The sequence below is a fragment of the Mobula hypostoma genome, chromosome 26 (genome assembly GCF_963921235.1).
Source record: "Mobula hypostoma chromosome 26, sMobHyp1.1, whole genome shotgun sequence".
NCBI lineage: Eukaryota > Metazoa > Chordata > Chondrichthyes > Myliobatiformes > Myliobatidae > Mobula > Mobula hypostoma.
Genome location: NC_086122.1, coordinates 37,821,876 through 37,966,054, shown reverse-complemented (window position 1 = coordinate 37,966,054; position 144,179 = coordinate 37,821,876). Strand labels below are relative to the sequence as shown.

At 44.3% G+C, this 144,179-nt stretch overlaps 2 protein-coding genes and 1 non-coding gene across 5 annotated transcripts in view; 1 reads left to right on the top strand and 2 right to left on the bottom strand.

Moving 5' to 3' along the window:
* Positions 1 to 3,413, bottom strand: part of LOC134338162 (arf-GAP with SH3 domain, ANK repeat and PH domain-containing protein 2-like) — a 119,858-nt gene extending 116,445 nt beyond the window's left edge. The window contains exon 1 of the mRNA XM_063033763.1: positions 3,191 to 3,413. Coding sequence (XP_062889833.1) covers positions 3,191 to 3,316 — 126 coding nt within the window. The 5' untranslated portion in view covers positions 3,317 to 3,413. The remainder of the gene's footprint in view (positions 1 to 3,190) is intronic.
* Positions 3,414 to 42,851: 39,438 nt separating this feature from the next.
* On the bottom strand, positions 42,852 to 128,572 carry e2f2 (E2F transcription factor 2). 3 transcript variants are annotated; one of them, XM_063033917.1, is made up of 7 exons: positions 128,009 to 128,572; positions 66,201 to 66,306; positions 63,755 to 63,974; positions 61,079 to 61,237; positions 60,029 to 60,143; positions 55,436 to 55,661; positions 42,852 to 53,412 (listed from the first exon to the last, which is right to left on the bottom strand). In XM_063033917.1, exons 1-7 carry the CDS (start codon positions 128,399 to 128,401, stop codon positions 53,165 to 53,167), a joined length of 1,467 nt encoding a protein of 488 aa, XP_062889987.1. In that variant the 5' UTR covers positions 128,402 to 128,572; the 3' UTR covers positions 42,852 to 53,164. The 3 variants fall into 3 exon arrangements, with proteins under 3 accessions (XP_062889987.1, XP_062889990.1, XP_062889988.1); XM_063033920.1 differs by lacking the exon at positions 128,009 to 128,572 and adding an exon at positions 101,844 to 102,075; XM_063033918.1 differs by lacking the exons at positions 42,852 to 53,412; positions 55,436 to 55,661 and having other exon boundaries at positions 57,736 to 60,143.
* Positions 97,429 to 97,533, top strand: LOC134338309 (U6 spliceosomal RNA). The gene has a single exon (XR_010016205.1). It is a non-coding gene; the product is annotated as a U6 spliceosomal RNA (small nuclear RNA).
* Positions 128,573 to 144,179: the final 15,607 nt, after the last annotated feature.

The window sequence follows — 144,179 nt, the reverse complement described above, 5'->3', positions numbered from 1 at the left end:
AGTACCTTGCAGGAGTAGACACTAGTTGAACAACCAGGAGCATTGACTGCCACTAATCTAGTGAGGTTAAGGGTCAATGTGCAAATCATAAATGTGAAGGATGTGAGCACGTGGTTTACCAAAAACAAACAAAAAAGAGTCTTGCATGCTGTTGGATGCGGGGGAAGGGTAGAATGATTAATTTATTTGTAGTTTAACTTTACTATTCTTGCTTGTAATTTTATATATACATGTGTAATTGTTCAGCAAATTTTCCAGTAATTATAGGGCAGCTGCTTTCTGTATTTTTCTAGAAACTTCTTAGTTTTCAGTAGCAAATGTCACTTTCTCTCTGTAATCATGTGGGTTTCCTCCCACATTCGAAAAAGGTATGGGTTAGTAGGTCACACTAGTGTAACTGTCGTTGTGCTGTGACTCCAGATTAAAACTAACCTCATGGATAACTTGCAGTTCCTCCGCTAACGAAGCAGTTCATGCCCTTGTACAGAACCAATCATTCAGATTCAGGCTAGTAACTAGGAAAGCAAGTTCAAAGTAAGCATACAGAATACATCTCTGGGATCGTCCTCCCACTGACAGCCACAAAACAAGGAAACGCCATGGAACCCGTTCAAGAAAACATCAAATGCCCAACGTGCGAAAAAAGATCAAATTCCGTAAACGGCAAAAGGTGAAAGAACCACGCATAGAATATCAAACATCAAACCAGAAGTCCAGGAGTATCAGGTTCAGTTCGGTTTGGTACTTCTAGACTACTGCAGACCGTAGAGCCAGTCTTTGCCAAAGCACCCCTGATCAAACCGCTCATAAGCAACAAAAAAAAGAGGAGCCAGAATTCAGAAACACATGTGACATAAACCTCAGTGTCCCCCAAAACAAGCCCAGAGGCACACAGATCAATCCTTGCAGTTTGGAACACGAGATTCCCGCACTTTCCTCTGACAGCAGCCAGCGAGAGAGAGAGGAAGACCGGCCAAATGCAGGCAGGCAGCACCAATCACCCATCCCATCTTCTGCTCTCACTCTCGCCAGCTTCAACCTTGCTCGACACCTCAATCGGAGAGAAGCAATGCAGTCTATCATGGGCTCATACCCCGTCTCCAGGCTGCTCCAAACCATACGAAACTCCCTCGCAGACAGCAAAGCACCAGATCGCTCATCTGGCCCCAAAATGTAAATCACAGTTTCCAATCACGTGCAGCTTTGTAGTAGAATCATCTTTGAAAGGAGAAGTAAAAGAAATAGTTTCATGAACCGTCAGCAGGACATCAACATTGGTCACTGGTGCCATCACGTGTAATGTATCTGTTGCTTTCTGAGAACAAGTCTGGACAATGACTATTTCTAATAAAATCCTCTAATCACCTGTCATGAAACATACAACTGTACAGCAATAGAAATGGAGAGGCCATTCAGCCCAGGGTGTTGTACCGATCGTTTTATCCTAAATGTCTGTGTCCTGTGTATCATCTACATCCCGCTAGGCTCTTCATATTCATGTGACGATCTAAAGCAGATTCCCAACCTGGGATCCATGGACCTCTTGCTTAATGGTATTGGTCCATGGCACAAAAATGGATGAGACTCCCGATCTAAAGCCTCTTAGATTCCACCAGACTGTCTGCTTCAGCCACTACTCCTGCTAACCCATTCCACAGCTACCACTCACCACTCTCTGCAAAAAGCTTGCCCCCTCATGTTGCCCTTACACTTACCCCTTCTAACCTTAAAAACTCCTCTAGAGTTTGATATTTGTAACCATACACCACCAAAATGGGCCATTCAGACCATAAAGTCCATGCTATGCATCGGAATCAGATTTACCATCACAGGCATATGTTGGGAAGTTTGTTGTTTTGCAGCAGCAGTACTCCACAATACATAATAACAGCGGGTGGTGGGGTGGAGATACGTCTCTACCAAAGGAGCTGTAAGGCGCCCCTTCCCTCTGCTGGCCTGCGGGTCACCCTTGGGCAACGTACAGCATCTGTTTACCCCCACCATCATGCCCATGTGGAGTCATGGGAGCAGATGGTGGATGGCCATATGAGCAGCTGGTGCACTACACAAGTCAGACTGTTTATTCCTCTCCATAGATGCTGCCTGACCCGCTGAGTTCCTCCAGCATTTTTTGCGAGTTATTCAAATAGACACAGCTCCCTCCCTCAAAAAAAGAATCTGCCTCCTCCAAGATTCAACTTGAAATATGTCTCTAGGAGCAAACTCCCGGCCATCAATCTTCACACCTTTCACATCTTGCCCTCTTTTTTAAAAAAAATTCTGTGTTGTTTTTGACATGTAGCCGATTGCCTCGCAAGGGGCCCCGGGCACTTCATGGTGCGAGGAGCTCGATCTCCGCACAATCGGCACTAAATGCAATACGTATTTCACAACTCGGAATGGTGGGACCTGACCTCAGTTTCTGGGTCTTTGGCCCAGAACCAGAACCATTTAGCAATCACGCCCCTTGGGGTTTATTCCCGAAATGAATGAATGCAAAAGAAAACACCGCTGATTTGGGTACAGTACTAGTTATCGAATGCTATATATTAACGGCAGTGCCTGGTGATGTATGGGGAGAGGCAGAGAGAACTGACAGGAGGGAACAATTACAATCAGGCCGTTCCAGGAGAACTTCACACAAAGGGTGACGGTGGAAATGTGGGTCTCCTTCCCCTCACGGCGCACCAAACTGTACAAGCTGGACGCTGGGGGCGGGGAAATCAGTCGAACCCTTCAAGACTGAAACTGCAATACCTCTTGGAGAGAAAACAAAAGATATCAATCGGGCTGACTTCAGCTCTGCCACTTCTTTATCAACAAGGTGAGGTCACCGTGGCAGCCAAGGCGCGTTCGATTCCCGCTCCGCCTCTCTTTCTGTCATTACAGTATTCCCGACTGCAGCACAACAAAGTTTCCCCAGCGGGCACCTGCTCAAGAAAAATGCTTCTACTTTTTAACAGCAGCCCATAATAGGCAACTTTGTTCCTCATTCGCGTGGTATGAAGCGTACCGAGGGGGAAAGGGGGTGGGGGGGATATTCCAGAACAATTTATCTAAAACACAATCCCAACCACAACAAAGATTCGCCAGTGCGAGTAGGATTTGGAATACATTGAAACGTAATAACCTCCTGCTTTACAAAAGACCCGCTTTCCTCCTTTCTCTTCTCGCACGAAGCAGCGCTCACCTCCTCCAGAGCAATCACCGTGTTCCTGCAGTTTGTCATCTTCGAGGTGAAGTTAGAGGTGATCGGCGAGTTGATGTCTTCTAACGTCTCGCTTACAAACTCCGAGATGCTGATCTGTTCCGGCATCCTAACTTTTTTTTAGATATATATATGCTGCTGCCTGTACAAGTGAAAACAAACGACAGCGAGACAAGCCGCGAACTCAGTCCGGGGTTACTTCGTATCAAACGACTCACCAGAGTCACGTGGAATCACGTCGGCTACAATTTAAAGTAACACCGTGCTGTTCAGGAAGACGTCGGAGAGAGAGGGGGTGGGATTGGAACTTATTTGTGCATTACGCGTTTTCCCTTTGTGTAGCTGTGTTGTGTGCGTTTGCTTCTCTCTCTACCTCTCTCTCACTCGCTCCGTCTCATTCTCTCTGTCTCACTCTTTGTCGCTCCCTCCCTCCCTCTCTCTCTTTCTCTCTGTCTTTCCCTCTTTCCCACTTTCTGTCTTTTTCTCTTTATCCCTCTCCCTCCTTCCTTCCGCTGTAACTTATATAAAACGTGTAACACACAAAATGCTGGGTCTCCGCCCAAAACGTCGGGACAATGTATTCACTTCCATAGATGCTGCCTGACCTGCTGAGTTCCTCCAGCATTTTGTGTGTACTGTGTTACTCTGGATTTCCTGCATATTCACTCTTGTGTTTACGATGTGTAAAATGACCGTCTTATGACTGGAAAATGCAGAACAGACAACAAGCCACGCAGCATCTGTGGAAAGAGAAACAATTTAACATTTATGGGACTACATCTGAGTATCCCCAGTATCTCCATTTTTTTCAGATCTCCAGCATTATTTATCTCTATTTTATTAATATTCGCTTTCCGATGTTTTCTTTGTTCTGTCTTCATTTCCTGAAGACATTCCGTTTGGGATGCGGTTCTTTTCAAGCGGGTTGCAAAGTACTCGGGCCGGCTCTTTGTTACCGAGTTTGGCGCTGGTTCATCACAACGAGGCCGAAATTTGCACTTTTGACTGGGCGAGAAGACGAGTCAGCAGCGGCAGAAAGCTCTGGCTGTCTGCCCCGGTGGATGACCCCCTGTCCTTCGGCAGGGCTTTAACATTACAGCTATAATTCATTAAACGCTAACAAACTCAGCTGAGGTCTGCTAACTCAGCACAATAGAACTGCAAAGTGAAGAACGACAGATTTTTACAACTTTGCACCACACAAGACGGTGTCATTACACAACCGCCCACCAGGAGAACTAAATGGGTATTTAACGCAGGGAGGCAGCGCGTCTGACCGGCTGAGTTTGTTGACAATCGCGCCCCCAGGATAATCTCTCGGGATCTTGTAGGAAAGTGTGCGAGCTCTGTCCGAATCTGTTGCTTTAACATACTGCTTCGTTAGCTAATCGTTATATCTTTATAACAAGGTTTCTTTTTGTTGTTTGATCTCTTCTGTTCAGTATGAGAAAACAAATAAAAATGTGGGTGCTGGACACTGATAGGAAACCCGAAAGATCTCAGCCAGTCAAACAGCATCTGTGGAAAGAGAAACCAGCCAATGTTTCCAGTCAGGGGCCCTACCTCGGGACTTGGGAGGGGGGCAGGGTTGGGACAGATTGGAAAGGTGTCAGTAGTCAAAGAAAAACTGGGGTTAGTGAAAAGAATACTTGGAATTTGGTAACGAAGGTATTTGAAAGAAATGTTAAAGAAAATTGTCGAGAAGTATGAAAATAGAAGCTTCAGCCATCAGACTCCTGAACCAGGGTGGATACGAAACTTCTCCCACTTCAACTATGAACTGATTCCAAAACCTATGAACTCACGACTCATGTTCTCAGTTAGTTAGTTATGTACATATGCATAAAAGATTCTGCAGACGCTAGGTATCCAGCGGAACATTCGCAAAGTGCTGGAGGAACTCGGCAGGTCAGTCAGGACAGTCACGGCCCGAAACATCGGCTCTATATTAATTTCCCTGGATGCTGTTAGGAACGTATGGAGTTCCTCCAGTGTTTATGTGTGTTACCTATGTAGAGTATGTATTTATCTAGTTATTTATTTCATTTGCTCAGTTTGTCTCCTTTTGCACATTTTGTCGGTGTTTGTGTAGTTTATCATTGATTTTAAAGTATTTTTTGTTCTGCTGTGAATGCCCGCGAGAAATGAATCTCAGGGTGATGTATGGCAATATATATGCACATTGATAATGCATTCAGTTTGAACGTTGAACCATTGATGAGAGAGCCGTTTGTTCAGTGAAGGTGGACAATTCATTGTTCCTTCCTTGCCCAGAGTTAAGATAAGATTTTGCTCTTCTCGTTTACGTTGGATCTCTTGGTGGCCGTGGAGGAGGACGCACTCAGATAGATTGGAGTGGGAAAAGGATTGATGATTAAAGCGGCACGCCGGTTGCCAGGGCTGCCGGTTTCTCCGGTAGAGAGGAGGCCACACTCTGAACCGTAAGCTCGGTTGGAAGAACTACGAGGGAATCACTGCTTCATAGTTTGGGTGCCTGGACGGAGGGGAAAGAACGAGGTGAATGGACAAGATTTGCATCTCTTTCATTTGCATGGGAAATGTTAAACTGATGTTTGTTTGTTTTCTATAATGTTCCCTTCGCTGTTAATAATTGAAGTTATGGATCAATGAAAATACTACCTCATATCACAGTTCCAGGAAATATCTCAGTAAATTATCTTTTAAAAAATCCGAACGTATGTAACTCGTGCCACACTCTAGTGCACTACAGGCATCTAGATGTGTAATCACGGTCATAAAAAAGACGAATTTATCAGGAATTCTCCGCATCAATTGATAAGATGCTCGACACGATAAATTTCCCTCGTCTTCCCCCACAAATCTATGGGATCCTTTATGTCCAGAGGAGGAGGTAGAGGAACTCAGTTCAACATTCCGTCTACAAGACTGCAGCTCCACAAATAAATGCTCACTCAGAGATTCACGGAAATTATCATCCTAGATTAGTGGGTTTAAATCCGAGGAAGGGGCCTTGAATTTACAGCGTTCTGACCCAGGAACTGTGCTGTGTAGATAAACGAAATTTAACTGTGCAAGCATGTTCCCATAGGAAGCAATCCACTTTGAAAGATAACTGGTAATGAAGGACCAAGAATGAGGCAGTCTCCTTGCTGTTTTTCAATAGTGCCACGGATTCCATTCGAACCTGAACGAGTGATCCCATTGGCTGGAGCAACTGCTCGTGTTACGGTGGTGTCAGCCTTGGTCACGTGCTCATGGCGCAAACCAATGAGAGCTCAATCAGCTCTCTCCTGCTTATAGAAAAATAAACTCGGCATAGCGTAAAATGTACTCGATTTCTGCAATCAGCTCACTGTGCAGTGCGGTATTTAAAAAAGAATATTGCAGGACAGTCTTAACCCATTTAACCCCTTGGATCTGTTTTACCGGTCAACAAAATGATAGCCAATCTTCTATCTCAAACATCATTCCCTTCCCTATCCCCATATCCTTGAATTCCTTTAAGTTGCAGAAATCTATAAATGTATCTTTTGATTGTAATTTATGACTGAAGCTGCAGGAAGTGTGTCCTGGCCCGCTGTATCACCATCTATGGGAATTTCAAGGCATCTGACCACAGGTCCCTACAAAGGATTGTGAGGACGGCTGAGAGGATCATCGGGGTCTCTCTTCCCCCATTAGAGAGGTTAATCAGGAGCGCCGTATATGCAGGGCCCTTAGCATTGTCAATGATCCCTCCCATCAGCCCTACAATCTCTTTGGCCCTCTTTCATCAGGGAGGAGGTACCATAGCATTAGGGCAAGGGCTGTTAGGACAGGAAACAGCTTCTTCCCCCTGGCCATGTGACTACTGAACTCCCTGCCACCTCCCAGGTCTCATCACGTATGGCATTGCCAGTAGTGTAATACTGTTTACTTTTAAACTTGTTTCGTAAATGCACCTTATTATTTGTTAATTTACCACTGATAATATTACTTTATGTGTATCTGTGTGAGTTATATGTACTGTGTTGTGCATGTTGAACCACAGGAACATTGTTTTGTTTGCTGGTATACATGTGTACAGTTTAATGACAATAAACTGAACTTCAACTTGATTTCCAAGTTAAAGTATTCAAAGGGTCCTGAGTAAAGAAAAAATCCCCTTATTTCAGCCCTATCCTTTACTTTGATGGAGTTACCCCTAGTTCTAGCCAAAAGAGACATCCTCTCTGCATCCACCTATCAAGTTGGCTAAGAATTGTATTTGTGTCAATTTGAATGCTTCATTGTTCTAACCAGCATGGAAGCCCGGCTTACTTTATTTTACTATCTACTATCAGGTTTACTATCCCAACACATAGTCTGGTGAAATTTTGTTGTGTTCTCTGTGCCAAGTATATTCCTTATTGGGCAAGATTATCAAAACTGTGCACAAGACTCCCTATGTGGTCTCCACAGAGCCTTATACAGTTGTAATAAGATAGCTTAATCAGTCCTTTTGCAATGAAGGCCAACATACCAGTCATGTTCCCAACCGCCAACACATTCATATGTATGGCTGCAGAGACCTGTTCCCTTTGAAGATCAACACACTGGGTTTACTGTAGGTCTCTGAGTAGATACCTCTGGAATTAGTTGTTTTGTACTTGCCACAAAGATATACAGGCTTACTGCAAACATGGTCATAAACAAAAGGATTAAGTCAGGCAATTCAGGGTTCTGCAACCTGTTTCCACTAGAACCCTAGCCTCAGTCTGTTACGTATTGTCCCTTTGTCCTGTACCCCACACCCTCTGCTTCTTCAAACTAACTTGTCCTCTCTCTTTTTCAGTTCTGACAAAGAGCCAATAACCATAATTATTAACTCAGTTTCTGCCGGATATGACCACCTGGATGACACAAACACCTATGTCAGGATGCCATTCATCAATTATAGCTCAGCATTTAATACCATCATTCCCACAATCCTGATTGAGAAGTTGCAGAACCTGGGCCTCTGTACCTCCCTCTGCAATTGGATCCTTGACTTCCTAACCGGAAGACCAACAATCTGAGAGGATTGATGATAACATCTCCACCTCGCTGACGATCAACACTGGAGCACCTCAGGGGTCTGTGCTTATCCCACTGCTCTACTCTCTGTATATACATGACTGTGTGGCTAGGCATAGCTCAAATGCCACCTACAAATTTGCTGACGATAAAACCATTGTTGGTCGAATCTCAGGTGGTGACAAGAGGGCGTACAGGAGTGTGATATGCCAACTAGTGGAGTGGTGCCACAGCAACAACCTGGCACTCAACATCAGTAAGACGAAACAGCTGATTGTGGACTTCAGGAAGGGTAAGACGAAGGAACACATACCAATCCTCATAGGGGGATCAGAAGTGGAGAGAGTGAACAGTTTCAGGTTCCTGGGTGTAAAGATCTCTGAAGATCTAACCTGGTCCCAACATATTGACATTGTCATAAAGAAGGCAAGACAGTGGCTATGCTTCATTAGGAGTTTGAAGAGATTTGGCATGTCAACAAATACACTCAAAAACTTCTATAGATGAACCATGGAGAGCCTTCTGACAGGCTGCGTCACTGTCTGGTATGGAGGGGCTACTGCACAGGACCAAAAGAAGCTGCAGAAGGTTGTGAGTCTAGTCAGCTTCATCTTGGGTACTAGTCTACAAAGTACCCAGGACGTCTTTAGGGAGCAGTGTCTCAGAAAGGCAGTGTCCATTATTAAGGACGTCCAGCACCAAAGGCATGCCCTTTTCTCACTCTTACCATCAGGTAGGAGATACAGAAGCCTGAAGGCACACAATCAGTGATTCAGAAACAGCTTCTTCCCCTCTGCCATCCAATTCCTAAATGGACATTGAAGACTCGGACACTACTTTTTTTAATATACAGTATTTCTGTTTTTTGCACATTTTTAAATCTATTCAATATATGTAAACTGTAATTGATGTACTTATTTATTATTATAGATAGATAGATATACTTTATTAATCCCGAGGGAAATTTGATTTCGTTACAGCTGCACCAACCAAGAATAGAGCGTAAATATAGCAATACAAAAAACCCCAACAATCAAACAACAAAATGCAAACTATGCCAGATGGAAAATAAGACCAGGACCAGTCTATTGGCTCAGGGTGTCTCACCCTCCACGGGAGGAGCTGCACGTTCGATGGCCACAGGCAGGAATGACCTCCCATGCCGCCAAGTGTTGTATCACAGTGGAATGTGGCCGAAGTCCAACAGTAAAAAGTTCAATATCCAGTCTGCAAACACGTTCCTCGATCGTAATATGCCCCGGATTGCACCATCCGTTGTTAACCAGATCAGTAAGCACCCAACCCCTTTACGCTTACCGCTCTCAGTGCACTTCCGGTCAGCTGGAATGGTGTTATTATTTCATTATTTTTTTTCTCTTCTATATTATGTATCACATTGAACTGCTGCTGCTAAGTTAACAAATTTCACGTCACATGCCAGTGATAATAAACCTGGTTCTCATTCTGAAGGCATAGGTGCTAAGGCAGGGTAGCTGCTACCTCAGTGCGATTACAGCTTGGGGCCTTCCAGAATTTAGAGTTCAATTCTGGCTCCATCTGTAGGGAGTTTGTATGCTCACCCCATGAACTATGTGAGTTTCCTCCCACAGTCTAAAGATGTACTGGTTAGTAGGTTAATTAGTTATTATAAATTGTCCTGTGATTAGGCTGGGGTTAAAGAGGTGGGTTACTGGGCAGTGCGGCATATTGGGCATCATTGCTTTCTGATGGGATCAGCACAAAGAGAGCATGCTCTGGATGGTAGAGACCCTTGACAATGGATACTGGTTTCCTGTGACAGCGCTCCGTGCAGATGTGCTCAATGGAGATGAGGATTTTACCCGTGAAGGACTGCGCTACATCCCCTACGTCTTGACCTGACAAGGTGTTTCATTAAACATGTGACACCACATAGAGGCCCACAACATGTTAGAAAATGGTAATTATTTATTAATAATATGGAAGATAATTGGCGAAGGTATACATAATCTTTTTAAATTAGCATGCACTCTCTGTAATTATGCAGATTTACAATTAAAGACCAGTTGGTACAATACAACTACATATATGAAACACAAATTAAATATCAATAAACTAATGAGATAAGAAAATAATGGCAGACTTGAGGAAACAACTTATTATAGGAAAGCGATACATTGTTCAGGTGTGATAAATAAGCTCCAGCTACTGACTGTAAGGAGAATTACGTTCTCCCAGTGAGCCCGTGGGTTTTGTCTGGGTGCTCCAGTTTCCTCCCACAGTCTAAAGACATAACAGTTAGGAAGTTAGTTAGTCACTGTAAGTAGTCCTGTGGTTAGGCTAGGGTTAAATTGGGGTTGCTGGGCAGCGCGGCTCAGAAGGAGATATTCCACGCTGTGTCTCAATCAATCCATAGATAAATAAACAGATAGAAAGGTAGATAAACAAACAAACAGATCAATAGATAGATAGAAGATTGGTATGATGCTGTTTTTACACTGATATAATAAAGCAGAAAGAAGTGAATTGCCATGCAGTAGATTGAAAGAAAAGTAGAACACCGACAAATGATAACAAGCCTTTGACCATGGAGGCTTGGGACACCAAGCTCCAAAGTGTAATCTCCAATCAATTATTATCATTGTGGTGGTAAAAATTCAGTCAGATCAAAACAGCTGATGGAGCCTTGGTTTAATCACCTAATTAAAGATTTGATACCCAACAGAGCAACATGTGGCACCACACTGGAATATTGGACTAGATAACGTACCAGCATCAGACCTTCAAAGCCAAGTCAACCTACTGAGGTTGAACTCACTTGATAGTCTATTTGAAATCCAATGATCTCATACAAGGAAGAAATTTGTTACTGCTTCACATTGTTACAGATTCAAGACTGTTTCTTGTCGTTCTTCAGTACGCAAGTAAAAAGCAGGAGAAAATGATTGTTACTCTGAATCCAGTGCAGTATAAAAAACACAATAAGCATAAAGAATGCAATAAAAACAAAGAAGCACAATAAATATAAATATAAAAGCAAACCTATGAAACACAATGTAAAGTAATTGTTACCTACAGCACATAGACATTGTATGTACATAGAGTGCTACTAGGTGATGTCAATGTAGTGGTTGTTGGGGTGGCTGGAGGTGTTGATCAGCCTGACTGCTCGGGGGAAGTAACTCTTTTTGAGTCTGATGGTCCTGGTGTGGATGCTACATAGCCTCTTCCCTGCTAGGAGTGGGACGAACAGTCCATAAGCTGGGTCATAGAGTCACAGAAAACTACAGCATAGAAACAGGCCTTTCAGTTCATATGGAACCATTAATCTGCCTAGTCTGTCAATCTACACCTGGACCGTAGCCCCCTCTATACCCCTCCCATCCATGTACCTATCCAAATTTCTCTTAAACCTTGCAATCAAACCTGCATCTACCACTTTCGTTGGCTGCTCGTTCCACACTTTCACCACTCTCTGAGTGAAGAAGTTTCCCCTCATATTCCCCTGAAACATTTCACCTTTCACCCTTAACCTATGATCTGCAGTTCTAGTCTCACCCAACTTCAGTGGAAAAAGCTGCTTGCACTTACCTCTTATATACGCCTTATAATTTTGTATGCCTCTATCAAATATCCTCTCAGTCTTCTACATTCTCAGGAATAAAGCCCTTACCTATTCAATCTTCCCTACAACTCAGGTCCTCGAGTCCCAGCAACATCCTCGTTATTTTTTTCTGTGCTCTTACAATCTTATTTACGTTTTTCCTGCAGGTAGATGACCAAAACTGCACACAATACTCCAATTTAGGCCTCACCTAACACAGGGTGTCAGAGCCCGAGGTGAGGTGGGGGCTGACTCGGATCGACGTTTCATGACATTTACTCGGCTCTGCACTGAACTATGGGACTCTGTTCGCGGACTTCTGTCCAGAAACGCTATTTACTTACGGTTACTGTTTGCATAATTTTTTTCCATTATATATTGTGGGTCCATCGGTCTTTTTTGTGGATTATTTTATTCTTTTTTAATGCATTTTTTGGATATATATATATACACACACATAGGGATTGTTTTTGTGTTTCTTTGTTTTGTGGCTGCCCGTAAGGAGACGAATTATCAAGTTTGTATAATATGTACATACTTTGATAATAAATGTACTTTCAACAATGAACCAATGTCTTATACAATTTCAACATAACATCCCAACTCCTGTACTCAATACTTTGCATAATGAAGGTCAATGTGCCAAAAGCTTTCTTTACGACACTATCTGCCTGTGATGCAACTTTCAAGGACTTTCATGGATTATTTCCACATCTCTCTGTTCTACCACACTCCTCAGTGGCCTACCTTTCACTGTGTAAGACCTACACTGCTTGGTCCTACTGAAGTGCAAAACCTCGCACTTGTCCACATTAAGTTAAATAAGGATCCACGGTTGATGGGATCCTTTATGATTTTGCTGGCCTTTTCCCAGCACCTTTCTGTATATGTGTCCTTGATGGCAACCCTAATTCAGAAAATGGAATAGCTTTAACAAGTAGTTTGTATTTATGACCTATGAAGGCATAAGTTTCAGGTGAGGGAAAAGAGGTTTAAAGACCATAAGGCCATAAGATATAGGAGCAGAATTAGGCCATTTGGCCCATCAAGCCTGCTCTGCCATTTCATCATGGCTGATCCATTTTCCCCCTCAGCCCCAATCTCCTGCCTTCTCCACAAATCCCTTCATGCCCTGACTAATCTATCACCTCTGCCTTAAGTATACCCAATGACTTGGTCTCCACAGTTGCCTGTGGCAATGAATTCCACAGATTCCTGTGGAATCAGATTCCATAGATTTGCCACTATCTAGCTAGGAAATTCATCCCCATCTCCATTCTAAATAGATGTCCCTCTATTCTGAGGCCATGTCCTCTGGTCATAGACTCCCTTACCATAGGAAACATCCTTTCCACATCCACTCTGTCAAGGATATTCAACATTCGATAGGTTTCAATGAGATCCCCCCTCATTATTCCGAATTCCAGCGAGTACAGGCCCAGAACCATATGATAAGCCTTTCATTCCAGGAATCATTTTCATAAACCATTTTTGTACCCCTCCCAATGTCAAAACATCCTTTCTAAGATAAGAGGCCCAAACCTACTCACAATACTCTAAGTGAGGTCTCACCAGTGCTTTATAAAGCCTCAACATTGCATCCTTATATTCTACTCCTTGTGAAATGAATGCTAATATTGCATTTGGCTTCTTCAATATCAACTCAACATGCAAATTAACTCCCAAGTCCCTTTGCACATCAGATGTTTGAATTTTCTCTCCATTTAGAAAATAGTCTACTCTTTTATTTCTTCTACCAAAGCACATGACCATACACTTCCTTCTGTCACCTCTCTGCTTCTTCAAAACTACGTGCCCCTCCACCTATCTTTGTATCATCTGCAAACTTGGCCACAAAGCCATCAATTCCATCATCAAAATCATTGATATACCACATAAGAAGAAGCGGTTCCAACATAGAGCACTGTGGAACACCACTAGTCACTGCAGCCAGCCAGAAAAGGCTCCCTTTATTCCCACTCTTTGCCTCCTGCCAATCAGCCACTGCTCTATCCATGCTAATATCTTTCCTGTGATAAAATGGGCTCTTAACTTGTTAAAAAGCCTCATGTGTGCACGTTGTCAAAGGCCTTCTGAAAATCCAAGTACACAACATCCACCAATTTTCCTTTGTCTATACTGCTTATTATTTCTTCATAGAATTCCAACAGATTTGTCAGGCAAGTTTTCTCTTAAGGAAACCATCATGTGCCTCCAAGTACCCTAAGACCACACCCTTAACAATCAACTCCAACATTTTCCCAAACACTGAGGTCAGACTAACTGGGGTTTCTCTTAGTGCTCCAATTTCCTTCCACAGACCAAAGACATACTGGGTAGGTTAACTGGATATTGTAAATTGTACCATGATTAGGTTAGGGTTAAAATCAGGGTTTGACAGGGCTTGAAGGGCCTATTCCTCGCAGTATCTCTAATGAGAAAGAAGGAAAAAAGGAAGGAAGGAAGTAACAAAGAAAGCAAGCAGGAAGGAAGGAAGGTCAGCCTGGCCAGCAGTGGGCCAAAGGGCCTGTTTCTGTGCTCTGCATCTCCATAACACTCATAATTCTTTCACATGATGTAATAAGGCCATGCCAACATTCACTAACCATTCTGTTTTGACCTTCAGTCGAAAAGGGTCAACAGAAAAGCCAAACTCGGTAACTACAAGTTAGCTGGTCATTGTAAATTGCCTTGTGATTAGGCTAGTGCTAAATCGGTGGGTTGCTGGGACGTGCGGCTCATTGATCCAGAAGGGCCTGTTCCACACTGTATCTCTAACATTTACAAAAGCAGACCATTTAGCCTGTCACACCTTTGTGACCAAGCTGGTAATGTGCTAACTGAGCTCAGCCAGGCACTGCAAACACACCTGGGAAGGGGATGCGTACGGCAAAGCCCCTGCTAATATCTAAAAGTAAGATTTTATGTGTCTGGAGATACCATGCTAGGGAGCGTTCAGGGCTAGGCAGTGACGCAGACAGTATTGGAATAGTCTACCAAATGCTGCTATCATTTCATTAAACTCGGAATACTTTAATCAAAAAATCAAACTGTTCACGCACCCAGCTAAGACGTGCAATGTTAATATATCACATCAAATCTTTCTTCACCTCATTCTATCAGTAGAACCTTTTATACCATTCTGCTCATATATTGTACCTCTGCAAGTATACTTGTGCAAGCTTATTGTATTCAAGTTGGTTGCTCTGTTTCCTAAATTACTATATAAATATAGTTTAAAAAGTAAGTAGTGATTGAAATGCTCTTTCTGATGTCCTGGGTTTGTATAACATACTATATCATAAAAGTCTTTTCCCACTTTAATCTAGATTCAGCTCCAGAGGAGATCGGTCATGAAAGAGTTAAATCCCAGTGTAATGTAACTTCCCTCTTGTCTTTCCAACTCAGTATGTGTGGTCTGGAACTCAGGAGATGCTCCTCATGTTTCCACAATTATTATATTTCGGAGGTGTAGGAGCAACTATTAATATCAGAATTACCCAACAGTAGATGGAAAGTTTCCCTCGGACTTCCCCAGCCCTCACTACTATCTTACCACTCCTGGGTCTCCTCCCTTCTATTCCTGGCAACTTAACTAGGTCACGGCAATTGAAATAAAATATTTCAGCAGTCAACAGCACAAGTGGTGCATTGTCAAAAAATAAATAAATTGCAAATTAATAAAAATAGCTCAGTTGACTTCTTTGAACATCCTTGTGTTTTTTTTACTTTCCTTCTGCACGCTATGAGAATTGTAACGATGTTAGAAAATTTACAGTTTGAGTCACTTTTGGCCACTGGTTTGGTTCCAGCAGCCAGTTAGGTTCCTTTCACAATGGGTAGCGGGCAGACAGCAGAACACACAACGTATGCTTCAGGTACACATGTACACGTGCTCGTTAATGCAAACATCTGATCAGCCAATCATGTGGCAACAACTCAATGCATAAGAGCATGCAGACATGGTCAAGGGCTTCAGATGCTGTACAGACCAAACGTTACAATGGGAAAAAAATGTGAACTAAGTGCCCTTGAACGTGGGAAGATTGTTGGTGCCAGATGGGGTGGTTTGAGTATCTCAGAAACTGCCGATCTCCTGGGATTTTCACACACAACAGTCTCTAGAGAGAACGGTGGGAAAATCAAAAAAAAAAATCCAGTGAGTAGCAGTTCTATGGGCAAAGAGCCTTGTTAATGAGAGAGGACAGAGGAGAATGGTCAGACTGGTTCAAGCTGACAGGAAGGTGACAGTAACTCAAGTAACCACGCGTTACAACAGTGGTGTGCAGAAAGGCATCTCTGAACACACAACACGTCGAACCTTCAAGTGGATGGGCCGCAGCAGCAGAAGACCACAAGTATGCACTCAGTGGCCACTTATCAGCTACAGGAGATACTTCATAAAGAGGCACTGGATGTAGAATGTTACAGCACAGCACAGGCCTTTCAGCCCACAATGTTCTGCCGTACCTTTAATCCACTACAAGATCAAGCCAACCCTTCCCTCTTTCTCGGTATTTTTCCTTTTAGTGGATAACCACTTTAATAAGAAATACAATTCAATTTACACATGTTCCTACAGACTGAAAGAAGTGACTGTAGGATCAGATTTGCTAATGTCTGCTGAGCTCCACGGTCCAGGAAGCAAGCACAATGACCACATCCTTCTTCAAATGGGCACGTCTCGGTTTAATGCCCACCTGCAAGATAATGTATCTGAACTGCAACACTCCTTCAGTACCACACAGGAGAGACAGCTTAGGTGGTCTGCTCTCCTCATGAGCGAACTGCATCCTAATAACACACTCAAAATGCTGGAGGAACTCAGCAGGTAAGGCAGCATCTGTGGAAATGAATAAACACTCAAAGTTTTGGGCAGAGACCCTTCATCAGGACTGGGAAGGAAGGGGGAAGATGAGAGAATATAAAGATGGGGAGAAGGGGAAAGAGGACTAAGAAAGGAAAGATGAATCTCCCTCTCACATCTTTTTATTCTGATGTTTCCTCCAGCATTTTGAATGTGCTGCTCTAGATCTCCAGCATCTGCAGAGTCCCTTGTGTTTATGGTTTGCTGCTTAATAAGGCGCAATGGGTAGTCTGTGCTGACGCAGCTGATCCTGCCTCTGGGAACAATTAAACATCCTAAAACAGATGACAGAACAAACTCAGCAAGGACTGTCTGAGAACTATGATCACTTTATAATGCCACAGTGCAAGGTGGAGCTTTGGCTCAGTGGATAGTTCCCTTGTTAGCTGAGTCAGTGAGTTGTAAATTGCCCTCTACTACTTTGATGTGGCAGCTGGCACTCCCAGTTCAGTACTGAACTAACCTTGGAATGCATCAGTTTGTAAGTCCTCATCTGCCTTCTCAGCAGGATGCAAAATATCCAAAAACACTGCACTAAAGAGACGTACAAAGAAGAGAAGCGGTCCTTCCAAAATTAGAGGGTGCCGATATAAGAAAAGTGGGGAGAGATTTAAAAAGGACTTGAGAGACACAGAGGATAGTCAGCATCTGGAATGAGCTGCCAGAGGAAGTGTGTGAAGTGGGTACAAAGAGGAAGTTAGATAGGCAAGTGAAGGGTGCTTGGGGGGTTATGGGCTAAACACAGACAACCGGGATGAGCAGGGCGGATGCTGTGTTTGGCACGGATCAGATGGGCCGAACCGTCTGTTTCTGTGCTGTATTGCTCAATGGCTCTCTGTACCTGATCATTACCTTATTTGTGGTAGCTGGCCATACACAGATTGTGCTTATGTTTGTTGTAGTAGAGCCACTCGTGGTTACAGAATCCAGACCACATCCTAGACAATCAAGAAAGCTCACCAGCACCTCCACTTTCTGAGGAGGCTGGACGATGCACATCAATATTTAGAGCCTTCTACAGGTATGCAATACAGAGCATCCTAACACGCTGATCACTGGTTGCTACATAAACTGCTCTGCGGCAGACAGGAAAGCTCTACAACGGGTCGTCAAAACAGCCCGACACATCACCCGCACCAGCGTACCCGCCATCAAGGACATATGGTGTGTTGTTCAAAGTCTCAGGCACATATATATGGAGTGCTTAATACTTTTGCACAGTGCTGTATTTGTCAATGAGGAGTGGAGAGTGAGTTTGTACATCTGGCGGGAGAAATGGATGTTGGGAATGGTGAGGGTAGAGTGCCGTGGGAGGGGCATGGGACAGGTGGCAGTGAGGGAATGCCAGGGGTAGGGGGTGGTGTTGGTGCAGACACACTCAGCCCTGACACACCTGACAAGGTAACTTGATTCCAAACAATCGGTTTATTGATCATTACTGTATGTCTAATATCGCTGTGAAGATTGTACGTTCTAGTACCAATTGTTTGGCGACAATAAAGTATAAAGTATAAAGTACGTCTCACTGGTGCTTCTCCCTCCCTTTCCCTTTTCCCAATCATAATTCCCCTCTGCCTGCCCCCTTCCCACAACAGAGACCCATATCGGAATCAGGTTTATCATCACTCACATATGACATAAAAGCAGTAAAGTTGATCAACACCTACACCACCAACCCAAACCTCACACACCCCAACACCACTACTTTATCATTTCCTCTCTGTCACCTTATGTACAGGCACCCCTGTGCCTAGCATCACTTTATGGACATACAATCAATCTATGTATATAAGGTATCTTATGCATTTATATTTATTGTGTTTTTAATTACTGTGTTCTTTATCTTACTGTGCTTTTATATCCTACATCAGATACAGAGGAACAATTATTTTGTCCTCTGTTACACATGTGTATTGGAAATGACATTAAACAATCTTGAATCTTGAACGTTAACATGTGTCTAATGGTGCTTTGGCATCTTTCAGCTATGAAAGACGAAACTTAGATCACCCTTTCTTTTCCATTTGTGTGTGGGGAATCTTGTGAGGACAAAATCTGACTTGTCTCTGAAGCTCCTGACAGGACGCCTCTCTCCTTTGTGTAATAACATAATGGCACATATTGAGGAGGCTTACAGATGAGAAGGGGCCTCCCCATTTGGGGAGCGTAACTGTATGATCATCAGGGGCCACCCAGTGGAATGGGTTACATGAAAACAGCTGCATAGTGGGACGGCACACAACAGATTCTGGCATTTCAGCAAACCAGCTGCAGTTATGCCGATTACAAAAGGGTGGGGACATTCCCGGTGTCCAAAATTACCCACAGGGGAACTTCCTTTCTGGGAAGAAATTGGTGGAGGTGATTCACGGCTGTCAGCCCTGAACTGCAACGAGTTAACAAATACACTCAAGTTCACTCGATGGATTGAAATAAGCATCCAGCCTGCAGCACTTTCAAATAAACAGGGGAAGATGAGCAAACACACAAAATCTTGTGCCTGCTTACCAGAAAGAGAAAAATAAGCAGAGGACTATGATTAGTTGTCATGGGCCGATTAATCTAGAAAAAAAAACAATTAGTCTTTGGGTAGAGATGTTTAAATTAGCAATGTCTGAGGGTGCCAGGAGAGATCAGCAGAATCGTGGTGGATCATGGGTAAAAGGCTTTAAGTGGCAATAAGCATTAGCAGATTACATTTATATAGCACCAGTTTTGCTCAGCATCTCAACAGGAACATTATAAAACAAAATTTGTTACCACATAAGCAAATATCCAGACGGTTGGTTGAAGATTTCAGGAATATTTTAGGGAAGGTGAGAGGGAGAGACAGAGAGAGGAAGCTCCAGAGCTTAGGAAGCTAAAGGCATGGATGCAGTTGACGAGGTTATGGAAATCAGGACACCCAGAAGACCCAAAATGATCGAGTGCAGATATCTTGTGGGGTTAGAGGAGATTCTAAAAATACGAAGAGTGCTACCATCAACAGATGTGAGAAACATGGTTAAATTGAGCTTTACCAGATCTGGACCCAGTCATCACCAAGTGTAGTGGTGGGTCAAAGTATATGGTGGGATCAGGGAGCAGTTTGGATGAAGGTGGGAAGGTGGCTGGCAACATTGCATTGAAACAGCCAAGATAGGCAGTACGTTCCCACCACTAGTCAAATCTGACCTTTTCCCCCTCATCTGCTTTCTTCTCAAACTGCTCCCTTTGGGACTTCCTTGTCTGATCATCTTTCCCCACCATTGATTCCTACGCCTGGCACATTCCCCTGTAAGTGAAGGATTAATAAAATGGGATTAATATACTAGTGCAGACGGGTGGTTAATGGACAGTGTGGATGGAGAATGTTGAACACCACAGCACAAGAACAGGCCTTTTACAGAATGGTTCTGGGATATATCATCCAATACGACAGCACCAGGAAGCTAAAGCTACTGACTATCCCCACCTTCAATCTTCAAAGGAGGTCTGGCTCATGCACCCTCAGCTTCTTCTTCCTGTAGATGACTACTGGCATTTTATACCATCATCCCCCTCTAAACTAAGTAACCTCCAAAACTGCAACTGGATCCTGGATTTCCTCACTTGTGGGTCCCAGTGAGTTTGGTTCAGCAAGAACATCTGCTCCACAATCTCCATCAGCACAGGAGCACCACAGGGCTGTGTGCTCAGCCCTCTGCTCTGCTTGCTTTGCACCTACGACTGTGTGGCTGAGTACGGCTCCAACACCATATACAAGTTTGCCGATGACACCACTGTGGTGGGCCGTATCAAAGGTGGCGGTGAATCAGCATACAGGAGGGAGATTGAAAATTTGGCTGAGTGGTGTAATAACAACAACCTCTCACTCAATGTCAATGCAGCCCTCGGTTCAGCTAGTGGCTTAATCTGTGGGATGATAGCCCCCGGCCCGGCCAAACGTAAGAAATCTCGTCTGGGTGGATGCTGCATGATGTGTCCCCTGTTACAAATCAGTACCACGAAATCACAAACAGTACACAATATGTGATTAAATGATTGAGCTTTATAATTTTTAATTTGACTGTATGGTTAGTAAAGATACAAAAAAAGGGCCCGTTCTCATGAAACAGTCTAACACGCAAACGTTGGAGCTCACAGTGTCGTCCATTTACTCCCGTCGACCTCCTCTGAGCATAGCCGACCCTCGGACCGTCGGACCCTCGGACCCGCGCTCCTCAGTCCACTCCATCTGGCTGTCTACCAGCTCTCTCCATTCCCGTCTTCTCTCTTCATCACTCCTCGACAAAAGACCACGAAATCCCTGCTCCAAAACACACAAGAAAGAACAACATCCCACTCATTGGCTAACATGCCCCGTTACCTCTACACATAACCCAAACATTGCTGCTACATAGTAACCATTACATTAGCAGTGGAACATTACAGAGAGGCCATTACATTAGCAGTGAAACCTTACAGCGTGATACATCATTAAGACCAAAGAACTGATAGTAGGCTTCAGGAGATGGAAACCAGAGGCCCACGTACCAGTAATCGTCAGAGGATCAGAGGTAGAGAGGGTCAGTAAATTTAAATTCCTGGGTGTCACTATCTCAGAGAACCTGTACTGGACCCATCAGATAAATATAATTGCTAATAAAGCACAACAGTGCCTCTACTTCCTCAGGAGTCTGCGGAGATTCAGCATGTCATCAAAAACCTTGGCAAACTTCTACAGATGTGTGGTGGAAAGTATGTTGACTGAGTGCATTACAGCCTGGCATGGGAACACCAATGCCTCTGAGTGGAAACTCCTACAAAAGATAGTGGATGCAGCCCAGTACATTATGGATGAACCCCACTCCCCCCCCCAACCACTGAGCACATCTACATGAAACGTTGCCATCATCAAAGACCCTCACCACCCAGGCCATGCTCTTTTCTCACTGCTGCCATCAGGTAGGAGGTATAGGAGCCTCAGTACTCGCACCACCAGGGTAGTTCAGGAACAGTTACTACCCTTCAACCATCAGGCTCTTGAACAAAGGGATAACTACACTCATTCAAGGGCTCTTTTATCTTGTTATTTTATGCTCGTTATTTATTGCTATTTATTTATTGTCTGTATTTGTACAGTTTGTTTACAGTTCCTGATGTTTACAGTTTACAGATCCTGTTCTATAGATTTGCTAAGTACGCCTGCAGAAAAAAAGCTTCTCAGGGTTGTATGTGGTGACATGTGTTACTCTGATAATAAATTTTACTTTGAACTTTGAACTTTGACGATCAATTCTTTGGTTTTACTGACATTGAGTGAGAGGTTGTTGTGGCACCACTGGACCAGATTTTCAATCCCCCTCCTGTATGCTCACTTGTCACCAGCTCTGATACAGCCCACAACAGCGGTGTCATCAGCAAAGTGAAATACAGCATTGGCACTGGAGTCTTATGTCCCACACCACCAGGTTCAGGAACAGTTATTACCCTACAACCAACAGGCTCCTAATTCTGCGGTGGATAACTTCACTCACCATAACCCTGAACTGATTCTACAACCTACTGACTCACTTTCGAGGGCTCTTTACAACTCATGTTTTTATTTGCAGAATTTGTCTTCTTTTGCACATCAGTTGTTTGTCGGTCTTTGGTTATGTACAGTTTTTCACAGGTGTTATTATATTTATTTTCCTGCAAGAAAACAAATCTCTAAGTAATATATGGTAACATATACATACTTTGATAATAAGTTTTACATAGAATTTTGAAATTCCCAATTAAAATAGCCCATCTCTCGGATCAGGATCCAAACCCCTCCATGCCCTATGATTTCACATGCCTTCTCTAAATGTGACTGAAGTATCAGATGGTCGGCCAGATGGCCTGATTTCATGTTGAATCCTCCATAACTCTACGTTGACAAGACTGTCCTCAAGATGGCAAGTGGGATGGTCAAGCTTTAATGAAGATGTTAGAATGAGCAAACATGTTATTGATTGCTTTAAGGTAGCAGGCCAAATATACTTTTTGAGAAGAATGATGAAAATATTGCAGAGAGACAGAGTAACAAATGAGGAAGTGCTAGGAAAAGAAGAGAGCTGATATCATCAATTAGGAAGTGATAGTTGGAATTTCTGGGACACGTACTAGGGAAAGAGAAGCTCAAACATCTTGCAGGGACGGGAAAAATTTATGGAAAAATAAGTTGTGGTCGACAGCACATGACATTCATGAGTTACATCGAGGGATGGACAGGCAAAAGTTTGGAAGCGCTTATTAGAACTCAGATTAAAGACAGATTGAAGGCCTTGATCGTCTACATCATACAACACAGCACCTAAGGATGATGGTGACACTCTGAGTCCAGTAAGCATGAAACATGAGATGTTTTGTAGTTTAATGTCAACAAACTGATCATGATTCTCATTTTTATTTTTGGCCCTTTATCTCCAGCTCTGTACCCAGTGGCCACTTCATTAGTTACTTCCTGTACCTAATAAACTGCCCACTGAGTGTATGTTCATGGCCTTCTGCTGCTAAAGTCCATCCACTTCAAGGTTCGATGTGTTGTGTGTTCAGGGATGCTCTTCTGCACACCACTGTTGTAGCTCATAGTTATTTGAGTTGGTCAGCTTGAACCAGTCTGGCCGTTCTCCTCTGATCGCTCTCAATAACACGAAATTTTCGCCCACAGAACTGCTGCTCACTGGATGCATATTTTTGTTTATCCCGCACACCATTGGTGAGCGTGAAAATCCCGGGGAACCAGCAGGTTCTGATACACTTAAACAATCATTCCACAATCAAAGTCACTTAGATCACATTTCTTCACCATCCTGGTGTCTGGTCTGAACAACAATAGGACCTCTTGACCATGTCTGCATGCTTTTATGCATTGAGTGGCTGCCACATTAGATTAGATTATGAGGACACACATTCCCCGTTTATTGTCATTTAGAAATGCATGCATGCATGCATTAAGAATTGATACAATGTTCCTCCAGAGTGACTGATTAGATATTTGCATTAATGAGCAGGTGTACAGGCATACCTAATAAAGTGGCCATTCAGTATATATTGCCTGAAATTCAGACACCCTTCCAACTCTGTAGTCTGGTACTGTATATCACAGCTTTCATTGATCCATCATTAGTAATCATTCCCTCAGCTACCTAAGTTCCAAGCTCCAGAATTCTTATCCTAAATCTTGCTGTCTCGGTACCTCCTTTTCCTTTAAAACCAACTGCTTTAGCTTAGACTCTGGTCCGCCTGCCTCCTCAGTTGCTGTCACACTACAATCAGGATCAGAACCAGGTTTATGATCACTGACGTATCTCGTGAAGTGCGTTGTTTTGTGTCAGCCAAACAGTACAATACATCACATATACTGTGATTATAATAATAAGGATATATAAAAATTGAAACAAGCAATTAAAAAAGAGCTAAAGTAGTGAGGTCACGCTCGTGGTTCAATGTCCATTCAGAAATCTGATGGCGGAGGGGAAGAAGCTGTTCCTACAATGCTGAGTGTGTGTCTTCAGGTTCCTGTACCTCCTCTCAGATGGTAGTAATGAGAAGAGGGCATGTCCTGGGTGGTGGGGTTCCTTAATGACAGATGCCGCCTTTCTGGGGCAACGCCTTTTGAAGCTGTCCTGGATGCTGGGAAGGCCAGTGCCCATGGTGGGGCTGGCAGAGTTTACAGCCCTTGCCAGATGTTTTGCAATCCTGTGGCCCCTCCATAATACTTCTCATATGTCCTGAGGCAGATTGTGATGTTAAAAACCAATGCACAAATGCAAGCTTTTGTTTCACACGCACTGTTCCCTCCTTTAGTAAACTGGGTATTATAGCTGGAAAGTTTGTATTGAGAATGGGTAAACTTTTCTCCCTCAAGGAGCAGCTTTATTTTCTCAAATATCAGTACCAGCTGCCCAGATTTTAGTCAATTTGCTTTGGTGGTGAACTCATTTATCAGCTGTTCTCTAACAGAGTCAATTCAACAGCTACACCCTTCCCTTCACTTTAAGCACTGTGCTAGATAAGAGACCATGCTTTGAGGTTCAGACAACTGGTGTCAAGGAGTTGATGTTCTGATTGCTCAAATGGACCAAATCATGTCCGTTTTTGTTTTTATTCAACTTTTTCCCCAATCTTCTAAAGGGTTAGGCTAGGATCCAGATACCAGATAGAGCTGCCAACTCTGGTTGGACAACTTCCTGGAGATTTCATCTCAAGACCTCCGCCAACTATGCCTGCATCCACACCAATGTCAGAATAGTCAACCAACACATTCATTCCTGGACTACCTTTCAGATAAATGTTAAACAAATAGATCCTTTGTAGAACATAGAACAGTACATTACAGTCCAGGCTGTTCAGCCCATGATGTGTCAACCTTCTCCAATATCTGAAACCCTTCCTTCCCACATAGCACTCTGTTGTTCTTTCATCTATGTACCCATCTAGGAGTCTCTTAAATGTCCCGAGAGTATCTGTTTCTATCACCACCCTTGACAGTTCAATGCACATGCCACTTTCTGTGTAAAAAACATATCTCTGACACCCCCCTATACTTTCCTTTAACTACCATAAAATTGTGCCCTCTTGCGTTAGCTATTGCTGCCCTGGGAGAAAGGTTCTTGCTGTCCACTTTATCTATGTCTCTTATCATCATATACAACTCTGTCAAGTCACCTCTCGTCGTCCTTTGCTCCCAAGGGAAAAGCCCTAGCTCCTTCACCCTTTCCACATAAGGCATGCTCTCTGATCCAGGCAGCACCCTGCCAAGTTGCTGGGCACCCTCTCTAAAGCTTTCACATCCTTCCTATAATGAGGTGGCCAAAACTGAAAAAAATACTCCTAGCGTGGTCAAAGCAGAGTTTTACCAGATGTGAACTGAACTGAGGCGGAGGCTGTGGCCTGCTCCCTCTCCACTGGGCTTCGTGTCTGAGGACTCACTTTTGCTCTGAATGCTATTTGCTTACGTTTATCCTTTGCACGATTTGTTTTTTTTACTCTCTGAACATTGGGCGTTTGATGGTCATCTCTGAAATGGGTTCTTTTGGGTTGCTTTGTTTTGTGGCTGCCTGTCAGGAGATGAATCTCAAGGGTGTATAATGTATACATACTTTTATAGTAAATTTACTTTGAACTTTGAATCTCCCGGCTCTGCCTAAGGTGAATCTCAAACAAAACCAAGGTATTCAAGTTCATGTGAAAGATTTCATGGCATTTTTCTGAAGAAAATTAGGATACTTATCCCCAATTATCTGGCCAGCACTCAAGCAACATAACTCAGAGATGATCTGACCGTCAACCTCACACATTTTTCATATAAGCTGCTTGGTCTCCTTTATTATAACCACTTATAACCACATCAACATTTGACAAGTAATTTATTGGAAAGCATTTTTGAGATTGTAAAAGGCATAATATAAAAGATGCTTTCTGGATGAACACAAGGATAGGAACTTAAAATCAGAAGTTTTGCCATTGTAGGTCAGTGAACTCTGTGGAGATTGTTATACACCAGAGTCAGAGTTAAAGCTGTGAGTCACGTTATTGAGACATCAGCCGAGTTGAATTCATTAAACATGACACTGCACTAAAACTCCCAAACTGCCTGGATCGCCACCTGGTCACATCCAGCTTGAAATGAATCAATGAACTTATTTGCCCCTTGCAACTATTTTGGAGGTTGCAAAATATTTGGAGTTTGGGGAGGCACGGCTGGCATAGTGTGACACTATTACAGTGCCAGTGATCCACGTTCAATTCCATCACTACTTGTAAGGTGGCGTGTATGTTCCCTAGGTGACCGTGGCGTGTACCTTCCCTACGTGACCGTGGCGTGTACGTTCTCTACGTGACTGTGGCGTGTACCTTCCCTACGTGACCGTGGCGTGTATATTCTCTACGTGACCGTGGCGGGTACATTCTCTGCGTGACCGTGGCGTGTTTCCTCCCACTTTCCAAGATATATGGGTTAGTTGATTAATTGGTCACATTCAGTTGCAAGAAAAAGTTTGTAAACTCTTTGCAATTACCTGATTTTCTGCATTAATTACTCATAAAATGTGGTCTGATCTTCATCTAAGTCAATAACAGACAAACACAATCTGCCTAAACTAATCGCACATAAACAACCGTACTTTTCATGTCTTTGTTGAACACATTGCTTAATCATTCACAGTCTAGGTTCAAAAGAGTGTGTGAACCCCTGGGATAATGCATTCTTCAAAAGCTATTTGGAGTCAGGTGTTCAAATCAATGAATGCTGAAGGAGGTGAAAAAGAACCCAAGGGTAACAGCAAAAGATCTGCAGAAATCCTAGAACTTTTAAAGTCTCTGTTCATGTGTCCACTATAAGAAAAACACTGAACAAGAAGGACACCATGGAGGAAACCACTGCTCTTCAAAACAAAACACTGCTGCACATCTTAACTTGCAAAGGACCACCTGGATGTTCCACAACCCTCTGGGATAATGATGAGATAAGAGATGAAGTTTTGACATATGTGCAGGCTGCTATGATTGGAGGGAAAAGGGCACTGCACATCAACACCAAAACTTAATCCCAACTGTGAAGCGTGGTGGAAGGAGCACCATGGGTTGGGGCTGCCTTACTGCTTCAGGCCCTGGACAGCTTGCAGTCACTGAGGGAACAATGAAATCAAAATTGCATCAAGACATTTTACAGGAGAATTTCAGGGTAGTGGTCTGTCGCCTAAAGCTTAATAGAAGTTGGATGATGCAACAAGACAATGATCCAAAACACAACAGAATTGTTTAAAAAGAAGACAATTTGTGTTTTGGAATGGCCAAGTCAGAAACCAAACCTTAACCCGATTGAAGTGCTGTGGCATGACCTGAAGAGGGTTGTTCATGCACGGTTTCCCAGAAATATTGATGAACTGAAACAGTTCTGTATGGAGGAATGGTCTAAAATTCCTCCTCATCATTGTGCAAGTCTGATCAGCAGCTACAGGAAACATTTGATGGAGGTTATTGCTGCAAAGGGAGGTTCTACCATTTATTAAATACAAGGGTTCACATACTTTTTCCAGTCTGGACTGTGAATGATTAAATAATGTATTCAGTAAAGACATGAAAAGTACAATTGTTTGTGTGTTGTTAGTTTAGGCAAATTGTGTTTGTCTATTATTGTGACTTAGATGAAGATTCAGACCACATTTTATGAGTAATTAATGCAGAAAATCAGGTAATTGCAAAGAGTTCACAAACTTTCTTACAACTTTAGGTGTAATTGGGCTTATTGGAATGGAAAGGGCTTTCATCACACTGTATCTCTAAATTTTAAAAAAGCAGCTTTCCTAAATTTTTATGTTATATTTATTAGTTTTGAAGTGTAGCTATTACTGCAATACAAAAAGCACAATAGCCAATTTGTTTAGCCATTTCTCACATACAGCAATGTTTGTTCTGACCTCACACTTCCCCACATGGAATCCTACTTAACACACACACAAAATGCTGGAGGAACTCAGCAGGTCAGGCAGCATCCATGGAAATGAATAAACAGTCGATGTTTCAGGCCCAGACCCTTCATCAGGAACTCCACTTGTTAGCTTTTCCAGATCAGTCCATTAAAAGTCAAAGGTGTAAAGTGACTTTAAAAGTAACTTTGCACCTGGTGCTGGGAATGCTTGTAATGGAACCCTGCCTCAGGCAGAACCTTAATGAAACAAGGGGTTGTCTGGGAGTTTTGCAGTTTTAAACAAGATTCGATTCAGATAAATGCAAGATGGTGCTTTTTAGCAGATTTAATTAGGAGGTCATGTGGGCACTGGAAAATCTCCAAATGCAATAGAGAAGGAAAGTTCCTAATGTAGAGATATTTGAGATTTTTTTTTCACTGTGTAGGGCTCTTTTTATAGCATGCACTTTCTGTTGAGTTGTATCCTTGGTGGTTGTTCAATGCGTCCGACGATGACAGGAAATTTGTAGAAAGGCCATCGCTCTGGGGCAGTTGCACTCCCTCAACCTCAGAAGTCCGGATCCAGCGGTACGAACAGTTGTCACAAACTGGGGTCTTCCTTGGTCGCAGTGGGTGACCATGATGTCTCCTGTGCTTTGTCAGGCTCTTCACCCTCCATGGAGTGTTGCAGTACCACCATCCTGGCTATTGCAACTCCCTGTTGATCTCCTACCTGTATGTACGACCAAGTAGCTCTTCTGTGCCAACTCTCACCTGTATGTATGACCAAGCAGCTCTCCAATGCCAACTGAGAGCACCAGACACAGTACATGACCCCAACAGACTCACAGGTGAAGTGTCGTCTCACCTGGAAGGACTGCTTGGGGCCCTGAATGGTAGCGAGGGAGGAAGTGTAGGGACAGGTGTAGCACTTGTTCTGCTTACAAGGATAAGTGTCAGGAGGGAGGTCAGTGGGGAGGGACGAATGGACAAGGGAATCATGTAGGGAGCGATCCCTGTGGAAAGCAGAAAGTTGGGGGGGAGGGAAAGTTGTGCTTAGTGGTGGGATCATGTTGGAGATGGCGGAAGTTGTGGAGAATTATGTGCTGAATGCGGAGGCTTGTGGGATGGTAGGTGAGGACAAGAGGAACCCTATCCCTGGTAGGATGGCAGGATCATGGGGTAAGAGCGGATGTGCACGAAGTGGAAGAGATGCTGTTGAGACCATCGTTGATGGGGGAGGAAGGGAAGCCCCTTTCTTTCAAAAAGGAGGACATCTTCTTCATTCTAGAATGAAAAGCCTCATCCTAAGAGCAGATGCAGTGGAGATGGAGGAGTTGAGAGAACGGGGTGGTGATTTTACAAGTAACAGAGTGGGAAGAGGTATAGTTCAGGTGGCTGTGAGAGAATGAACTTCAGTTATTATTTGTGAAACAATAGAGAACCGAGCATGGCAATGCAGTGAGTTGTGTGAATCTCCTAGTATACTTCTGTGTTTATTATATTCTGGCATCTATTTCCAGTCAGCCCGACTGGTTTTTCAAGTACCTTGCCTGGGCCGGTGCTGTGTGCAGTGTAAATATGACACAACATGTGTCAACATCTGTTGAACTGTAAAAGAAAACATGCTTGCTGTTTCTCCCTTCCCCCACCTGATCTATCAAGCCTTTTAAACTAATGTTTATCCCAAAACCAACATGTTGAGAAACTGTAATACTATTGCTGCTGATGAGCCCCTGCTGCATGATTCACTAACAATAATGAGGGGTACAAAGCATGTGGGCCATGAGATCGAGGTACATAAAGAGCATGAGGACAGAGTTAGAGCTACATTATAGTGACGTCTCTACGCTGGCAAAGAATGTTCGCCTGTTTCAGGCGTTTATTAAGTAACAAAGCTGGTAGAATTCAAAACAACGATGAGGTGGTGCCACAGTGCTTAATTGGACCAGCAGTTAATTGGGGCACCCACTTACATGGGATAGAATAAAAGAATAAAAACTAATAGGATAAAAACTCTGAAAGAATAAGAACTATTCGACAAAATAGCCAGGATTCCCTTCGTTTATTTGGGATACTATACTGCTTACTTTGGTTGGGAGGCTGTCGCCAAACAGCTTCTAACTAGCGTCAGTCACATTCACTTCGTGCTCAGAGCGATCAGTTTTTAAATAGCTTTAAATAGCATTAGCCGTGTGAGCTTGTGTTCAAAAGGCAGTGATGTTTGTATCAGGTAGTTGGCCAGAAATAAGCAGTAAGACAGTTCAGAACTGCTTTGCTCACTGTGGTTTCAAGCATTCAGGCTTTGGAGATGCCTGAAATGGTCTGAACGAAAAAGGAAAGATTTCACTACTTTAGCAAGTTAGGAGCTGCGAAAGTATCAACAATCATCTTAAATGTTACAATGAAAGTGAAGATTTGAAGGATGCAATTGCCTGAATGAAGGCAGTCCATTATCTGCACTAGGTGTCAATCAAAAGGACACAGCAGATGAATTCATTTATTTATAACTATTAGGAACTAATACACAGTTTTATAGAACTGTGGTAGTATTGTTAGTGTTCTAATTTATTCTGTGTTTCATTTAAATACATAAATTGTTACTCACTTAAACAGAAGTTTGTCTTTTTTATACTTTTTAACCATTTCCCTGAAACTTCAGCTAATTGGGGCAGCCACTTAATTGGGTTAAAATGCACTGGGCTGATGTGTCCCAATTAACTGGAATCCAATGTTTGATATACTACGTTTTAGTTCCTGCTAACCTTAAACACTTTCAGGAGTAGGACATGGTAACAGCAATGGCCGTTACTACTAGCATGAAAAAAGACACATTAACCTCAAGAGGTCACCATTGCAAATACGTGGGTCAGTTGACAAAAAGACAGCTGAGCTTGTGTACCAGGGCAGATGTCGGTCACGTATGCAGAAGTTCTCCTTCAGAAGTGGAGAGAGTGAGCAATTTCATGCTCCTGGGTATCAACATCTCTGAGGATCTATCCGGGCCCAACATAGCGTTACAGTTACAAAGAAGGCAAGACAGCAGCTATCTTTCATTAGGAGTTTCAGGAGATTTGGTGTGTCACCTGAAACATTTGCAAATTTCTACAGATGTAGCATGGAGAGCATTCTAACTGGCTGCGTCACTGTCTGGAATGGTGGGGGGGGGCAGAGTTACTGCTCAGGATTGAAATAAGCTGCTGTCTTGTAAACTTATTCAGCTCCATCATGGGCGCAAGCCTCCAAAGTATCCAGGACGTCCTCAAGGAGCCATGCCTCAAGAAGGTAGCACTCATCATTAAGAACCCTCAACATCCAAGACCTGCCCTCTTCTCATTGCTACCATCAGGGAGGTGGTACAGGAGCCTGAAAGCGCACAGTCAATGATTCAGGAACAGCTTCTTCCCCTCTGCCATCCGATTTCTGAACGGACAATGAACCTACCTCACTACCCCAGTATTTTTCTCTCTTCTTGCACTACTTACTTAAATTAACTTTTAAAACATTTAACATTTTTTGAAATATATATATATATATGTTTATTATAATTTATAGCTTTTATTATGATGTATTGCTATGTACTGCTGCTGTGTTAACACGAATTTCGTAACATCTGCCGGCAATATTAAACCTGATTCTGATTCAGCGGACGCTCTCAGCTTTCTGACTCAATGTGATTGATGGGTTAATTCATCGCATGGGTGGCCGGGGGCATGAGGCAATCCAGCATCTTGTGTTAGGGAGAGTCAATGCAAACAGTGGAAATGCAGGAAGCTGAGCTGAACTGAGGAGTTTACTACAGTAAAGAGTTGCAAAGTCAGTAACCAAAGGAAGAAATACAAAGCATTCAGCAAAGGAAGAAGGTGAGGAAATGAGAAAATTAGTTTAGCGCAGCAGATTGCTGAAACATATAACTCCTGCCTGAAACAGCAGCAGAATCTTTTCAGGTGTTTAAAAGCTTTTCCTGTGCTGATTTTAAGAGCATGGAGATGTCAGTCTGATGGTTCTTTCAGAAAGATTTTAAGTATAAAAGGCTTGTAAACTCTGCTATTTATTTCTACGTGGAAAAAATCAGGGATGACCGAAGCCGTGAGCTTTCCATTTCCCTGGGATCCTCAATCACAGTTTTAGAGTATTTATAGTGAAGAAACAGACCAAGGTTCATTGGGTCCAGATTAATTGTTTATACTCCACGCAATCCCCTTCCCACATCCATCCAATATCACTTCACCAACACATCATTCTGTTCCTTTCTTCACAGTTACCCAGCTTTCCCTTCAATCCACTCTGCCCTCCACCTCAGCAGCTGTGCACATCAGTAACTGGATGCATTAATGGTTATAATTATGCACTTGAGTTTTGAATTCCCCTGAGAGTGCCAACATTTTTTAAAATATTTTTTAAAATTTTATTTATTGAGATACTAGCCTAATCATGGGACAATTAACCTACTGACTTTGGGAGGAAACTGGAGCACCCGGAGGAAACCCATGCAGTCACAGAGACAATGACAGGCAGTGGCAGGAATTGAACCCAGGTTGCTGGTACTGTAAAGCATTGTGCGAACCATTACACTACCGTGCTGCACTTACACTTAGCTCTAGTCCTTCGATTCCATGGTTTAAAAATTCTCCATTGTGCCTTTTCTAGAGAACAGAGCTCCAGTTTTGTCTTTCAATCTCATGATGGGTTATTGACACAAAGAACAGTACAAGACAGGTGAAGGCCCTTCTGCCCACTCTGTTTGTGCTACCACATTACCCATCTTTTTTTCATATAGTCCATATTCCTCTGTTCCCTGCTTGTTCATCTGTCTGTCTAAAAAATCTCTTTAGTGTTATTATCGTACCTGCTTCTACCACCTCCCCTGGTTGCATATTCCAGGCATCTGCCATTTTGTGTACAGAAACGTATCCGTCACTTTAAATATACTTTATCTGGTATTTGACCTTTCCAATCTGGGGAGAGGGGGTTCACTGGCCTATCATATCCATGGCTCTTCTAATTTTATATATTTCTATCAAATTGTCCCTCAGCCATGAAAGAAAACGATCCAAGATCCTTTCCTTACAGCTAATCCACTCTTAATCCGGGTGGCATTCTAGTTAACCTTCCCTGCACCTTGCTCCAAGCCTCTACATTCTTCCTGTAGAGCAGCGACCAGGAGTTTACGGATTAAGTACACGGATAGATTATCCGCTGCTTGTTGGGCAACAGACACAGCATGCACCAAATGGGCCAAAGGGCCTGTTTCTATGCTTTAAAACTGTTTCTGTAGTCTAGCTGCAACGTGGTTTCTCTGCATTTGTACCTCAGGCACTGAGAATCCATGTTTGATGTCCTATTATGTAAATTTAACAACTTACTACTTTAATGATCTGCCAATCAGTATTTCCTGCACTCTCAGATACTCATTTTCCAGTGCCACATAACTTCCTACTTGGAGGCCCATGGGGAGATGCTGTCGATGTCCAGTCAATCCGAGTTTAATATAATGAGTACAGGCATGGTAAAGGACTCCTGTGCTCAGGGTCGACCATGGATGTTACATCCCAGCTGTCCACGTCATACACAACACCAGGGCAGCACGATATGGAGAGCAAGCTGTTGCCTATGTAGCAGGCTCCCCCTCTTCATGCAACTGATGAATCCAAAGGAACGACAGAGACTGATACAGTTTGGCACCAGTGGTGTCACAGGAGATGTCAGTCAGTGTTGAATTCAATGTAGGACTGCCTTAGGGACCCCAGCTCTGGATTTTTCCTCATGGTTTGCACCCAAGCCTCTTCCCCATTAGCGGGTAGAGTCACAAGGCAGCGGACATTTGAGATCAGAGTTGTCCTTCTCCTAGATGAGCTGCTGGCCACGGCTGATGAGCCACATCTGCCTAAAGCAACTGGTTTTAGGGTACCAGTAACCCACCTTTGTCCCTTCTCCTTTCAGTTCTGCCAGGCTTAGTAGCTAAGCCACATCTGAGGGCCAGGAGCTGGACTTGGTTGTCAGAGGCTATCTGAGATGCCATTGGGAGCTTATCCCCAATACCACACTGGCTGTAACAGCCTTAAGAAACCTCCTAATTACTTCTGTAAAATGCACCATTTCACATATATCTGAATGATGAGATAATTGTATCAATTGTCTGAAATCTGAAATAGAATTTTAATAGTCTGATCTGGAAGAAGTAGCAACAGAAATCCATGCAGCTAAGTGCAAGGTCGAAACTGTCTTGTGACTTTTGTTTGATGGTTGTGAAGCTCAGAACAATGGGGGGGGGGAGGACGACAGATTTAGGGGTCAGGGGATTAAATATACGAATCAACAAAATCTGGTGGATGGGAACAAAAATGATTTAAAAAGGTCAATGTTGTGCTAACTTTCATCTAGAGTATTGCAAATGGTTGGAATTTATATAGTTATTGTAGGAAACTCATTCAGATCATTCACTTTTTACCTCTTGCCTCAGGGTACGTTGGCATTGTTGGAACAACAGAGATTGAGCAGAAGGGCTAAACTATGATGACAATTTGCAGGGAGTAAAATCTGAATGCAGTTAGCAAATGCAGAGTTAATATTTCAGGTGTGATGACAATGGAACTTCAACCTAAAACATTAACACTGTTTCTCTTTCCACAGATACTGTCCAAACCATCATTCGTTTCTAGAACGTTTCTTTTCCAGTCCTGGTGAAAGTTCTCAGCCCAAAATGTCAGCTCTCTATTCCTTTCCATAGATGGTTTCAGACTTGCTGAGTTCCTCAATGTTTCTCATTAGATTTCTGAATGGACAATGAACCCATGAACACTACCTCAATATTTTTCCAGTCACAAACAAGAGAAAATCTGCAGGTGCTGGAAGTTACAATGGGAGATAGAAAAAGGCATGTAAAAAGGGCAATGTCTTGGAAACTTCAATATGCAGGTAGATTGGGAAAATCATGCTGGTGTTGGACCCCAAGAGGATTTTAGAATGCCTACAAGATGGCTTTCCAGAGCAATTTGTGATTGAACCCATAGGAGAAAAGGCAGTTCTGAATTGGATGTTCTGTAATAAACCAGGTTTGATGAGGGAACTTAAGGTAAAGGAACTCTTAGGAGGTAGTGATCATACGAATGGGATACGAATTGACAATAAACTGGACTGGTCTAAGAACACTGAGGCTGTCTGCAAGAAGGGTCAGAGCCATCTCTATTTCCTGAGGAGACTGAGGTCCTTTAACATCTGCCGGACAATGCTGAGGATGTTCTACGAGTCTGTGGTGGCCAGTGCGATCATGTTTGCTGCTGTGTGCTGGGGCAGCAGGCCGAGGGTAGCAGACACCAACAGAATCAACAAACTCATTCGTAAGGCCAGTGATGTTGTACAGATGGAACTGGACTCTCTGACGGTGGTGTCTGAAAAGAGGATGCTGTCCAAGTTGCATGCCATCTTGGTCAATGTCTCCCATCCACTGCATAACGTACTGGGTGGGCACAGGAGTACATTCAGCCAGAGACTCATTCCACCGAGATGCAGCACAGAGCGTCATAGGAAGTCATTCCTGCCTGTGGCCATCAAACTTTACAACTCCTCCCTTGGAGGGTCAGACACCCTGAGCCGATAGGCTGGTCCTGGATTTATTTCATAATTTATTGGCATAATTTACATATTACTATTTAACTATTTATGGTTCTATTACTATTTATTATTTATGGTGCAACTGTAACAAAAACCAATTTCCCCCGGGATCAATAAAGTATGACTATGACTATATGATAAAATTAACCTTGCAGTTTGAGGGAGAAGCTAAAATCAGATGTATCAGTATTACAGTGGAGTAAAGGGAATTGCAGAGGCGTGAGAGAGGAACTAGCCAATGTTCATTGGAAAGGGCCACTGTTAGGGATGACAGCAGTACTGCAGTGGCTGGAGTCCTGGCAGCAAGGGTCAGTCTTGGGCCTGCTTCTTCTCACATCAGTCATTTGGATGACGGAATTGATGTCTTCGTGGCCAGGTTTGTAGATGGTATGAAGAGAGGTGGAGGGGCAGGTAGTGTTGAAGAAACAGGTTGTCTGCAGAAGGACTTAGAAACATTGGGAGAGTAGGAAAAGAAGTGGCAGATGGAATACAGTGTAGGAAAGTGTATGGTCACACACTTTGGTAAAAGGAATAAAGGCATAGATTGTTTTCTAAATGGGGAGAAAATTCGGAAATCAACGGTGCAAAGGGATTTGGGAGTCCTCCTGCAGGATTCCCTAAAGTTTAACTTGCGGGTTGAGTTGGTGGTAAGGAAGGCAAATGCAATGTTAGCATTCATTTTAAGAGGACAAGAATGTAGGATGTAACGCTGAGGCTTGAAAAGGCATTGGTCACTGCACTTGGAGTATTGTGAGCAGTTATGGGCCCCTTATCTAAAAGGTGAGCTGTGATTGGAGAGGGTTCTGAGGTAGTTCACAAGAATTATTCTGGGAATGAAAGGGTTAACATATGAGGAGTGTTTGATGGCACTATGCCTGTACATGCCAGAGTTTTGAAGAATGGGGGGGGGGGGCGGAGGGAGATCACATTGAAACCTATTGAATATTGAAAGACATGGACAGAGTGAATGTGGAGAGGATGTTTCCTTTAGTGGTTAGAATCCAGGATCAGAAGGCACAGCCTCAGAATAGACTGGTGTCCTTTTAGAACTGAGACAAGAAGGAGTTTCTTTAGCCAGAGGGAGGAAAATATGTGGGATTGATTGCGACTGTCAACTGTGAAGGCCAAGTCATCAGGTATATTTGAAGCAGAGGTTGATGGGCTCTTGATTATTAAGGGCGTCAAAAGTTACATTGAGTAAACAGGAGAATGGGGCTGAGAGGGACAATAAATCAGCCATGATAGAATGGTGGAGCAGACTTGATGGGCTGAATAGCCTAATTCTACTCATTCGTGTAACACATACACTGGAGGAACTCAGCAGGTCAGGCAGCATCTATCGACAGAAATATAGAGTCAATATTTCAGGTTGAGACCCTTCATCAGGACCTGCTGAGTTCCTCCAGCATGTTAGAAACATAAGAAAACCTACAGCACAATACAGCCCATGATGCTGTGCCGAACATGTACTTACTTTAGAAATTACCTAGGGTTACTCATAGCCCACTATTTTTCTAAGCTCCAGGTACCCATCCAGGAGTCTCTTAAAAGACCCTAATGTATCCACTTCCACCATAGTTGCTGGCAGCCCATACCAGGCACTCACAACCTTCTGCGTAAAAAACTTGCCCCTGACATTTCCTCTGTACCTAATTCCAAGCAGCTTAAAACTGTGCTCTCCGTGTTAGCCATTTCAGCCCTGGGAAAAAGCCTCAGACTATCCACACAATCAATGCCTCTCATCATCTTATGCACCTCTAATCCTCCATCACTCCAAGGAGAAAAGGCCAAGTTCTCTCAACCTACTCTCATAGGGCATGCTTCCCAATCCAGGCAACATCCTTGTAAATCTCCTCTGCACCATTTCTATAGTTTCCACATCCTTCCTGAAGTGAGGTAACCAGAACTGAGCACAATACACCAAGTGGGGTCTGACCAAGGTCCTATAAAGCTGTAACATTACCTCCCAGCTCTTAAACTCAATCCCATGGTTGATGAAGGCCAATGCACCGTATGCCTTCTTAACCACAGAGTCAACCTGCGCAACAGCTTTGAGTGTCCTGTGGACTCAGACCCCAAGAGCCCTCTGATCCTCCACACTGCCAAGAGTCTTACCATTAATACTATATTCTGCCATCATATTTGACCTACCAAAATGAACACACTTATCTGGGTTGAACTCCATCTGCCACTTCTCAGCCCAGTTTTGCATCCTATCAATATCCTGCTTTAACTTCAGACAGCCCTCCACACTATCCACAACACCCTAACCTTTGTGTCATCAGCAGATTTACTAACCCATCCCTCCATTTCCTCATCCAGGTCATTTATAAAAATCACGAAGAGAAGGGGTCCCAGAACAGATCCTTGAGGCACACCACTGGTCACTGACGTCCATGTGGAATATAACCCACCTACAACCACTCTTTGCCTTCTGTGGGCAAACCAATTCTGGATCTACAAAGCAAGGTCCCCTTGGATCCCATGCCTCCTTACTTTCTCAATAAGCCTTGCATTGGTACCTTATTAAATGCCTTGCTGAAATCCATATAGACTACATCTACTGCTCTACCTTCATCAACTTGTTTAGTCACATCCTCAAAAAATTCAGTCAGGCTCGTAAGGCAAGATCTGCCCTTGACAAAGTTATGCTGACTATTCCTAATCATATTATGCCTCAGGATCTTCTCCACCAACTTACCAATCACTGAAGTAAGACTCACTGGTCTATAGTTTCTCTACTCCCTTCTGCAACCCTCCAATCCTCCGGAACCTCTCCCGTCCCAATTGATGATGCAAAGATCATCGCCAGAGGCTCAGCAATCTCCACCCTCGCCTCCCACAGTAGACTGGGGTACATCTCATCCGGTCCCAGTGACTTATCCAATTTGATGCTTTCCAAAAGCTCCAGCACATCCTCTTGCTTAATATTTATATGCTCAACCTTTTCAGTCCACTGCAAGTCATCCCTACAATCTCCAAGGTCCTTTTCCGTAGTGAGTACTGATGCAAAGTGTTCTATACACACTTTCCCACTGTCACACTTTTGGTCTTATTCTCTCACATCTTATCCTCTTGCTCCTCACATACTCATAGAAAACCTTGGGGTTTTCCTTAATGATGTTCGCCAAGGCCTTCTCATGGCCCCTTCTGGCTCTCCTAATTTCATTCTTCCTGCTCCTTCCTACAAGCCTTATAATCTTCTAGGTTCTTGAACCTTTCGTAAGCTTTTCTTTTCTCTTGACTAGATTTTCACCAGCCTTTGTACACCACGGTTCCTGTACACTACCATCCTTTCCATGCTTCAGTGGAACATACCTATGTAGAACATCATGCAAATATCTCCTGAACATTTGCAACATTTCTGCCATGCATTTCCCTGAGAACTTCTGTTTATACTTCCAAGTTCCTGCCTGATAGCTTCATATTTCCCCTTACTCCAATTAAACACTTTCCTAACTTGACTGTTGCTATCCCTCTCCAATGCTATGGTAAAGCAGATAGAATTGTGATTACCATCTCCAAAATGCTCTCCCACTGAGAGACCTGACACCTGACCAGGTTCATTTCCCAATACCAGATCAAGTAAAGCCTCTCCTCTTGTAGGCTTATTTGCATATTGTGTCAAGAAACCTTCCTGAACACACCTAACAAACTCCACACCATCTAAACCCCTCGCTCTAGGAAGATGCCAATCAATATTTGGGAAATTAAAATCTCCCACCACGACAACCCTGTTATTATTACACCTTTTCAGAATGTTGGGTGAGCATTCCTTAAAATTAATTCTAGATGCTTCAAGAGTGGTGTCAACGTGTAGCAGATGTCTGGAATGCAGATCCTTGGGTTCAGCAGATAGCTTGTGATCAGATCATCTCAACCTGATTACAGAAAGTATGAGAAATATAGAAGGGATAGATCTGCTATATTCAACAAGATGCTGGTGGGACATGTTTGACCCTGTCCTGATCAAGGATCTCGGCGTTTATTCCTTTCCTCGCAGCTGCCTTACCTGCTGAATTCCTCCAGCATTTTGTGTGCATTATTGGGGACCAGGCTTGATGAGCTGATTGATCCGATCTTATTTCCTCCAACATTTCAAGCACAAAAATTCTATCAGTTGGACAACATGGTCTTGCCCAAGGGCAAGTGAGTCAACACAGCAGTGTCAGAGATCAAGCAACAGTGACATTCTTCATCATTAAGTGCTTAAATGCTGAGATATGAATGCAGACATATATCTCTATACTTGTGTATTTCATTTCCAGTTCTTACTGAGTTGTACCTTACCTCAATTTCAAAGTAAATTTATCATTGAAGTACATATATGTCACTATGTACAAACCTGAGATTCATTTTCTTGTGGGCATACCCAGAAAACTATTGAATAATAAAGACTGCCCAACTTGGGCATTCAACTAGAGTACAGAAAAGAACAAGTTGTGCAAATACAAAGTGAAAGAAATAATAAATACGTAAGCAATTAAATATTGAGAACACGAGATGAAGTCCTTGAGAGTGAGTCCACAGCTCGGTGTTGGGGTATGAAGTTATCCCCTCTAGTTGAAGAGCCTGATGGTTGAGGAGTAATAACTGTTCCTGAACCTGGTGGTGTGAGTCCTGAGGCTCCTGTACCACCTTCCTGATGGCAGCAGCGAGAAGAGAGCATGGCCCGGATGGTGGGAGTCCCTGAGGATGCATGTGACAGCATTTCATGTAGTTGTGCTCGGTAGTGGGGAGGGCCACAGAGGCGTTTGAGAAAATGACGAAAGGTGTTACTAATTATCAAATGAAAAACAGAATTTATCGAGATAGTTCAGCAGGCAAGGCTGCATCTGTAGAGAGAAACAAGAGTTAACTGCTTAGACTGAAGACACGTCATCATAACTGGGAAAGGGAATAAGGAAATTTAGAAATCTTCAGGGAGGGGAGATCAATAACTGTTGGTAATTTTGCTGGTTGAATCCCATCTAACTTTAGAACCAAAACCAAACTTGTTTCCGTACCATGAGTCAATCCCACTGTTCATGTCTGACTTAGTCACTTTGGACGACTGTGATTTGTTTCATGCGTTTCTGCTTAGTCTTGTTACTATTTTGCACAATTTGATCAGGGCACCTTGGCATGGACTGGTTCCATGGCCTGCAGTCAACGAACGACACAGTGCTAAACTGAATACTCCTCTATCATTTGATACGAATATGTTTAATATTGTGTTACTCGCTCGTTTTTTGCTATTCGTGCGATCTGTTCTTCGCATGTTGGGTTATTTTCCCCAATGGGTTCCACAGTGTTTCTTTGCTGCCGATGGGAGGACAGATCTTAGGGTTGGATACCGTATACTTACTTTGACAATGAATGCACCTTGAACTTTCTCACGGTCTGTGTGCTGGAATGAGTCATCCTCACCCAGTGATGGTACAAGTCACAGACAAGGGTGACACAAAGTGTGGCAGCAGGTTGAATATTGCACAACCGTTGAGGTACGATGGAAGGACTGTCTGTGCAAGTCAGTGCAACTCAGGTCGTCAGAGTTCAATCCCGACATTCTCCGTAAGGAGTTAGTACGTCCTCCCCATGGAATGTGTGTTTTCTCCAGGTGCTCTGGTTTCCTCCCACAGTCCAAAGATGCACCGGGTCCATTAATTGGTCCTTGTAAATCATCCCGTGATTACGTTAGGGTTAAATCGGGGTTGCTGGGTGGTGCAGCTCGAAGAGCTGGGAGGGCCTACTCTCTGATGTATCTCTAAATAAATAAATCACTCACTCAGTGTTGTCCTTGCAGCTCAGATTAAAGAGGGAACCTCCCAGTTTGTAATTGTTTCAACAGGTCCAACTGAATATCAAGGAAATGTTGGCGGCTTGCCTGTGACTGGGGCTCTAAGTCAGAAAGGCTAATGACCAGATCTTTTTTTTAAAATGGAGGGAGGGGACAGCTTGAGCTTGAGAGAAAACCATTTCAGTTCGTGCTCTGAGGGAATTCACCACCACCTGGAAGTGTAGGCCATTGACAACATTAGAGAGCAGAAGGTAGTGGAAGCGGCCAGTTCCATCACAGGTAAAGTCCTCCCCGCCATCGAGCGCATCTACAAGGTGCGCAGAAAAGCACCATCCATTATCAGGGACCTCCTGCACCCAAACCATGCTCTCTTCTCACTGCTGCCATCAGGACGGAGGTACAGGAACTCAAGACTCACACCACCAAGTTCAGGTAGTTATTACCCCTCAACCACCAGGCTCTTGAACCACAACACTGAACTGTTCCCACAACCGATGAACTCACTTTCAAGGGCTCTTCATCTCCTGTTCTCAATATTTATTGATTATTTATTTATTTTTTAAAATCTTTGTGTTTGCAGTTTGTTGTTTCTTGCACACTGGCTGTTTGTCCGTCCTGTTGGGTGTGGTCGGTCTATCATTGATTCTGTTAGGTTTCTCGTATTTACCGCTAATGCCCGCAAGATATAGAATCTCAGGGTGGCATATGTGCACTTCAATAATAAACTTACTTTGAAATTAAAGTTAAACTTAAAAAACAGACTAAAGCAGAATTAGATAGAATTTCAAAACAAATTAAAGATTTAGATAATATCTGTGCAATTTCCCCCAATATTGATTTATTTAAACAAAGGGTGGAACTTCAATCACAATATAACCTGTTATTAACTCATCCCATTGAAGGATATTTGCTTGTTTGGAGATAAAAATAATAAACTGCTCGCATCTCAACTAAAAATGGCTGCAGCCAAAAGGTAAATTTACTTTGAAGGTTGAATTAAAAAATGTCACTCTGCAAGATGCAGGATAAAATACAGAGATGGTATTGAGCACAAATCTGTGCAGTCTGATCCCCTTCAATCAGAGGTTTCCAACCGCGGACCCCTACCACTAACTGAGGGTCCATGGACCCCGGCTGGGAACTGCTGTCCAACCGCAGACTCCTACCACTCACTGAGGGTCCACGGACCCCGGCTGGGAACTGCTGTCCAACCGCAGACTCCTACCACTCACTGAGGGTCCACGGACCCCGGCTGGGAACTGCTGTCCAACCGCAGACTCCTACCACTCACTGAGGGTCCACGGACCCCGGCTGGGAACTGCTGTCCAACCGCAGACTCCTACCACTCACTGAGGGTCCACGGACCCCGGCTGGGAACTGCTGTCCAACCGCAGACTCCTACCACTCACTGAGGGTCCACGGACCCCGGCTGGGAACTGCTGTCCAACCGCAGACTCCTACCACTCACTGAGGGTCCACGGACCCCGGCTGGGAACTGCTGTCTTAAATAAAAGCTCAAAGACTCAAGAGAATGAAGTCATTTATTTTCTTTTTTTTGTACCAATGCAAGTGCCACACTTGTTTTATTCTGCATTTAAAAACACACACACACTCACACAACTTTTGCACATTCAATATCCTAGCAAACCCCTTTCAGCTAAAAAAAACTAACATTTAAATACAATAGTGGGAACTACAGCAACAGCTCACACTTAAGTAAATATACAGATTTCCCTATATACAATTTTACACTTACAGGCACCTCCTGAGACAGGGAGAGGATCTTTTCTCATTTACAGAAAGTAAGTCAAAACACTTAACGCTTGCTCAAACCTGTTCCTTGTTTCCCCAGTGTTTTTATTGTGTGGGTTCGATGTGTTCAGAAGAAGACTACAGGAGTTAACGTGTTCAGAACAATATCCGGCTCTTCTCGTTGAACAGGGCATTTATACTAAGGTGCGAAAAGCTTAAGTTTCCAGTCCGTTCCAGTACTTTTAAAACCGGCACAGCAAAGTCCTGAGCTGGATACCTGAGTTGCTCCTTGCGCATCAGCCCAATCCTCGAACTTCGCCAAGTTATTTGACCTCAGTGAGTATGTTCACGTGTGTATGGAGGGGTTAGTAGGGAGGCGGCGTGGAGGTTGCAACAAGGCAAGGGGTTAAGATGATGAGCTGACAGAGACAACGTGCAAACATTGTACAGTCACCCAAGCAGAACCGGGCCTGGAGAACCTATCTCCTATTTACACAGCTTCTCCGTTCAAGCACGAGAGTCAGGGTCACCAGGAATAGCAAGACCAGATAGTGATGCAAATACAGGATTGTAGGGCACACGCTGGCTGGTGGACAGTTAATTTACTAAATTTAAGTTATTACTGTATATTACACATTTCATTGGTTATAACACCCGAAAATGTACTGTATATATGCACCAATGGAATGCACACGATTTCGACTGGATGAATATTTGTATAAAAACTGTCAATTCTGAGCTAACATTTCAGGACAATGTGGTGAGGGGGACTGAATTGTTCTCCCTGTGCACATAAATAACTAAAGTGTGATTGGGAATTAAGTGCGAACATTCAAAGTCCAGTGAGACCAGCAGGAGGTTAGAGGCCAGATTCTACCCTGTCTGATAGATGAAGGTTCTGTAAAAGGTGAAAGGTCCTTAATTTGATAGAGAGATAGTAAGTATTGGGCAGGTCTTGTACAGGTCAGATCACCAAAAGTCATTCTGCAGGTCCAGTACAGAAGAACACAAATACAGAGATGATAAATGCTAGAAATTACAGAAAATCATCCCCAGAATCACAAAATAAAGAACCCTAGATCAGTCATTTCCCATAACTTATAGTGTATTTTATGTATCGTACTGTACTACTGCTGCAAAAGAACAAAATTCACAAGTATCATACATAGTGGCCACTTTATTGGGTACACCTATCATTAATGCAAATAGCCAATCAGCCAATCATGTGGCAGTAACTCAAAGCATGCAGACATGGTCAAGAGGTTCAGTTGCTGTTCAGACCAAACATCAGAATGGGGAAGAAATGTGATCTAAGTGACGTTGACCGGGAAATGATTGTTGATGCCAGAGAGGGTGGTTTGAGTACCTCAGAAACTGCTGATCTCCTGGGATTTTCACACACAACCATCTCTAGAATTTACAGAGAATGGTGTGAAAAACAAAAACAAAATCCAGTGAGCAGATCTGTGGGCAAAAGTGCCTTGTTAAAGAAAGAGGTCAGAAGAGAATGGTCAGACTGGGTCAAACTGACAGAAGGCTACAGCAACTCAGATAAACATGCATTTTAACAGAGATGTGCAGAAGAGTATCTCTGAACGCATAACACATCAAACCCTGAAACGGATGGGCTACAACAGCAGAAAACCTCATCGCGTTCCTCCTCTGTACCATAATAGAGTGGCCACGGATTGTATGCCAGTGATAATAGACCTGATTCTGAGAGAGGACAATTTCATATTGTGCAATATTTGTTAAGCTTCTGGACAGTTCCCAATCCTTGGCCAAATCTTTACGCTGAATAGAGAAGCAGTTTCAAGCTTTCTAACCGAACACTGCTTCCTGTACACGTTCTTACAAACAAAAGACAATACATCACTACATCTTTTTAGATAGGCCTTCAGAGACAGCTTAAAAAATTACATTTCAATTGAGCTCAAAGTACTCTGACTTTGAAAACAGCTTTGTTAAATCTCTCCTTTCCAGGACTTAAGATCAGAACATAAGAAAACGGTAAACAAAAGTTTTGAATGTTCAGAAAGGGGAAGATGAAAGAGAAACGGGCAGAGTAGAAGGTGAGGGAAACTGGCAAAACAGGACAAAAAGAAAATTGGCCACTCAAACTGAAGCGTGCAAGCAAACTGATTTACGATGTAAACACAAGAAATTCCACAGATGCTGGAAAACCAAAGCAACACACACACAAAATGTTGGAGGAACTCAGCAGCTCAGGCAGCATCTACGGAAATGAATAAACAGTCGTCGTTTTGGGCAGAGACCCTTCTTCAGGGCTGAGAAGGAAGGGGGAAGATGCCAGAATAAAAAGTGGGTAGAGGGGAAAGCAGATAGCTGGAAGGTGATAGGTGATAGGTGAAGCCAGGTGGGTGGGAAAAGTCAAGGGCTGGAGAAGAAAGAATCTGATGGGAGAGGAGAGTGGACCATGGGAGAAAGGGAAGGAGGAGACCCGGGGGGGAGTAATGGGCAGGTGAGAAGATGTAAAGGGTCAGAGTAGGGAATAGAGGAAGGAGGAGGGGTTAATTTGTTTACCAGAAGGAGAAATCAATATTCATGCCAACATTTTGGAGGCTACCCAATTTATGATGTAGAATTGCCTAGAAATTTTCAATTATCATTGGGCATTCCGCAAAACAATTAAATAATGTTTCAATCATCAGCTGTTTGGGTGCCACTATGCAGGTCTGATAAGAGCCTAGAAACTCTGAGGCTTCCTGACTGGACGAGGCAAAGTGAGCCCGATTATGATTCCATTCTGCCATTCACTCAGAATGCCGGGATTTTCCCCACGCTGTCTTGCAATGTCCTTTTATCTATTATTTGTCGGGTTCTTTATTTTTTTTTGAGATACTACGCGGAAAAGGCTCTTCTGGCCCTTTGAGCCATGGTGTCCTGCAACCCCAGATCTAATCCTGGCATAATCACGGGACAATTTACAATGACCAATTAACCTACTAACCAGTACATCTTTGGGAGGAAACCAGAGCACCCGGAGGAAACCCACGCGGTCACGGGGAGAACGTAGAAACTCCTTGCAGGCAGTGGTGGGAATTGAACCTGGGTCGCTGGTACTGTGAAGCGTACCACCAAGCCGCCCTGAAGGAGATCACCCTGCCCAAGCACAATGCAAATCACAAAGTTCAGAAAACATTGAGTTGAGTTTCCCCAGAGTTATACAAAACAGCCATCAACTGGTCATCACTGAGATTCAAAAACAAAATCTATTTTTAATCACAAACACTGAAACAGCAACAGTATACAATTTAATTTCTAGGCATAAGTCTGCAGAGAATGGTTACAAACAACAGAATATTGGCAATGGGGCAAGTACCCTTCACCTTTGCCCTCTTGGATCCAATTCTGGCCTCCACACGGAGTCCCCGTCCTCTCCATCACTGAATAATATTGGCGAGACCAGAGTTAGAACCATTGAACAAAAGTGCAAGGGAATTGACCCATGTGTAGGAACCTGCATAATTCTGAGGTAACATCTTTGGAATGGAAGCAAACAGAATTTTGTTTCAAACTATGACCATATTTGTATTCTGTACTTCTTTTGCACATGTTCTTTGCAACAAACCGATTATACTTAACAAGTAAATTTAAAATCTGAGATTAAGACATGGAATGTGCTTAACCCAACACTGACAGAAAAGTACCCTTTAAAGAAATAAAGATAAAACCAATATATTCCTGGAAAATATTTAACTCCATGCAAGTGCATTATTCTTTTAGAGAACTAGTATTGAGCAAGATGGCCCAAAAGGCCTGGCCAAAATCTTACTCTAAGTTGTGCCACACCATAGACTGAAACTGAGTTGGAGGAGGTTGACACAAGGTTTACTCATTGTCCAACCAGCTGCACCCTTAATGGACTTACTGAAAGTTACTGTACGTCTAGAAAAACTGGAATTAACCTCAGATGGTGACACAAACTCCCACTATTCTTGAAAACTGGTGCACAAATATTACACATCACACACAAGTTGGGTTTCTTTTGGTCAACCTGACAACTATTTAAGTTATTTAACATTTCACAAACAAAAAATAACATGAACATAATTTTAACAGACAAGTTTGGCCTAGTCAACTGTTCAAACAGAGAACAATAGACGGAAAGTGATCTAAACAGATCAAATTTATGGTTATGTTTGGATTATATCCAAGAATGAATCATATAGGAGGGAACTAAGAGACGTCAAACACATGCACACACAATATTCACTCAGACGTCAGTGGGTAAATTCATTTGGAGTTATGGACTCCTATCAATATCTGTCATCACTGAATGAAACAAGACACAGAAGCATACACTCATTCACTATCCCATGTCAAATTTAAAATACTCTATTTGGTCAGTGCTATTAAGACAAGGAAGCTTTTTAATGATAAAACATAAGGCCAGGGTAACTACAGGCAAAACTGAGAAAATTCCATGGAGCTCAACCCAAAAAGGTGAACTGCCAGGAAATTCTCAGGGTCGAGAGTTGATGCTTAGGAAAGAGGGATGAGGAGATGTGTTGGGTTTCATTTTATGAAGATGTCAGGAGAAGGGAAGTTACATGGACAGTGTGGGATGGGTGAGGGAGAGACTTGAGGCCTGGTTGCCATGATCTCTACGAGATGCTCTTTTTCATTAGCAGAGATCTTTGCAATGGACCCACCCAGGTCAGACTGGGTCAATTCTCTGCCATTGCTACTGTGCCTTGCGAGACCTCACCGGTCACAGGCCAAACACCTGATTCATTAAGTGTTAATGCTGCACCCACCTCATCATCAGCTGGAGTGACTTGAATCTGGAAGGTAATTAATTTAGCGATAGAGCACAGCGTGCACCCTTCATGCCACACAGCTTCAACAACCACCACCAACCTCAATTTAACCCTAATCTAATCATGGGACAATTTACAATGACCAGTTAACCTGCCCGGTACGTCTTTGGACTGTGGGAGGAAGCCGGATCACCCGGAGAAAACCCACGCATTGCACAGGGGGCACCGGAATTGAACTCCTAACTCTGGAAGGCCCCAACGTGTAATAGTAGGTTCATGCTAACCACTACTCTACTGTGGAGCCCAAGGGTAGCAATGATCTATCGGGGTTTTAACGTGACAGAAGGGCAAACCAAGGTCTCTCTCAAATAAAACTGCAGATGCTGGACATGTGGAATGACCCAGCCTGTGGCTGCAACTGTCGATCGACTCTTTAGGTTGGTGACTTTTTGTCAGGTGGCATGCTGCATATTTCCAGTCTATTCTGTTCTCAATCCCATCTAAAAGCTCAGGACAGAGGCCTGAACAGGTTCAAAAAGCCGGACAGCACTTGTAAAAAACAACCTTCCTCTCACACCTAAAGATTCTGATTATCAGCAACACCGGGACCGCTTGTTGATAGGGATCAACCCCTATAACATGGCTGCCAGCGAAGTCACAGAGTATTATAAAGAAAATGGTGGATGTTAATGTTTCCCAGATCATGGGCTAATTGATTTTAGGAATTGGTGGGTGTCTAAATTTGTTTTTGACAAGTCTGGACAATTAAATAGTGCGAATTTACTTGGTTGTTGATTGGCTGTGGGAAGGCAGGCATCTCAAAGATTAGCCAGAGAACAGCCAATGGCTGTGTTGTTACAGAGACAATGATGAGGTGATTGGAGTGATAGTCAAAGGCCTGAAACTGGCTGGGTGACCAGGACATCCGCAGTCCAGGCTCCTACTCCACACTCGAAGTCTGGTGACCATGAGTTGTATGAGCGGGAAGCACGAGGAGGCACAAGGGCCAGACAGACCTGGGCAGGCCAGGAGTTCGCGGTGCCACCATCAGGTAGTTTGGAGATCAGAGCCTAAAGATTGATCGGTGATCCGGATGCCGAAGCCTGAAGCCTGAAGCCTGGAGGTCTGTCCAGGAGTTGGAAGACTGTCCATATGTGTGGGTGGGGGGAGGAAAGGGGCCTGTTCTGCTGTTGCTCTGTTCTGTTTTTATTCTGTCAAGCACTGTAGGCGTGCCATATTGGTGCCAGAATGCGTGGCGACACTTGCGAGTTACCCCAGCACATCCTTAGCTTGTGTTGGTTGTTAACACAAACAACGCATTCCACATGATAAATTAATGAGTTTGAATAACGATTCCTCCAGAAAAATGTACCAGGGTTGGCACAGGAGGAGGGAGAGCACATAGAAAAGAGAAAAGAGGAACTAATAATCAGGAAACTAGATAAACAATGTTACAAAGACAGTTCTATCCACAAGAGGCATCAATATGCTCCACTACTACAGAAAGCATCTACCCACCAATGCCTGAATCTAATCCCTTTGCCCTCTACACCTGTCAGTTTTCGATTCGTAGCCTGTTGAACAAAGGAAATGCCACTGCTCCCTCTAGTGGCGAGCAGAAATATTGCATACCTACAATGTGCCAATGCAACAGCTCTCTATAATCAAACAGCTAAGTGCCCGCTGGCCGAACTGGACTTGTGCAAATCTAACGAATCAGACAGGGAACATGTCTGAAGACAAGTCACCCCAATCTACATTTGTCAGATTATGGTAATTCCCTATAGAATCACAAAATCCAAGTACACAGCTGTTCAGTACATCAAGTTCATACTGTCCTAGAATAGGTTGTCCAGCTTAGATCTACATCCAGTTATTTTTCCTTTAAACCTGCCAACATGAATATCCAGACCTGAAAATCGTTGGGATGTCTGGGTTGGTCCAGAGGTACTCGACACCCACCATCACCATCTCCCCTCCTGAGAGTCACAATTATTGTTGGGGTTGCCCATTCAACACCCCCTCCTCACCCAACCGCTCTCCCTCAAGCCTCAAGGGTGAAGGGTGCAGTTAGATAATAAGCTGATCTACCACAGCAGCTTGTCACATCGCCAGCTCTACACACTGCACCTGCTGGCAAGGGGCAAGGTTAGGAGCTCAGAACCCATGTTCATGCCATTTTGAAGCCCATGGAGGTGGCATGTCCACAGATAGCCAAGGTCAATAGACGGTCTTCAGAGTTCCTTCCTCTTCCTTACCATGACCCTGGCAATTTGACAGAAACCAGACAGAAGTATTAGAAAATAAACAACTTCTCCACATCGTTTCGGTACGAGCACCTCCCTATCTCCCTACGCTGAACTCTGCTGGTCTCCTAGTGAGCAATCCTGGCTGAAACACTACTGTTAGAAACACACACACACACACACTCACACACACTCACACACACACTCACACACACACACACACACTCACACTCACTCCTATACACAAATTTATATAAAGGCCTCAACTAAAATTTCCTCTATGTACACAATTTGTTAGTTTCAAGAAAATATATATATACACACATATACACACAGTCTAACCTATTATTTTTGGCAATTTGCCAGGTGCTGTTCAAAATAAGATCTTTCAAACTTTGATTTAGTTGAATAGTGTGTCTGAGGAATTCCTCTTCCCCTGTTGCTACCACACACACACACACACACACACACCCTTACCTCTTCCCTCAGGCACACACACAAGCATGAGGCAAATAGAGCAAAGGGCATCAATACTCTTGCCACAGGAACAATACAACTAACAATTTGTTCCAAATTCATTACATACTAAAATCACGAGTGCTTGGACTGCAAAATTCTAAGATACAACAGTAGGAACGATCCTTTTCTGGGATCCACCCAGTAGCCTGGGTTGATATGAGAAATGAAGAGCCAATACAGTACCCAGATAGGGGCACAATTTGAAGTCCACAGTTTTAACAACAAACACGTTTACAATAGATGAACAACATCTTTTTTTTAAAAGAGCAAATTAAAAAGAAAATGCTAAAGAATACAAAATCATTGCCAACAGTTTGGATACTCCCAGTGTGACGTTCTGGACAATTAAATTGTCGATAGAACATGTGGGAATCTTCCTCTGTTTTATGTGCTAAATGCATCTCATTGCATTATATGCATATTGAAGACCAATTCAAAAATTCCAGCGTCAACGTACACGTGACACCACACCACCCAGTCAGCACGTACCACAGAGGAGGAATCTTGGAAGGTGCTCCCTTACTCCACAGGAAGCGACCAGCATCCACCCAAACCCCTTCCCTGAGAAACACCGATTTCACTAGATTACATTTGTTAAACATTAGCTTAGTTTTAAAACCCATATTTAAAATAATTTTCTTTTACAAAAAAAAAGCACCATTTGAATCCAATTCAGTTCAGTAAACACGTTACAGAAGAAGGATCTGACAAACACACTGTGCAAAGTAGAGGAAGTCTCACCATCACTAAGTCACTCTCCTCAACGGTACCTTCCTCCTGGACATGCCAATGAAGCCATCCCATTAACACTACACTCAAACAGTCACCCGACAGCAATTAGGCAAAAAGGCATCAAAAATGAGGGGAGTGGTCTACAATTCCAACCCAATTATGGTACACCAGCTGTTACTGAATACCTCGTTCAAAAAGAATCTTCAACTGAATTCAACCAGAGCTCATGAAATGAAATTAAATAGTATGCAAAGACTGTTTAACAGTCTCCATTGTGAAATATGGATAACTCCAGTTGAGGATTAGATCACTGAACCAGTAATCTCCCAATTTACAAAATGTTGCCATGGTTCAATATAAGCACAAAAGATTCTGGAAATCCTGAGCACCACACACAAAATGCTGGAGAGGCTCAGCATATCAGGCAGCATCTATGGAGGGGAAAAACACAGTCGACATTTCGGGCAGAGACCCTTCATCAAAACTCAATGAAGGGTCTCGGGCCAAAGTGGCAACTGTTTATTCCTCTCCATAGATGCTGCCCGACTTGCTGAGTTCCTCCAGCATTGTGCGTGTGTTGCTCTAGTACAGGGGTTCCCAACCTTTTTTCTGCCATGGACCAATACCATTGAGCAAGGAGTCCGTGGATCCCAGACTGGGAACCCCTGATCTACCATAGTTTGTCAGGCATCAACTGATTAATTCAACAGTTAGAGCTGGTCTACGAATTATGCCACTCCAAAATGAAAATTCAGGTTGAACTGCAGAGGAGACGATCACAAGGCCCGCCACCCATGCGGCAAAAACTCTTGACTACACTTGAAGAAAAACCTTGCAGGTTGCAGGCACATTTCACCTAACCACTCCGCAATTCTAGGGAGCAAAAGACTGAATGGGACATTGACCCTCTCAATGACAGGACAGCAGATTGAATGGGACATTGACCCTCTCAATGACAGGACAGCACGTATGTTGGAAGCAATCGGTCACAAAGCCCTGCAAGATAATCTGATCAAGATCGTAGCTTCAGGTGTGGATGGGGTTCAATGTTAGTAGAAGAGCAATCCAACCCAGCCTGCCTCCTGGCCTAGTCTCCCAGGATATCGAGGCTTCACGTGTTTGGCTACCCTTCGATCACTCCAGTGAAACCCTGAACACTACTTCAGTATTTTTTTCCCTTTTTTTGGTACTACTTATTTAATTTTTTTTATATTGTTCTTAATGTAATTTATAACTTTTTTTTATTACGTATTGTGTTGTACCACTGCTGCAAAACAACAAATTTCACAATGCCAGTGATACTAAAACCTGATTCTGAAGATGAGATGGTGAGACAGCCTCTACTAAACAGCTCCAGATCTGAAGGTATAACAGGGTTACACTCACACAGACCCCAGGTTACAGTTTACCAGCTCCCTCAGCATGTCCCCACCACAACAAAACCCCACGGACTCCAGCGCCTGATCAAAATGTCGAGTTATCAATGCCATTTCCCAAGAGACAGCCTACAGGTTGTTCCTTTAAGTAACTAAGAGTCAACCATCAGGGAAAGCACCTTCCTCTGCAGTCACTCTGATCCTGTTTAACATCCCCTACAAGAGGAAACACCCTTTAGGACGCGGGGCTGGTGTCCACTCCGGAGAAGGTGGGGACGTGGGCTGTGCTAGTTGGGCAGCAAGTCATCAAGGTCGTAGGAGTCGAAGAGGTCACTAACACCTTCGCTGTCCTCCAGGCTCCACAGGTAGTCGCCATGGTCCAGGGGTGGCGAGAAGCTGACAAAAGGAGCGTCGCCGTAGGAGGTGGAGGGAAGCTGATCCTCTGTCTGTTGGAGGAGGTGGTGAGGGAGCCCCAGGACACCGTCTTCACCGTCCAGCAGGGAGATCGGCAGCACCGGCTTCAGGTCATCTGCAACTGCTCAGGAAGAGGAGAAATTAACTCAGCTTCAGTAAAACAATCCTCCACAAGCTCTGCTTGGTAAACCTGCCACCATCAGACTGGACAGTCATATCTTCAATCCTTTAACCTTTGTTTAACCAGAGCTGGTCAATACAATACCAATGGCACATCTCTGAATGTGTCTTCTGTTCTCCCACCCACCCACCTCCCTCTTCACTATCTCAAATCATTCATTTATTAAACTTAGTACATTCTGTTCGCTGCCTGTACCAACCAACCTGTGGTACTGCCGTAGGTGTTCCATTACAGTAGCACTTCGCCATACTTCGGGCAGATGGAGACTGGCAGCTGTGGTTGGCAGTTCATCTAGGTGAAGGAAAGCCCTGATCTCAAACTTCCACTGCCTTGTGGCTATACCCACTCACGGGGAAGGCTTTGGGAGCAAACCTGGAGGAAAAATCTGGAGCTGGAGTCCCTAAGATAGTCCTTCGTTGAGTTCTACACTATCAACTCATGCAATGCCACTGGTGCCAAACTTTATCAGTCTGTCATTCCTTTGGGTTCATCAGCTGTGTGGAGAAGGGGAGACAATTACATGGGCAACAGCTTGCTCTCTATATCCTACCACCTGGCTTATGCATCACGTAGACAGCTGGGGCACAACATCCATGGTGGACTCCGACTCCGACTCACGGAGGGCCTCTAGCATACTCGCATATATTACAGCGGACTCAACTTGACTGGACATTAGCAGCATGGGATCATTGATGTACCACAGGGGACAGTCCACAATGGTCCTGTCTCACTTCTGCGGGCGTTGTCCTTCCTGAACAAAATGGCAGCAGAGTTCCTGAATGTTGTTCAGGCCAAGACCACCTGTTAACGATGACATTTTTAGATAGTGAACGCCATTGAAAGCAATTGATTACCTACAGTCAGGAAGTGGTACAGCTGTAACATAACGGCTTATCACCTTTCTCATTTTTCACCGGCTAAGTGTTATAATTATATAGCCTTCTGACTGAATTCTGTTATCTAAGGAACTTCTATTACCTTAAGTATAAAGGTGTAGATTACTCTAAAGCGCCATCTTGAATCTCATTAACCTCTGCCTTGCTTCCCAGTCTCTCACTGAGCTTCAAGTGCTCTGTATCTTTGTTTAAACTTTAAAATAAACAATCCTGAATTCTTGCTCTTCCCAAACTCCTAAAAGAATGCAGGGATCAAAACTAACTGAGATCCGACAGCATCTCCCCCGAGCAGTCTGGTCTCATCTGCCAGCTTGTATTCTTTCCCCTCCCCTCACCTTCTTATTCTGCCCCTTCCTTTCCAGTCCTGATGAAGGATCTGGGCTCAAAATATCGACCGTTTATTCCTCTCTATAGACGCTGCTTGCATGGCGGGGTGGACTTACGTCTCTACCAAAGGAGGTGTAAGGCACTCCCTCTCTCCACTAGCCCACAGGTCACCTTTTGGGCAAAGTGTAGTACTTGCTTAGCCAACACCAACAACCCCCTCCCCCTCAATCAGGGTTACGTGAAGCCATGGTAATGGGTGGTGAATGGTTGTATGTATGAGCAGCTGGTGCCCATCACAAGTCCTGGTTAAGTCACCACTGACGTCAGGCAGACAACCTCTGAAGGAGCGTTGATAATGGCTGGGGTCACCTGTCTTGTAAAGACACTGCCCAGAAGAAGGCAATGGCAAACCACTTCTGTAGAAGAATCTGCCAAGAACAATCGTGGTCATGGAAAGACCACAATCGCCCACATTATATGACATGGCACATAATGGCGATGACAATAGATGCTGCCTGACCTGCTGAATTCTTCCAGCATTTCGTGTGTGTTACTCTGCCAGAACCACAGGTTCTTCAGGAACTTATTCACCTTTTAGTTCTGTTCTCTTGTACTACAAATAAAAGCTAATCGTACTCAATAATTTTTCGTTCTAAATCTCTATTCATCCCCAGTTTGAGCTTCTATTTCTCACCCTCCTTCCCCAGTTCCAGAGGAAAGCCCCGCGTTTCGCCACTCACCTTCTTCCTTAACTTCACGTTTGCAGGTGATTTTCGGACAGTCGGGCTCATGCTGGGATGAGGCTGCAGGGCCAGGATTGGTCCCCGGCAAGGAAGCCACGTTCCTGCTCTCCTCCTTCTTGGGGGTGGAGTGCTTCACGGGACTGTTTTCCTCTGCCATCTCTTCTGGGCAGAGGTACACCTCGATCGGCCCATTGGTGCTCTTGAGGTAAATCTGAAGGTTCTCCTGTTGGAGCAGCACAGGGAGCTGGTCAGAGCCTGCGGCCTCAAGAAGCATAAGACGCAGAATGCAATAATATCCACCAAACCCCTGAAGGTGCGGCTCCTAAGAACAGTAAGACGGTGAAGTGTGCACAGCGGCGGAACCGCAGGAGCCGGCCATCTCACAGGGACGTTAAGGCAGTGTAAGGTTCGAGATGGAGGAGGAAATGGGGATATGAAACTACTTAAAACAATGATTTGGTTATGCGTTTCCTATGACGGAGGGGGAGTCTAAGATCAGAGGATTTAGAACAAAGATGAGGAGGAATTTCTTGAGAATGGTGAATCTGTGGAATTTGTTGCCATGGGTGGCTCTGGAGGCCAAGTCATTGGGTAGATTTAAGGCAGAGGTTGACAGATCCTTAATTATTCAGGTTTGAAGGGATACGGGCAGAAGGCAGGAGATTGGGGCTGAGAGGAAAATGGATCCGCCATGATGAAATGGCAGAGCAGACCCGATGGGCCAAATGGCCTTACTCTGCTCCTGTATCTCATGGTCTTATAGTTATGAGCAACACAGACAAAACGCTGGAGGATTTCAGCAAATCAAGGAAGATTTATAGAGGAGAAAAAACAGTTGACATTCTGCGCCCTGAACCTTCATCACAGGAAAGGAAGGAGGCAGATGTGGCAGCGTCTACAGAGAGGGATAAACAGCATTGACGTTTCCACCAAGAAGCCACTGGCTTTTGTCCCCTTCCTTTCCAGTCCTGAGGAAGGTTCCCGGTCCGAAACGTCAACTAGTTATTCCTCTCCATGGATGCTGCCTGACCTGCTGAGTCCCTCCACCACTTTGTGCGCGTGTAAAGCACAAGATTTGCAGCATCTGTAGAATCTCTTGTATTGTCGGTTACAGACTATATTTCCCTCAACTTACACAAATGTGAATTTTCATTTTTGTTGTGCATGTTCATTTGTGCAGTTTATGCCTGTGATGTACGGTGCTGTTGCTGCAGAAGGATAATGCTCAAGGCATGTATACCCTGGGTATGCACACTTATGACAATAACCCTGGTTATGACATCCCCGCCCATGCCCGTAAGGCGACTGTACATTCTCTCCGTGACCCTGTGGGTTTCGTCCCGCAGTCCAATGATGTACCGGTTGGTAGGTTAATTGGGGGCCATTTTGTTGAAGTGGAAGGATACATCAGCTCCCACTTTGTCACAATGGTTCTCTCAAGTGATGCTATGTCTTAGTTTGGAGAAAATTAGAAGTCGAACCTTTGAACTTTTATTTAATTTTGAGAAAAGATGGGGCTCATTTGCTCGTTATTATCATTTGAGCTAATTGATAGAATTTTTTCCACGATCTGATTGCAAATTGTTTGGTATATTTTCTTTCCTTGCTGGCGGTTTGATGTTTATGTTTAGAAGCTTTTTGTATGACGCCTGTCTCCGGGGTTGTACACCTAATGGGTTCTTTTTTTTTCTCACTTTTTCTGCTTAGTAGGTTTTTTTTGTTATCACAACTTTTTTTTTCAATCTTTAAGATAATGTCTTTTTTGAGACATTGTAAGTGTTGTTACTTCAATGTACTCGTGTTATTTCTTTTGTATAATATAAAAATAAAAAGATTTGAAAAGAAAGGTTAATTGGTCACTGTAAATTGGCTGGGATTAAATCGGGGTTGGTGGACAGGACAGCTTGAAAGGTCACAAGGACTTGTTCCGTGCTGTACCTCAATAAATCAGGATTGATAAATCAGTCAGCATTAACATTGCAATTCCATCTGCAGCCACTAGATGACACTGCAGCACCTCCAATGGATTAGATTACATTTGGCCTACTGTGTGCACTCTGAATAGACCGACCCCACATCCCACCAGGCTTTTCTGTCAGACACCATACAGTTGTGCTAATCCAGGTACTTGTTAAAAGTGTGAGGGTTCCAACACTTTTTCCAAGTACAGTTTCAGTACATCAGTGCTTTTGGGCAAGCTATGCTTCTCAACTTCACTCGAACCTTGGAGATCTGACTTTTTCCTCTTTTTTTAAACCTTGTTTAGTGTTTGATTAAGGTTATAATCATGATAAATAACCCAGACAACTCTCCACTCTGTAAAGAAACCATTCCAGCATTGTCAGTCTCACAGCAATGGAAATTCTCTGTCTTTGGCAATTGGCCACAGTCTCAAATCACTCAGTGTCCCCTCATGTTACCAAAGTTTCCAACATGTCATGACCAGAACGTGGGACGCCACAGTCAGCAAGACAGTTCGAGGTGTCGGAGTCAGAGTTCAATCCCCACGTCCTCTGTCAGGAGCATACGTGGGTTTTCTCTGGGTGCTCCAGTTTCCTGCCCCCACAGTCCAAGGACGTGGGTTAATTAGTCATTGTAAATTAGTTTAGGGTTAATCCGAGGTTGGTCTGGAAAAGGCCCGTTCCATGCTGTATCTCTAAATAAATAATAAACAGGGGTGTAGCCGCTGTTGCCGATCTGATCATCATCTTCAGTGCCTCAGCCAATAAAATCAGGCATGTGATATGGCCTTTTAACTGCGTTGTTCAGCTGTCTAAGAACCTTCAAAAATCTGCGAATATAATATGTACCCCCCAGATCCTTCTGCTCCTGTACCCTTCAAAACACCCTGTCATAGAATGATACAGCCAGAAACTGGCTCTTCGGCTCATCGCGTCTGTGATAGCCATCGGCCAATCTGCCTTCTCTCATCTTGCTTGCTCGCGTCAGAAGTATCTGCACCCAGAATCAAATGATCCTGCCCATTTTGGAAGAACTGGAAGGGCACAGCAGTATAGTGGTTAGCGTAACCCCATGACAGTGCCGACAAAATTCCACCGCTGTCTGAAAGGAGTTTGTACGTTCTCCCCGTGACCGCATGGGTTTCCCCCAGGTGCTCCGGTTTCCTCCCACGGTCCAAAGATGCACCGGTTGGTTAAATCAGCACGTGGGTGTAATTGAGCACCACAGAGCCTGTCACTGCGCTGTATCTATAAACAATTAGGAACAATAACAGCCCATTGGGCCCTCGAGTCCATCCCAGAATTTCATGAGATTATGGCCAATTTCAGCTAACACCTATGCATCTGCCATTCCCAACTGATATAGATCATGTTGTTTGTAAGGAGTTCTCTCCATAACCTCGTGGGTTTCCTTCCACAGTCTAAAGACGTATCGGTTAGTAGGTTAATTGGTCATCGTAAAACGTCCTGTGATTATGGTTCGGGATCTGGTCTGGGTCATAGGAGCACTGTACAGATGATCACTGTATCGGTACTGCAGGAGTGTAGAGGGGCTCGATGGTTCGGATCAGCCTCTGGCCCAGGCAGTATCTCTTCAGTGTGGCCCAGAATGTACCATGCCGCACCCTATCAAATGCCTTCTGGAAGTCTATGAACATGTGGAAGATGTCCTGTACGTAGGCTCTATTTCTCAAACAATACTCGGAGGCTGAATATCTGTTCTGTTGAACTTCCACTTCTGAATCCAGCCTGCTCTGTGGTGATGATGTGGTTTCAGTCTGCTCAGGGTGACTTTCGACATCACTCTGCTTGCATGGCTGATAAGACTTGTGACTCTATAATCCTGGTACTGCTGTAAGTTGCCTTCTTGGGGAAAGTGATGAGTGATTTTGTCCAGGGTGTTGGGTGTTGGCTGTTCCCCAGAGTGTTAGGTTTTGTTGCAGATATTGATGAGAGTGTCTATCACTGTCTCTCCTCCATGTTTTTTCAGCTCGGCCGGGATGTTGTCTGTTCCTGCAGCTTTCCCATTCTTCAGCAATCTTATGGCTGCTTCTACTTCTTCCTGAAGAACTGGAAAGTCATCGACATTTGACCAAGTCCTGGCTTGCAAGTATGCTGGGGTCTCCTTGGATCTGATGGCTGTAAAGGTCTGAACAATACTCAGTCCATCTGTTGAGAATAATTAGTCTGGGGTTAAACCGGGGGCTGTTGGGCAGCGTGGCTCGAAGGGTCAGAAAGGCCTGTTCCACACTGTACCTCAATAAAATAAGTAACTTCTTCACTGTCCATCACACCACCAGCTTTGGGTCTCATCTTCAAACCTATTATGTATTTGCACAAATAGTTTTCTATTGGCTGTTTGTCAGTCTCTGTGTGTAGTTTTTCATCGATTCTATTTCTACTGTGAATGCCTGCACAAAAACGAATCTCAGGGAAATTAATGGTGATATTTACGTACTTTTTAATAAATTTACTTTGAATCATGCCATCTACATGCTCACCCATAACATTACTGTGGTTAACAAATTCCAAGAGAGGCAAACACACTGGTCACAGTCTCCAACAGCTCTACCGGCAGCCTGTACCAGGCCCCCGTCTCCACCAGCTCTACTGGCAGCCTGTACCATACCTCTCGGACATTGGGCACCTCCAGTCTCGTCTCTGGCGGTGCCTTCACCGCAATCACCGTCTGGTCCTGGAAACTGCCGATGGAGCGAATGTCGTGGTACGTCACGTACGCCAGAGTGAGCAGGGTTAAGGCAGAAAAAGAGACGGATTCTAAACTGAACCACCACCAGCAATCAAAAGCTCCACCCACCGTCAGCCCGTTGCTCAGGCGGGTATCACTGCCGCTCCCACCATTATCACACCCTCCCCAGCCGGACTCTCAATGATCAAAGTCCCAGTATGGAACGAAGGCATGAGGCAGACTCCCAGCTTTCCCAAGGTCAGGGTCACACAGTTTTGGGCCCCTTAGCTGAGAAAGGATGTGCTGGCATCAGAGAGGGCTCAGAGGAGGTTTATCATAACAATCCAGGGAATTAAAGGGCTAACATATGGGGAGTGTTTGATAGCTCTGGGACTGTACTCACCGGAGTTTAGAAGGATGAGGTAGATCTCATTGAGATGTTTCCTATAGTGGGAGAGTAAGACCAGAGGACACAGCCTCAGAATAGAGGGACGTCCATTTAGAACGGAGAAGAGGAGGAATTTCTTCAGCCCGAGAGTGGTGATTCTGTGGACTTCATTGCCACAAGTGATGGTGGAGGCCAAGTTATTGGGACTATTTAGAATAGAGGTTGGTGGGTTCTTGATTAGTCTCCCCAAAGGGTGGTGACTACAACTGCACTCTTTGGCTTACTTAGAGCCATTCACAGCCTCAGAACTTCCCGAAGCACTTGTACCGATGCCAAGAGATGAGGTGAGAAGATCGCCCTCAGACCTTGCCTCACATTACAATGTGACAGCGAACCAGATACTTGCTGCCTTTGGGAGGAGCTTGGGAGAGAAGACATGACACAAAGATGTGGGAGGTGACAGGCAACTGCAGAAAAACAACAGGATGTGGGAAACAATGTCTGAAAGATGGTGGGAAATGGTGGAGCAAGGAAAAAAGGAGAAGACAGACACACAGATAAGGAGCATGTGGTATCTCTCAAACATGCCCACGCAAGGATATCGCTGATTCTCTTCGTCATCCGTTAGCATCTTCAGCTGTGTGCTGCAGCTCTGGATCAAGTCATCGAGGGACCTCTCCTTCCACACAAGGTCAGACAGGTCCTGCCGGAGGCACTGCTGCTTCTCCACAACCGACGTGTCCTCAAACAGACTGCGGCCCCTGCCAGCGGGGGGAGAGGAAAGATATACAAACGGTCAACGAGAGATCCTGTCCCTTCCTCACCCTCCAGCTCCGGACGTCCAGAAAGTCCAGAATTACACTAAAGCCAAGTCATAAACTCAAGATGAACCACAGGGTGTGAGGGAATATGGGGAATACCAGTAATGGGCTCCCAACCCTCCCCAGCAGGCCGGGAACCACTTAGGAATTAAAGATCTACCACAGCAGTGAATCTGAGAGAGGAGGTGCTGGAACATGGGACAACGTGGAGGAACTCAGAGGATCCGTCAGCAGCAGTGGAGGGAAATGGACAGTCAACGGTTCAGCTCGACACCTTCCACCACCACTGAAAGGGAGAAGAGGGGTGACCTGTATAGGGCAGGCAAGTGACAGGTGGAGCCAGATGAGGAAGGTGATTGACAGGGGAAAGAGGTAAGTCTGGGAACAACAGGGGATGCGAGATGACAAAGGGCAGCAACTGACGGGAGTGGGAGGTGGAGGAGAGGTGGCCCAGTGGGAGAAATGTGTGGGTGATGGGCAGATGGACTGGGTGGGGGAGGGAAAAGAAACTGGCTAATTGGGGTCAGGAATAGAGAAACACAGACAGTGCGGGGGGGGGGCAAGATTACTTAAAATTGGAAGAACCTCACTATTTTTAAAACATTTCCAATTTTCTTGAAGTAGACTTAAGAAAATTGGAAGTATTTTAAAAAATAGTAAAATATATAAATTTTATAAAGTTTTAAATTTAAATTTAATAGAATTTTATTAAGGCTACAAAGTTTGCAAAATAAATTATAGAAAAGGCTATTTCACCATGATCAGGTGATGGAGTGTTTAACTGTCCATAAGGAGAGGCAAGGCCACATCCTCCCTGACATTCCCTTCCTTCTGCCCTCCTTCCTTCACATCTCTCCTCATTGCTGTGACTACAAGGTCCCATAGCGGTCCGAGGTTCCTACGAGAGGTAATGTGGCAGCTATATAGGACCCTGGTCAGACCCCACTTGGAGTACTGTGCTCAGTTCTAGTCACCTCACTACAGGAAGGATGTGGAAGCCATAGAAAGGGTGCAGAGGGGATTTACAAGGATGTTGCCTGGATTGGGGAGCATGACTTATGAGAATGCTCATAAGTGAACTCAGCCTTTTCTCCTTGGAGCGATGAAGGATGAGAGGTGACCTGATAGAGGTGTATAAGATGATGAGAGGCATTGATCGTATGGATAGTCAGAGGCTTTTTCCCAGGGCTGGAATGGCTATCACAAAAGGGCGCAGTTTTAAGTTGCTTGGAAGTAGGTACAGAGGAGATGTCAGGTGTAAGTTTTTTAATGCAGAGAGTGGTGAGTGTGTGGAATGGGCTGCCAGCGACGGTGGTGGAGGCGGATACGATAGGGTCTTTTAAGAGACTCCTGGAGAGGTACATGGAGCTCAGAAAAACAGGGCTATGGATAACCCTTGGTAATTTCTAAGGTAAGGACATGTTCGGCACAGCTTTGTGGGCCAAAGGGCCTGTATTGTGCTGTAGGTTTTCTATGTTTCTATCTGGGACAACTGAACCACTGCCCTTCCAACACCATAGATTTCCACTCTTTTACTGGCAACTGGGATAAGAAGCTTTAACCCAACGCTCCCCCACACACCCATTCCCCTCTCCCATCACTACCCCCGACCCTGTGCAAAGATCAGGACTGTCAACCCAAGGTTGGACAACAAGCTCCGGTATTTAACTTGTAGGATTTTCTTTCAAGGAAGATCGTGAGAAAAATGAACACTTTTATCTCTTTATTTGCTAATTGCCTTTAAAAGAGAGGGTAAACAGCTCCCAGGAGACTAGAAATCCATCTGCTTTGTGACTGGTTATGGGTTATGAGGTTGCACATGCTGGGGATGAATAACAACGGCTTTGGCAAGCTGAACACAAGAGCTTAAGGGTCACATCCACCCAGACCCAACAATCCAAGTGGTATGGAGGGGCCACTGCACAGGATCAGAAAAAGCTACACAAAGTTGTGAACTCAGCCAGCTTCACCGTGGGCACCAGCCTCCCCAGCTTCCAGGACGTCTTCAAGAAGCGATATCTCAGAAAGGCAGCATCCATCACTAAAGACCCCCACCACCCAGGACACGCCCTCTTCTCGTTGCTACCATCAGGAGGAAGTACAGGAGTTTGAAGATACACACTCAACAATTCAGGAACAGCTTCTTCCCCTCTGCCATCAGATTTCTGAATGAACAATGAACCCTTGTACACTACCTCACCATTTTTCCCTCTCTTTTTGCACTAATTTATTTCACATATACAGTATTTATTTCTTACTATAATTTATAGTTTTCTTATTACGTATTACAATGTACTGCTGCCAAAAAACAACAAATTTCACAGCATATGCCAGTGCTATTAAACCTGATACAGATTCTGCCACAGATTGTAAACTCAATACCCCAAGGCCACTTTGACCCAAAGCTGAGAGCTATTCAGAAAGCTTCACCACCAGGAGGGCAGAGCCTCCACTCACATCCACTGGATGTTGTTTTTGGACTTCTTCCTGATAAGCTGAATTCCTTCCAGAACATTGGTGATGTCATAAATCCGCCTCTTTTGAACCTCGAGGACTTCTGCCGCTCGATTTAGGTCCAGGACGCCATCGGGAGACTCGCTGAGCAGGTGGACAAACTTCTTGGTCAAGAGCCCAAGCGAAGTGTCGTACCTCGTCTTCTCTCCGGGAGACTTGGGGGCTGTGAAAGGAGGAGAAAATAACAGATGGGTCCTGGCTTAGAGAGAGAAAGAGAATACCCAAAGAAATCCTGACACACTGTGCAATAACAAAGGGGAGCCAAGACTTGTCAAGATTCAAGATTGTTCGATGTCATTCCTGTAAACAAGTGTACAGGAGAAAGAAATAACTGTTATCACGGATCTGATGCACTACAAAAAAAAACAGAATGAACAAAGCACACAGTAATAAAAAATCACAATAAATATCAATACATGAGATAGCTCACATACATAAATAAATTTTATGTCCATAAAGTGACACTAGGAGTACATCAGGTGACTCTTGACAGGAAATGATAAAGTAGTGGTGGTTCGGGGTGTGGTGGGGTGGGTTAATGGTGGAGGGGGCCTTACTGCTTGGAGAAAGTCACTGTTTTTGAACTGTGTGGTGGCCCTGGTGTGGATACTACGTAGTCTCCTCCCTGATGGGAGTGGACAAACAGTCCACGAGTAGGTTGGGTGTGATTGTTCATGGCGTCTCTGGCCTTTTCCGGCACCTTTCTGTATAAATGCACTTGATGGTGGGTAGGCTAGAACCAGTGATGCATTGGGCAGTTTTAACCACCCGTCGCAGAGCCTTCCTGTCCGATGCAGCGCAGCTTCCGTACTGCGCAGTGATGCAGCCTGTCAGGATGCTCTCTACTGCACATCTGTGGGTTACTTGTCAAACACGAATCTACAGTACTCCCAGTGGGGCAGTACGATGGAGTAGCTGTTAGTGCATTGTTCTACAGCTCAGCCATCACCAATCTGGTGTTCAATTCCCGCTGCTGTCTTAAGGAGTTTGTACGGTCCCTCTGGGACCGTGTGGGTTTCCTCCGGATGCTCCGGTTTCCTCCCGCATCAGTGGAATTCATTACCACAAACAGCTGTGGAGCCAATTCACCGGGTGCATTTACAGGAGGTTGACAGGTTCTTGATTAGTAAGGGTGACAAAGTTTACGGGCAGACGGTGGGTGGGAGAATGGGGTTGAGAGGGATAATAAATCAGCCACGATGAAATGACGGAGAGGACGCGATGGGCCGGATGTCGTATGGTTACATTCGGTTATGGTTAGTGAGCTGTGGGTAAACTATGTCAGTACCAGAACTGTGATAACACTTGCAGCCTGCCCAACTGGAATGTTATCCAGGAGTTCACTACTTGTCACGGTTTTTGCTGGTGCAATTTGACTGGCTTCAGCCTACAAGGGCCCTTCAAGCATCTGGATGTCTTTGGCTCAGACTGACGGTGGGGGAAAGGTGCAGACCCTGGACAATTTCTAGTCGTCATCAAGGACTGAGTTGTGGTGGGAATGACAAGGTACATTGCCAACCCTCTCCCATGCCACAGTCTTACTAGCTCTTCCTTCACTTAGTCCTGACGAAGGGTCTCGGCCCGAAACGTCGACTCTACCTTTTCCTAGAGATGCTGCCTGGCCTGCTGCGTTCACCAGTAAATTTGATGTGTGTTGCTTGAATTTCCAGCATCTGCAGAATTCCTCGTGTTTACCCTGATGAAACTTGCTTTTGTTCTCAGATTCATAATCTCCTCAGTCTGGTGAGGCACCCACAATCCCATTGGGGCAGCTCCTTAAAATTTCCCCACTTACTCCAAAGTGACACCCACCCACCTGCCAAGTCTCTGACACCCATTGCAAAACTGGAAACACTATGGCCACTTCCTCTCGTTGAAATCCTGTGGTCAACTGTACATCCCCGACACACCAGACAGGGGACGGCACAGAAACTGTCCAGAGGACAGCATGCAGGGCTTTGAGGAAGAGCAGGGTATTGAATGTGACTCGAGCTGGCAGACTTGACAGGCCGAGTATCCCAGTTCTGCTCTTGTGCCTTATGGTTACATTCCAATGATGTACGGTTATGACTAGTGAGTTGTGGGCAAGCTATGTCAGTCACAGAACCATGGCTATACTTGCAGGCTGCCCAAGGCAAACGGCTCATTTCACTGTACGTGTGACAAATAAAGATCATCTTGGCCTTCAGTCAGATTCTTTCACCAATCACTTTAAAGCAGTATCAGAGACTTGATGGGCTGAATTCCACAACAACTCCACCATGAATAAGATCTGGATTGACCAAGCTTTACAGAAACATGCTAGAAAGAGACTGTAGAAAAATCTCCAGAATGATTTTGAGCTGATTGTTTATCACCGTCTTGGGTCCACACAATAACCAATTCTTACTTTTTGGACTGGGAACCCTGGCCGGCATTTTGCCCTTTCCTTTGGGAGTTCGAAATTCCGGTAAATACTGATGCCCACTGCCCTCAAGGTCCAACTTCCGTTTTGCCTGAGAGAGGAAAATGAAAATGAACAGTGGTTTGAAATTAGTTCATTATTGTCACAGATACCAAGATACAGTGAAAAGCTGTTCATACAGATCAAATCATTATACAGTGCATTAGGTCAAACAGTAACAGTATTCAAATTAAGAGAACTTGAATTGGTAAATATATTCAGGCCTTAAAAATTCCACGTTCATCCCAAAGGGAGGAGTTCACCCTACTCCCCCATAGACCAAATCCATCCCACTCTCAGGAATGTTTATTCTTCCTGAATCCCAAGTACCTTGGACTATTCGGATATGGGAGGAAGCACGAGACAGCGAAAGGATCCATACTCATCAATATCAAAAGGCAGTAACACACACAAACCACCTGGACTTTTCTGCCCAGGGCTGTTACTGCCAGTAGGCCAACTCTCAAGATGAAGAATTGGATATTGGGTGGGTAGAGACAGGGAGGTAGATAATCTGACTACCTTACAATCCCAGTGACCTAGCTTCCATCTTGACCTCCGTAACTGCAAGAGCTTTCCCCTGGTGCTCTAGTTTCTTCCAAAACCGCAAAGACGCACGGGTCTATAGGTTAATCGACTAATGAAAACTGCTCTCAGTGTGTAGGAGGGAGGCAGATGTTGCTGGGAGTGAGCAGAAATACAAGGAAGGATTGGTGTGAATAGGTGCTTGGTGACGACGTGATCAGATACGGTTCATTCCGGTTAACTGGGGCACATCCGGACCTGTACAGTTTGGCTCAAATAGCCGAAGCTTCATGGAAATAGTCAAAAAGGTATAAAAAGACAAAACTATTGTTCAACTGAGTAACAAGTCACATTTAAATGAAATACAGAATTAGAACAATGCCAATACTACTACAGTACTCTAAAACTGTATTAGTTCCTAACATTTATCGACGGAGGAATTCATTCACTGTACACTGCCATGTTTTGATTGTCTGTAAATGAACAAAATCAGTGCAGACACACAGACAGAAATGCTTTTGATCAGTGCAGACACAGACAGAAATGCTTTTGATGGTTACATCCTCCAGATCTTCATAACATTCAAGATGATTGTTAATACCTTCAAAGTTTTCATCATCCCGAACTTGTTGAAGTAGTGAAATTGTTTCATTTTTCACTCCAGCTGTTTCTGGCATTTCCAAGTCAGAAAAATTGCAATGCAATCATCCAATCCAATCATGATCAGATTACTATTTGCCAGATTGCGCCACGTGCTAAATTGGCAGATAAGTTCCCGACAGTGCAAACATGTCATAGGCTGTAAAGCATTTTGGTGTATGTACAAGTCAGGGGAAGGATTACAGAGATGTATTTGGCCACAAACAGATATGATGCCTGTCGAGTCATCTGTATACACATTACTCCTTTAACAGCAAGGAACATATTAGCAATAATGTTCCAAAGCAATTAAGTGGGGGCGCCACAGTAATGCAGCGGTTAGCGTGACACTATTACAGCTCGGGGCATGGGAATTCAGAGTTCAATCCCAGCATCCTCTGTGAGGAGTTCATACGTGGGACGGTGTGGGTTTTCTCCAGGCCCTCCCGATTCCCCCCACAGTCCGCACGTACCCGGTGGGTTAACTGGCCATTGTAAATCGCCCCCTGATTAGGTTCGGTTAAATCAGTGGGTTGCTGGTGGCACAGCTAAAAGGGCCTGTTAGGCCTTGGAATCGTGGGAGGAAGGCAGAGCACCCGGAGAAAACACACGGGGGGGGGGGGGGGAGGACGGACATAAACTCCCTACAGGTGCCGTTGGAATTGAACTTCGACCCCTACACTGCAATGGCGTTGCGTTTACTGCTACCGTACCTTACGCAGAGTCAGCGAGAGTAGGCATCTGGATGAGGAACCGAAAGGAACTCTGAGAAGCACAAGAATGACACATCAGGCAATATCGATAGAAGGAAATGGGCAGCTGATCTTTCAGGCGCAGGCCCTTCATCAAGAGCTGGGGTCCCCCCCCCCCCATTAACGGTAGGGGCCCATGGAGAGGCTGGGGACCCCCGTTCCAGAGTCTCAGACGCAAGAGATTCTGCAGATTCTGGACTTCTTGAACGACACACAACAAAATGCTGGGGCAGCCCAGTGTGCCAGGCAGCATCTGTGGAGGGAAACTGAGAACGTTTCGGGCCCAGACCCTTCATCAGGACTGGAGAGGAAGGGGGTAGCAGCCAGAATAAGGAGGTGGCTCTTGGGTGGATGGAGAGGGCAAGGGTGGCTCTGTAGGAGGAATAACATCCCTAGGATATATTTTACAGAACGTTCCGGAGTGTGGGGTTAATTCAAACCTGGCTGTCGCACTTAACTGTGCAGGGAGCATCCCGCCCCCATCCCTAGCACGTAGTCTCACAAACCACAGGCTCAAGAGACACTGCTGCACCCTCAGAAGGGTTTAAGACCACAACAGTCACAAAGGGAAACCATTTACTGCAATCATTCATCACGAGGGGCGTTGTCTTTCTGAGGAGAAACCTCAAGCCACTTGGGCAGTTTCCAAACCTCAGCCTCCTTGATAACACAGATGCGATTACCAGAGCACGCCGGAGACCATTAGCGACCAGCACTGTCCCGTCCCACCCCGCTGCCCGTTAACCACTGGAGCCTCGGCAGGCCTGTAATCAGGGCCCCACTTCCGACGAGGAGGGCGCAGATCACTGCTTTAGTACAACTGGAACAACCCTGGGTAGGAGACGATTGTAGTGACAGCCACACAGAAAACGATGCAGGATCTCAACAGGTCAGGCAGGGAAGCCGGTAGAAAAGTTCAAAGTAAATTTATTATCAAAGTACATATATGTCACTATATACAACCCAGAGATTCATTTTCTTGTGGGCATTCACTGCAAGTACAAGAAACACAATAGAATCAATAACAAACATCACCTAACAGTGTGGACAACAAACTGTACAAATACAAAAAGAAAGAAAAGAAACAATAAATAAATGCAAATTGGGAACATGTTATGAACAGGATTGATCACCTCCCTACAGGAAAGCTATCAACAGGATTGAAAGAGTGCTGAGAAAATTTACAAGGATTTTGCTGGGACTGGATGACCTGAGTGAATGGGAAGGATTGAACAGGTTAGAACTTTATTCTTTGGAACCTGGAAGATTGAGAGCAGATTTGATCGAGTATACAGAATTATGAGGGGTATAGATAGGGTAAATGCAAGCAGGCTTTCTCTAGAGGTTGGGTGGGACTACAACCAGAGGTCATGGGTTAAGGGTGAAAGTTGAAATGTGAAATATTTAAGGGGAACCTATGGGGAATCTTCTTCATTCAGAGGGTGGTGAGAATGTGGAATGTGCTGCCAACGCAAACAGTAGATGTGGGTTCAATTTCAACACTTAAGAGAAATTTGGACAGGTACAAGGGTGAAGAGTATGGAGGGCTACGGCTCGGACGTGGGTGAATGGGACTAGGTACATTAATGGTTTGGCAAAGACTAGATAGACTAGATGGGCCAAAGGGCCTGTTGTATGACTCTATGAAGAATGCTGGAAAGTGAGTCCGTAGGTTGTGGGAACAGTTCAGTGACTGGGTGAGTGAAATTATCCCCTCTGGTTCAAGAGCCTGAGGATTGAGTAATATCTATTCCTGAACCTGGTGGTGCGAGTTCTGAGGCTCCTGTACCTTCTTCCTGATGGCAGCAGCGAGAAGAGAGCATGATCTGGGTGGTGGGGGTTCCTGATGATGGATGCTGTTTTCCTACGACAATGCTCCATGTGGACGTGCTCACTGGCTTTACCCCTGATGGACTGGGCATTATTGTTTCCACCTCCCTATACTGGTTTTGACCCCTTCATTTTCAGTCCTGATGAGGGGTTTCAGAGTGAAATGTCAACTGTGTATTCATTTCCATAGGTGCTGCCTGACCTGCTGAGACTCCCTGGCATTTTGTGTGTGCTGCTCTGGATTTCCAGCATCCGCAAAATCTCAGACTGTTGTGGGCTTTTTTTGTTTCAAAAATCTGCAACATCCCGCTCTGTTTACATACACCCTTTTTACAGTGAAGCCCCCCTCACAGGGAGTAGCATCTGACACCGAGCCTCGCAAAGACCCTTGGGGTCAGGAAGCTGCACCAGCGAGCCTTGTTTAAGTTAGATCGCTGGGGGTTCAAGGAGGCAGGGGGATAAAATTCAACAGCTGGCAACCACTTGCGGGCTCATTAACTGCTGAGGCACAGGCTGTGAGGAACTTCAACTTCAACAGAGTCCATCATCAGGGACTCCCACCACCCAGGACATGCCCTCTTCTCGCTGCCGCCATGGGGAAGGTGGCACAGGAGTCTCAGGACCCACACCACTAGGTTCAGGAACAGTTATTACCCCTCAACCATCAAGGCTCTTGAACCAGAGAGGATAACTTCAGTCATCCCACCACTGAACTGTTCCCCCAACCTATGGACTCACTTTTGAGGGCTCTTCATCTCATGTTCTTGATATTTATTGCCTACTTATTATAAATTTTCTCTTTGTGATTGCCCGCAAGAAAATGAATCTCAGGATTGTATATGGTGATATATGTACTTTGATGAAATATTTACTTTGAACTTTGATAGTGAGACAAGGCCATAAGGGGATGCAACAGTTGGACCAGTAGCTGACGACTAACTAGCACAAGATGACGGGTTATCAGGGCTGATGTGAATCAGGAACCCTGACAGCAGGTTTATACACTCTTCCCGCCCACCCCTGTGCATTGACTCTGAGGTTTACACCTTCCAGTCACATTGAATATTAATCGGTTAAGATACTTTTCTCCGATGAGACCAGGATTTTGCCTGCAACATACAGTCTCAATCCCTACGGTGATCCATCAGAGCAGGGTAAAGGAGGAGGTAGTGTTGGGTCGCTTCGAGTATTAAGGTGAATAAGCCACCAGGGCCTGATGGGATTTACCCCAAGTTATTGAGACAGGTAGAGATGAGATTGCTGAGGCCTTGACCAATATCTCTGTATCCTCTCTAGCCACAGGCAAGGTCCCAGGAGTGGTGGGTAGCTAAAGTTATTCCATTATTCAAGAAGGGAACTAGAGATAATCCTGGAATCGATTGAACTGGTGAGTCTGGCATCAGTGGTGGGGAAGTTACTCGAACGAATTCTTAGGGACAGGACTTGAGCATTTGGAAAATCATGTATTAATCAAAGAGCCAGCACAGCATTGTGGGGCAAGTCGTGTCGTACTAACTTGATTGAGTTTTCTGACCAGGTGCCACACATGAATTTCACGACTGGAATGTGTTGTGAAATTTGTTAACTTAGCAGCGGCAGTACAATGCAATACACAATAATGTAGAAAGAAGAAAATCAATGGCAGTATGTATATTAAATAAGTTAGATTAAAAGTAGTGCAAAACAGAAATAAAACGATAAAAAAGTGAGGTAGTGTTCATGGGTTCAACGTCCATTTAGGAATCAGACGGCAGAGGGGAGGCTTCTGTTTCGGAATCACTGAGTGTGTGTCTTCAGGCTCCTGTACCTCCTTCCTGACAGTTACAATGAGAAGAGGGCATGCCTTTGGTGATAGGGGGTCCTTAATAATGGACCCTAATTGGCCACCATAAGGGATGTGTGTATGTGTCTGTCTGTCTCGGTGCCCCTGGGCACACTGTGTCCCTCTGTCCGAATGAGTGAAGAGAATGCTGGGAGAACAAAGACCAGCCCAATTAGGTGCTTGATGGCTGGCTTGGGACTTGATGGGCCGAATGGCCTGTTTCTATGTTGTGGTACTCAGACTTTACACCACCAGACATTTTGCTTGCGTGTCCCACACAAAGTGCTGGAAGAACTCAACAAATCAGGCAACACCTAGAGGCGATAAACAGTCGCCATTTCTGAGTGAGACCCTTCATCATGACCATTCCACAGAAGTTGTCCGACTTGCTGAGTTCCTCAAGCATTTTGCATGTGCTACTCACAATCATACAGGTGGCAGGGTGGACATATGTCTCTACCAAAGGAGGTGTAAGACACTCCTTCCCCCGCTAGCCTGCAGGTCACCCTTCGGCAAGGTGTAGCACCTGCGAAGCCCCCCTCTCCACCCCGATCAGGGTGACATGAAGCCATGGGAGCAGGCGGTGGATGGTCGTACGAGCGGCTGGTGCATATCACAAGTCCTGGTTATGTGACCACTGATGCCAGGCAGACAATCTCTGAAGAGTATTGATAATGGCTGTGGTCACCCGTCTTGTAAAGGAACTGCCCAGAAGGCAATGGCAAACCACTTCTGTAAAAAAAAAATTGCCAAAAGCAATCATAGCCGTAGAACAAGATCAGCCATGTTATACGACACAGCACATAGTGATGGTGTCATAATGAGACGGCACATAACGATGATGACACAAGTTTTTCAGCATCCAGATTTATTAGGAGCGTTGTGGACATTGTCAATAATCCCACCCAACCGTCCAACAATCACTTTGACCCCCTACCACCAGGCAGGAGGTACCATCAAATGACAAATGACACTTAAAGGATTGACGGTGGATATGCAATGGCAAGCATTTAAAGATCTCATGGATGAACTACAACAATTGTTCATCCCAGTTTGGCAAAAGAATAAATCAAGGAAGGTAGTGCACCCGTGGCTGACAAGAGAAATTAGGGATAGTATCAATTCCAAAGAAGGAGCATACAAATTAGCCAGAAAAAGTGGCTCACCTGAGGACTGGGAGAAATTCAGAGTTCAGCAGAGGAGGACAAAGGGCTTAATTAGGAAGGGGAAAAAAGATTATGAGAAAAAACTGGCAGGGAACATAAAAACTGACTGTAAAAGCTTTTATAGATATGTAAAAAGGAAAAGACTGGTAAAGACAAATGTAGGTCCCCTACAGACAGAAACAGGTGAATTGATTATGGGGAGCAAGGACATGGCAGACCAATTGAATAATTACTTTGGTTCTGTCTTCACTAAGGAGGACATAAATAATCTTCCAGAAATAGGAAGGGAAAGAGGGTCCAGTGAAATGGAGGAACTGAGTGAAATACATGTTAGTAGGAAAGTGGTGTTAGGTAAATTGAAGGGATTAAAGGCAGATAAATCCCCAGGGCCAGATAGTCTGCATCCCAGAGTGCTTAAGGAAGTAGCCCAAGAAATAGTGGATGCATTAGTGATAATTTTTCAAAACTCGTTAGATTCTGGACTAGTTCCTGAGGATTGGAGGGTGGCTAATGTAACCCCACTTTTTAAAAAAGGAGGGAGAGAGAAACCAGGGAATTATAGACCGATTAGCCTAACGTCGGTGGTGGGGAAACTGCTGGAGTCAGTTATCAAAGATGTGATAACAGTATATTTGGAAAGCGGTGAAATCATCAGACAAAGCTAGCATGGATTTGTGAAAGGAAAATCATGTCTGACGAATCTCAGAATTTTTTTGAGGATGTAACTAGTAGAGTGGATAGGGGAGAACCAGTGGATGTGGTATATTTGGATTTTCAAAAGGCTTTTGACAAGGTCCCACACAGGAGATTAGTGTGCAAACTTAAAGCACACGGTATTGGGGGTAAGGTATTGATGTGGATAGAGAATTGGTTAGCAGACAGGAAGTAAAGAGTGGGAATAAATGGGACCTTTTCAGAATGGCAGGCAGTGACTAGTGGGGTACCGCAAGGCTCAGTGCTGGGACCCCAGTTGTTTACAATATATATTAATGACTTAGATGAGGGAATTAAATGCAGCATCTCCAAGTTTGCGGATGACACAAAGCTGGGCGGCAGTGTTAGCTGTGAGGAGGATGCTAAGAGGATGCAGGGTGACTTGGATAGGTTGGGTGAGTGGGCAAATTCATGGCAGATGCACTTTAATGTGGATAAATGTGAAGTTATCCACTTTGGTGGCAAAAATAGGAAAACAGATTATTATCTGAATGGTGGCCGATTAGGAAAAGGGGAGGTGCAACGAGACCTGGGTGTCATTATACACCAGTCATTGAAAGTGGGCATGCAGGTACAGCAGGCGGTGAAAAAGGCGAATGGTCTGCTGGCATTTATAGCGAGAGGATTCGAGTACAGGAGCAGGGAGGTACTACTGCAGTTGTACAAGGCCTTGGTGAGACCACACCTGGAGTATTGTGTGCAGTTTTGGTCCCCTAATCTGAGGAAAGACATCCTTGCCATATAGGGAGTACAAAGAAGGTTCACCAGATTGATTCCTGGGATGGCAGGACTTTCATATGATGAAAGACTGGATGAACTGGGCTTGTACTCGTTGGAATTTAGAAGATTGAGGGGGGATCTGATTGAAATGTATAAGATCCTAAAGGGACTGGACAGGCTAGATGCAGGAAGATTGTTCCCGATGTTGGGGAAGTCCAGAACAAGGGATCACAGTTTGAGGATAAGGGGGAAGCCTTTTAGGACCGAGATTAGGAAAAACTTCTTCACACAGAGAGTGGTGAATCTGTGGAATTCTCTGCCACAGGAAACAGTTGAGGCCAGTTCATTGGCTATATTTAAGAGGGAGTTAGATATGGCCCTTGTGGCTACGGGGATCAGGGGGTATGGAGAGAAGGCAGGTACAGGCTTCTGAGTTGGATGATCAGCCATGATCATAATAAATGGCGGTGCAGGCTCGAAGGGCCGAATGGCCTACTCCTGCACCTATTTTCTATGTTTCTATCCCATTTGGATGGAAAATAGCTTCTACCCCCAGGCCGTAAGACTGCTGAATTCCCTGCCACCATCCAGGTCTCATCACACAAGAAGTGCCAGTCGTGTTATACTGTTTACTTTTTAAACATGTCATAAATGCACATTATTTATTAAAGTAATATTACCACTAGTAAACAGTGTTATACGAACAGCACTGTACGGCCAGATTTGGGAACAGCTTCTTTCCAACTGTGATAAAACTGCTGAACGGATCCTAACCCGGATCTGGGCCGTACCCTCCAAATATCCAGACCTGCCTCTCGGTTTTTTTGCACTACCTTACTTTCCCTTTTCTATTTTCTATTTATGATTTATAATTAAAATTTTTTAATATTTACTATCGATTTGTACTCCAGGGAGCAGGAAGCGCAGAATCAAATATCGCAGTGATGATTGTACGTTCTAGTATCAATTATTTGGCAACAATGAAGTATAAAGTAATATTACCACCAGTAAAGGGTGTTATACGAACAGCACTGTGCACAATGACCCGGCGAGGCATGTTTTGTTTGCCAGTATGCATGCGTACCATAAACTTGACAGAATTTCGTGTGCCTCCAATTCTTTGCTCTTGTTGTCCACTCGCAGTTTCTGTTGCTGCCATAGGGTGGCGATGGAGTGCCAGGGCAGCAATGGCGCGCCATAAGCTGGTTCAGCCCACACCATTTGTTTTATTTAGCGACACAGCGGGGAGTAGGCCTTTCCTTCAGGGGCAGTGTGGCCAGCACCCACAACCAGGAAGTAGGCCTTTCTGACCCTTCGAGCCACACCACCCCATAACTCCACAACCCGATTAAACTTAACCTAATCATGCAACATCGTTTTGGGCGATTTCAAACAGACTGAGCTGAACTGAATATTCCTGGACTCTTTCAATGTTGTGCTTTATATTCTATGTATTTCACTCATCTTTTTAGTTGCCATTTGTAAGATTTGTTTTTCAGGAGGTTGGGGGTTTAATGATTTTCTTTGAATGGGTTCCATGGTTTTCTTCGTTTCATGTCTGTCTATAGGAAGACAAATCTCAGGGTTGTGTACTGCATACACACTTTGATAATAAATGTACTTTGAATCTTTGAATTGACAACGACGAATTAACCTACTAACCAGTTCGTCTTTGGACTGTGGGAGGGAACCAAAGCAAACGGAGAAAACAAACATATTCCACAGGGAGGACGTACAGATTCTTTAAAGAACGGCACCAGGATTGAACTCTGAACTCCAAATCGTCCCCCGAACTGTAACAGCACTGTGCCAACCACTCGCTACTGTGGTGCCCAACCTCAACTCTGCCAGTCTCACTGCGTTAGCTTTCTGAAGCCCCACTATCCAGCTTCCCAGCTGCACAATAACCCTCTTTCATCTGCGTCCTCATGAATTACATTCACATTGAATAGTGTCACAGGCACACAATGGCTTTTCAGAGGCACTGAGCAGCTCCAGAACTTTAATATCCAGGCACATTTTTAAGAAAAAGGACATCCGTTGTTGCAACAAATAGATTCACGGGGCACCCACAGGCCCCCTCAACGTGGAGTCGATGAAATGTGAAGCCCTGCACGAAGCTCCAGCAAGCCTCACTGGAAGCCATTTTGTCCCCATCAGAGGGGCAGTGGCCGTGGCCACTTCATCACCAAGACAGGGGAAAACAGACTGTGTTCTTCAGATTAGAAAATTAGATTAGCTTGATTTATCACACATGCACCGAAACATACAGCGAAATGCAGCATCATCTTGCATGAATAACCAAGAGTCCAAGGATTGTGCTGGGGACAGCCTGAAACTGTAGACGCACATCCAGCACCAAGTGATGGGGGGGGGGGTGGTCAATGCTTCGGCTGTTGCTTGTGTATGGGGGGGCAGGAAGGGGGACCTTTGGGGTTCTGGTATTTCTTGTTTCGTGGATGTCTGTGAAGAGTAAGAATTTCAGGTTGTCTACTGTATACATTCTCTGTTATTAAACTGAATCATTCGAACACAGCATGCCCACAGCTCTCTAATCCCAACAATAAGCCTTTGGAATATGAGAGGAAACTAGAGCACCCAGAGGAAACCCATGCGGTCACAGGGAGATCGTACAAACGCCTTACAGGCAGCAGCAGGAAATGAACTCTACTTGGTGATCACCAGCTTGTTAATATACCCAGCTTCTAGGTTTGAGACACATTAAACCCAGTGGCCTTGTGTCAACAAGTTATTATTACAGAGAACTACTTATCCTTTGTAAACTACAGGAACTCAATCAAAACTTCTTGCAAGATTGTACACAGTTGGAACTTCAAACAGGAGGAGAGGGACCAACACAGTCTGCTGGTAGGAAAGACGGTTAAATTAACAGGTGAGTGGTCCGGTGTCCTGGATGAGGGACAGATTCAAATCGTGAATGGGCACAACCAGGATTTAATTACAGTCCGCAGAAAGTGGAGCTCGATCAGCAGCCGATCCCAATCCCAGGGGTTCAAACCTACTCTGGAGATTTCTGAAATCTTATCTGCCACTCTGCACAGTACTGAAGACTCAGTAGGCCAAAGGAGCCCATTTCCACGTTGTGGACTGTTTCTGTGGTGTGTGACTCTCCCACAGCAGGGTGCTCCCTCCTCACCCCACCAACAGCTTTCCTACTACCAGTTCCGAGTTGTAGAGGTCGATACGGGAGCCGCCAGTGGGGTAGGAACCAGTCAGGGCAGGAGGCAAGAGGTTTAGAGTTATACCTGCCCTTTCCTCTATTTGCCAGCATCCCCCATTAAGAAGACTGCTTTCCCCTGGGAAACCTAAACCCTTGCAGACCAGGGATTTGGATGGTCACCGTGCTCCTCCCAGGAGGCTTATCGGCATTCTTGACGATCTCCTGGTTGCAGTGGAGCCTCGTTGTCAGGGTACACTTCCCTTGCCCAGAAGTTGCTGACTTTAGGAAAGAGGAGGTGAACACGCGCCATGTTGATGTCAGGGTGACATGGCAACACAGCAGTTAGCAGAACACTGTTACCGAGCCAGCTTTACGATTGGAGTTTGATTCCCACCGCTGTCTGTAAGGAGGTTGCACGTTCTCCCCGTGACTGCATGGGTTTCCTCCCACAGTCCAAAGCCATTCGATTAGGGTTGGTGATTGTCAATATGCTTTGTCAGCTCCAGAAGCACGCCGGCGACAACCTTTACCAATCTGATCTGAGGCAAATGACGTACTTTCAATGTACGTGTGACAAGATCTTCAATTTCTCCCTTCATCACACTTGGGCACCTTGGTAGTGATTAGCATGACACTACTACAGCTGAGGGTGGAGTTCAGAGTTGAATCCCAATATCCTCGCCAGAAAGTCTCTGTTGACCCTCCCCGTGGAATGCATGGTCCTCCGGTTTCTAAAGATATACTGGGTACATTAATTAGCCATTGCAAATTGTCCTGTGATTGTTAGGTTAGGAATTTCTTTAGCTAGAGAGTGGTGAATCTGTGAAATTTGTGGCCACAAGTGGCTGTGGAGGCCAAGTCATTGGGTATATTGAAGGCAAAAGCTGATAGATTTTTGACTAGTCAGGGTATGAAGGGATACAGAGAGAAGGCAGGAGATTGGCATTGAGGGGGAAATGGAACAGTCATGATGAAATGGTGGAGCAGACTCGATGGGCCATTTGCCTAATTCTGCCCCTATATCCTATGGTCTAAGTTGGGTTGATGGTCTGAAAGGGCCTGATTCCACACTGTATCCATAAATAACAATTAAATAAGAAGCTAATCACCAGAGGAATAGTAGCTTTAAATTGCTGTGGATAACCTGTCTTAGGTCCAGCACATGCTGTAGATGCAAGCACAAAGGCAACAGTCCAGCCTCTCAGTAGGTTAGGGAGATTCAGCATGTCAGTGTATTGTGTATAGTTTTGACTTCCCCGTTATAGGAGAAATGTTACTAAAATAGAAAGCACCCAGAAAAGATTTTTCAGGATGTCATCTGGATTTGAAGTCCTGAGTTACAAGGAGAGATTACAGAGGACTTTACTTCTGAGAACGTACAGCACAGAGACCTGATAGAGGTACCGTGTAGAAGATCTCAAGGGGTGAAAGCACTAGGTTTTTCCCTGCAGAGGTGGTGCTCAAAACTGGAAGGCCCAAGTTTATGATCAGAGTTGAGAGTTTAAAAGGGACGTCACAGACAACTTCATACACGAGTGGTGCGTGTTTAGAGCAACGTTATTTTTTCACTTATTTGGAGATGCCGTGCTGAACAGGCCTTTACGACCCTTTGAGCCACAGCACCCCAGTAACCCCCGATTTGACACTAGCCTAATCACGGGACAAGTTACAATGACCAACTAATCTACCCGGTACGTCTTTGCCCAGAAATAGCAATTGAAGTGGGCACGTTAGCAATATTTAAACATCATCTAGCTATGTACATGGATAGGTCATGTTACAGAGCTATGGGGTCTGCGTGGGTAGACTGGACAACACAAAGTTGGGCGCAAGGGTCTGTTTCCATTCTGTACGAGTCTACAACTTGATGTTTGCATCATCAGGAATCCCCCACCACCAAGGTCATGGCCTCTTCTCACTGCTGCCATCAGGATGGAGGTTCAGGAGCATCAGGACTCACACCACCAGGTTCAGGAATAGTTATTACCCCTCAACCATCAGGCTCTTGAACCAGTGAGGACAACTTCACTCACCCCAACACCAAACTGCCCCCACTGAACCACATTCACTTCAAGGACTCGTCATCTCATGTTCTTGATATTTATTTTTTTTTTATTATTATTTATTTTTGTATTTGTGGTTTGTCTTTTGCACTCTGGTTGTTTATCCATGCTGTTAAGCACAGTCTTTCATTGATCCCATGGTGTTCCTTATAATCATTGCAAATGCCCACAAGAAAATGAATCTCAGCTTTGCATATGGTGACAAATGTATGTTGAGTAAATTTACTTTGAACCATTCTCCAGTCGCAGTTCCCCCTGCTGCCATAGGGTGGGGACAGTGTCACAGCAACAATGGCTGCAGGCCTCCCACTTTGCACTCACCCAGGCTGGTTCAGGCCACACCGTCCTCCGCCTGCCAGCCTGCCTGGTTTCTGACGCCCCACAGTACAGCTTCCCAGATGCATAATAGCCCAACCACGGGAACACTGGATGACTGATGGCAATGTTGTCTTTCAGAGGGAAGTTAAACCAGGTTAAACACAACTATCAATGCTACCATTTTAAAGACTAGGTAAATTTCCCTGGTGTCCTCAATGATCATTGTACTGTTGTTTGTGGGAGATAGTGTGCTCAATAACTATACCTCAAATGCACTTCAATTCTACAAAATACATCTCAGGACCTGCTCCTAATGTGTTTGCCATGTTTGAATAAGGTTTATCATCACTTACATAAGATGAAATATTTTGTTTTGTGGCACCAGGAAACGGTTGACGTTTCAGGCCAAGGCCTTCAGCAGGGCCGGCCTGATGAAGGGTCTCGACCCAAAACGCAGACTGTTTATTCCCCTCCATAGATGATGAGGGGAACTCAGCACATAGAAACTCAGAAACCTTACGAGTTTCTCCAGCATTTTGTGCACATTGCACTGGATTTCCAGCATCCGCAGAATCCTTTGTGTTTGAGTTTACAGCACTCTTCGTCCTGTGTGCAAACCTTCCACGGCCTCGCCCTCTGTCATCTTCTAACCCTACAATCCCAGGTTCACCACAAGAGGCCCAAGCCCCAATCTCTCTTTCCCTGTAACACACTCGTGAACAGCCACCTCTCCAACACAGGTAATTTTCACCAACATCTCTGCCTCTCACTCCACTCAGCACCAATGAAACTGCTGTGAAGCTGCCTGGGACATTTTACTGCACCGGGAGGGGCTATATAAATGCAGGTGATTGTTGTAGACTGGCTCGTGCCTTGCACCTCTGTGATCCCAGCTGCGGTGGGCTCCTGGCCTTAGCTCACCAGAAGTTACAACCAGCGACAGCAGATACCTACCACACAAGGAACAGCTTGGGCCTTTAGTTTAAACAGGGCAGTTACAGGGCTGTTCCTTGGGGCTTGGAGCGGTGCCAAAGCAATGCTGCAACGTGACAGGGCTCCACCTGTTCATGGCAATTGCCTTTGACAGCTGCCTGCCTCACACAGCACACAGACAGGGTGGGGCTGTGGGCAGCGAAGCTAATGAACCAGTTCTTCAACAGATGGGAACCTTTCCAGGGGTAGCAGACCTTCCAGACATTTACCCAAGGGTGGTGTGCTTTGCTGACTTTTTCCCCCTGGAGAGTTTGACTGTTCTCTCTTCGCCCTCCCACTCCCTAACCCTCTTCAACTATCTCCTCCTCCTACCCCAATGCCCCCTTCCTTATCCCTCTGCCTCAATGCACCTGTCCCCACCCTCGCCCCCACTCCAAAGCCTGCCCTCCCACTACTCCAATCCCCTTACCTCCCCCTCCACCCCAATGCCCTCTTTACTGCCCTGACTGAATGCCCCCTCCTTCCACTTACTGCCCCTGCCACAATACTCCCTCTGTCTCCTCTTCGCTCCCTGCGCACCGCCAACTTTACGAAGTTCCCACACAGATGCAAACCCCCCCCCCCCCCGAGGGCGTGGGGGTGAAGCACATACTAACACAAGACCAGACTTTGAGGCAGCCGGCGGAGGTCCCTGGAGTTTCCACAAACTGCACAGGCCGGGCCTCCCCGACTACCACACAGCGATCACACAGGCTCGTCTCTGCAGTAAATTGCATTCCTCGCACATTTAAAACGCCAATAAATTGTTACCAGATTTTCAACACAAGCATTGTTAACGTTTTAAATGTAAAAAGCAGACAGTGGCTGGGTGACTCCACAGTGGTGGCTGACACCCAGATGGGAGAGGGGACGGTAACCAACAGTACTTTATTTATTTCAAGATGCAGTGAGGAATAAGCCCTTCTGGCCCTTTCGATCTGCACCGTCCAGCAACCCTCGACAACCCCCTTTAACCCCAATTGCACCTTGGGACAATTTACATTGACCAATTACCTTACTAACCGGTACGTCTTTGGACTGTGAGAGGAAACCACAGGTCCCAGAGAAAACCCAAGCATTCCACAGGGAGGGACATACTAACTCCTTATAGAGGGCGCCAGGATTGAACTCTGATGTCCTGAGCAGGGGAATTTACCCTGGACAATGCTTCTCGAACCAGCAGACTGACAGAAACGCCAAACGCCTGTAGAGTCTTGGCGTGGAGATGGTTAACTACGCAGTGGAGATTTCCCCTCAGCTGCCGGTGTGTGAGAAATTAACAGATGGCCAAGTAATCCTCACTCCACGCACACTCCTCAGAGTATATAATCGATCCTCCGCCACCCAATCCACACTCTGATGTGAAAGACAAGGCATGGAGGTTAGCCTAATGTTATTACAGCTCGGGACGTTGGGAGTTTAATTCCAGCACCGTCTGTATGTCTAAACTGAGACCACGTGGAGCCAAAGCTAGTAGGCCACTTGGTCGTTGTAAATCTTCACATGATTAGGCTGGAAGGACCCTCTCTAAACCCGAGGCTTTCTTGTCTTGAACCCCCTACCATTAACACGGAGCCCATGGACCCTGGGTTGGAAACCCCTCAATAAAATAAAACAAAGCCCGCAGAATTTGTAAACCCCATGATACTTACCCATCAGTCACACCTTTCTCCTCTTTCATCACCCTGAGATGCCATCGTAATTGATGGCCTTTTCAAGGAATTACGGAATAACCTAAAGTTTCCCCAACCACCGTCTCCGTATCGTCCTGGACCAGAAAACCCTCCAGTGATGACCCTGCCCAAAATTAGAAGACTGTATCTGGAGACGGCACGTTTACTATTAGGACACCAATGACCCCGGTACAATGCCTGTAACTGCTTGGGTTTTCCCCGACCGCTCGTTTCCTCCCTCACTGCAAAGACGGACTGGTTAGTAGATTCATTGGTCACATGGGTGTGATTGGGCAGTGGCCGGAAGGGCCTGGTACTGTCCTGAAGTTCCAAAAATAAAAAATATTCATGATATACAGGTACTGTATACACTCCTCCTACCACACCAGGTCAATACCCTCCGTTCTCCAAAAATAAAAAATAAAAAATATTCATAATATACAGGTACTGTATACACTCCTCCTACCACACTAGGTCAATACCCTCTGTTCTCCAAAAATAAAAAATAAAAAATATTCTTAATGTACAGGTACTGTATACACTCCTCCTACCACACCAGGTCAATACCCTCAGTTCTCCAAAAATAAAAAATAAAAAATATTCATAATATACAGGTACTGTATACACTCCTCCTACCACACTAGGTCAATACCCTCCGTTCTCCAGATGACAGACACAGAACAGTACAGGCCATTCACCTACGATCTTGTCCAGACCCAACTTAATGAGGTAATGATGCAGCTCTATAAAACTCTGGTTAGGCCACACTTGGAGTACTGTGTCCAGTTCTGGTCGCCTCACTATAGGAAGGATGTGGAAGCATTGGAAAGGGTACAGAGGAGATTTACCAGGATGCTGCCTGGTTCAGAGAGTATGCATTATGATCAGAGATTAAGGGAGCTAGGGCTTTACTCTTTGGAGAGAAGGAGGATGAGAGGAGACATGATAGAGGTGTACAAGATAATAAGAGGAATAGATAGAGTGGATAGCCAGCACCTCTTCCCCAGGGAACCACTGCTCAATACAAGAGGACATGGCTTTAAGATAAGGGGTGGAAAGTTCAAGGGGATATTAGAGGAAGGTTTTTTACTCAGAGAGTGGTTGGTGCGTGGAATGCACTGCCTGAGTCAGTGGTGGAGGCAGATACATTAGTGAAGTTTAAGAGACTACTAGACAGGTATATGGAGGAATTTAAGGTGGGGGGGTTATATGGGATGCAGGGTTTGATGGTCGTCACAACAATGTGGGCCAAAGGGCCTGTACTGTGCTGTACTATTCTATGTTCTATGTTAACTGACTTTGTTACCTCTACTTCTCATTCTGTCCTTTCTAAACCCATGGTTATCCAAAACTTCACCAACAGCTGCCCTGAGCACCGATTATGTGCCAAAGCCATCAACCTACACCACCTCAAATTTTAAAATTTCATCCTCATCTTCAGGCCCTTTTGGAACTTCACTTTCTTCTCTCCTCTTGAATGCTCCCCAAACCTCCAAAAACTCCACTGCACCAATTTATTTATTCATTTCCAGACAGAGTGGAGTCGTCCCTTCCAGCCCTTTGAGCAACACCCAGTTTAACCCTAACCTAATCACTGGACAATTTACAACAACCAGTTAATCTTTGGATCATGGGAGGAAACCGGAGCGTCCGGGGAAAATCCTCGCCTTCCACGGAGGGACGTAGAGAGACTCCTTACAGAAAATGCCGGGATTGAACTCCAAACTTCAAAGCCCCAAGCTGTGATAGCACCACTACATTACTGCGGTGCCTTGAGCGGGTAACCCCATGTTAAAGCAGGAAACGCCCCCAATTCCAATATCCATTCCCCAAATCTACCCGGCACTCTTTCAAAGAAACTCCGTAACACGATGCATCACCTGCCCATACTTCTCACGAGGCGTGGTATCAAGATTCTTTCTGTGTTGCTGTGAAAATACCTTTGCAAGTTACAAATAAACTCCAATTTCTCCCCAGCTTTTCAAAGTAGCACACTTCATTCAGACTGGAGAGGCGAGAAGAAAACCACAAGACTTAATTCCAACAAGCTGTTGAAGCACAGCAGGCGAACTCACAGGAAAGGCTGCGGGGTTAATGCATTCCCAGTCCCAGCTATGGCTGAGTGGGAGCTCTCTCCAGAGTCAGTCATACTCACCTGTACACCGCAGGCGATTTACCAATCCTACCAGGCAGCATGGTAGCGTCAGGGTTAGCGTAAAGTTTTACAGCGCCAGACAGCAGAATTCAATTCCTGCCGCCGTCTCTAAGGAGATCGTACGCTCTCCCCTTGACCGTGTGGGTTTCCTCCGGGTGCTCCGGTTTCCTCCCACAGTCCATTTGCAGGCTGCACCCCCACCATCACGCCTGTGACCATGTGGGTTTCCGCTGGGTGCTCCACTTTCCGACAGCATGAAACAGGCCCTTCGGCCCAGCTTGGCCCACCTGAGCTACTGCTGTTTGCCTGATTGGGCTGTATCTCTTTAAACCTTTCCTATCCATGGTCCTATCTAAATATAAATGCTGTAATTGTACCCAAGGGGCAAGTGTTTCACACAGAGGACGGTGCTTCTACAGAACGAGCTGCCAGAGTGAGTGTTAGAGGCAGCTACAGTTATATTTATTGGTACTTCGCGGGTGGCGGGGTGGAGATGCGTCTCTGCCAAAGGAAAGTTCCTTCCCTCCGCTAGCCTGCGGGTCATCCTTGGGCAAGGTGTAGCACCTGCTTAGCCCCCGGATCAGGGTCACATCAAGCCATGGGAGCAGATGTTGGGTAACCGCATCAGCAGCTGGTGCAGATCACAAGTCCTGGTTATGACAGGCAGACAATCTCAGAAGAGTATTGATAATGGCTGGGGTCACCAATCTTGTAAAGACACTGCCCAGAAGGTAATGGCAAACCACTTTTGTAGAAAAATGTGCCAAAAACAATCATGGTCATGGAAAGACCGTGATCACCACATCACATGACATGGCACATAATGATGATGATTGGCACCTTAGTCAGAATGCTGCATAAATGATGCCAATACTGGACTAGGCAAAGGCACAAACAAAGCAGGCACTAGGACCCATTGAAAGCCCATCACCCTTTCCTGCGCCCTCCACTGCTGCTACACCTGTTAACTCATTCCCACCCACGACATTCCAACAGTCAAACTGAGCCATAAACAGAGGTTGGAATCTGTTAAATTTGAAAGGAGACCACCACACAAACTGAGGCAGCAGAGAAGATTAGGGCACAAAACACCAACCATTCCTCAAACACAGAAGCTGAGAGGCAAAGGGGAAACGTCACCCTCTCCCCGTCACTGAGCCTGAATCAGAGTGGCCATTTTCCACACATCTGAGCAGAGTCTAAAATCAGGTTTAATATCACCAGCACATGTTGTGAAATTTGTCACTTTTGCAAAAAAAAGTAGTGAGGTAGTGTTCACAGGTTCAATAACTATTCAGAGGACAACTCTGAGCACAGAGAATCAGAACAGTTATTCAGAATCGGAATCAAGTTTATTAGAACTGACATGTCATGACACTTGTCTTGTAGCAGCAGTACACAAACTAAAGACAGACACACAAATAAACACACATTATTATATATTATACATACATACATACACACACATATATACACACACACACATACATACATATACATATAGTTCAGGTGCCTGTAACTCCTTCCTGATGGTAGCAATGAGAGAAGGGCATGTCCTGGGTGGTGAGGGTCCTTAAATCGATGCTCCTCTTTCTGTGGTATCACCTTTCAGCTCTGGAAGTCAGGGCATCAAAGGACAATCACTTTTTAAAGAGTCTCTTGACCTTACAACCTACTTCGTCATGGTCTTGCACCTCATTATCTGTCTTTGCCGTAATATATTCTGCATTGTTACTACCTTGATGTATTAACGCGCTGAAATGATCTGTGTGAGTGGAATGCAAACCAAGCTGTTTCACTATATCCCTGCCAATTAGCAACCTCTCAGGTGAGGCACTCCAGAAATCCACAGAAATCCAACATTAAGTTGTCCTGTAGTTGCCGCACAATTAAAATTAAGATAAATCCAAAAAAAAATTGTGAAAACGGTCAACTCAGGCAGTGTCTTGGGGGGGGGGGGGCAGGGAGAGAAGAACTGGTTTCAGCTCCCTGAGATTTCATTAGGTCTGACGTTGTTGTCCCAGGGCTCAGCCTGAGATAGGCCAAAGTCTCTGAAGTAGAGCCTGAATCCACAACCTTCTGTCTCACCGAGAAAGTTCTGCTGACTAAACACACTATCAGGGTTATCCTGGTTACATTGCAGTTAAAACTAAGGACTTGCCTCCTATTACACTAGGACAGGATATGCAAAACTCCTTGATTGCAATCTCAAAACTTACTGATTACTGACATTGCACAGTTTCTTCATAATCAATTCCCTAAAATGGCTGTCATGACCCTTAAACAAAGGATTGTGAGGACTGCTGAGGGGATCACTAGGGTCTCGCTTCCACCATCACAGATATTTATCAGGAGCACTGCAAATCCAGAGCCCTTAGCATCGTCCCTCCCATTCGTCCAGCACTCCCTTTGACCCTCGACCATCAGGCAGAAGGTACCGTAGCATTAGGACAAAGACTGTCCCAATGGAAAAAAGCTTCTTCTCCCAGGTAGTGAGGCTGCTGAGCTCCCTGCGACCACCCAGGTCTCATCACGTATCGGTGTTATACTCCTTAATTTGTACCATAAATGCACCTCATCATTTGTTAATTTATTTGTAGTAATATTACTTTTTGTGTTACGGGTGTGAGTTACACACACCGTGTTGTGCACCTTGGTCCAGGGGAACGATGCTTTGTTTGATGGTATACATGTATACAACTGAACGACAAAAAGCTGAACTTGTACCAGAATCCTATCGGTTTCCAGCAGTGTCACCTGTGGCTGACTTGCCTTCACTTCTCCATGGGTTACCCCTCCATAGCCATGGTGCCCTCGACCACACTGAGGAAACCACACTTCAGGATGGTGGAATCCGGGGGGGGGGGGACTGGAAATGGCTCCCCTAGATGAGTAACTTGCTGATACGTAGCACAACAGCAGACTGGTGAGCCCAAAGCGATTACGTGCCAGCGACGCGGGTTCCAGCCACGTAAGGAGTTTGTATATTTGCCCTGTGACCACGTGGCGGTTCCTCCCCAATTCCGAAGACGTACGGGTTAGTAGGTTAATTGGCGACGGTAGTGTCGCGGTTAGTGTGACACTTTCACCGGCTGCGGCAGAGTTTGGAGTTGAATCCTGCAAGGAGTCTCTGTACACCCTCCCTCAGAAACGACACAAACCCACAAGCCCGATTAAACTCCCGTGCCGCATTCACGTTCAACGGACACAAACACTTTACGCAGATGAGAACTGCAGTCACATGTGGAATGCAAAAGGCATCACTGTCGGACACTGTAACCATCAGGACAATCAAGATTCAAGATTGTTTAATGTCATTTCCTGAACACAAGTGTGAGGAGAATAAAATAACTGTTGATCTGGATCTGATACAGCACAAAAAGTCACAAAAGATAAAACTTCAAAGTAAATTCATGCTCAAAATGCATATACATGTCACATCACCATGGTTCACTGAAAGAACACATAATAAAAACACACAATAAATATAAATACTTTATACTTTATTGTCGCCAAACAATTGATACTAGAACATACAATCATCACAGTGATAGTTGTTTCTGCGCTTCCCGCTCCCTGGATTACAAATATTAAAAACAGTAAAAATTAGTAAATATTAAAAATTTAAATTATAAGTCATAAATAGAAAATAGAAAAATGGGAAGTAAGGTAGTGCGAAAAAAGGAGAGGCAGGTCCAGATCCGGGTCAGGATCCGTTCAGCAGTCTTATCACAGTTGGAAAGAAGCTGTTCCCAAATCTGGCCGTACGAGTTCAAGCTCCTGAGCCTTCTCCCAGAGGGGAGAGGGACGAAAAGTGTGTTGGCTGGGTGGGTCATGTCCTTGATTATCCTGGCAGCACTGCTCCAACAGCGTGCGGTGTAAAGTGAGTCCAAGGACGGAAGATTGGTTTGTGTGATGTGCTGCGCCGTGTTCACGATCTTCTACAGTTTCTTTCAGTCTTGGACAGGACATCTTCTATACCAGGTTGTGATGCACCCTAGAAGAATGCTTTCTATGGTGCATCTATAAAAATTAGTGAGTGTTTTAGGGGACAGGCCAAATTTCTTTAGTTTTCTCAGGAAGTAAAGGCACTGGTGGGCCTTCTTGGCAGTGAACTCTGCTTGGTTGGACCAAGTCAGGTCATTTGTGATATTGACCCGAGGAACTTAAAGCTTTTGACCTGTTCCACTTGCACACCACCGATGTAAATTGGGTCGTGCGGTCCACTACTCCTTCTGAAGTCAACAACCAATTCCTTCGTCTTGCTGACGTTGAGGGATAGGTTATTGTCTTCGCACCATGCCACCAGGTTCTTAATTTCCTCTCTGTACTCAAACTCATCATTACCCGAGGTACGACCTACAATTGTTGTGTCATCAGAAAACTTATATATTGAGTTTGATGGAAACTTGGCTATACAATCATGGATGTACAGTGAGTACAGCAGGGGGCTGAGTACACAGCCTTGTGGGACACCGGTGCTCAGAGTGATTGTAGAGGAGAGCTTGTCTCCTATTTTTACAGGCTGGGTCCTGCCTGTGAGGAAGTTGAAGATTCAGCTGCAGATCTGAGTGCTAAGGCCCAGGTTCCGGAGCTTAGGAATCAGTTTATTTGGGATGATGGTATTAAAGGCAGAGCTGTAATCAATGAAAAGGAGCCTTACGTATGCGTCTTTATTCTCCAGGTGTTCCAAGGAGGAATGTAGGGCCAGAGAGATGGCATCTGCCGTTGACCTGTTGCTCCAGTAGGTGAATTGCAAAGCGTCGAGGTTGACCGGCAGGCTGTGGTTGATGTGTGCCATAACCAATCCCTCGAAGCACTTCATAGAAATTGACGTCAGAGCCACAGGTCGATAATCATTCAGGCATGCCACCTTGCTCTTCTTCGGCACCGAGATTATCGTTGCCTTCTTAAAACATGAGGGGATCTTAGACTGAAGCAAGGAGCAGTTGAAGATGTCAGCAAACACTCCAGCTAGCTCGCTTGCACAGGCCCGGAGAACCCGTCCCGGGACGCCATCTGGGCCCGTCACCTACCTTGGATTTATCTTCAGGAAGGCCCTTCTAACGTCCTCCTCGGTGACGATGAATCTTGAAATACATACGATAGCTTACATATATAGATTAATTCTGTGCCCATAAAGTGACACTCAGCTGGACATAGGGTGACTGATGGGAAATGATAAAGTAGTGGCGGAGTTAGTGGGTGGAGGTGTTGTTCAGCTTGACTGCTTGGGGAAAGTAACTGTTTTTGAGTCTGGTGGTCCTGGTGTGGATGCTAGGTAGCCTCCTCCCTGATGGGAGTGGGACAAACTGTCTGTGAACAGGAGGCGTGTGATCCTTTTGCTGGTGCCAGTGATGCTTTGGGCAGCTTTGACTACTTGCTGTGGTGCCTTCCTGCCCGCCGCAGAGCAGATTCCGTACCATGCAGTGACGCAGCATGCCAGGATGCTCTCCACTGCAGAATGATGCGAGTCTGGATGGGCCAAGTCCAGCTCTCTTCAGCCTCCGGACAGTAGAGGCATTGCTGCCTTTCTTGACTACGTAGGATGTGTTCTGGGACCTGGAGGGGTTGTGCGGGATCTGCACTCCCAGGAGTTTGACCAAATGACTGTTGCTAAGCCATCATGGAGAACGCCCCAGATCTCCCCGGTGCAGTGGACCATTTTGTATCTACGCAAGAACGGAACCTCAATCTTGGTTTACCACCACATCTGCAAGAATGTGTCCGCATGCCACGTAACACCTCTGCAGCCCTGCACTGAGCACTCTGCCCCTGACCATCCAACACACCCTTATTCCTCAGTCAACAAATGAAACAGAGGAAATGCCATCAGACAGGGACACAAAGAGAGAAACTCTGTTCTTCAAATCAACGACCCTTCATTATCATCTGGCAATCAAGTCTCCTGCTGCTTATGGGATCGCACTGTGCACAAGTCAGCCACTACACTCCCTCCACTAGAAGGTGAACGCTGTTCATCAACTCAGACGCATTTTCGATTAAAGATTAGCTTGTTACACTTGCATGACGCACCCGTCAAATAATTGCCCCAAAAGTCGAATCCTTTACCAGCAATTAGGAAACACAAGTTTCATCGCTTCGAGAATGTAAGCATACCGAAGTGTAAGCAAAATGATATTTAGCATCTCAGCGGTCAACAAAAGATATAGCCTCTGCAGGTCTCCGAGTTACAAACTCATATGACTAGTTACCAAAATAAACGTGCAACGCGGAATACAAAGCAGATAGAGAACAGACAACTGGCTCCACACAACAAATTGCACGATTACATTTATTCATGGGAAAAGGACAATCACACGAGGAAACGAAGGATGTGCTGAAAGAGCAAGATAAAGAAAAACTGTGAGGCAAAAATGCTCGCATGTGCAGTTAGGCCAAAGCAGCAGTTCACTTCCCCATTGGAGAAAATTAAACAGCTGCCAAACCCAACTTGTCCCCAGAATGGAGTACATTCCACAGGGCTGGGAACAGAAGAACTGAGTAAGTAGCTCAAACTCACTTCAAGATGCTGAGGCACGGTGACACTGTGGGCAGAAACAAAACTACCAACTATTCTATTAAATGTCTCTTTTTTTCCCCCCTGGACTCCTGGACTATGATCACTGCAATCCGCAGCCTGTAATTTCTCTTTGGGAGTTGTTCTTTTGAACCGTCCGAACGATCTGGGGTCTTTGTGGTATCCCCAAAAGGATTCAGCGAACTGTCCTCTCAAGAATGCAGGTACGGGTGTGTCAGCCATTGCTGGAGCAGGCTTGGGTCCACATTGAAACTTTGGACCGGATCAAAGTGGTGGGGACCGGAGCCGAGAGCGGAAAACAACCAGATGTTTTAGCCAATTCAAGCAACAAGGCAGATTAAAAAGATCAAGGCATCGAGGCAGAGGACAAAGTGGCGTTCCACTCACTACTCTGAGAAGCTTTACTCACCTCAGCACTGAACTGACTCTGCAGCTGTGGCCTGCATCAAACAGACTCCTGGATCGGCTGCAAACTCACTTACTGGGATCCTGCAGTTCCTGTTCTGTGTGTTATTTGTTTAATTTTTATTCTTTGCACGATTTGTTCTTGATTTTGCACACTGGGTCTATGTGGTGGGGACTTTTTTTTCCCCTTGGATTATATTGCTTTTCTTTGTTCTGTGGCTGCTTGTTAAACGATGAATCTCAAGGTTGTATCTGGTCTATACAGTCTGATATAAATGTCCTCTGAACCTGTACTTTGCATGAACTGAATCACCCCAATACATCACTCCTACAGTGGGATTATGTAAAATGTATCTAGTGCCAAGTTATAATTGAGCAAGTGACAGGCTTCATATGAACAGACAGGCCATGGTCACAGTCCCTCCAAACAGCCTCCACAAAGACCTACAACAAAAAACATTCAACTCCATTGTACTTGTAAAACCCTCAGATTAAAACAGACTGTCCCGCTAACAATCTGCTACTCAACCCCTCAAATGACAGCTTTAACCCTTTCTTTTCTCTTCAAAGAGGCCACACTAGTGGAGGTGGGCAGCTTGGACACAATTCTTTCTTTAAAACGAAATACACTTTATTCATAATTTTTAAAATGCAGTGAATTCCAGTTAATTGGGCCATTGGTTAATCAGGGCAGCCGCTTATTTGGGACAACTCTTAAAGAACAAAAACAAATCAAGAAAATAGCCAGAATTCCCTTTGTTTATTTGGGACACTATCTACTTAATTAGGCAGGAGACTGGTGCCAAATAGATTCTAACTAGCGTCAGTGGTGCACTCGTGTTGACAGTTCAAGGAAACAGTTTTTAAATAACATCAGTTACCTGTTCAGAAAGCAGTGATTTTTGTCACTGATAGTTGGCGAAAAATAAGCAGCAAGACAATTTCTGATTTTTTTTTTGAAAATTCAGTGCCCATTCAAGCGTGGAGACTTGGAGATACCAGAAATGGCCCGGATTGAAAACAAAACGATTTCACTATTTCAACTTATGAAGAATTTGAAGGTATCTCAAAGTATCTTGAATGTTACAATGAAAATGAAGATATGGAAGATGCAATCTCTATAGCAAGGGTTATAGTCCAATACCATCAAGAAAGGGGTCTGTGGAGCCTGGGTTGGGAACGTCTGGTCTATACCATTACAGGAAGGCAGCCCATTACCTGCTCCAGGCGCCTGAACTGATTTTGTTCGTTGTGTACACTGGATGAATTGCTCTGCTGACAACTATTTGGAATGAATACACAGTTTTATAGTACTGTAGTAGTACTGGCAGTATTCTAATTTGTTCTGTATTTCATTTAAATACATAACTTGTACTCAGTTAAACGGCAGTTTGTATTTTTTTTTTAAATATATGCCTTTTTAAACTATCTCCAGGAAACTTCTAATTGGGACAGCTGCTTAGTTGAGTCAAAACGCACTGGTCCCGAAGTGTCCCAATTAAATGGAATCCACAATATTTACAAGAATAAACCACAAAATAGCATTTCATCCTTTATATTCTGGTCAATGTTGTCAGTACTGGTCTGTGACACTCCAAAACATCAATAGCACTGCGGACACTCTGAGGTGATGGACTACTGCAATACTTGAAAGGTAGTTTCCCCTCCTCCCCCCCCAAAAGCCCTATACTGCCGTCCTTCCCCACCGAGCCCTTATGGTGGCTGCAGTGTGTCCTGCTGCCTGGAATGTGTCTGGAACCGACGCGGAGCTGGATAGGGCAAGTGTTGCTGAGCATTCAAAAATCAGGAGCCGGAATCCCTCCGTCATTCTTCTTCGTTGCGCAGTGTGGCAGGAGAGGTTAATGTCAGCTGACCTGAAAATATATCTGACTATGGAGCAACTTCCTAAAGCAGTACTAGAGAACTGGTGTTGAAATGTTTGCAAGCAAATTGTCAAGAATGGAGAACAACTGAACCATCAACCACCCGAGCTACACATCTTCCGAGTTGCTTTACAACATTCTTACTTTCCTGCAGCACATTCCAGATACCTTACAAGAAATCGAAAGAATGCTAAAACTAATCAAGTTCTTTCATCGGAATCCTGGCGGCCATTTTGCCTGCCAGGCAGTTTGCAGATAGAACTTGCCAGTAGCCTAACTGAGATAGCAATCAGATACCTGGTTTTAATGATATTGATGAAGGGATAAATGAACAGTAATCATCCTTATTCTTTGTAGATAGGGCAAGGGTTTTTTTTTTTAAAAAGATGCAAGAGGGTAGGCAAGCAGTCTTTTGTTTAATACCTCATTTGAAACTCTGCTGGGATATCACTACACAGATCAAGCCAAAGGTGGTTTTGAACAAGGAAGGGGAAAAATAGATCTCTCAGCAAATTAGAGAAGGGCAGCGGGGGCATGAGGATGACATCATGCTTAGCCACACAGATCAGGAGGGTCTCCAAGCCTAGACTAGTTGAGGTGAGTCAAGCCCAATGCCAGAGTTGGATTCGGAGGCAGAGCACCAGATTCAGATGGATTTCCAGTCCATGCTGATGGAAGTGAAAGCTGGCAACAGTCCAGCAGTCACAGACCTACCCAACACTCACCATACAGGCCACACGCGCTTTGCTGCTGCCATCGAGATTCAGGAGCCTCAGAACTCACACCACCAGGTTCAGGAACAGTTTTTACCCCTCAGCTGTCAGAGGGGATAACTTCATTCACCCCAACAATGAACTGTTCCCACAACCTATGGACTCACTTTCAAGGACTCTTTATGTTCTCAATATTTATTTTTTGTTATCTTCTTCTCTTTTGAATCTGTAGTTGTTGCCTTTTGCACATTGGCTGTTTGTCCATCCTGTTGGGTGCCATCTTTCATTGTTTATATTGTGTCTTGTATTTACTGTAAGTTCCCGCAAGAAAATGAATCACAGGGCTGAACATGGTGACAAATATGTACTATGATAATAAATCTATTTTGATTTAAACTTGACATGCTTGTTAATGCTGAAGAAAAGCCCAAGTTCCCAGACACTTATGAAAGCAAGGTGACTGGACATTTCCAGCACGAGGACAATTGATTCGGGGGGCGGGGGGAGAGGAAGAGATGGCTACGGGGAGATGCAACCCCTTACATAAAGATGACTTGCCAGTACATTGAGGTAGCATCCAAAATATCAATATAAATACTCCAAATAACTCTCTCCTTTCTCTCCCTCTCATAAGTCAGTTCACAACATTAAGGATAGTGGACAGGGACACTCTCACTCTTGCGTATCCTAGAGATCCCACTGCTTGCTCACTGCTCAGATACAGAGTCACTAACAACCACTTAAACACAAATGGGCAGAAGCAACGGCAGAGGGGTTGAACACTTCAGTTCTGAAGCTATTTGTGGCTGCCTGTAAGGAGACGAATCTCAAGGGTGTATATAGTATACATACTGTGATACTAAACGTACTTTGAACTTTGATTAAACAAAAGAAAATCTGCAGATGCTGGAAACCCAAGCAACACACACAAAATAGTGGAGGAACTCAGCAGGCCAGGCAGCACCTAAGGAAAAGAGTACAGTCAATGTTTTGGGCTGAGACCCTTCAGCAGAACTTTGATTACTGAGCTGAGATGGCGGACAGGAATAGATGGCTTGAGAGGTGTCAGCGTAACGCTATTTCAGCGTCAATGAACGGGGTTCAACTCTTCTTCGTCTGGTTCTCCCTGGGACTTCCTGGGTGCTCCAGTTCCCTCCTACATTCCAAAGCCGTACAGGCTAGCTTAATTGGCCAATGGGTGTAAAGGGATGGTGTGGGCTCATTGGGCTGGAAGGGACCATTATTGTATTTTAATATAAAAGATAAATAACTTCAATAATTTCATCAAGTATAATCATTGGCCAGTATACTCCAGAACTTGCCTACTCTAAACTTGCACTAAGCAACAGAAAAGGCACATTAAGGGTGGGTCATTTAATCTTCTACAGCACCTGGAGGAAATCCAGATCAGAAGGAGAACATCCAAGCTCCTTATAGACGGAGGGGAAGTTGATCCTGATTTATTGGTGCTGTAACAGCATTACGCTGTCACCTCTCAAACCAGCCCTTCCTGTCCTCCATTCAACAAGTGCGGGGCTGATCTTGTGATTTGGCATTTTCCCTATACACTTCATGTCTTTTGTATCTGGAAATACGTTTCCTTAAACATATTCAGTTGCTTTTCCCTCTACAGCTCTCAATGGTATAGAATTCCTCATGTCTGCTGCTTTGTCAGTGCCTGCCCATAAAAATAGTCATGGTCTTGATTGAAAGTCTCTTCGGAAAGGCAGTGTGGTGCTCCTTCAGTTTCCAAGTGCAGGCCTAGATTTTGAGGCAGGCATTTAGTAGGGAGTGAATCCTTCAGAAAGAAAAAAGACAATGGGAAAACATTTGAACAAAAACAGGGAATGAACTGATTAACTCTAAGAGAGGAAAACACGGAGTCTATTTGTCAGCCTGGCTGAGTTCCAGCCATCCCAGAAACCGCCCTCTCACTGCAGGCTTCAAAAATCACAAAGCTAGCAGTGCACCAGGCCCTCACTACAGACCTTAGTGTTTGGAAACAGCTGCCACTTATTCCAGCAAATGCAGGCTGCTGTGTGCTCCTGGCTGCTCACACTGTGAAGGAGGGGTTTTCATTCCTAGCAGATTGAGTGGGGTGAGCAGAATGTCATCTGAGTAACTCCAGCTGCCCAAGTCAAATCGGACCAGGTCAACTGCTGACACTCGCTCAGACTGGATGGCCAAAGGCAGGCAGAGAAGGGGAAACGTGAGCTCGGAACTGGAGGTGGCGCAGAGGGCCGCATGCTCTCCCGGGTCCGCCGACTTCTGAGTTTGGTACCTCGCACCAGAGAGCTGTGCACTCGCTGTAGGCCCGAGGTTCCCAGCCTTTTTTATGTCATAGATCCTTATCATTCACCGAGGGTCCATGGACCCCGGGTTGGGAACACCTACTCTACGCTAACATCCCAAACACTGCCCTACCAGCTGAATATGGGAGGCTTGGTGGCATTCACCTCGGTTTCTGTACAACATATTTAAAGTTAAGTTAAAGTCTGTCCCGGGCCTCATAGGCTCATCAGGCTAGTGCTTATGCCGGTTTCTGTGGCATAAAGCGACTGCCCCCCCCCCCCCCGGATAGGACGCCAGTCTATCGGGAGGTTAACCCCCAGCATTTGCCGGTACTCATTTTCAGCTGGGTGGACTGGAGCAGTGTGTGGTTAAGCTGCCTCGGCTGGGGCTCGAACTCACGACCTTCAGATCGCTAGTCCAATGCCCTAACCACTTGGCCACGCGCCACACAGTACAACATATTTACCCTTTGATTAACACCAGCACTGCTAACTGTGGGATCCTGCTGTGCCCAAGCCAGCTCCTCCACTGGCAGTTCAGAAGGTGCTTCAGTGGCCAAATTAGTCAAGAGACTAGGATCACTCAGCAGCCGGACTTCTCGGTTTAAGGAAAGTAAATCAGTTTTTCCGCTGCCCTCCAGTTACTCAAACAGGGTCCAAAATTGGAAGGTTTCAGCTGGTAGCCGCTGACCTCACTCCCTCGTTACCAGGCGTCAGAAATTCTACAGCATTCCATAGAGCTATGGGGCAAGATGACAACGAGACAGAAGGCTCTTGTTCAGTTCTTCACTGAGCAGACCCCAGCAGCACAGCTCCCTTCAGCAGCACATACACTAAAACAGTAATGAAACAGAGAAGATTCGTAATGCCCCTGTGTAAGGATGACAATCAAATTCATGAAGCATTCCATACTTTGGGTGTCAGTGTCGCGGTTAGCGTGATGCTATTACAGCTCGGGACTTCAGAGTTTACAGTTCAATCTCTGAAAGGAGCTTGTACGCCTTCCCTGCGGAATGACTGGGTTTCTACTGGGCGCTCCAGTTTCCCGCAGTCCAAAGACATATCAATGTAAATTGTCCCGTGATTAGGCCAAGGTTAATTCGGGGGTTGCTGGTGGCGTGGCTAAAACAGGCTGAAATGGCCTACTCCACGCTTAATTCTTCAATAAAATAAAAAGAAAAATCAGCACACACCACCATGCTTTCAGCCAGCTGGACCTTGTGCATTTTTGCAATACATTTTCAGACTTGTCTGCAGTCGAAATATAATTAAGCAGAAGTGGGGCAAGGGTTGCCTAAATCCACACAAATCCATAAAACTGGAATGAGGGTGAACTTATGATTTTAGTCAGGTTTATGCTGGTTCTCTGAGACATCTCCAACGACGCTCATTAACGCTGCTCTTTCATCATAGCCCTACAAATATTCCTGATTAAATATCTAGGTATTTAGAATAGGAGAATTTGTGTAATTAGATGCAGACCTTGCAAGTGTGGCAGGGCTTGGTGAAACCAGTAAGTGGATTATTGGATTCAAAAGCTTTGCACCAACAGGGCTGGCTTGAGACTTAGCCTACTGCGTGCTTCACAAGGCCACGTTGGCCAGGCCGCACATGGAGTATTATTAGCAGTTTTGAACCCCTTATATCAGAAAGGATGTGCTGGCATTGGAGAGGGTCCAGGGGAGGTCAGGAGAATGATCCCAAGAATGAAAGGGTTAACGTACGAGGAGCATTTGATGGCTCTGGGCCTGTACTCCCTGGAGTTTAGAGGAATGAGGGGTGATATCACTGAAACGTGTCAAATATTGAAAGGCCTGGACAAAGTGGACGTTTCCTATACTGGGTGAATCTAGGACCAGAGGGCACAGCCTCAGAATACAAGGACGCTCCTTTAGAACAGAGATGAGGAGGAATGTCTGTAGTCAGAGCGTGGTAAATCTGTGCAGTTCATTGCTACAGACTGCTGTGGAATGCTGTATCGGGCACCACGGTAGCACAGTGGTTAGTGCAATGTTACGTTATTGCTTGAGGTGTTCTGGAGTTTGGAGCTTAAAGGCTGATTTATACTTCTGCGTCAAATGGACGCCATAACCTACGCGCATTGTGAGCATTTATGCTTGTGCGTCGGTGTGTCTGCGTCGGTCTACAATTTGGGCATGTCGCGCATGCGCAAACACCTGCCCGCGCAAGGCTTCATGGCCATGGTAGTCTTTCTTGGGGTAAACAAGTTTAAAGCGAGCGTCCTTTTTCGTGAAAGCGCAATGTGTCCTCCATAATTTCGGAGGTCTGTAAAGCTTTATGGAAAGCATTGCAGCTAGGATTCCTTCCCTGTCCCTCAGTCACCCAATGGGAAGTTATTGCAGTGTAGGAGGAAATGCGATGCTACCAAGCAGGCCAGTCACTTTTGTTGCGGTCTGCGTCGCCGCGACGCATAGTTACATTCTGGGAGAGGTGCACATCAGGCTACGGTGTAGGGATCCGCGTAGGCTCTGCGTAGGGTTCGCAGCTACACCGTACCTACGTCGTCAATTTGACACCGAAGTATAAATCAGCCTTAATTCTAGTGCCATTCTGTAAGGTGTCTCTACGTCCTGTCCTCCCCATGACTGCATGGGGTTTCTCCGGGTGCTCCGGTTTCCTCCCACAGTCCAAAGGTGGATAGGGTAGGTCATTATACATTGCTCCATGATTAGGTTAGGGTTAAACTGGGGTTGTCGGGGTTGCTGAAGGACCGAAAGGGGCTACACCATGCTGTATTGTTAAATAGATAAATAAATAAATATTTAAAGCAGAGGTCAATAATCTTGATCAGTAAGGGTGTCAAGGGTTGCAAAGCAAAAGCAGAAGAATGGGGTTGAGAAGGAAAACAAATCAGCCATGATAGAATGGCAGAGTAGATTTGATGGGCCGAATGGCCTAATTTTGCTCCTATGTCTTATGCTTTTATGATTGACAGTTGAGTGGATAGCACCTTCAACCGTTTATTGATATTAATCTACAATGAAGGGAAACGTAATGACAGATGATTGGTAAAGTAAACAGAATCAGGGTAACACAGCCCCATTCTGATTGGCAGGTTAACCAGTGGAGTGGTGGGTGGATCAGCACTATGGTCCCCTAGAGTGAAGGGATTCAAAGGCTTGCAACCAAATCTGTCAGTGATTCACAGATATGGAAAAGTTAGTTGAAAAGAGATGCAAAAGGGATAGGGATGGGCTAAGCAATAGGGCAATGAATGAGTAACATTAAGAATAAGATGGAGAGATGTGAAGTGATTGGTTAAGACCAAAAGGCATGATTGTGGGTTCCCATCATGTTTTATGCCGTGGACTCCTACTATTAACTGAGGAGTTTGTGGACCTCACGTTTAGAGATATTTCAGAGTACTGTTGTGCTAGGCACCATCGTACACAAGATGCAAAAAGTCACAGTGCAGGTCCACCAATTAGCCTGACAAACCAAATGCTGGCAATTACTAATGGAGAGCTAGTACAAAAAGTAAGGAGATTTCACAACAACCATGCAGGTTGTTAGCAAGGCCACACCTAGAGTATTTTACACCCTTATCAAAAAGTTGTAAACTTTCATTGGAGCCAGTTTGGTGAAAGTTTAGAATGGATTTTTGGACTGAACAGATTAGATTAAGATTCATTGGCATTGGTAAAATCTGGCAGGTGGACTCACATGAAAAGATTCTAATGAGGCTTGGTAGGCTGGATGATGAGGAAAAAGGTTCCTCAACACAGAATAAATATTCATTTTATTATCATTCACCTATACACATATATACCACCAAACAAAACAACATTCCTCCAGACCAACGTGCACAACACAGTACACACACACACACGAACTCCATCGTCATGGCTACCCCTCGAGGTCGAGGATGATGGTCTTCGTTCTGTTGATCTACTTTTGGGCTCTCAAGTGGCTTATGAGTCCAATCTTGGCATTGAAAGTTCTTCTGCATTCAGGACAGGTAGTTCCAGATGGCAGATCGGGCTTTGGTTGTTGCTGCCTCTCTTTCCATTTTCTTTCTTTTCTTCTAATTCTGCTCATCTGTTGGCTTTGAAAGTTGCTGTTCCTTCTCAGATGATGGCTTGCCAGAGTTTCCTGTCCCTGGCATTGGTTTCCCAATTGTTGATGTCGATGTTACATTTCTTCATGTTGGCTTTTAAGACATCTTTGAATCTCTTCTGTTGTCTGCCTCTTTTACGTTTGCCTTCTTTAAGCTGGGAGTAGAAGATTTGTTTCAGCAGACGTTCGTCTTTCATCGGAACAACATGACCGCTCCATCTCAGTTGATTCTTGATGACGTAGGCTTCAATGCTTATTGTTTTTGCTTCATTTAGCACACTGACGTTGGTTCTTTTATCTTCCTAGCTGATATTTAAGATGTTTCAAAGACAATGTTGATGGAACTTTTCAAGTGCCTTCAGATGGCGTCAGTATGTTGTCCAGGTTTCTGATGCATACAGGAGCACTGGGATTACCAGTGCTTTGTACACTAACATCTTGGTGTCTGTTCAGATGTCATGATCACGAAAGACACTTGTTTGACACACAAACTAACATTACTACAAATAGATTAACAAATAAAGTGACATGCAAGTTAAAAGTAAACAGTATAACAGTACAGGTTTCCCCGCCATCCGAAGGTAGAGTGTTCCAATGAAACGGTTCATAAGCCGAAATGTGGTAAAATGAAGAAGCAATTACCATTAATATGGGCAAATTTTTTGAGCGTTTCCAGACCCAAAAAATAACCTACCAAATCATGCCAAATAACACATAAAATCTAAAATAACAGTAACATATAGTAAAAGCAGGAATGATATGATAAATGCACAGCCTACATAAAGTAGAAATATTTTTCTGCAATCACTGAAGCACTTTCTAGCGCAGTGAAAATCTCACGCAAGCTCTGTCGGCGGAAGTACTCTCTCCAGTAACCTTTAAGCTAGGAGGCTACCAAATAACAAATCATACTAAATACTGTAACACAAAAATACACAGCCCATATAAAGTAGAAATACTTTTTGCAATCATTGAAGCACTGTCCAGCACAGCGCAAATCGCACGCATGTGCTCTCGGCAGGAGCACTGTGGGCGCAGGCGCTCTCTCTAGTAACCTTTAAACTATGAGGCTGCCAAATCAAACCAAACACAAAAATACACAACCTATATAAAGTAGAAATAATGTATGTACAGTGTAGTTTCACTTACAGGAATCGGGATGGTGTGTTAGGCTGAGCTGTCAGAAGTTGGGGTGGCAGGAAGTGTTTTCTTTTCAACGCCTTTAAGTGCCCTCGGATTTTCTGAATGGTACACTAGTAGAGGCTTAAGGACAGCATCACCAGTGGCGTTAATAATAGGCATTAGGGTAAACCTGTCCTTCGATGCCTTGTGTCCCTTAGCCTGCTTTTCTTCTTTCAAAATAAATTTCTTACTTGGCAATTTTTTCCAATAAATTGCAGTTTCATCACAGTTAAACACCTGCTTATACGAATAACCAACCACCTTCTGTAATTATTTTCTTCAGTTCTGCTGGGAACTTTTCAGCAGCTTCAGTATCAGCCAAAGCACTCTCTCCAGTAAACGTTAAACTATGAAGCTGCCCTCGCCTCAGAAACCGATCAAACCACCCGTGACTACCTTTAAATTCCACTTTCGCAACACTTTCATCACCATCGGCCAGTACTTTCTGTTTCAGCTTATTAAAAAGACTGACTGATTTCTCCTTAAGTATAAGATAACTTAAAGGAACACCACGTTTTGTACACCCATCAATCCACTCAAGCAATAGACTTTCCATTTTATCCATTACTGGATGCCGAGTAAGAGAGACCACTTTGCTACGAGCAGAACCAACAGTAACATCGGCAGCTTGCAAGGTTTTTTCTCTCTACGTATAAATAGTGCGAGTGGTGGATGCAGGCAAGTTCAACGCGTGGACAATGTCCTTACTTCATTCACCACGACCAAAACGCTTAATTATGTCTAGTTTTACGCTAAGTGTAACACCCTTACGAGCTCTTTTAGGCTTTTCCGATACCATCGAACTCATCTTGCTAACGGATGCACAAAATAAATCGAGATAAAGCACATGTTTAAGCAATGGCAGCTAGAATGCAGTTCCAGGGGAGGAGCTTGGCTGCTTGGGGCACACGCTGTTTTTTTTCCTGCACGTCGCCATTTTTCACGCGCTGCTTTTTTCGTAACAGTGAAAACACTTTCTGTTAGCGAAAACGGTACTAATGTAGGTCTTTCGTAACAGTGAGGTTTCGTAAAGCGAACGTTCGAAAAGCGGGGGACACCTGTAGTGAGTTTCACACGTGGAGGCAGGGAGTTCAGTAGTTTCATGGTCTGGGGGAAGGAGGTGTCTCCCATCCTAACAGTCCTTGTCCTAATGCTACAGTACCTCCTGCCTGATGGCAGGAACTGGTTCTGAACTAGAGTTCCCTAGTTTTATCAGGGATCACAAAATGAGAGGGAATGACCAGGAATTCGTCTCAGGAGGTTGTGAATTTTTGGAATTCTGCCCTTAAGAGAATGGTGGGACAGATCTGCCTCAAAAGGGAAATCAAGTATTAAAGCATCAGGCAAGAAAATGGTCAAACCGACATGAGCCGTTGGCAGAACTGGGACATGGGGTTTCCTTTGGTCTAACGACCAATATGAAATAAAAACAATTATCCCAAGGGAAACAAGGAACTACAAACATTGGGGGGAGGGGGGGAAATGGTAGTGCAATCGGTTTATAGTGTCAGGAGATTATTGTTTGGGGTTCGATTCCCACCACTTCCTGAAAGGAGTTTGTACGTTCTCCCCATGACCACGTGGGTTTCCTCCAGGTGCTCCAATGAGAACTAATGAAGGGTCTGGGCCTGAAGCATTCCTTTCCACAGATGCTTCCTGGTCTGCCGAACTCCTCCAGCATTTTGTATGTGTTACTAAAGACATACAGTTAGAGGAAGTGAGATGTGGCCATGCTATGTTGGTGCCAGAGGCATGGCGACACTGACAGGCTACCCCGAGCACATCGCAAACACGTTTCATTGGACACGTGACAAATAACGCTAATCTTTATCTTCAACCAGAAATTCGAACAGCACACCATCAACTGTCCAAAGGAGACTAATCTCCACGTTCAATCACATTGGAAAGGCCCAGCTGAATGAACCGTAATGGTGCAAGATGTCCATTCTGGCACCCAACACACAGCTAGTCTGTGGTGACAATGGTTTTGTCACAAAAGGAACAAGCTTACTGCACACAGCAACGGAGCAAAGTCTACCCCTTGCTGTCCAGGAAGGTGTTTTGCAATTCAACTCAAAGGAAATGCATCATTCCCCCATTCTGAAGTGACACTGACAAATCATGTGCACCGCATTGACACAAACATTAACCCTGCCACTGCCTCCTTCTCTGATGTGATGTGAGAATGTGCAAGTTATAGAACACTATGGCACAGAAGCAAGCCCTTCAGCCCATCTAGTTTGTGCTGAACTATTAATCTCTCTAGTCCCATCGACCTCCACCTGGACCACAGCCCCCCACCTACACCTCCCATCCATGTACCCATCCAAATTTCTCATGATGAAATCCACTACTTCTGCCGGCAGCTCGTTCCACATTCTCAGCACCCACTGAGCGAAGCATCTCACCCTCAAGTTCCCCTTAAACAATTCACCTTTCACCCTTAACCCTCGATGTTTAGTCCTAGTTGTACAGATCTTCCACAGATCTGATGTTTGATTTATGTAATCAAAGCAGTCTCTTTCATGTAGCCAAACCTGCAGTTCAACTTCCCCACCACCAACACCGCACCCTATATTCACCAACACCACCACACCCCCTTCCCCACCACCCACACATTTGCTCTTTCCTTGAAACAACCAATAGCTTGCAGTTTCCTAATTAACTCAAAAGATGCCAGGGCCCTTGGAGAGCCAGTGAGCAGCTTAACCCAACAACCATTAAAACATATTATGGTGAAAAATAGATCCAATATAAATTAACAGCATCAGACGGTAGTTATCACACACAAGGCAAGCGGCTCTGGATTCAACAACCGTAGCAAAGAGGAGTGAAGTCCAAGTTGACGCTCTAGACCTTACAGAACAGAAATGCTATTCTGTTGGTGGTGGCACCAAATGAGACTCCAAAAGTGCACAAAACCGAAACCTTCACAATATTTCAAAGAGGAGGGCATCCACCCCTCCCCTCCAGATTCCTGACCAACATTATTCCCAGCTGAATGTTACCAGGACAGATTTTCACCTACATACACAGTACTTTCTGTCACCACAGCACTATATTCTGCACTCCGTAACTGCTTTGCCCTCGATATACTTGTGTTTGAAATTTTCTGAATAGATAGCATGCAAAACGAAGTTTTTCCTCTGTATCTGGGTACACGTGACAATAATAAACCAATTATCACACTGGCATTTGAGACAACTTAATGAATCCAAACATTCACAAGATACTGGAGGAACTCAGCAGTCAGACAACCTATATGGAAATGAATAAACAAACGGTTGACATTTCAAGCCGAGATCTTCATCAGGACTGGGAAAGGGGAAAGATGCCAGAATAAAAATGGGGGGGGGGGGTGGAAGAAGAGAGAGAAAGGAGGACAAGCTAGAAGGTGGTAGGTGAAGCCAGGTGGGTAGAAAAGGTAAGGGGCTGGAGGAGAAGGATTCTGATAGGAGAGGAGAGTGGACTGTGTGAGAACGGGAAGGAGGAAGGGCCAGCGGGAGTGGTGATAGACGAGCTGGCATCATTCTGGTGACACTCTTGGTAGAGGTTCACAAATCCAAAAGGTACATCACATTTTTATACCCTTTAAGAGAAGTTAACAGTAGGTGATTCAATACAATTTCAATAGTTACAATGACATTGCTACCTTCAACAGTTTGGGTTGACAAATGGTTCCTTTGAGATAGAGATTTACGGTGGAAGCACATTGTAATTGATCAGACACCTCAGAAGGTTCAAACACCTTTGTTGGAAGGAGATAATTAGCAATAGTGACAAATTTCTAAAATCACAATTCGATTTAATTGTTCACTTGTAATTGTGTCTCCTGGTATGGTGATGAAACGTTTGCAAGAGGATTGCCAAGATCAGAGAACCTAATCCAAGCATCAACCATTCGAGCCACACACTTTCAAAGTTATTTCCAATCCAATATGCCAAAATCAGTGAAGAGCAAGATCCCAAGAAGCAGCTTTATAATGACCAGAGTGTTTAAGGTTTTGTCTGCGGAATTACAATTGGCTCCCAGAGAGATATGCCCTGCTTTTATGGAAAATGGTACCACAGGATCTTTTAGTGATCCCACAAAACCAATGGGCAGGATATGAAATGGAGAAAAGCATTTCACAACATATGCAAGTGATATTAAACCAGATTCCGATTCTGGAAGGAGTTGTGGTGAGCATCAGCCTTCAGCACCTCTGGGTATCTACAAAATAGAAGACATTCCCATTGCGGATACTGCCACTTTAATAATATCTCACCTTTACCACAATGTAGACCACCTAATGTGCTACCAAGACACATCATGAGGGAGGTCCAATTGAATTTGACTGATCTCACATGGAAGTCCTGGGTCACTAATTTTAAGCAGATGTGACTTTATCTCATCAAGTCCAAATCCAAGTAAATGCAGAGTATTTTGTGGATGGTACACACCGCACCCATCGGGCATCTGTGAAGAGGGGTTGCTAATCCAGAGAGCTGCTGTGTCCCGGATGGTATTGATCTTCCTCATGTGGCTGCAATAACACTCATTCCAGGGGGGATTATTCCTGGGATTTATGGGTGCCAGTGCCGCAGTTAGCACAATCCTATTACAGCCCAGGACGTACCGAAGTTTGGAGTTCAATCCTGGTGCCATTTTGTGAGGAGTCTCTTTACGTTCTGCCTGTGGAATGTGTGGGTTTTCGCATTTGCTCTGGTTCCCTCCCACAGTCCAAAGACTGTGTGGGCTAATTGGTCATTGCAAATTGTCCTGTGATTAGGTTAGGGTTAATCAGGGTTGTGGGATTGCTGGGGCAGTGCGGCTTGGAGGGTCAAGAAAGGCTTACTCTGACTGTTGCTACATAAAATAAATACTCCCCTCACACTGACTTATGCCCCGCCCTCCAGACGGTAGAAAAGTTCTGAGATGTCAGGTAACAAGACGCCTGTCTCAACCTATCTACTTTAGAAGCTATGAGTGTGGGGGGTCCAGTTGGGATTCTGGACAGCAGCAAGGCCAAGGTCATCACTGGCACATAACTTGGCATTCAATGGCACCAAGGAAGACTTTTACACTCATGACTATTAAAGATGGCCACTGCCTGGCATATTAGCGGCAGAATATTACTTTGCCATTCATTAGCCCTTGAGTGAATACTGTCTTGTTACCTGCTTCATTTGGTGAAATGACTATTTCTTACATCCTTCACATACGTGAATAAAAATCTTTACGTTACGTCTCCGCCTAAATGTGCAAAGTAATTTGTAATAAATAGAACAGTTATTGTAACATAGAAGTACACTCAAATCAGCGTGAGTTAATCAGCCTGATGGCCTGGTGGAAGAAGCTGTCCTGGAGCCTGTTGGTCCTGGCTTTTGTGCTGCAGTACCATCTCTAAGATGGTAGCCTTTTTCACCACAGCTGGCGTGTAGACTACGTAAGGTCCTAGGTGATGTAGATGCCGAGGAATTTAAAGCTGTTTACCCTCTCAACTCCAGATCCATTGATGTCAATAGGGATTACCCGTCTCCATTCCTCCTGTAATCCACAACCAGCTCCTTTGTTTTTGTGACATTGAGGGAGAGGTTGCTTTCTTGACACCACTGTGTCAGAGAGATGATTTCTTCCCTGTAGGCCACCTCGTTATTGTTTGAGATTCGGCCAATCAATGTAGTGCTGTCAACAAATTTAATTAGCAGATTAGAGCTGTGGGTGGCGACACAGTCATGGGTATACAGGGAGTAAAGGAGGGGACTTAGTACACAGCCCTGAGGGGCTCCTATGTTGAGAGACAGAGGGGTGGAGGTGAAGGTGCCCACTCTTACCACCTGCTGGTGATCTAACAGGAAATCCAGCATCCAGCTGTACAAGGCAGGGTCAAGGCCGAGGTCTCTGAGCTGCCTCTCGAGCCTGGATGGAACTATGGTGTTGAATGCTAAACTGTAGTCCAAGAACAACATTCCCACATAAGCATCCTTCTTCTCCAGATGTGTAAGTACAGTTGTAGAGCAGTGGCTATTGCATTGTCTGTTGATCGGTTATGTTAGTAGGTGAATTGTAGGGGGTCCAGTTTGGGTGGTAGTATGTTGCAGATGTAGTCCTTGACCAGCCTCTCAAAACATTTGCTTATTAGTCATACTTTATTGATCCCGGGGGAAATTGGTTTTCATTACAGTTGCACCATAAATAATTAAATAGTAATAAAACCATAAATAGTTAAATAGTAATATGTAAATTATGCCAGGAAATAAGTCCAGGACCAGCCTATTGGCTCAGGATGTCTGACCCTCCAAGGAAGGAGTTGTAAAGTTTGATGGCCACGGGCAGGAATGACTTCCTATGACGCTCTGTGTTGCATCTCGGTGGAATATTGTTGAGATGAGTGCGACAGGAAGCCAGTTGTTCAGGCAAGTTACCTTGGTCTTTTCTGGTACAGGGACAATGGTGGATAACTTGAAGCAGGAGGGCACTCTACACTGGGAGAGGGAGAGATTATAAATTTCAGTAAACACACCTCCCAGTTGTGCTGTGCACAACCTGAGAACTCGCCCTGGGATGCCGTCCGGTCCCACAGACTTGCAACTGTCCGTACGTTGGAAACATCCGCGTACCTCAGCCTCAGAGATGACCAGGTTACAGGTTATAGCGGTGGCTTTCCTCGGTGGCTCAGAGTTAGCGACATCAAACCAGGCGTGAAAGCGTTTGAGCTCATCTGGGAGAGAGGCTACAATGTTCGCAGCACCACAATGTTTGGCTTTTAAGTCAGCGATGGTATGCAACCATCGTCAGAAGTCATGTGTGCTATTTGTTGTGAATCTTGACTCAGTCTTGGAGTTGCAAATGGAATGGAGCATGGTACAATCATCAGCGAACATCCCCACTCCGGACCAGATAATGAAAGGAAGGGCACCAATGAAGCTGCTGAAGATGCCTGGGCCAAGGACAGGACACCATCCACCAGCAATCACAACCAGCGTCCTTTATGTTAAGTACAGTTCCAAATACTTGACTTCAGTTTACCAATGTCAAATACTGTCCTGACAATCATCTCTGGAATAAAATCTTTGATTCATACTTGGCTCAAAACTGTGACAGGATCCGGAAGCGACTTGTCTTGACCCAAAACCCAAACTAGCCTTCAGTGAGCATATTTATGGTGGGCAAGTATCATCTGCCCAACAACAACTTTCCATCCCTTTGGTGATTGACCGAACGTAGGTTGAGTAGGTAGTAATTAGCCAGGTTGAATTTTTCCTGCTTTTTTGTGACCAGGGCACATCTTGACAATTATAAAACAGAAGAGATTCTGCAGATGCTGGAAATGCAAAGCAACACACACAAAACGCTGGAGGAACTCAGCAGGCCAGGCAGCATCTATGGAAATGAATCAACAGTCGACATTTCAGGCAGAGACTCTCCTTCAGGGCTAGAAAGAAAAGGGGAAGATGCCAGAATAAAATGGTGGGGGATGGGAAGGAGGCTAGCTGGGTAGTAGGTGAAGACAGGTGGGTGGGAAAAGAGAAGGAACCTGATAGGAGGGGAAAGTGGGCCACAGGAGAAAGGGAAGGAGGGAGAGGGGGCACCAGCAGGAGGTGACAGGGAGACGAGGACAAGGGATAGAGACCAGAATGGGGAATAGGAAAAGAGAAAGAGAGGAAGTGGAATATAATCTTGACAATTTCCCACATTGCTCGGCATCTCCCAGTGTTGAAATATTGTGAACCACTTCAACAATTCAGAAATGTGGTTGCTGTGTTTCATCATTACTTCAGGCAGTGAGTCCAGCACGAGTTGCATGAATTATTGTTTTCTCAACATCCCTATAATCCTGCTACCAAGTGACATAAATCATTAGTTTCTATTGACCGATTTCTCTGCCAAAAGAAAACTTCTCTTTTCTATTTACCCAGTTGCAGCCCATGAGAATTTTATCCTCAAAGTCATGTACATTTCCTACTCTAAGTACAAGAAAGAAGAGAAGCAGTTAATGTAACTGCTTCACAGTGCCAGCAACCATCACTCAGGATTCTATTCCCTGCGCAGTCTGTAAGGAGCTTGTATGTTCTCCTCGTGACTGCATGGGTTTCCTCCAGATGCTCCGGTTTCCTCCCACGTTCCAGAGACGCATGGTTAGGCTTAGGGTCAGTAAGTTGTGGGCCTGCCATGTTGGCACTGGAAGTGCACAACACTTACAGGCTGCCCCCTCACTGATTTAATCTGTGTGTTTTAATGCACAAGTGAAAGATTAAACTAATCGCTCAAATTACATTGAAGATTTAGTTCTGACGGATCACATGGAATATTAAATCTTCCCTTCTCTGATCTCACCAGAAATGTGCTGATTTGAAAGGGGAAATTGAAAGACTATGGAGCATGAACATAGTATACATTGCCCCAATAGCAATATCTACAACTGGTGTCACCCCAAAGACACTACACAATAGCATTAAACAATTAGGGCTACACAGCAATATCTATGTAAATCTCCAGAAAGCCACAATACTAAACACCTCTAGAATAGTCTGAAAGCTCCTAGCAATTGACAAATGCATATGCTTGGCTATGCCTGCACCTCAGATTTTACCAGCTTAAGCTCAGAAAAATATAATCTTAAATTATTAATGATAATAATATACAGTTTATTTTTCTTTATTCTGCGTGGCAATGTGCTGCCTCTGCAAATTCAACAGATTTCACAACATATGCTGGTGATATTAAACCTGATTCACTACCCTACTGCAAACTCAAAATAGTGAAAATAACTGATAAGATTGTCTACACTGGGATATCTTAGAGTCATTAAACTTTAAAGAACTTAACTTCGCACCTGATAAGATAAAGGTGGATTCAAATTACTCAACAATCTCTAACACAAACCTTTGTTTCAAAAATACTTAGTTACAACCATTGAATCAACAGAGAGAGAGAGAGAAGGGTGATATATTGGTCACATACCAAACAACTCCCTATCCATTCACATTCCCTTGCATTCTACCCTCCAATTAAGATGTGGTTGCCAGATTAGAGGAAGATGGAGGAGGTGATCCCTTGTTTGCAACCCGAGAGTTCCTGGGTCTCAACATCTCTGAAAATCTATTCTGGGACCAACATATTGGTGCAATTAAGAAGAGGGCACACAGTTGGCTACATTTCACTAGGAGCTTGAGAAGATTGTGTATGTCACCAAAGACTCTACCACAATTTCTACAGATCTGCCATAGAGAGCAATCTGACTGGTTGCACCACTGTCTGGTATGGAGGGGCCAATGCACAGGATTGGAAAAAGCTGCGAAGGCTTGTAATCTTAGCCAACTCCATCATGGGCACTAGCTTCACCACCACCAAAAACATCTGCTGTGTGCTGGGGCAGCAGGCTGAGGGTAGCAGACACCAACAGAATCAACAAACTCATTCGTAAGGCCAGTGATGTTGTGGGGATGGAACTGGACTCTCTGACGGTGGTGTCTAAAGAGAATGCTGTCCAAGTTGCATGCCATCTTGGACAATGTCTCCCATCCACTACATAATGTACTGGTTGAGCACAGGAGCACATTCAGCCAGAGACTCATTCCACCAAAATGCAACACTGAGCGTCATAGGAAGTCATTCCTGCCTACGGCCATCAAACCTTACAACTCCTCCCTTGGAGGGTCTCTCACCCTGAGCCAGTAGGCTGGTCCTGGAATTATTTCCTGGCATAATTTACATATTACTATTTAATTATTTATGGTTTTATATTGCTATATTTATACTCTATTCTTGGTTGGTGCAACTGTAACGAAACCCAATTTCCCTCGGGATCAATAAAGTATGTCTATCTATCTAAAAAGGTGGTGCCTCAGAAAGGCAGCTTCCATTATTAAGAGCCCTCACTATCCACAGCATGTCCTCTGAGGGCTAAAGACACACACTCAATGTCTTAAGAACAGCTTCTCCCCTCTTCCATCCGAATGGTCCATGAACCCACGAACACTACATCAGCATTTTGCCCTTGTTGTGTTAGCATTTCTTATTGTAATTTATAGTCTTTTTATTTCTATTACAATGTACCGCTGCCACCAAACAACAAACCTCCCATCAGGTTCCTTCCTCCCCAGCTCTTCACCTTTCCTCTCTACCTGGCTTCACCCATCTCCTTCCAGCTGGCCTCTCCCCACACCTTTTTATTCTGACTTCTTCCCCCTTCCTTTTCAGTCCTGAAGATGGGTCTCAGCCCGAAATGTCGACTGTTGTTCTCTTCCATAGATGCTGCCTGGCCTGCTGAGTTCCTACAGCATTCTGTGTGCTTTGCTCCGGATTTCCAGCACCTGCAGACTTTCGTGTATTTAAAATTTCACAACTGTACATCAGTGATGATAAACCATTAGACAGATTTCCGAAAGGGCAGGATGGGGGAAGAAATGAATTCACACCACCTCCACTTCTTTCCCAACCAACTGGGTTTTCAGACACCAGAAAATGGGAGCAGTTAAGCAGTGGGAAGGAGGAAAGAAAAGGGAGGGAGGCAATTGCCTAAATTTGTTATCCAAGCATCTGCAGGCTTGGTCACCAGTGAATAGAATGAAGAGGCCAGAAATCAAAACCAGTCGCCAAGATCTGAATGACTTCAGAGGGTTAGCAAGATGGTGGAAGGAGCAAAACCAGAGGCTTTAAAGGAAAGGTGACAATTTTATAAATCCACGCATTACCGTACTGGAAGTCAACACAGGGTTCGTGTGTGGATAAGGCATGGAGAAAGTATACCAGGGAATGTAAGAGTACCCTTAGGAATTCTGGAGAACTCAACGCACGGCTACCACAGGGATGAGTTGAGGCCAAAAGTCTTGTTAATACACTTGAAGGAAAATAGGTCAGGGTAATAGAACAGGAGGAAGCTTTTGCAGGATATCTGCACTGGCAAGAATTGTATGGGAAAAAATGTCTGTTTATGCTACAACATAACCAATTCCAGCCCTGTTAATGTTCTCAGATATGTTGTTCTAATCAAAGACATCAGTGACCATGTAAATAGTTTCAAATCTTCCTTCAACTAGACAGCTGTCCAATGATTCAACATTCTGGTCCAGTAAGGCTAAAACCTGATACACCTTTATAAAAAAATGTTAAGACTAAAATGTAAAACAAAATCAAAAACTTCCATCAAACTCTGCAAAATCAAGAATACAGATTAACAGAAACGACCTTGAGATTACTGAGCCTCTGAAATAGTCAAAGATCAAAGATTATCATCTGGAAACAAATATTTCCATTTGCTTTGTAAAGAGCTCAGGCTCTTTTTTGGGCCAGTCATCTCAGAAGTCACCAAGTCTGGAGAACTTCTTACAGATTGAAGAGTGTCTTCACAATGATCCCAGGACATGCAATGCTACAGAAACTCAGCAGTGGCAGCTGGATACCCTGTGTACATTGGCAACGTCTGTACAGTACAATGCTTTTTGTCTAAATTAGGGAGGCCGCAATATATTGCATTTATTTAGCATCCTTCACCTTGTTGTATGTCCCCAAACATTGCAAAAGTACAGTGAAAGGCTTTTTACAATGCATTCAATTGCATCATCCAAATCATTGACGTAATAACATAAAGAGAATCAGTCCCAACACAGACCCTGTAGAACACCACTAGTCATTGGCAGCCAGCCAGAAAAGGCTCCCTTCATTTCCACTCTTTGCCTCTTGCCAATCAGCCACTGCTTTATCCATGCTAGAAACTTTCTTGTAATACAACTTCCTCGTAGCTTGTTAAGCAGTCTCATGTGTGCCACCTTGTCAAAGGACTTCTGAAAATCCAAGTATACAACATCAAACAATTCTCCTTTATCTATCCTACTTGTTATTTCTTCAAAGAATCCCAACAGATTTGTCAGGCAAGATTTTCCCTTGTTGAAACCATGCTGACTTTGGCCTATTTTATCATGTGCCTCCAAGTACCCTGAGATCACATCCTTAATAATCGACTCCAACATCTTGGAGGTCAGACTAACTGGCCTATAGTTTACTTTCTTCTGTCTCTTTCCCTTCTTGAAGAGTTCAGTGACATTTGCAATTTTCCAGTCTTCTGGAACCATTCCAGAATTTAGTGATTCTTTAAAGATTATTACTAACACCTCCATGATCTCTTCAGCCACCTCCTTAAGAACTCTGGGGTGTACACCATCTGGTCCAGGTGCCTTCAGACCTTCCAGTTCCTCAAGAACCTTCTCTCTAGTTGTGGTAACTTCACACACTTCATGCCTCCAACACCTGGAACTTCCACCATGAAGATTGATGCAAAATACTTATTCAGTTCATCCACCATTTCATGGTCCCCCATTACTACCTCTCCAGCATCATTTTCCAGTGGTCCAATATCCACTCTTGCCTCTCTTTTACACTTCATGTATCTGAAGAAACTTCTGATATTCTCTTATTAATTGGCTAGCTTTCTGAATGACTCTTTATGACTTTGTTGGTTTTTAAAAGCTTCCCAATCCTCTAACCTCCCACTATTTTTTGCTCCATTATATGCCCACTGTTTGGATTTTATGTTGGCTTTGGCTCCTCGTTAGCCATGGTTGTGTCATCTTTCCTTTAGAATACTTCTTCCTCTTTGGAATGTATGAATCCTGTGCCTTCTGAATTGTTTCCAGAAATTCCAACCATTGCTGCTCTGCTGTCATCCCTGCCAGTGTCTCCCCCCCCCCCAATCAATTCTGGCCAACTCCTCTCCCACACCACTGTAATTCCCTTTACTCCACTGTAATACTGATACATCTAACTTGAGCTCAGATTTCAGGGTGAATTTGATCATAGTATGATCACTCGCCCCCAAGGTTTCTTTTACCTTGAGCCCTCTCATCAATTCAGGTTCATTGCATAACACCCAGTCCAGAATAGATGATTCTATAGTGGGCTCAATTACAAGCTGCTCTAAAAAACCATCTCATGGGCATTCTAATAATTCCCCTCATGTATTCCAGCAACAACCTGATTTTCCCAATCTACCTGCATAATAAAGTCCCCCATGACTAATGTAACATTACCTTTTTGGCCTGCATTTTCCATCTTCCATTGTAATTTGTAGGCCACATCCTTACTACTGTTTGGGGGGTGGGGGGGTAGCTGTATACAACTCCCATTAGGGAGTTTGTACTCTTGCAGTTCCTCTCTATCGACAATGACTCAACACCTCTCAGCCCTCTGTCACCTCTTCCTATGCAAGTGGAAAAGGCTGACAAAAGTGCATACTAATGAAGCAGGGTGCGGGGAGGTTCATGTGGAACGAAAAAAAACTGGCCGGAAACAGCTGAGCCAAGCAATCTGTTTCTGTGCGATAGTATAAGACAGAATTCTATGTAATATGTAATCCCCAGCAAATAACTTGCTAGCATGTCCTCTTACTATCACGTGACTCGCCGCTTCAGTCAGGACAGCCCCTAGACTTTGACAGCTTTCATCTACTCCACCACATTTATCTTCAGTCCCACTCAACCAAACCCCAGTGCCTCACCCCTCAATACTATCCTCACACTCTTTACAAGGCTACAGCCGTTACACTGACATCAGGGGAAGTGAAGTGTCAACAAGTCAGGCCACATCTGTTGTGGTTTCACAATGCTACACGCCCAATCACCAAGCAGTTTGCAGATAATTACTGCATTTGAAAAATACATTTTTGTTCTTTAAGCTCTGCCTAAATGCTGACTCAATCAGTTTCACAGACAAACTTGGGCTATAGTATACATCATATATACATGATATATATTAAATATATACATAATATACATTTAATCGTCATCTCATTGGATGGTCAGCTGTTGCCCAAGTGGAAGACCTACATCTGGAACATGGTTATATTACCATGGAAGTGATCCAGAAGCCTAATCTATTACTTTAGAGGCATGAAATGAAATTCTACCACAGGAATTTAAATCCAGTTAAGTGAATCCAAACTAAAGAATAAGACCATGAAGCAACCAGGAACATCGCTGGAATCCGTCTGGTCCACTGATGTCCTTTGGAGAGTGAAAAATCACTCACATGCACATCTGACCTTGGAAAGCCATGGTTGTATTAAAACTCAATGTCCAAATGGAAATCAACCTGATGACCTGATACCAAGTCAAAAGCAGTCAGCTCAGTTGTCTTCAACAAAATCTCTCTTCATGGTTGCAGTACAGAACCCAGCCCTCAAAAAAATCTTGCGATATTACATCAAACAGGTGCAACGAATTCTCCCATTCGTCTAGCACAGTAGTTCCCAACATTCTTTATGGTATGGACCAATACCATTAAGCAAGGGTAATATGCTTGTGTCCTCCTTTCCTCAGCTGACGAATTAGTAGCAACCATGACGACCAAGACCTGGATGAAACACAAACAAAAACCAAAGCACAATGCACTCTAGACATGAGATGTCAATGGGCATCACCAAGCAAGCTGGTCAACTTCTGAATGACAAGGATTAGCTCTGCATCAGGTAAATATCAAAACACATGGAAAAACTGATTTGTATAATAGGGAACACTTGATCTCTCAATCTAGCTCCATCATAGACCCCATTACTTGCTCTGCACCCTCGCTACAACAGTCTGTTGCAAGAAGGCGCCAGTGACCAACGCGACTAATGGCAATGCCCTGCAAACAGTTCATGATTTTTTTCTTCTTCTTTTAAATATACTTCTACTGCTCGTCTGTGTGCAATTGGAGGCTGTAATTTACATTTTGTGTTTTTGGTCCGACTGAGTGATCTGTCTCCAAAGGAGTTTGGAGCGGTTGAGAATGGAAGGTGCGGCCTAATGGCGGAGCACAAACCCATGATTCGCTCCAATCGAAGACAAGAGCAGGACGAATGGGTGTTCAGCGCCGTCTCCCTCACCGCTCCCAGAGGAAGGTGCAGGAATCTTGGGTTCTGGGCAAGGTTTGATCAGCGCAGTTTATGGATTGGACTCGTTTTCAGAGGACTTGGCAGTCCACGATTTACACGTTTCTGGTTACTCCCATTTTAATTGCCATCTTGAGCAATTCTGATTGGGGAAGACTGACTCTACAGCCTGCAGTCATTGAACAACACGATGTTAAGTTGAACTGAACATTCCGAGACGGTTTCAAGGACTCTGCAGTTCGATGTTTGGCAGTGTGTGTTATTGGCTTGTTGTCTCCTGCCATTTTGCACGATTTGTTTTTTTTTGTGCGTTGGGTGTTTGATGTTTTCTTTGAACAGATTCCATGGTGTTTCTTTGTTTCGTGGCTGTTTGCGGGATAACAAATCTCAGGGCTGTATACTTTGATAATAAATATACTTTGAATCTTCTTCATATTCCTCAGCAACATTATACAGAATTACTGCAACTAAAATATGGCAGTCCACTCACGCATGCATCTAAAACACTACAGAGCAAAACATCATAACTGATCGGATCAAAACTCCAAACTCAATGTCCAATCAAGATGTGTGATAGATGACAAAAGGCAGGATCCTCAAGCACCCAATTTTAATGCTAACAAGAGACGGATATGCTAGCCATTCTCAAGGAGGAGCACCACATGGGCTTTGCCCCTTTCCAGAAAATCTCCACAGTCAAAGACAGCAACTCTCCACTGACAGCATTGTACACTGCACAGGGAAGGTAGTAGTGGCCATAGTTCAATCATTTCAACTCCAAGACATCACTGTGTTTGCTTGTCAAGGAAGAGCTTGTGGTCCTACCTCGTTCTCTAACCTCAGCAATAACCTTCATAAAGTCAAAGCAGAAATTATTGTAGATGCAGCTGCTGAGAGAATGAAGCAACTGGTGCACACTTCTTGTGCACACTTTGGTATTCAGTGGTTTGGGCTGATGAACGAGTTTACACTGCGTTTCTACCAGCTCACCCACGCCCAGCGAGAACCAAACCATCCAAATCGTACTAGCATTATCAAACCTCATTGTCTGCCTTCTATCAGCTTAAGGGACATTTAACCTCAACATCAGCCAGGTAATGGTTAGTGCGACTGCAAAAGTAGGTCAGGGGCTGTGGGGAGATGGTAGCAAGAGGCTCAATAAAGCCCTAACAAGGCAGTATGTGTAGAAATACTCTTCACATGTTTGGCTGGGTGCAGATCCAACACCCTATACTTAATATCATCCAGAAAGAAAAACTAGCTACTTGACTGGAAATGAATCCATCACATTGATTGATTTGCCCCCGCATCACAAACACACAGCATTTGTAGTGCACAAAAAACAAGGCAATAGGACGGGGCTCCAAACACCTCTCGGTTAGTGATAAGGTTCCGTAGCACAAAGAAGGCTGGAACCCCTGCAGTAAGGCTTTCTTGATAAAACTCTTCAACCTGTGATCTCCACCATCGAGGAAGACGGCACCAAATGACAAAAAAGCTATACCCTGCACATTCCCACCAGCTTGCCTCCTGGCCTGATGCAGAAATACCCCAATATACCTCAACGTGTGGCTAGGCCAGGATTCTAGATCCACCTATGTAAATGCACTATGGTAGAACCTTCTGGACAAGAACCACAGGGAAAAGACTCTCTCCATCTGCCTTACTGTATCCTATTATCACCTGGAAATAATCCACCCCCCCATCTTCCCTGATGATTTAAGAAAACACTTTGTTAAAAATCTCTAATTGCTGTAGCTCCAGAGTCTACGTCCCACATAGAATTTGCATTCTATACCTCACCACCTGCCTACCTGCCTTGTTTGTCATTCACCTCTCTAATAATCCCTTATTTAGATAGTTATTAAATTCCAAACTGGAGGAAAGAAAAACTTCCTTTCCTGTGAAGGTTCACAAAGCTAAAAAAGTTTTCTATAATCATTATTCCTGAAATGGCTCACGCGTTGGCGTCACGGCACTTCAGCAATACATTGGAGAGATGTTATGGGGACCTATAGAACCTCATGACTTTTCAACAGCAACACTTGTCCATGAGGATTTATCCTGCTGAAAGCTGAAAGCTGAGGTTTTACATTGCCATAATAGCATTGTCGCGGCCCAGGTCACGTTGGAGAGTAAAGTTCATATTGGTCTCAACATCAAATTATCAAAGCAGAAAACTATGTCATACCACGGGAACAGGAGAATCCACACAAAGGAAGAGGTTGGCTTAAAAAGCCTTTTATATATAAAAAAAAACAAAATTGTCATTCAACCAGCAACAGCAGCGCTAAGGGTTTAGCCGTTGGAGCTTCACGGAGACAGAGTCTGCATTTCCGCTCCCTGCCCCAGTACTGGGCCCCCTTTCACTCGTGGAATAGGCTCTTCCAGACCTTAGGGCTACGCTGCCCAGCAACCCCCGACAGCCCCAATTTAACCCTAACTCGATCACAGCACTAATTTACAAATACCAATTAACCTCCTAACTGGTAGGTCTTTGGACTGTGGGAGGAAACCAGAGCACCCAGAGAAAACCCATGCACTGCATTGGGAGGACCTACAGAGATATTAGAGGATTCCAGGAATGAACTCTGATGCCCCGAGCTGTAATACTGTTGCACTATCAACTGCGCTCTCTAGAACTGCAAACATCATCCAGCTATGATCTAAATATGAAGTGTCCCACACCTATAGTTCCCTCTAAGCTGTGTGCGTGCACACGCACACACGTTTTTCAAACAGCGCACAAAGGAAATTAATGTGCACACAGAAGGTTAGTTACCTCACTGTTACGAAAGACCTACATTAGTACCCCGTTTTCGCTAACAGAAGGTGCTTTCACTGTTAGGAAAAAAATCAGCGCGCGAAAAAAGGCAACGCGCGCCCCGAACAGCTGCTCTCCCCCGGATTCAGAGTGGCATTCTCGCCAGCATTGCTTAAACACGTGCCTGTAAGCAGCCGTTTGCAAGATGAGTTCTGAGGTGTCGGAAAAGCCTGAAAGAGCTCGTAAGGGTATTACACTTAGCGTAAAACTAGACATAATTAAGCATTTTGATCATGGTGAACGAAGTAAGGACAATGTGAGTTTGGCTTGGGGAAGCAGACGAAGATGATGTTGAAGAGGTTTTGGCATCCCATGACCAAGAACTGATGGATGAAGAACTGATGCAATTGAAAGAGGAAAGGATAACAATCGAAACCGAGTGCAGTAGCGAAATGAACGTGAAGCAACTGCATGAGATTTTCACTGCAATGATCAAGTACAACTTTAATTTTGAAAGGGTATGTCGGTTTAAGGCATATTTGCAGGATGGTTTGAGTCCTTACAAAGAACTGTATGATAGAAAAATGTGCGAGGCTCAGCAGTCAAGCAAGCCTTCCACATCAGCCACAGCAGACGACGAACCTCGACCTTCAACATCGAGATGGGCAGTCATAAGAGAAGATGAGCCGGCTGCTCTAATGGAAACAGATGACGATGAGATGACACCCCAATGTCCCACCACCCCAACCCCCGGGCCACAGACAGATACCGATCCGCGAAGCATACAGCGGTAGCCGGGAGGCACACAGCACATCTTTAAGAAAAAAGCCGAAATAAACGTGCTAATTAGGTGCCGCCCGACATGTAATTGTCGGCCCAGATCAGTGCCGATTTCCGATTGCGTCGTCTCTGATCTGGGCCGACAATTACGTGTCGGGCGGCACCTAATTAATTAGCATGTTTATTTCGGCTTTTTTCTTAAAGATGTGCTGTGTGCCTTCCGGCTACCACTGGACCCCTGCATGCTTCGCGGCAATGTATCGGTCGGCGGCCTGGAGGTGGGGGCCACTGCACCACCCAACCTGCAACGACTCAGTCTAACACACCATCATCAGTGTGCTCTGCGCTGTCTTCCCAATTCCTGTAAGTGATACTACAATGTACATACATTATTTCTACTTTATACAGGCTGTATATTTTTACGTGTTATTTGGTATGATTTGGCAGCTTCATAGCTTAAAGGTTACTGGACAGAGTGTTTTTGCCAAGAGCGCTAGCGTGAAATTTTCAGCCGAGAGCACTTGCGTGAGATTTTCGCTTCGGTGAACAGTGCCGGCAATGATTGTGGATAAGTATTTCTACTTTATATAGGCTGTGTATTTACCATATCATTCCTGCTTTTACTATATGTTACTGTTATTTTAGGTTTGTGTGTTATTTGGCATGATTAGGTAGGTTACTTTTGGGTCTGCGAACGCTCACAAAATTTTCCCCATATAAATAAATGGTAATTGCTTCTTCACCTTACGACACTTCAGCTTACGAACTATTTCATAGGAACGCTCTACCTTCGGATGGCGGGGAAACCTGTATAGTAATCAATAATTATATTATTGAAAATAATCTTTTAGCTAACTGTTTCTGTTAACTAGTCGGTTTTTCAAATACCACAATGCACATCACTAATTTACGTCACCTCACCTTTCCTGTTCTGGTTTCTACAGCTGCATCACGGCGGCAGCCACCTCTGACGGACAGTGTTCATATCGTAAAGTTTACAAAAATCTGTTTCAAATCCTGTACATAGCTGACCAAGTTTTTATTGGAAAAAATATTGATTCACTATGTTGAATTCAAAAGAAGCGAAGGGCGTGAAGCACAAAAGAACTGCAAATTTGTTTTAAAGTTGAATGGCTTAACAAAATAGTAGAAACTGTTACACCGAAAGCTCATGAGGTCATGAACGTTCAGCTACCAGAAATATTTATGTATGATTCCAAAACTGGAGTTATCTGTTCGTATTGTCGTGATGCGAAAGTTGCTGGAGAATTTGCTAGTGGAAAGAAGTGGGATGATGTTTGGAAACTTGACTTTTTGAAGCGTCATTTGGCAAGTAAATCGCATTTGGACAGTTTACAAAAGCTCAGGCAACAGAACCCGTCATTACCCGTTACAGGAGTGCTACGCATGTTACGGTTGAGTGCAGAGGAGAGAGAGCGAATACAGTCAAACCCAGAGGAGATCAAAGCTGAGGTACAAGAATGGTCAGCTTTTGATTTCTCCGCAATTGCAGATTATGACTTCACATTTGGCAATGAACAAGTTAGTGCCTTATGTCTGAAATAACGTGATTTTCTAGCTGAAAATATAGTAATGGTTAGTTTAATGATTTCAAATTTTCTGTGCAAGAAAAAATTAAATCCAAACCGATTTCAAACTTTGCTCAAATGGTAGCATTTGTACTTCAAAATGAACAGTTTTGCGACCTTGCACAGTTGATGAACGTTGGGGGAACCTATCTTGCATCTAGTGTGGACTGTGAGTAAGATTTTAGCCAAATGAATCAACTCAAAAACAAGCTGAGAAGTCGTTTAGGTCAGTGGTCCCCAACTTCTGGGCCGTGCGAAGAATGCAGGGGTACAGTGGGTAGTCCGAATGCACCCAGCACATCTTTCAGAAAAAAGCGGAAATAAACAAAATAACTAATTAGATGCCGCCCGGCACGTAAATGTCAGGTTCTTCGCGGCAACGTATCAGTCCACGGCCCGGAGGTTGGGGACCACTGTTTTAGATGAATGTCATTTCAATGTGTTAATGAGAATCAAAAGCTATCAATTGGATGGAAGTTCTGTTAGTTTAGATAAGAGTTTACAAAGAATGGGTAAATGCCAAAGGCAGGAGAGAGAAAAAATAACTGAGTGACTTAAATATGTATGTTATTTTGTTGTTATTCTGTGCAGTTTTATGTCAAATATTTTGTAAACCTACATAAACCGTGCCATGTGTGCATTGTGTGCACATATTTTGTCACAGGAAAAATATTTGCACAATATTTTTGCGCACACTGACTACTAAAAATTAGAGGGAACATTACCCACACCCCCTAATAAACCCTGTTATTCACTCATGCTGTTTGTTCTCCCAACGGATTCAGGAGACGACAGGCAAGCTATGTCAACATTTCAAAAAATAACAATACACATCTACGCGTACACCTGGGAAATGGCAATGAAAGCAAAAGCTGGCAACACACATCAAAGTTGCTGGTGAACGCAGCAGGCCAGGCAGCATCTCTAGGAAGAGGTACAGTTGACCTTTCGAAACATCGACTGTACCTCTTCCTAGAGGTGCTACCTGGCCTGCTGCGTTCACCAGCAACTTTGATGTGTATTGCTTGAATTTCCAGCATCTGCAGAATTCCTCGTGTTTAGGTAAAGCGAAGACTGGGCTATTTTTCCATCCAAAGTAGCCTCCATTTAAGTTGCCTCTTCAAAACAAGTGAGTCGTCACTCAGTGTTCACTGTGGTTCAACTAAAATGGATTCCTTTCCAAACCGGGCTGTGGGAATGTGCTGTCAGCTGAAAGTAACATTTAGGGGATTGTCATAAATTACAAATAAATGGAGACCTGAGATCAGTGGTTTGACAAATGGACAACACTCTAATCCTTTCCATGGCCCAATTGGTGGAATATAGGATTCCATATAAAACTAGATGATATTCTGTGAAATGATGGAAAAAAGAGGAAAATATCAAGAGGTACTCAGTCCCAAAACTGAAATCTCTTTTCTAATAGGCAAGCCCACCAGCTCACCTCCAAGTCTCCTCTCTGCTATTGGCTGTTGCATTTCACTACTGAAACACTCTTTAAAAAATGAGACAGCACAGAAATTCAAGTCTCCCTTGTGCGACACAACCTAGCACAGAATCAGGTTTATTATCACTGGCATGTGGCATGAAATTTGTTAACTTAGCAGCAGCAGTTCGATGCAATACATCATACAGAAGAAAAAAAAATAAGTCAATCAACTACAGTATACATATATTGAATAGATTAAAAATTGTGCAAAAAACAGAAATAATATTAAAAAAGTGAGGTAGTGTCCAAGGGTTCAACGTCCATTAGGAATCGGATGGCAGAGGGGAAGAAGCTGTTCCTAAATCGCTGAGTGTGTGCCTTCAGGCTTCTGTATCTCCTACCTGATGATAACAGTGAGAAAAGGACATGCCCTGGGTACTGGAGGTCCTTAATAATGGATGCTGCCTTTCTGAGACACCGCTCCCTGAAGATGTCCTGGGTACTTTGTAGGCTAGTACCCAAGATGGAGCCAACTAAATTTACAACCCTCAGCAGCTTCTTTCGGTCCTGTGCAGTAGCCCCTCCATACCAGACAGTGATGCAGCCTGTCAGAATGCTCTCCATGGTACAACTATAGAAGTTTTTGAGTGTATTTGTCGACATACCAAATCTCTTCAAACTCCTAATAAAGTATAGCCACTGTCTTGCCTTCTTTACAACTACATCAATATGTTGGGACCAGGTTAGATCCTCAGAGATCTTGACATCCAGGAACTTGAAACTGCTCACTCGCTCCACTTTTGATCCCATTATGAGAATTGGTACGTGTTCCTTCATCTTACCCTTCCTGAAGTCCACAATCAGCTCTTTTGTCTTACTGACTTTGAGTTCCAGGTTGTTGCTGCAACACCACTCCACTAGTTGGCATATCTCACTCCTGTACGCCCTCTTGTCACCCTCTGAGATTCTACCAACAGTGGTTGTAAGATTAGCAAATTTATAGATGGTATCTGAGCTATGCCTAGCCACACAGTCATGTGTATGTAGAAAATAGAGCAGTGGGCTAAGCTCACACCTCTGAGGTGCATCAGTGTTGATCGTCAGTGAGGAGGAGATGTTATCATCAATCCGCACAGATTGTGGTCTTCCGGTTAGGAAATCGAGAATCCAATTGCAGAGGGAGGTACAAAGGCCCAGGTTCTGTAACTTCTCAAATCAGGATTGTGGGAATGATGGTATTAAAAGCTGAGCTATAGTCATAATTCTCTAAGATAAAATACCTAACCCTTTTGACCAAGTATTTCATTCCCTCCTGAAATTTTGATTTTCAGAGCACGTTTTCCAAATAGATCAATCTGAGTATCACAAATCAAGAAGTTTGAAACAAAACTTGATGACTGAATGCCCTCTCAATGTAAAAGTGGCTCTCAATTCTCTCAAGAAGTTTGCTTTGACCAGCCTTTTTCATCCTTGCTGCCATATATTGAAGGAACTTTTTTTTAGTAGCATTAACTAAATAACACCATCATCCCCTCAAAACTAATCAGTAAACTCCAAGACCTTGGTCTCAACACTTCCTTGTGTAATTGGATTCTGGCTTTTTTCACCCCAGTCAGTTTAGATTGGCAACAACATCGCTTTTACAATTTCTGTCAGTATGGGTGCACCACAGGACTGCGTGTTTAGTCCACGTGGCTAGCAGAGCTCCAATATCATAGTCAAGTTCCTGATAGTACCACTGCTGTGGGCTGAATCAAAGGTGGTGATGAATCCGCATACAGGATTCAGACTGAAAATTTGGCCAAGTGGTGTCATAACAACTCTCACTCAATGTCAGCAACCATTGAACCAAAGAACTGATTGCAGATTTCAGGAGAGGGAAGCCTGAGGTCCATGAGCCAGTCCTCGTCAGATAACCAGAGGTGGAGAGGGTCAGTAACTTTAAATTCCTGGGTGTTACTATTTCAGAGGATCTGTCCCAAATACATTACACAGATATAATTGTGAAGAAAACACGGCAGCACCTCTGCTTCATTAGGAATTTGCAGAGATTTGGCATGATACTGAAAACTTTGACAAACTTCTATAGATGTGCAGTGCAAAGTGTATTAACTGGTTGCACCACAGCCTAGTATGGAAACACCAATGCTTTTGAACAGAAAATCCTTCAAAAGGTAGTTGATTTGGCCCAATACATCGTAGGCAAAGCCCTCGCAACCATTGAGCACATCTACATGAAACACTGTCGTGGGAAAGCAGCATCCATTATCAGAGATCCTCACCATCCTGACCATGCTCTCTCTTGCTGCTGTCGTCAGGTAAAGGTGCAAGAGCCTCAGGACTCATATCACCAGGTTCAGGAACATTTTCAACCCCTCAACGTCACGCTCTTGAACAAAAGGGGAGAACCACACTCACTTGCCCATCCATTGAGAAGTTTCCACAACCAATGATCTCACTTTAGGGACTTTTTAAATCTCATGTTCTTGTTATGTATTGCTATTTATTTGTATTTGCAGTGTCTTCTGTACTCTAGTTGATCTTTCACTGATCCTGTTACTATTCAATAGATTTGCTGAGTATGCCCACAGGAAAATGAATCTCAGGGTTGTACAGTACATGGTGACGTAAATGCACTTCGATAATAGCATTGACTTTGAATTAATTGCAGGATTATGATCTGGTATGACACACCTTCCAGGTCAGGCTGACATGGGACTTTGATAGTCTCATGACACTCTCTCTTTGGCAGACAAGTTTAGGAGATCGTGTCAAAGAAATATCCTCAGATGATACACACCACAGCGAAGTTCACCAGTGGCAGATGGATTGAACACTTCAGCCAACCATTTACCCCAGTAGACAGCAAGGTTCTTGAATGGGAAGGCTGATGAAAAGTAGTGGATACAGCCCAGTCAATCACAGGTAAAGCCCTCCCCACCATTGATCAAATTTACACTGAGCCCCCCCAGTTACCCAGGACATGCTCCCTTGTTGCTGCTGCCATCAGAAAGCTGTTACTGGAGCCGCAGGTTTCTCACCACCAGGTTCAGGAACAGATGTTACCCCTCAACCAACAGGCTCTTGAACCAGAGTGGATAACCTCACTCACACCCCAACACTGAACCGTTCCCATAACCTATGGATTTTTCATCTCATGTTCTCAATATTTATTTGTTATTATTTTGTTTTATTTTCTCATTTTGTACTTGTAGTTTGTTGTCTTTTGCACATTGGTTGTTCGACCATCTTACTGTGCGTGGCCTTTCGTTGACTCTATTGTGTCTGTATTTACAATGGATGGCTGCTAGAAAACATATCTCAGGGTTGTATACGGTGACAAATACCTACTCTGATAATAAATTTACATTGAACCTTTGAACTTTGAGGTAGTTGGGTTATGAAACTGCACTTATCTAAGCCAGGGTACACCATCACACCATCAGATGGTGGAAAGCTTTGGAGTGTCAGGTGGCAAGTCACCACCAAAGACGTACCCATCTCGAACCCACTCCGACACTGTCCTCAAACAACTCCTCAGGTCACGTTTCCCAGCGATCTCCCTCTCCATCCCCAAAACTCAATATCAAAGTACTTTCTGGCTTCAAATGGATTAATTTTAAAAACAACAGAGGGGTGACAACTCCGCCACCGATGGTCCCTAGCCCGGCTGTGAAAGGAGGAGGGTTAGGTAAGGGACTTGCAAGCCCATCCCAGAAAAGCCCAGAGCAACAGAAATGCCAACGGAAGCTCCAAAGACCTCAACCCTGGGAGAATAAGATGGGCCACTCCAGGGACAAGGTGAAAGACTGGCCCAGGACAGGTGATCTGGTGAGCTGCTGCCCGTGACCCACGACCCACAACTCAGTAGGGATAATGGGCTTAGGAAGAAGATAGAGTGAATACATCAGTGGCATAAAATGGATGGGGATGGGTTTGTCTCGGGGCCATAGTATCCTCAATAAAGGGTTATAAATACTCAACCACCTTATTTCATTTCTCTCAAGGCAGATGCTTTTTACAATTAAAACCAAGCTGTGAAAGAAAAGCCAACTTCATCCTTTGTCTACTGAAATTTGTCATATCAAGTTTTGCCTTCCACATCTGCACTAGATACTCGTCTATTATAGGAAGTTGATGATTTTTAAAAAAACCAAAATCCTCCTCCCTCCCCCTCCCCCGTAAAAATTATTTGATGAGGCCGAAGGTTTTTGTGCTACAAAAGTGCCAAAGTGACAGAGGCCAGTTTCTCATTCACAAACCTTAACTTCAGCGATTGAAACGGAAAGCTCGAAGCAAAGTCCCCCGATTAAACTTTGACCCGCACGGTTAAGATACAAATATTTACAAAGTCCTCTGTACCAAGATTAATACCCAGGACAACCCCATCAAATTTAACACTGTGACAGCTTGATGACCTATAAGAAAATTATGATGTGTTTCGATTAACAATTTTTTATTACTCATAAACTAGATTTTACATGTTAATGCCTTTGCAGCGAACAGCCTCCAGAAAGCGAAAGCTGGTTTAATCGACACCAGTCCCCAACACATAAACACAAAATTCATCTCCAAATATTGCACTCCTGTTATAAAAGAGAGTTAATTTCCTAAACGATAATCTACAATGACCAGGGCTTTGCAGGGTCTGACCGAGACACATAGCCACAAATACACGCTTATTTGAAGTTAATTAATAAATTATAAATTGCACTTACCGGCAGCCGTCCTGTGATACTCCTTATTGTTCTAAGTTCAGGTCCGTGAGGGGTCGTGTACAAACAATCCCCACTCTGATCAGAGTATAATGCTCCTGCATTCTGGGTTAAATAGCTGGTGGGAATATTGGGGATTTGGGGACTGCATAATTCCGTGCCTCCATTTTCCATATTAAAAACTTTTTTCTGGGAGCTAGAGACCACCCCAATGATACCCCTGCCTGGGGCTGGGGAAACTCCCTTTGGCATGTTTTGCAAGGCAGCAATCTTGCCCCCCCACTCCCCCCTTTTGTTTGCAGCGAGAGAGAGGGAGAGGAAAGGGGCAAAAAAACTATTGATTTCAAACGGGGATTTGTCTGCGAAATAAAATGCAAAGACAACAAATAAAAACATATAAATGATCAGCAGAATCCCGGGATTAAACTGCCGGATATCCCGCACCTGGTGTTGCGTTAGTTGCTGCAGGATGCAATGGATTGTGAAGAGATCCCCTCTGCATCAGAGGGGAAAAATGGCTGCAGAAACTATAGCAGCTCCTGAATACAGCCTGATTCACAGACTCAGCCTCTGGCGCCAAAGCTTGTGCCGCGAAATTCATATTTCCCGCCATCTGCTGGAAATGCCGGCCAACGATTGGTGGACATTTTGCAATCTACATGCGACAACAACCAATCGCAGCGCTGAAGCCGGCTTCTTAAAGCCACAGGCACTGAACAGTCTTTGAAAACTTCATTCCATTGCAGGAATCCAGAGCCTTTTCTCAAACAATTAAAAGTCTTCTGTTCAGTTATTTAATAGTAACAAATTAGATTTATTCTACATGCACTTAGTACATTTTTTTAATCATCCCAACTTCTACATTAATTTACAACACCACAAAATGCTGGAGGAACTCAGCAGGCCAAGCAGCGCCTAAGAAGCTGAACAAACTGTCGATGTTTGCGGCCGAGGTTCTTCTTCTGGACGGGAGAGGAAGGGGGAAGATGCCAGAATAAAGAGGTGGGGGTAGGGGATGGAAACTAGCCGGAAGGTGATGGGTGGGTGGGAAAAGTCAAGGGCTGGAGAAGAGGGAATCTGATAGGAGAGGAGAGTGGACCATAGGAGAAAGGGAAGGAGGAGGGGATAGGCAGATGAGAAGAGGTAAGAGATCAGAGTGGGGAATAGAAGAAGTGGGGAGGGAGAGGGAATTTTTTATACCAGAAGGAGAAATCCATATTCATGCAATCAGGTTGGAGGCTACGCAGAGGGAATATAAGGTGTTGCTCCTCCACACTGAGAGTGGCCTCATCTTGACACACTAGAAGGCCGTAGACAGACCTGTCGGAATGGGAATGGGAATAAACAATTAAACGTTCAGCCATGGGGAAGGTCCGCTTTTGGAAGAGGGAACAGAGGTGCCTGAAGAAGTGCTCATTCATTTGCTTATAGGAGGTTGGTGCCTGATCTAGTCCCTCCTCCCACTGAATATGCTGGCTGATGATGAACTGTTGAGGCTGTGGGTCACTGCTAGATATTTGACCATGGGAGGCATTACAGTCAAGACTGACAATTATTTTTGACATTTACATATGATAACACAACTGTTGTTGGTAGGATCTCAGATGGAGATGTGGAGGCATATAGGAGTGAGACAAATTTGTCTGGCTGAATGGTGTCACAACAACCTCACAATCAATATAAGAATTTTTCAACAGTGGAAAGAGAAGTTTCAAATTCCACTGGCAGCTTGTTCCACACTCGCACTACCCCCTGAGGTACAGGTTTCCCGTAACATTCTGCTTAATTATCTCACCTTTTACCCTTAACCTATGACCTCTAGTACCCAAACTCAGAGGAAAAGTTACTTGTATTAACCCTATCTATCACCTCAAAATTTTACGTATCTTTATGATACTCCTCTCATGTTCCTACGCTCCAGGCAATAAAGTCCTAACCTTTTCAACTTTACCCTATAACTCAAGTCCTCAAGTCTCGGCAATATCCTTGTAAAATTTCTCTGTACTCTTGCAATCTTACTGATAACTTTCCTGTAGGTAGGTGACTAGAACTGCACACAATACTCCAAATTTGGACTCACCAAAATCTTATACAACTTCAAAATAGCATCCCAACTCCTCTTCTCAATACTTTGGTTTATGAAGGCCAATATGCCATAAACTCTCTTCATAACTCGATCTACCAGTAACACCACTTTCAAGGAATTATGGGTCTGTATTCCCAGATCACAGATCACTTTGTTCTACCACACTCCTCAGTGCCTACCATTCACTGTGTAAGTCCTATCCTGGTTTGTCCTCCCAAAGTGCCTTTTAACACTTGTCTGCGTTAAATTCCATTTGCATCTTTCCAGTTGTTCCTGGCCGCACTGCAAGCTTTGATAGTCTTCTTCACTGTCCACTACACTCCCAATCTTGGTGTCATCCACAAATTTGCTGATTCAAATTGTTGATATAGATGACAAACAACAATAGACCCAGCATCAGTCGCTGTGGCACACCACTAATCACAGGCCTCCAGTCAGAGAGGCAACCATCTACTACGACTCTCTGGCTTATTCCACAAAACCAATGTCAAATCCAGTTTACTACTTCATCCTGAATGCTAAGCGACTGAAACTTCTTGACCAACCACACATGCAGAACCTTGTCGAAGGCCTTACCAAAGTCCATGTATTTGTAGGTACTACATAGGTACTGCTGCATGCTGGCTCCCCTGTCCCTGACTGCCTCATGTTCTCCATCGAAGTCCAAGCCTTATACACTTCTATCCCCCATCAAGAAGGCCGTAAAGCTGTCTGCTTCTTTCTCAATAAAATAAAACCAGTTCCCCTCCGCCATCAACTTCCTCCATCTGGCAGAACTAGCCCTCACCCTAAACAATTCTTCCTTCAGCTCCTCCCATTTTCTCCGGACTCGAAGGGTGGCAATGTGGCCCCTCATGAGCCCCATCTATGTCTGCCTTTTCACTGGCTACATAGAACAGTCCATGTTCCAAGCCTCACCGAGTAATGCACCCCAACCCTTCTCCGCTACATTGACAACTGTATTGGTGCTGCTTCATGCAGCCATGCTGAGCTCGTCAATGCTCTGTAACTTCCGTCATCTCTAAAGAGAATCCTGTCACCAAACATATCTTTACCTCCCCTTCTCTCTCCACTTTCCACAGGGAAATCCCTCCATGACTCCTTTGTCTATTTGACCCTCCCTATTCATCTCCCTCTTGGCACTCATCCCTGCAAGCAGCTAAAGTGCTACATCTGCCCATTCACCTCCTCCCTCATCCCCCAGTCTTTCCTGCTGAGGCAGCACTTCACCTGTGAATCTGCTGGGGTCTCCCGTTGTGCCCAGTGCTCCTGATGTAGCCTCCTCTACATTGGTGACACCCATTGTAAATTGAGGGACTGCTTTGTCAAGCGCCTCCACTCCATCTGTCAAAAACAGAACTTCCTGGTGGCCAACATCTTAATTCAGATTCTCATTCCTGTTCCAACATGTAGGTCGATGACCTGCTCTAGTAATACAATGAGGCCAGCCTCAGGGTGGAGGAGCAACACCTTATATTCCACCTGGATAGCTTCCAACCTGATGACACGAATACTGATTTCTCCTTCCAGTAAAATATTCCTCCCCCTCCCTTCTTCTTCTATTCCCCATTCTGACCTCTTAGCTCTTCTCGCCTGCTTATTACCCCCTCCGGATCCCTTCCTGCTTTCCTTCCTCCTGCGGTCCACTCTCCTCTCCTATCAGATTTCTTCTTCTCCAGCTCTTTATCTTTCCAACCCACACCCGGATTCACCTGTCACCTGCTAGCTATCCTCCTTCCTCTCCTCTCACCTTTTTATTCTGGCATCTTCCCCCTTCCTTTCCAGTCCTAAAGAAGGGTTTCTGTCTGAAATGTCGACTGTTTATTCATTTTCATAGATGCTGCCTGCCTGACTGAGTTCCTCCAGCATTTTGTGTGTGTTGCTTTGGATTTCCAGCATCTGCAGACTTTTTTGTGTTTATGATTTGCATGATGGCTCGTTAACCAAAGTACAATGAAATAGTGGTGCTGAATCAGAACCCTTCACTGTCAAACAGGCTGTATCACTTAGCCCACCTTATTTGCCATCTTTCTTGCTGACATCCTTCACCTCATTGGTCAAGACCTGCCACAGGGAAATCTAGTCTCCTATAAAATTGTCAACTGGATCAAGAAGACCTCCAGTATGTCCTGACTACCTTTGCCAAAGGATATAGGGCCCTGGGGCTTGTCTTGAATATTGAAAAGACACAGGACCTATATCAGTCACCAGCCAGCCAGCAATTTATCCAGCCCTCTGTGAAAGTTGACGATACCACCCTTGAAAATATAGACCACTTCCCCCCCTTTGCAGCATTCTCCCCTCAAAAGCAGACATCGACTCAGAGATCAACCACTGCCTAAGTAGTTCTAGTCGAGCCTAAGCAAGATTAAGGAAAACAGTCTTTGAAGACCATGACCCATGGTCCAAGCAAACCATCTGGTTTATAAAGCCGTCATCCATCCTACATTATTGTATGAAGCTGAACTATAAGCTACCGACAGCAGACTCTGAAAACTCTGGAACAGTACCACCAAAGGCTTTGAGGACAGATGCTCTACCACCAGTGTACTGGAAGAGGCCGAAATGAACAGCACGTCAACCGTGATAAAGGAACACCAACTCCGGTGGATAGGTCATGTCATCTGGATGTCTAACTCATGTCTCCCCAAACAGATCTTGTACTCCCAGTTCAAACAAGGCCAGTGAAGGCAAAGGAAACACTTCAAAGATAACAGCAAGATCAGCCTAACACTTCAACGTTACATCTAAAAACTGGGAAGACATTGCACTCAATAGATACGCCTGTTCAGGTGGGAGCAGTGTTATATGGGAACGACCTCCGTTGTGCCGCAGAGAACAAGCGGCACCTGTGAAGGAGAGACCGAACAACCAAAAGAGCTAAACGCTAACCACAGCTTCTGCTTACTCTTGCCCACACTGCACCAGAATATCTGGATTCTGGATCGACCTCTACGGCCACCTGAGGACCCACCAACAGGCAACCATTTAGGAGATCATCATACTCAACTCAAGCGATTGCACCACCAGCTGTCTATCCAAATACTTATGTAGCTGGTCCCTCAGGATATCATCCGATAACTTACCCACTACTGATGTCAGGCTCACTGCCTACAGTTTCCAGCACTAGTCTTAGAGACTTCCTCGAACAATGGAGCAGCAGTAGCCGTCCTCCATTTCTCTGGCACCTCACCATCGGCTAAGGATGTTTAAATATTTCTGCCAGAGCCCCTTCGTTTTCTGCACTTTCTTCCCACAGACAGTCCATGAACCCATAAGCACTACCTCACTACTCCTCTCTGCACTATCTATCTGTTGTTGTAATTTATCCTAATTTGTATTTCTTTGCACTGTACCGCTGCTGCAAGACATCAAATTTCAAGATAAATATCAGTGATGATAAACCTGATTCTGATTCTGATTCTGCAAGTATCGCCGATTGGCCAACAAGGACAGGTGTTCAAGGCCACACAAATCAATTCAAACAACACTACATCAAATTAAATCAGCCAATAGCCGAAGTTGTTCCACTGACACAAGACCATTTATATCAAGATAGTCAATTTAAATATTTTGCTTTGGGAACACAGCCTCAAAGTGAAATAGTTGGCAGAGTCCAGTGGAAGAATATGTGGAATTTAAAAATGATCTGTGGAAGTGACTAATTAGTGAATGAGAGTTCAGTCGGTGGACAGAGAGCTAAGTAAGAATGTTGTTGAAACAGACAAATGCTTACCTCAGACACGGTGTTAGTGTTGACATTTGCTCAAGGGTATTGTAGGTCACTTTGAACCTGGCTTCATCAGAAGCTGTAGACTCATGTTCCAGTGGAGCCTTAGGAGTACAGTGGTGTAGGAATCATCCTTTCCCTTTCCAGCTCAAGAATGCTGTTATTGTAGATCAATGTGCTGCATTGTATTACGACAATTCTATGACACTTGTGGAAGAGGAGCCATATAGCAACCTGGAAGCAGAGAACTGCTAACATGCAGGACCTATGGTTTCACATGCCAGCAGTACGTCAATAAACAGCATTCTTGTCTCTGGGTGTTGATTTAATTTCATTTCCAGTGAAACTGGTTATATTAAACCGCTCTTAGTCCACCTCTGATGGAATGCTGCACCACATCGACTGTCTTTTGAATGTGTAGTTGTGTTTGTACTCTCAAGTGAATGTAAGAGCCCATAGTTCCATTTCAAAGAAAAGGAGGTCATTTCTTCCTGATGCCTTGGCCAATAATGATCTCCTAGCCTGCATTATTCAGATGTTTTATGCAGTCACAATTACTCGACAGTTTCTTGCTGCGTGCACATTGGCTGCAGTGGTCCTCTCTGTCACTATGGATTTTTGCAAATCTGTCTCATGCTCTGTAAAAGGCTTTGTGGGAAGGAGAGGTCCTGAGGTTGTTTAAGATGCTATATAAATGGAAATGTTGCTTTAATATTAATGCATGCTGTTGTCGATAGGGACATCCCTGCTATACACCATTCCTTCTAATCTAACCTTAGCACATAGATGTGATCAATGGACTATTCTAAACTGATTTCTCTTCACTTTAAAGCAGAAAAACTGAGAGATTTTGGCATTCCTAAAATCACTCGAACTGATAGTGTAATGAATCCCTTGGGCCTGTGTGGGGCGCTGAAGAGCATTGGTCTCCAAGGGTTTTTAAAGCACCAGGATTGGTTAATTGTAATTTAATGACAGTAATTAATCATCTGGAGTTGCTTGTGTTTTCCCAAGCGCTTTGTCTCCTGATGACTTCTGCTTAAGCTTGTTAAGTTTATTTTGACAGGGATTCTGTATTATTTGAATTATTTAAGCAGATGCCTGATTAGAGTTAATCACAGCGTCTAGTTTTGAGAATGTTACTTCTCAAGGTGTCACTTAGCTGAGCCGCCAATTTTCTTTTGGAATTATTATGAATAAACTCTCCTTGTCATTACTATATCAGAGTCTGTCATTCCTCTATACTTGTTGTCTGATTTTGCCAGTGCACATCGTGACAATGTTGGCAGCATCACAGGGAGACTGAACCGTGGACTTCCTACGTTCAAGCAAATGAGGGCTGTTGACAAGGAATAAACTGAAGATTTATTGTGTGCAAACTGTTGGTCTATTGAGGAAGAAAAAGCACCTTTACACATTGGAATAAAATGCTGACTATGAAGAAAGAGAGAGAGAGACAGAGAGATAGCAAGAGAGAGAGAGTGAGACAGAGAGAGTGAGACAGGGAGAGAGAGAGAGAGAGAGAGCCAGTATGGACTCAATTGGTCAAATGATCTTCTCCTGTCTGTTCCAATTCCTTCTACTCTAAAAATGAGTGAAAGAAAGGAAAAACAGAATGAAAGAGCGATGAACTTGAACATTCCTTTTCAAATAGGATTGCAACAATAACATTCAAACTGACACTCTTTGGAGGCTGAGGAATGATTTGTTTGACCAAAAACAGCCAACTCTATTGACTGGAAAGTTTCCAAGGAGCCTTCTAGATGACTTTGTTAATAGTCCTTCCAATTCTTTCCTTTTACTCCCCTAATAACACAAAAAATGCCACATTTATGTGATTGCTTTTTATGCTAAGAAATGACTGTCAAAGGAAATGAGTCATCTTGCCCAATGACATTACAAGACTTTTTTTTGTTAAATAACAAGATTGGAGAAACAAGCAGTTCCTTCTTAATAACATAGCGACCAGAAAGGTGGACTGTACTCTCACCAAAATAGAGAGAGCTCAAGTCAAAGGAACTAGGTGTGAAGTACTGTGGTTTGTATGTGGTGCTGTCTCCTGGAGTCATGGACTTTTTCAAAACCTCCTTTAAATTTATCCTATTTACCTTCAGCTTCAGGTGGGACCATCAGATTAACACACAGTATGTTCATTTCAATATTGGCAAGTGTGGAATGGTGGTTTCAGAAGGGGAAATTGGAAGTCCTCCTGATCTTGATAAATTAAGAGACTAAAGGGGATGGACTGAAACAGGGTTACAGGTACCACATTGCTAAAGGCACTAATGCAAATTAACAAGGTCAAGAATCACAGTATATTTCTGAAAGGATAAAATTAAATTGCATGGAATTTATTTTAACTTGTATGAAACCTGGTGTAAACACTCTTCCAGTGCTGTCTACACTTCTTGTCACCATATTCCAAAAAAATATAAAGGAATCAAAGTCCAAAACTGAGGTGTAAGGATGACACCAGCATTGAGAGTTGGGATTGAGTGTTAGGACCAAATGTTCAAATGACACCAGGATTAAGAGCTGGGTTTGAGTGTTTGGATGACACCAGGATTGAGAGTTGGGACTGAGTGTTCAGATAACACCAGGATTGAGAGTTGGGATTGAGTGTTTGGATGATACCAGGATTGAGAGGTGGGACTGTGTTTTCAATCCTGGTGTCATCTGAAAACTCAATCAGATGACGCCAGCATTGAAAACCCAGATTAGGATAGACTGAGCAACCTGGAGAGTTTATTTCTTGAAAAGAAATATATAGTTACTGGATAGAGGTAATTAAAATTGTGAAAGGATTAGTTTGCACTGAAATGGACATTCTATTGTTCTAATTGTGTTCTTTCTTGTAAAAATTATGTGTAATTTATGCTTAATTAATTTTTTTGTGAAAGTCGCTAATTTATTCATTTACAAACAAGAGAAAATCTGCAGATGCTGGAAATCCAAGCAACAGAAACAAAATACTGGAGGAATTCAGCAGGCTAGGCAGCATCAATGGAAAAGAGTATAGTCAACTTTTTGGGTCGAGACCCTTCATCAGGACTCAATTTATTTATTTATTTGTTTGGTTACTTATTGTGATACAACATGGAGCAGGCACTTTCAGCCCTTCCGGCTGTGCTGCCCAGCAAACTGCAAATTTAACCCTAGCCTAATCACAGGAGAATTTACAATGTCCAGTTAACCTACTAACCGGTATGACATTGGACTGTGGGAAGAAACTGGAGCACCTGGAGGAAACCATGTGAGAACAGGGAGAATGGACAAACTCTGTATGGGCAGCAGTGGGAATATGATGCTATAATATCATAAGAGCATTACACATAGGAGCAGAATTAGGCCATTTGGCCCATTGAGTCTGTTCCACCATTCCATCATGGCTGATTTATTATCCCTCTCAACCCCATTTGCCTGCTTTCTCCCCATAACCTTTGATGCCCTGACTGGTCAAGAACGTATCAACCTCTGCTTTAAATTTACTCAGTGACTTGGCCTCAACAGCTGTCTGTGGCAATAAATTCCACAGGTTCACTACCCTCTGGCAAAAGAAATTCTTCCTCATCTCTGTTCTAAAGAGATGTCCATGCTGCTGCAAGTAGGTTTTTCATTCACGTGCCAGTGCATATGCCAATAAACACAACTTTGGCCATTGGAGTTTCGACTTTAAGATTTGATATGGTAGATTTGGAGAAGAGATTCCTGTTTGTGGGAAACTCAAATCGAGTTCAAGATAATCTTCTTCACCCACGGGGTGGGGGGAATGTGTGACCTTCTATCATTGGACATTGTGGACATGCTACATTGGTGCCGGTATGTATTGTGAAAACTGTAGATTGTCCCCAGGACATCCTTGGCTGTGTTTGCTGTTAACACAAACAATGCATTTTACGGTGCGTTTGTTTCTATGTACATGTGGTTCCTTAAGGTTGTCATAGCTGGTGCTGGGTAGTGAGGACAAGCTCCCACTACCTATTAATTGCTCCCAATGGCGTGTGTCTCAAATAGCCTCTGATACCCAAGTCCAGCTCCTGGCCTTCACATGTGGCTGAGCTACTAAGCCCGCCAGAATCGTCCCTACTGACTGGAGAAGGGGTAAAGCTGGATTACTAGCACCTTAAAACCTGTCACCTTTGGCCGACGGGGCTCGTTAGCCATGGTTGGCGGGTCATCTGGGAGAAGGAAACCTCTGATTGCAAACCTCCGCTGCCTTGCGGCAATACCCACTCAAGGGAAAGGCATCGGGAGTTAAACCCCGAGAGAAAAGTCCAGAGCTGGAGTCTCTAAGGCAGTCCTTCACTGAGTTCAATGCTGACTGGCAACCCCTGCGATGCTGCTGGTACCAAACTGTATCAGTCTCTGCCGTTCCGTTCCTCTGAATTCATCAGTTGTGTCCAGAGAGAGAGAGCCTGCCGAATGGTCAACAGTTTGCTCTCCTCATTGCACTGTCCTGGCTTGCATATCTAGACAGCTTGGACACAACATCTATAGTCAACGGAGGCCTCACTCTCTGCATGTGACAAAAAAATGAGTGAAAGGGCTGGTGAAGGTGGAAAACCTGGACTCTATCTGTTGGAAACCATGCAGAAGCAAACAACAGAACTTCCTGCTCATTGAGAGGAAGTAGAGTACAAGACCTACATGGAGCACAAATTATCACACAGATCAACTGGGCTAAATGCCGCAGAATTGTCTGGAAGTATACTATATTGAGGGCGTACAAATGCTGACTTCAACTACAGCACGATGACAGTGGCAGTGACAATGAGCAATATCCACCTTTTTGGTCAAGGTGATAATGCTGTGTGCTTTTACAGTCTCACTAAAGAGGTATCAACAAGTACATTCTGGAATCCTAACCAAATATTATTCATCTGTCCACAAACTTGGTCATCTCATCAATAAACCCAGTAGTCACTGGGTATTATGAATTCATGATGGCTCATTCTGAAAGCTGAAAATATGTGATGTCACACTATACTTAATTATAGACTCGGATTAGATGCCAACAACAGATGTTATTCTAACCTGCCTCCAGTCGCCTTGATTCACTTGCCACTTACACAGGTGTGTAGGTGCCTACCTGTGTCAATGAGAAAGCAGTGTGATCTGGTAAGTATCACCCTGTGGGAAAAGATCTCCATTCACCAAATGCAACCTCAGCTCTGATCATCTATAACAATACAGCATTCCCTCAGGTAATACCCCTCTAACTTTGTCGTTCAACCTCAGTGTTGCTTCATTAGCAAAAGTGCAGCCCTCTCATAGTACTAATGCTTCACAGGAATCTCTCAGATGCGTGCAGTGATCCCTCAGTACTCTCGGGGTCGCACTGACGTTGAGTGTTGGGCACCACGATAGAGTAGTGGTTAGTGAACCGCTATTACACTCGGGGTGTTGGAGCGCAGAGTTCAGTTCTGACGTCAGCTGTAAGGAGTTTGTACGTCCTCCCTGTGGAATGCCTAGACTTTGTCCAGGAGCTCCGAAGACTGTACCGGTTGGTAGGTTAATTGGTCATTGTGAATCGTCCCGTGATTAGGTTAGGGTTGAATCCGGGGTTATTTGTTGGCGTTACTTGAAAAGCTGTAAGGGTCTATTCTGCGCTGTGTCTCAATAAATAAATGTGAGAAAAGCCTCGTTGGTTACCTTCTGTTTCAGTCATCTGGTACTTATCCATACTGTTTGTCTGTAAATACCTGCAAGAAGGTGAATGTCAGGCTGGTGAGGATGAATCTCAGTATGGTGAAAGAGGACGGCGATTCCATGGGATTCAACGCCAGAGACGCCTGTGAAAGCCAAGACATTGGGTATGTTTAAAACAGAGGCTGGTATGTTCTTGATTAGTCAGGGTGTCACAGGTTATGGGGAGAAGGCAGAAGAATGGGGTTGAGAGGGATAATAAATCAGCCACGATGGAATGGTGGAACAGACTCAAAGGGCCGAATGGCCTAATTCTGCTCCCATGTCTTATGGTGGTATAACTGTGCAATGATTCCACAGTAGTAACCCGCTAACAGTGCAAGACATCTCATTATTAGTTCTTTCCTCAACAATACAGCGTACCCTCACTACTATCCACCTAACAAATCTTCGTTCCACAGGTACTAGCACTCCAATGAAGCAGCTCATTTACATTACATTATAGCGTCAGTATTTTCTATTTAATAATGTTGTACACATTTGCTTCTGTTACACCAACAGCACCCCCACTCCTTCAGCACTACCCTGTAACAGCACTGTTTTCTTTAAGTACTGTCCAGTTAACAGTGCTGCTCTTCCTCAACTTCACGATTGTAGCACACCCACAGTACTGTTCGCTTTTCAGTGTGGCAATCCCACAGCATTATCCCCTTAAATGTGTAAAATTCCCAATACTTCCCGCTAACAGTACAACACAGCTTCCGTACTAATGAATCCTGAAGAAGCGAGTCAGCTGTGTATTCTCCTCCGTAAATGCTGCCTGAACTGCTGAGTTCCTCCAGTACTTTACTCAAGATTTCCAACATCTGCATCATTTCATGTTCAGTATTACCCTGTTAATCACCAGTATTCCCTCAGTAATGTTTTTTTAAAAAGTAAAGCACCCTCCCAGTAAAATATGACCTTCATAACAACACAGCACATCTTCTGTATCGTCCCTTTTAGACCATAAGCATAGCATTAGAATAAGGCCATTTGGCCCATCGAGTCTGCATTGTATTGGTTTCCCCGAGTACCACTTACCTAACAGCGCCATAATTCATCAGTATGTCAGTGAAGATTACCCCTCCAACAATGCTCCAGAACAGCTCATCTAAATTCACTCCACCCTCAATATCATACCTTTCAGTAGTGGCATATTCCTTTGGTTCTGCCCCTCCTGCTGTACAACATACTTTTTGGCAACCCTTCAAACAGTAGAGCACTTTTTCGTAACCATTTCCCCTATTATTTCTATTTCCCTTTCTCCTATGGTCCACTCTCCTCTCCTATCAGATTCCTTTTTCTCCAGCCCTTTACCTTTCCCACCCACCTAGCTTCACCCATCACCTTCTATCTAGCCTCCTTTCCCTCCCCACCCTCCCAACTTTTTATTCTGGCAACTTCCCCCTTCCTTTCCAGTACTGAAGAAGGTTCTTGGCCCGAAATGTCGACTGGTTACTCATTTCCACAGATGATGGCTGACCTGCTGGATTCTTCCAGCATCTAGTTTGTGTTGCTCTGGAATTCCAGCATCTGCAGAATCTCTCGTTCCCCAATTATTACTTTTCTCCTCACTGTATTCTATGATTGATGTTGAAAAATTCCTGTTCAGTGCATTGCCTGAACCTGTGTGCCTGTGATGCTGCTACAAGCAAATATTTCATTGTCCCTGTACCTCACCCCATTTGTGTATGTGTAAATAAACTTGGATTGACTTGACAATAAGACCATGAGATGTAGGAGAAGATTTAGGCCATTTGGTCCATTGAGTCAAGATGACACAACCGTGGCTAACAAGAGAAGTCAAAGCTAACATAAAAGCCAAAGAGAGGGCATATAATACAGGAAAAATTAGTTGGAAGTTAGAGGATGGGGAAGCTTTTAAAAAACAACAGAAGGCAACTAAAGAGTCACTAAGATGGTAAAGATGGAATATGAAGTAAGCTAGCCAATAATATTAAGGAGGATACCAAAAGTTTCTTCAGATACATAAACTGTAAAAGTGAGGTGAGAGTGGATATCAGAACACTGGAAAACGATGCTGGAGAGGTAGTAATGGATGGACAAGGAAATAGTGGATGAACTGAATAAGTATTTTGCATCAGTCTTCACAGTGGAAGACACTAGCTGTGTGGTGGAAGTTCCAGATGTCGGGGGCATGAAGAGTGTGAAGTTACCATAACTAGAGAGAAGGTTCTTGAGAAACTAAAAGGTCTGAATGTGGATAAGTCACCTGGACCAGATGGTCTGCTCCCCAGAGTTCCGAAAGAGGTGGCCAAAGAGACTGTGGAGACATTAGTATTGACCTTTCAAGAAGTCACTATATTCTGGAATGGTTCCAGAATACCGGAAAAATTGAAAATGACCGTGATTTTTCCTGGCAAATTCTTCTGCATAAGTGGTATATTATTGCCTTCTTCTGGCAGTGTCTTTACAAGACACGTGACCCCAGCTATTATCAATACTTTTGAGAGATTGTCTGCCTGGCGTCAGTTGTCCCATAACCAGGACTTGTGATATGCACCAGCTGCTCATACGACCACGTGACCCTGATTGGGGATGACGGAGGGGCAGGTGCTACACCTTGCCAAAGGGTGACCTGCAGCCAGCAGAGGGAAGGAGCACCTTATACCTCTTCTAGTAGAGACATATCTCCACCCCACCACCCAATTATAGTTGATTACCCCACTAAAATTTACTAAAATTGCAGCCTTATCTAAGGAATGAAGATGAATTACAGTGGATTCTGGTTAATTGGGACACATTGGGACCAGTACATTTTGGCCCAATTAAGTGGCTGCTCCAAATTTCATGGAAATATTTAAAAGGTATAAAAAAAGAAAAACTAGCATTTAGCGAAGTAACAATTTATGTATTTATGTGAAATACAGAACAAATTAGAACATTACCTCAACAGTACCGTAAATCAGTGCATTAGTTCCTAATAAATAAATAAATAGACAATAAACAAACATAAATAAATAACAAGATAATAATCAACTAACTAGTTAACTAACTAACACTGAGAACAGAGTTGTAGAGACCCTGGAAGTGAGCCCAGAGGTTGCGGACGATGGGAACATGAGTCTTTGAAGGTGAGTCCCTGGATTACTCGCTCAGTTCAGCGTTGAGGTGAGTGAAAGTTCTCCACACCTGATGTTTTAAAGGTAATATCTGTTCCTGAGCCTGGTGGTGTGGGACCTGAGGCTCTTGTACCTGCTTCCTGAAGGCAGCAGTGAGAAGGGAACATGGCCTGGATGGTAGGGGTCCTTGATAGTGGATACTGCTTTCTTGTAGGTGAGCTCAGTGGTGGGGCAATCTTTGCCTGTGAAGGTCTGAGCAGTGTCCACCACATTTTGTCAGCTTTTCAATTCCTGGCCATTTTTTTTTTCCTTACTAGGCTGTGATGCAGCCAGTTAGTATATTCTCCATAGAAAAAGCAAAAAGGGACACATACTCCTTACTATCAGTGATCATCTGTACAATTAGACCTCTTAGATCAGCTACTTCGCTTAGACTCTTCTACCCAAACACTGGCAACCTTGGCCTGACCTGCTATGGGTAATGCCACTAGTATTTAGGGCAGCAACGAAGGCCTTCCACCTCTGACAGTGTTCAGGGCTTCCTTCATCGTGGCAGTAGCTTCCTCTCGGTTTTCACCACTGTCAGTTACGCAAGTCCCAGGTGGAGACTCAGGAATACTGTCACACTCAGATAGAGAATGATTCTTCATTGCTGTTTCAGAAATAGTTCTTTACCAGTCAGGGTTGTTAGCCCTGAGCTGAACCCCTGAACTTGGAAAACCAGTGAACCACTCGTAGTCTGACCTCTACCCTTTGACCTGTTTGGCATAGGTGACTCTACCAAGGCCGAAAGCATTAAGTCCTGACTCCAGCCAGCATAGCTCTCCGGGTTGTTGAGGCACATAAGCCTCCAAACCCTACGACATGGTCCTCTTGGAGGAATCTCAGCATGAGAAGCATTGAAACTCTCCTCATCCAACATTCACAGACACTGACAGTCATAGAGTTATACAGCACAGAAACAGACCCTACAACCCAACTTGCCCCTACTGACCAAACTTAGCCTGTCCCACTTAGCACACCACACCAGTTTACTAACAAAATCAAAAGTTTAGTAAATTCCCACTCATGCTGATTTTGGCTGTTGAAGCCAAAATCAAGGGGCAGATGGTGCTCTTGATGTACTGCCTGATTTTAAAACAAGAAGCAGGTAAAACAATCAAAAACATGTAGTGTGGATTCATCTCAATTTTACCAGAACTGGGGTTTGGAGAACAATTAAGTAGTCAATAAAGATGTTCCTTCTGCCAAAAGGACTGCAGCCTTGGCGTAGGGTTTGGAGGCTTGTGTGCCTCACTGACCTGGAGAGCTATGTTGGCTGGAGTCAGGGCTTCATGCTTTGGCTCTTGGTAGCTTTACCCATTTCAAACAGGTGAAAAGGTAAAGGCCGGACTAAGAGTGGTCCACGGGTCCTGCAGATTCAAGGGTTCAGCTCAGGGCTAAAAATTCTGACCGGTAAAATAAAATTGTTATGGAAACAGCAACGTAGAATCCTTCTGTATCCACGTTCAACTGAGGGTTCTGATTCACAACTGGGGAACAATGGAGGGGATGACCAAAGATGGACAGAGATGGAGGAACTTCTTT

Coding starts and splice junctions, on each gene's coding strand:
- e2f2 (XM_063033917.1), bottom strand. CDS start 128,401: ATGTTTTTATTTGTTGTCTTTGCATTTTATTTCGCAGACAAATCCCCG. Junction 60,144..61,078: donor GATGACGAAGAGAATCAGCG/ATATCCTTGCGT, acceptor AACCCTGCTCAC/TCTGGCGTACGTGACGTACC. Junction 55,662..60,028: donor AGGTGCCCAATGTCCGAGAG/GTATGGTACAGG, acceptor CTGCTCCAACAG/GAGAACCTTCAGATTTACCT.